Source organism: Zingiber officinale, chromosome 10A (genome assembly GCF_018446385.1).
Source record: "Zingiber officinale cultivar Zhangliang chromosome 10A, Zo_v1.1, whole genome shotgun sequence".
NCBI lineage: Eukaryota > Viridiplantae > Streptophyta > Magnoliopsida > Zingiberales > Zingiberaceae > Zingiber > Zingiber officinale.
In genome coordinates, this window is record NC_056004.1 from 15,294,831 (window position 1) to 15,439,009 (window position 144,179).

Here is a 144,179-nt window from a genome sequence, read left to right on the forward strand (position 1 = left end):
TGATTGAGAGGAATATTGAAGTATACACTAACATCAGAAAAAACAAAGGAATGAAGAGGGAATCGAAAACCTTGTAGGACTTGGTCCCGGAATATAAATATACATCCTAACGGAGGAAGATGTGGACTATCCATGGGAGTAGGGCGAACTATATAAGAAGGAAAGCCATAAGTCGCCTTTAAATCCAATTCCTTTTTCTCGGTGAGGTCAGACGCGCATGAAAGAAACCACGCAGGAGGAGAAATATCCATGGCGGAACAGCAGAAGGAAGATGAATCGGAGAAAGCAAGAAGACAGTCAGGAAGCAGAAGAGAACTTCTTAAACCCTTGTTTTTCCTCTCGACCCTATGCCAAAACCCCCAAATAAAGATAGCAGGAGGAATAGAAAAAGGGGAAGTACTCGGAATTCCAACCGTCACAAATAGGTAATGACATTAAAGGATAAAATCAAAGTTGAAAAGGAAGAGGAATTCCAAGGAAAGAGATGTTAAGTTAAGTAATCTTCCTCAAAAAAAAAAAGTGAGCGAGTTTCCCTAGGTATAATTTTAGTTCTTAAGAGAGTCCGATGAATACAAGAAAAATCGGTCAGGTACTATAAGTTCAGATTATTTAATAAAACAACAAACCCAAATGAGCATAATAGACCGGGCGAAAGTTGGGTATGAGGCATTGGTCGATAGACAGGACTTGGTTGGAGAATACCGGACAAAATTCATAAAGATGAGTATGAATCGGCCGGTCACAGTAGACCGGCCGAGATAAAATACTATTCTAATATGTCGATCAGAGGTTTGTAATGGTAAGCCAGGTAACATCCACCGTATGAAATTTGGTCAAAATATAATACATAAGGTGGTATGCATAAATACAAGTATAAATTAGTCGAGTATAACAAATCTACCAATATTAAGAATATGACGACAGGACTGCACTAAATATAATGGGACACAATTAGCTGTAAAATATCGGACTATAGTTGTCAGCGTTTGTATACACCAGTCGGTCATGATAAAGCAGTCAAAATAAAGAACATTATAATAAGTTGAGCGAAGTTTTATGATGGCCAACCAGGTGACATTCAATATATTTAAACAAGATAAACAATCTTCATGAAGAAGAACATGTTTAACAATGAAAAAGGGAGGATCAACTTTACATAAGTTCACTAGATTGTCATCACAAAGTCCCAGTCCCACTTACAGGGATTCAAATTTAAGTAAGAAAAGAAAGTCATCCTAAGGTCAGCTGAGGAAATAGATCAGGAGGCCTATTATCAATAAGTTTGCGACGATTTAGGAAGTTGGGAGGGGGATCACGAGATAAGAAGTTTTCCTCTTACAATTGTTGAACCGCCCCTTTAGCTCCTGCAATAAAGGCTGCTAAGATTGACTTCACGATCGGCCTATTGAATTTAGTGGATTCAATCATGATAGTGGCCCTTTCTTTGTAGCGAGTATCTTCGTTTGTGTTGTAGACCACCAAAGCCGTCTGGGAAGTCTTCATTTCGTTTTCTTTGATAGAGACCTCGGTTTTAGCTGAATTTAGGGAGGTGTTCAAAGAAGTTATTTCATCATCCTTCAGCTACAAGGCTTTAAGTTATTCAGCCATTTCCGATTCATAATCAACCTTTAATTTGCCAATCTTGGAAGTTAATTCTTGGTTAAGATCCATAGCTGATTTGAACTGTGTCTGAAGACTTTCAATTTGGACTTCAAGTTGTTTCTTGGAAGCAGCAGAAAATGTAGCATAAGATAACTCAGTAACTTGTTGTTTCAGCTTGTCGTTCTCGGATCTCAGCTTCTTGTTCTCATTGTATAAATTATGCATCAGCCGAGACAAGCCCATATTTTCTATCCATCACTAGAAATATAATAAATGGTTATGACATGATCATTAATGAATAGAGAGTAGACGTTAATAAACATACCTGATTCTCCCTATGGGAAAAACGATCAATTATTTCAGGAGTGGTGAGTTCTTCAAAAATAGGACGAACCTTATCCCAAGCGTTAGCAAAGGAGTCTCCTAGCAATATGGGGAGGACGGGGATAGCAGAAAAACCCGCAGAGAAGGAGGAAGTAGGAATAGATGGAGGAGCAAAGACTAAATAAGAAGAGGGTGAGGAAGGTAAGGATCCGAATTCAGGAATAGACAGTGGAATGGTGAAAGAAGCATAACCAGGGGCACTGGTGCTGGAAGAAGGTGAGGCAGTGAGGGTTAGAGAAGGATAGAGCTCGGCCAAAGTAGGTTCGTCAGAAGGAAGGTCGGTAGGAGTAAAACCATCTGAAACCAGCTCATCGGCAGGAAGGATGAGTCTCCTTTTGGGTTACTAGTGAGTGTAACGCCCGCCCCTCCTGCTAGTGAGGCGGGGTTACTTCACTTATCTATTTCTATTCAACATGCGGAAGCGTATATGCATAATAAAATTTCTTTCGAAAATGAATATACTTAAGAATGTCTTGAAGTCATACGAACAATATCATAACACACTAGTCCATGTTAACATTATCAAATAACTTAAGCAGGTCTTCAATTGCCTTAGCCGATCCACCACCACACACACCTCCTTGCCTCTCCTGCAACTCCCTTAGGTCATCCATTCTTTGCCCTTATCTGTGGTACAAGGAAAGTAAGTTATAAGCACACAGGCTTAGTAAGATCCTTTCCTACTCACAAAATCCATATAACAATGCATAAACACATAAGCATACAACCATACAAATATGATCATCCGACATCATAAGGGCATAGCATGTTATATCATAAGTCGTAAGGAACATCATATCAGTTTATAAATAACATCACGCTACATCATATCATAAACCAAATATCATAACAGCATAGCATGTCATATCATAAATCATATCATATCAGCTCATACATAACATCATGCTAAATCATATCATAAAACCAACATCATAAAAGCATAGCAAGTCATATCATAAATCATATCGTATCAGCTCATACATAACATCATGCTAAATCATATCATAAAACCAACATCATAAAAGCATAGCAAGTCATATCATAAATCATATCGTATCAGCTGATACATAACATCATGCTAAATCATATCATAAAAAAAACATCATAAAAGCATAGCATGTCATATCATAAATCATATCGTATCATGCAAGATGCCTTTTAAAATGTAGCATATAGTACTTGAATATAATATCATCATGAGGGCCCGGCTTGTACCGCATACATACATAAATGCGCGCGCCCTATGTAGGTCCAAGGTAGCAAGTCTTGAACCCTACAAGGCATACATACTAGGCCCGTTTATAAGTCCATCGACCTAGGGGCACTTAGGAGCACATCCCTAACGTGGCCCGTTTCTTAGTCCATCGACCCCGGGGCGCTTATGGAGCCCACCCGTTGTACAAGCCATATAAAGTAAAGTATCATATCATGGTTCATATCATAAGCATATATAATGAACATGTCATTTATCATATCATAAAACATGCATCTTTGGGCACACAACACATGCATGGATCATAAGCATACATAATGAACATGTCATTTATCATATCATAAAACATGCATCTTTGGGCACACAGCACATGCATGGATCATAAGCATAAATAATGAACATGTCATTTATCATATCATAAAACATGCATCTTTGGGCACACAGCACATGCATGGATCTTAAGCATACATAATCATCATATCATTTATCATGTCATAAGCATACATAGCATTCGTAAATAACATTCCCTAGTTCATAACACATCATGTGAGGCATGTCTAAACTTACAACTCATCATGGCCGAACCTCTTATAAGTAGAGGAGGTCAAGCTATGGGCAACATGCAAGTGTAAACACCTAGCTAAATTCATATCATGTCATCAAGAGGCACATGAGTATGCTAGATTAACTTTTTAGCTTCTCTAAGCCCTAGTTTTGTTCTTGGCCGAAACATATATGAAGGAAGAACTAACTTTAAAATAATCATATGAGCATGAACACTTAACTACATTCATATCACATTATCAAGGGATACATGAGCATACTAGGTTAACTTTTAGCTTCTTAAAAACCCTAATTCTTGGTCTTGGCCGAAACACACATGAAGATTAGTTTGGTTTCCAATCAACACATAAACATAATCATCTAGCTAAATTCATATCATATTATTAGGAAATACATGAGCATGCTAGATTAACTTTTGGCTTCTTAAAAACCCTAATTCTTGGTCTTGGCCGAAACATACATATGGGGAAATTAGGTTTTCCAATCAATATGTAAGCATAATCTTCTAGCTAAATTCATATCATATTATTAGGAAACACATGAGCATGCTAGGTTAACTTCTTAGCTTCACTAAGCCTTAGTTCTTGTTCTTGGCCGAAACATGCATGAAGAGGAAAATAAGTTTTCAATCAACATATAAGCATAACCCCTTAGCTAAGTTCATATCATATTATTATGAGACACATGAGCATGCTAGGTTAACTTTCTAGCTTCACTAAGCCTTAGTTCTTGTTCCTGGCCGAAACATGCATGAAGAGAAAAATAAGTTTTCAATCAACATATAAGCATAATCCCTTAGCTAAGTCCATATCATATTATTATGAGACACATGAGCATGCTAGGTTACTTTCTAGCTTCCCTAAACCTTATTTCTTGTTCTTGGCCGAACCATACATGAAGAGGAAAATAAGTTTTCAATCAACATATAAGCATAATCTCTTAGCTAAATTCATATCATATTATTATGAGACACATGAGCATGCTAGGTTAACTTTCTAGCTTCCCTAAACCTTAGTTCTTGTTCATGGACGAAACATACATGAAGGAAAAGCTAACTTTTAAACAACATTCAAGCATAAGACAACCAACCCAATTCTTTAACATAGCATACAAAGCATAAGGGTGTAGTAATCATGGTTAGTTTTAGGTCTTGAACTTTCCTAGGTCCTTTATTTTATACTTGGCCGAAAATTCTAACTTGTGATCCTAGGTTTTAAGCATTCCACTCCTATGTAAAAATGAAAGAAACTTGTACCACAGGTGTGGGGATACTTACATCCTTTCGTTTGTGATTTCTCTTAAGGTAAGACACTCTAGGTGAAGAGGAAGAAGAGAGCACTTCCTTTTGATTTCTCTTGCTTGTAAGAGGTAGACCTTGAAGGCTCCTTCTTGTAAACTAGTCTTCTTGGAGAGAACCCTTAACTTAGCTTTTGAAAATGAGGAGAAGAGGAGATTTTGGTTTCGGTGGGGAATGAGGAAGGAGAAGGAATGAGGAAGAGGAAGAAGGATGAATTAATCTCTTATTTATTTCCATGTAATGAACATACCTTCATGCATCCCCCTTAACCCATTTATTTTCTCTTCTCTTTAATCCCACGAAAATAGAGAGAAGGAGGGAAGTAAGCAACTTGCCTTTTGCTTGCTTCTTTTCTTAACCAAGAGGAAGAGAAAGTACGCTACTTTGTTTTCTCTTGCTCCTTTGCTTAACCATTCTCTTACCTTTAACTAATATTTCTATTCTTCTCTATCTACATATCATTCATGTTCCTAGTGGTTATCATGCACAAATTTAATTCTATCATTTGTGGGAGGTTCAAGGTTCAATCCTTGACCTCACCTCTTTTTGTTTTAGTTCTTATTTTTCCCTTTTTTCTTTCTTTCTTTTATTCTTATACTTACAAAAAACATTACTCCTAGGCATAGCTTAATATTTACTTGGGTGTTACAGTGAGTTTGCGCCCAGGGCGTTTACCGGTAGCAACTTCAGATATTGATTTACCAGAACTCCTAGGAGACGTGAGTTCAATAATAGGAAGAGGGGCGGCTGATGAGGTAGCAACAGCCACTGGTGAAGCCACAACGGGAAAAGGAACAACAGGGATTTCTGCGGGAAGACCTTCGGGAGCCTCAGGAACCACTGAAGAGCTGGGTACCTCAGTTAAGGGAGAAGGTTCTTCGATTGGAGGCGACGGAGTAATAACAGCCAGAAGCTCTTTTTCTTTTGCGCGAATGGCGTTTTCCTCCAGACGCAGTTCTTCATCGATCAAAGCAGAATAAAAGCTCTCCACTACATAGAAAAGCAAAATAGTTTAGTTAGTTAAAATCAACAAGAAAGAAGCAGGATTTTACCTAAAAAGCCGTGTGTAGTAAGCTTGACGGGGCTTAGGCCGAATAAATATAGAAGATCGACTCTCAGCCACTTGGGGATGGAAAGCCGACGACATAACAACTTTTCACAATAAATAGGAAAGGAAGAATGAAGATGAAACTCCCTGACGTCGGGCAAGGGAGGTAAGGAGGATTTCCAAGCATGAGACCAAGTGATGGGTCCTGGAAATCTTATGAAGAAAAAAATGAGATTTCCAAGCCTTAAGAGACGAGGGCATATCCTTGAAAAGGACCATTTTAGTCCGGGATTGGAACAGAAAAACACCAGGTTCTGAGCACTTAGGGTAAGAAAACATGAAGAAATTCTGAGGAGTAGGAGGTATGTCTAGCAGACGAAATAGTATGTAAGCACCACATAGATAACGAAAGGCGTTAGGTGCAAACTGCTGCAAAGGAATATCAAAATACTGGCTTATTTCGATTAGGAAAGGAGGAATGGAAAACCGTAAACCTCCTATCAACTGATCCTTGAAAAAAGTCACGCAATTATCGGGGGGATGATGAAGACGATCATCTGGTTTCGGGATTAAGATGCTATACTCCCTGGGGATTTCATATTGGCGGCGGATGGTAAGCCTAGCACTTTTATCAAAGGAGGAAGGCATTTGGACATACCAAGGAGCAATCGCTTCCTCAGCCATAGACAGAAGTAAAGGATAGCAAAATAACAAGCTGTTGGATCGAGACGCGCTAGAGGGGGTGAATAGCGCTCGTGGCTATAATCGTTCGATTATCGGAATCGTAAAACGTAAGAGTTAATGCAGCGGAATAAAATAACACAGAGAGACAAGGGATTTTTACTTCGTTCAGAGCCTGTGACGACTCCTACTCGAAGGCCCGCGATCCTTGATCGCTTTCCGTGGGCAACAACTATAAGCTCGACAAGAGTACAAGTATTACAGTTAAGTATTAAAAAGAATACAGTTATACCGACGACAATATCGTAATCTGAAGATTCAGAGCTCCGGGTCGTCGATGTCTCGCAACAGCACTTCGGACTCGTCTCGTGAGCAGCTTTTAGCAGTAAGATCACTTGAAAGTTGTGTTCCGAAGCTGCTGGTCGAGACCCCTTATAAAGGGAGTTCAAGGCGACTTATACTGTTCACCAAGGCGCCTTGAACGAGCCGAGTCACCCGCGTGGATCAGCACGGACCTGGTCGAACTCTATCTGGTTCAAGGCACCTTCAGCCTATCCAAGGCGCCTTCAACCTCCGGTCCAAGGCGCCTTGAACTCCATTCAAGGCGCCTCCAGTCTGCTGCGCTGGCCTTTTCCTGGCTCGCACCCGAGGCACCTCCAAGCTCCATGGAGGAGCCTCAGCACTGTTCATCCGAGGTCTTTTTTCGCACTTTGGTCCCTGTAAGATATGTTAATCCCAAAAATACCCTGCAGCACAAAGTTAGCACAAAACAATGATATAACTATTGAAATATTTAATAGTCTCTGGACTGTCCGAGTCTGACTTCAGGTTTCCTACCGGAAACCCTAGGTCGACCCGACGCCTACTGTTCCCTCTACGGGGAACGCGTCCTCACCTACTCCACTCAGGAGATTTACCTGTTGCCAGTACGATCCTCCAGATCGACTGGACTTTTGCTCAGCACTCGATGCTTCCGGACTTTCTGCTGAACATCCGCTTCACCGGCCAGTTCAGACTTTCACCTGGTTCGCGACACCAAGACTTTCCACCTAGGGTTACCACCCCCTAGGACTTTTGCCTGAAGCCATCGACCTGCCAAGACTTTCCGCATAGGGTTACCACCCCCTATGACCTAGGGTTACCACCCCCTAGGGTTTTACCTTGCCTAACCGCAGTTAGGACTTTCCTGAAACACTCAGCAAAAGCTGTCAGATAATAAAGCACCTTAACTTTGAATCCTTTGCCATTATCAAAACTTAGGTTCGATCGTCGGATGCTTCCCGCACCAACAATCTCCCCCTTTTTGATTATGGCAACACGTAATTCAAAGTTAAGAAAAACAACATATGTAATAACTGCATAAAGTTAACCAAGCTTAAGTAAATAAACTTCAAATGCAATAACAGTTAAGCTGGAAACTTTTAACTTTGTAATATTAGACTACCCCTTAATAAAAGCCCTCCTTTTATTAAATACTTTGAATTTTTCTTTAACTTTAATTTACCTACTCTCCCCCTTTGCCATATATCAAAACCAGTTTGAAAGTAGATTTGTATTTTTCTTGAAGGAAAATTTTCAAAGAGTGATAAAGATAAATTTTCTTCTTAGCAAAACGACTTAGCTTTTTAAATTTTGGAATTTGCCAAATTTGAAAATACTTAGTTATATATTCAGCTTCGAAATGATTTGTATTGAGAAAATATTTTGCCAAATAGCTAAGTTTAGAGTACAATCTAACTAAGTCTAGTTAAAATAGTCTTAAAATTAACTAAGTTTGAAAAATGAGTATTTGAATTTTCAATAAAAGGATTTGCTTAGAAGTTATAAAATATGAGGTCACTTGAATGAAAATATGAGGTCACTTGAAAAAAATAACTTTAGAACGTTATAAAAGGTTGACTAGATTTGAAAATATTTGAATACTCAATTACATGGACAAGTTTTTTGAAAAACTGTAATTAAGTTTTGAATACTCATTTTGAAGAAAATTTGATATTAAAGAAAAATATTTAGTTTTAGAACAGAGGGAGTAGCAGTAGTTTGTTTTCTAGTCCAAGCATGAGTCAAATTAAATTATTGAGTTTAATTTGATTAAGTATCAGAGCCTTAAAATAATCAGGTAAAGTAATTTGATTAGAACCTTAAAGTACAATCATGCTTAAACAAAAATTGAAACACACTTTTCCCAATTGTCTAACCTTTAGCTACTTACTGATTGCCTAGAGGGCAGTAGCTTTCACATGGTTAGTCAAATTAAGTCCATTTGGTCCAGTTAGAGTCGGCTAGAGCTGGAAGACTTGACTTGATTACTATTTATGATGTGTTTAACGCCCAGACTCATATTGATGCACAAATATAAGCATTCCTGAGTCCAGGCTGTACCCTATGCATCTCACGCCATTCTAAGTTTGTCAAACACAAGCAAGGTATACCTAGGTGATTGTGAGATGCTCTGGCTTTAATCTAGGGGTACATGATATCTAGGGGAAAACCTAGGTGTAATCCGAATTTTTGAAAATTCTAAGAAATTGGAATTTTGAAATAAGTATTTTCCTAGAAATTTTAAAAGCAAATGATAACCAATTTAAAAAAACATTGTCTATTCTACCCAACACATTCCTATTTGTCTTCTAAGTGAGCTGAACTCAAGTTCAGGTAAGGGTTTTGTGAAGATGTCAGTTAAATTTGATTTTGACTCAACATAGTTGAGTATAATATCACCCTTAGCTACATGATCCCTTACAAAATGGTGCTTCACTTCTATATGTTTAGTCCTTGAGTGATGAATTGGGTTTTTTGTTAAATTTATGGAACTTATATTATCAATTGAGATTTTTGTGTTATGATAGTTCAGTTGATAGTCTTTAAGAGTGTGCATCATCCAAAGCAATTGAGATGTGCATTCACCTAAGGCTATATATTCAGCTTCAGTGGTAGATAAAGCAACACAATGTTGCTTTCTACTTGACCAACTTACTAGGCATTGTCCTAGAAATTGACAACTACCACTTGTGCTTTTTCTATCTAACTTGCATCCGGCGTAATCCGAGTCAGAATAGCCAAGAAGGTCAAAGGTGCAAGTTCTAAGGTACCAGAGTCCTATATTTAGAGTACCTTTTATGTACCTAAATATTCTTTTAACATAGGTTAAATGTGACTCTTTTGCACAAGATTGGTATCTTGCGCACATACCAACCGCAAATAATATGTCGGGTCGGCTTGTAGTTAGGTAAAGCAAGCTTCCTATGGCACTCCTATAGTACTTTGGATCTACTGGTTTTCCTTCAGGGTCAGAGTCTATGTTAATGTTGGTTGCCATTGGAGTATTTATTATTTTTGAATTTTCCATGCAGAATTTTTTAATTAATTCCTTTGCATATTTAGTTTGATAAGTGTATATTCCATCTTTAGTTTGTTTTATTTGTAAGCCTAAGAAAAAATTAAGTTCACCAACCATACTCATTTCGAATTCATTTTCCATTAATCTAATAAATTCTTTTAAAAATTAAGTTCACAACCATCAGGATCGCAACCTGGCTCTGATACCAATTGTTGGATCGAGACACGCAAGAGGGGGTGAATAGCGCTCGTGGCTATAATCGTTCGATTATCGGAATCGTAAAACGTAAGAGTTAATGCAGCGGAATAAAATAACACAGAGAGACAGGGGATTTTTACTTCGTTCGGAGCCTGTGACGACTCCTACTCGAAGGCCCGCGATCCTTGATCGCTTTCCGTGGGCAACAACTATAAGCTCGACAAGAGTACAAGTATTACAGTTAAGTATTAAAAAGAATACAGTTATACCGACGACAATATCGTAATCTGAAGATTCAGAGCTCCGGGTCGTCGATGTATCGCAACAGCACTTCGGACTCGTCTCGTGAGCAGCTTTTAGCAGTAAGATCACTTGAAAGTTGTGTTCCGAAGCTGCTGGTCGAGACCCCTTATAAAGGGGGTTCAAGGCGCCTTATACTGTTCACCAAGGCGCCTTGAACGAGCCGAGTCACCCGCGTGGATCAGCACGGACCTGGTCGAACTCTATCTGGTTCAAGGCGCCTCCTATCCAGGCGCCTTCAACCTCCGGTCAAGGCGCCTTGAACTCCATTCAAGGCGCCTCCAGTCTGCTGCGTTGGCTTTTGCACCCGAGGCGCCCCAAGCTCCATGGAGGCGCCTCGACACTGTTCATCCGAGGTCTTTTTTCGCACTTTGGTCCCTGCAAGATATGTTAATCCCAAAAATACCCTGCAGCACAAAGTTAGCACAAAACAATGATATAACTATTGAAATATTTAACAGTCTCTGGACTGTCCGAGTCTGACTTCAGGTTTCCTACCGGAAACCCAAGGTCGACCCGACGCCTACTGTTCCCTCTACGGGGAACGCGTCCTCACCTACTCCACTCAGGAGATTTACCTGTTGCCAGTACGATCCTCCAGATCGACTGGACTTTTGCTCAGCACTCGATGCTTCCGGACTTTCTGCTGAACATCCGCTTCACCGGCCAGTTCAGACTTTCACCTGGTTCGCGACACCAGGACTTTCCACCTAGGGTTACCACCCCCTAGGACTTTTGCCTGAAGCCATCGACCTGCCAAGACTTTCCGCATAGGGCTACCACCCCCTATGACCTAGGGTTACCACCTCCTAGGGTTTTACCTTGCCTAACCGCAGTTAGGACTTTCCTGAAACACTCAGCAAAAGCTGTCAGATAACAAAGCACCTTAACTTTGAATCCTTTGCCATTATCAAAACTTAGGTTCGATCGTCGGATGCTTCCCGCACCAACACAAGCTTACTTACTGGAAGCAAGAAAAGAGATCGCCGGAAAACGATGAGCACGAGGTGTGATCAAAGACTGCAGTAAGGAAAGAACGCTAAGGCAAGAAAGGAAAGGGGACAAAGGGTTTAGGGTTTGAAAAACACATAGCTGTCGTTAGATCAAAACATTTTTATCTCAATAGACGTTGAGGATTACAGGAAAAAGGAAAAATACTTACATGACATGGAAGAGAGAGAAAGTATGCGTCACAGAATCATAAAGAAACATTTATGTTGGACGCGACAGATCAGATCACGCCGGGGTTGGTAACATCTCGTTATACGCTTCAAACATTCTCTTACCAGGGGAAAAGCCAATCACAAGCCAGGAAAGTTTGAAAGAAAATGTAGTATACTAGTCATAATAAAGTGAGAGGGGCTGAGTTCGACTAAATCCTGGTTAAGGACAAGAAAAATTAAGGAGAGCTATCTAGGCATATAACAGGTTTTAAATTAATGTCATTATAAAGTGTAAACTAACATTGATCGAGATAATTTACTTATATTGGCTTACATAATTATGATAGATAAGTATAATATCGATTAAGGTAACTTTGTTTATGATATACAAACAAATATCAATTAGTATAGCGATTAGTCTGTTAGTTAGAGCCCTAGAGCCAATCATTTGATGATTGTTGTATGGACTCATTGTATCATATTCTTGTATACAAATAAAGGCATTTGTTTTGGTTATTATACTTACTTGTATTGGTGCTAAATAACTAAGTATAATAGCGTCCTTGAGTAGAAGGCTCTTACCTATATCAATCGGTTACTTGAATCGATAGTGAGATGATATAGGGAACACTACTCTTAATCATTCCTAGACGAGTATTAACATTCAGGGACAATATTAATGCGACGAGACTAGCATGTAGGTCAACTCGATGACTTTATCTCACAAGTCATGGATATGGAGATATCAAGTTGACACATGGGTATGCATTAGAGAATGTATACTGAATGACCCACCATGAGAAAGTATCATGTGGCTATTAGTATGACTACTAGTCCTTGGACCTGAAGTCACCATGGTTCCCTACATAAGGAGTTACGTACTTTGGCTTCATCAAACGTCACCCGTAACTGATTGGACTATAAAGGCGATTACTGGGTATGTAACAAATTATGCGAAGGGATGTGAGTGATGTAGATGGGATCTATCCCTCCTATATGACGGGAGTGACATCGATATTCTTGATAGAGTGAGACCACTAAGTGCATAGCCATGCCCAAATGAGTCAATATGAGATGTTGAGCTCATTTGATTGAGTTAGTCTACTTGGAGTTCAAGATATAGATTGATTAGAGGATGACATGGTCTATGCCTCACATTGATCAACCTAGATGTCAAGGATAGAAGGACACTTGTCATATTTTGTGAGGAGTCACAATTAGTAGTCACAAGGTGATGTTGGATCTCAACATTCTTGTAACTTGGGTAGTAATGATGTGTTGCTAGATACCACTCATTACTTATGCTTCTAAATGAGTTTAGAAGCATTGCCAACGTTACAATAACCTATAGGGTCACACACAAAGGACAATTAGATGGAGATTAGGTTCATATGATGAACCAAGAGGATTAGATTCATGTGATGAATCAAATTGGATTAAGAGTAATCCTAATTGAACTAATTGAGTTGGACTCAATTTGATTCATGTGTTCAATGAGTCTAATTTATATTATGACTCATTGAATCAATTTAATTAAAAGAATTAGATCCATTATATTAAATTGGCTTGAATCAAATGGTTGGATTTGATCAACCATGTGAGTTATAATGTCAAGTTTGACTTGACTTGAGAGGAAGAGGAAAAAGTCAAGTTTGACTTGACTATATGCCACCTCATTTGTGAGTTGGCATTAAGTGGCCAATAATGGTGTTACACATCATTAAGTTTAGCACATGTGTGTGCCACCTCATGGAGGTTACAAATTTCCTCTTTAATGGCCACATTAAATGAGAAAGGAGGTTACACTCCTTAATATCACCGGCCACATATTGTGGAGTGAATGAATTCATTTTTTCATTCAAGCCAATTCATTCCATCCTCTTCCTCCTCTCATTATCCTCTCCCTCTCCTCCTCCTTGGCCGAACCACCTAAGGTGCTAGCACACCTTTGTTTGGTCTTCTCGACCAAGTTTGTTCGTGTGGATACGCATAGAGGATCGTACACTTGACGAACTCGAGATCCGGCGAACCTTTGGACGAGCGGGATTGCGAAGGGCATCACATCAAGGGTAAAATCTCTCAACCATGTAGTTCTAGTGTAGATCAAGATGTAAGAAACTCGTACACAAAAAATTTTGTTTTATTTTACTTCGCACGGATCCGGTGGCATGGGAATCGGGGTTTCCGAAACGTGAAAAAGCGATTTTTGCAGCCCGAAAATCCCAACAGTGGTATCAGAGCCACGTGCGAAGTCTTGTACGAGTTTAATTTGTATTTTATGAAAAATAGCAGATCTGTAAGTTTCTGTGAATTTTCTAATTTTATAGTTTTTATGGGTAATTTTTTCGTAGAAGCGAAGCACAAGTGTTTAGACACTTGTAGGCTTCGACTACCGAGAAGATTTTTCCGAAACGACAAGGTTTCACCCCCAAAACGTTTTGGGACTGCGGGCTAAGGCACTGTAGGATCGCTAAGGAACACTCGCGATGGTTATATCGTAGGTAGGGGTACTGCCCCTAACCCCGCAAGGGGATTCGTTCCGCGATTGCGCCCGAAAATCGTTAATCGGTACCGCCGGGAATTTTTACTCATAAAAATTGTAAAAAATAGTATTAAAATTACAGAAAATTATGGAAATTACATAATTTAGAATTATGTATAATTTGTGATGGTCATGGCCCAAAAAGACCCAATTTGATTGGAATATTTGTGTTGAAATTCAAAATACGGCCTGCGTGCCGTCATGTGATTGTGCGTGTTGTATATGTGATTCGCGACCTGCGCGTCGTGCCTTCCTTCATTTATATTCTTGTTGTAAATAGTTTAGACTCGAATGTAACTTGAGTTTCACCCTTTTGTAATGTACAAAATGAGCCGGTGGATGGTCCACTCGAGACGGAGCTACGAGGAGGGCGCGAGCAACACAAGGTGGTCAAAGGGAGGAGCTTGAATAAGCTGTTGACCCTAGGTTGACCATCCTATCTTCTCATTGGCTTGAGAAGATCGTAGTAGGGCCATGACTAATCACAAATAGTATAATTAATTGCTTGTGTGTGTATTTGATGCATGCTAGTAAAGTTGTTAATTAGCACCTCAACGATTCGATTCGATCAATCGCGTACATGATGCGCCCTAACGATTAGATTAGATCTAAATCGAGTATATGATACACATCGTTGATTAGATTAGATCTCAATCACGTCAAATCTAATGCCTACCATGCCATGATACCTATCACTACCTCGATCGCATGTTGTTGTTGAATCTACCAAAGCAGAGCAACACATACTATCTTGGTAGGGTACGGAGGGACCATTTTGGTCCCGCCTATCAACGCATGGGTGAGTACAACTCAATTAGATTGAGTAACTAGTTAACTCAATTGGATCGAGTTTAACTATAGGCATTTACCAATTGTTGGTAGTGTTGGAGTGTATACTGAGAGCCTAAGCTTTGTAAACATTCATTGTGAATAAAGAATCACATTTGGTCTAATTATATACATTTGTTTGTAGTTGTTCATTTAATTTATATTGTAGATAACATAGTATGTGGTGTCACATACAGAAGATGATGTTATCGGTACCTTATAAATTATAAACAGTAGCTCACGACCAGAATGGAAAGGAACAAACCATTAGAAAGTCGTAGTGTAATTAGGTATTAGTTTATCTTGACTATATAATTACACTAGTACACTCAGAGTGTATTGAGTAGGACCATTTGAGGTCGTTCCTTTTATACTGACTTTATAAAGGAACAAAGACCTTAGTTATTATGGAAGTGTGTGCTCTTAATCCTAATATAATAACAAGCACATATGTTTGATATTTATTTCTTTAATTTATCAATGGGTGAGATTTAGTTCGATGAATCAATAAACCCGATAAATTGGGAAATGGTATCACTCATAGTGTGTGTTGTTGATTATAGAAGGAAACTGTGTCCTAGTGATACTAGGTTGATAATGTCCTCAAGAGGAGCTCATAAAGATTGTCATGTTAAACCCTGCAGGTGGACTTAGTCCGACATGATAATAAGGTTGAGTGGTACTACTCTTGGACTTAGATATTAATTAAATGAGTTGTCAGTAACTCACTTAATTAGTGGACATTCGATATCTTAAACACAGGGAGACTAACACACTCATAATAAGAAGGAGCCCAAAAATATAATTTGGGATTGGTGCGGTAGTTCAATGATAGTTCTCTAGTGGAATGAATTATCATTGATAAAATTAAGTTGTGTGTTCGGGGCGAACACGGGATGCTTAATTTTATCGGGAGACCAAAACCAATTCCTCCTCTCGGTCCCTATCGTAGCCTCTTATTTATAGAGTACTATACCCACCTATACCCACCTTCTACACCCACCCAAAGGGGGCCGGCCAAGCTAGCTTGGGAATCAAGCTAGGGCCGGCCTAGGTATGATTTTGGGTGGCCGGCCCTAGCTTGAACCCAAGCTAGTAGGGCCGGCCAAATAAATTAAAAAAGAAATTTAATTTTAATTTTTATTATTATGTGGAAGATATATTTTAAAGAGAATTAAAATTAAAATATCTCTCTTATAAAAATCTACAAAAGATTAAAGAAAGAGATTAGATCTCTTTCCTTATTTGTAGATTGGAGAGATGTTTTATTTTCTCTTTAAAATTATTCACATGTTAATAAAATTAAAATTATAGATATTTCCTTTTATTAACCATGAAGAGATTTTAAAGAGAAATTTTATTTTTTAAAATTTCCGGAAACAAATTAGGAAGTTTTAATTGTTGATTGAAACTTGTCTATTTGCCATCCAATGATGTGGCCGGCCACACAAATTAATTGGGAAATTTTATTTTATTTCTCTCAATTAAATCAAGTCAAGGAAATTAAGGAAAATTTATTAAATTTGCTAATTTACCTAGGCCAAGGAATATAAAAGAAGGGGTGAGGGTGCCTTCACAAGGAACAACCTCTATTGTTTTCTCTCCCTTTTTCCTTGGTGTTGTGGCCGGCCATTACCCTCTCCCTCTCTTCCTCTTGTGGTGGCCGAACCTCTCCCTCTCCCTTGGAGTTCTTGTGGTGGCCGGATACTACTCGGAGAAGAAGAAGAAGAAGGAGAGAAAGCTAGCATCTCTTGGAGCTTGGTTAGTATTTTGGTTTTTCTCCTTGGTAAAGCTTTTCTTTTGTGGCCGAACCTTGCTTGGAGGAGAAGAAGGTGGTTGGTGGTTTCTCATCTTGGAAGATCGTTGCCCACACAACGTCCGAGGTTAGAAGAGGAATACGGTAGAAGATCAAGAGGTTTTTTCTACAAGGTATAACTAGTAATTTCTATTTCCGCATCATGCTAGTTATTTATGGAAATAATACCAAATACAAGAGGCTTACGTTCTAGTATTTCGAATATGGTTTTTCGAAGTTGTGTTCTTTTGTTTCTTTCTTTTCCTTGTGATTTGATTGTTCTCTTTGGTTAACCTAAAGTTATTTTAGGAAATTAAATATTAGCTTTCTATTAAAGGTTTTGTCTAGTCGGTGGTGGTTGCTCCCATATCCAAGAAGGCCATGTGCCTCGCCACGTCAGTACTGGGAACCTTTTATGGAAATTAATATTTAATGGAATTAATAACTTAAGGAGACTTGGGTCGAACGTGTTAAGTTCCGCAGGAGATCCAAGTCAAAACCTAAAAGAACAAATAGATTAAGTTTTGGATCAAACGTGTTAAGTTCCGCAGACGATCCAAAATTTAATTTAAAAGAACACATGGTAGCTAGGAAAAGGTTCGACCTTTGTACAAAATTTTTGTACAAAGGAACCTCTAGGCTTTCCGAGTAGCAACCAACAATTGGTATCAGAGCTAGGGTTTTGCCTCTGTGTATTTGGTATTTAGTTTAATTATGCACATGTCATACATAATTTAGGCAGGATAATAGTAGGATGTGCTAACTTTGTGGATGCAGGATCCAACTATTATGGCTTTTAGTTAATTATGTGTGTGATTGGACCCTTGGACATGTCAAGGGCAATTTATATGTGTGTGCATGATTGTATTAAAATACAGAAGGCTGTATTTAGTTTTATTAGGATTTTATTTTGATCTAGATACATGTACATTCCTTTTATGGAATATAGGATCAAAATGTAAAATTCTATTTATGTCATGGATCGAATCTTGCAAAGCGTGGAACCTTCTAAGGACCGGAGGCGCAGTGGAACTCGGAGCAAGATGGATGCGCCGGTGGCGGTGGCCAAATATGGCAGCAGCTTTGGATGACAACACACGGAGGACAATTAAAGATAAAAGCCATAATAGTTGAAAATTAGATTTTCTATTTATTGCTTTTATATTGTGCTGTGTGTGCATGTTAGTTTACAAGTTTAGTAGGCTAGCATAGTTAAAATTCCTCATTTATAAATAACTAAGTGGGAGAGGGATTTTTAAGTAAATCCCATGGTCTCCATTACTGGTTTGTAAGTGATGCAAACAAGCTTGCGCGTTGGCTCTAAGTGCCTTCCTCCATAACGGATGAGCTTGTTTGCGGATCACTAGAACAGACTTCCATTTTTGGATGACTATAGGAAGTTAATTAAGAGCGTGTGATCTTCCCCAACGGAAGGGGCATAATCTTATTAATGGACTTAGTGTCAAGTAATGGTGTACACTTAGACACATCTAATAGTATCCTCCCCAACGGAGTCACTGCTATTATTTGTGTGACCAAATAATACCAACTATTAATTTTATTTGTCAAAAAGTTAGGTTGACAAGATAATAAAATTAATGGGTTAAAACCCTCCTTTTACAAATGTTGAATTTGTATACGTCCACACTAACGTGGCATACAAAATTCACGGTGTTTTAAGGTGTTGGTTAATTTAAAATAGTATTGTTTGAGGAATCAATATTATTCTAAATTTAGAGTTCTGACCAAAAGTTATTTGTGATTCTTAGGATGACTTTCAACCCACTGTCCATCATACTTCAACAAAATAGACTTACTGGACCAAATTACATAGATTGGAAAAGAAACCTGGATATTGTTCTTACTGCTGAAAGCTATAAATTTGTACTGACTGAGCATTGCCCTGATGCACCTACTGGTGAATCTACCCAAGAGGAGATTGAATATCATAGGAAATGGGTAAAAGCAGATGAGATGACGCGGTGTTACATTTTGGCTTCAATGTCAAATGTATTGCAACATCAGCATCAAGATTTACCAACAGCCTATGATATCATGAACAATCTCAAGGAACTCTTTGGTCATCAGGATAGGGCTTCTAGACAAGAAGCTATGAGAAAGATAATGACAGCCACCATGCAAGAGGGTACTCCTGTAAGGGATCATATCCTAAACATGATGGCTTATCTGAACGAAATACAGATCCTTGGAGGAGAAATTGATGGGGAAACCCAGATCGATATGATCCTCCAAACGCTACCTAGAAGTTTTGAGCAGTTCCGCCTGAACTATAATAAAAGGATTTATTCATTAGGGGAACTACTGACAGAACTTCAAGCAGCAGAAGGGTTATTTCGTCACAATGCTCAAATTCACTATGTTGAAAATGGTTCTACTTCTAAACCGAAAGGTAAGAAGAAGAAGAAACAAAATGGTTCAGCAAAGAAAGTGAATAAATCTCAGAGTACGGGATTTAAAGCTGGAATGAAGAAGCCAAGGGTGCTTCATCTGCAAGCAGGCAGGACATTGGAAGGCGGATTGTCCTCGTAAGAACCAAAACAAAGGTATATCTCATACTCTAGTTGTTGAAACATGTTTAGCGGTGTTATCTACCAGCACCTGATGTGATCATGTCTGCAATTCCTTGCAGGGGTTCCAGGAAACCCGACGACTATCTGAAGGAGATTACCATCTACATGGGCAATGCTACTAAGGTGGCAGCTGTTGCAGTGGGAGACGTCTACTTATCTTTTAGTAGAAATAGAAATTTGGTTTTAAGAAATTGTCTTTATGTACCCAGTTTTAGAAAGAATTTAATTTCAGTTTCTAAACTGTTTTTAGATGGATATTCAGTTTCTTTCAGTAACGATATAGTTATTAAAAGAAATAAAGTGATTATCTGTTCTGGTGCATTAGTTGGCAATTTGTATATTTTAAATCCAATTTCTTCCACAAAGCAAAACATGGAAATTTATAATTCATCTTCTAATTCTAATAAGAGAAAAGAACCTTCAGAAATGAATCAAGCATATCTTTGGCATCTAAGGCTTGGTCATATTAACTTAAGTAGGATTCAGAGGCTTATAGCCGATGGACTTTTAAGTTCATTAGAGTTGGAAAATTTTCCAACTTGTGAATCTTGCTTAGAAGGTAAAATGACCAAGAGGCCGTTCAAGGCCAAGGGGTATAGAGCCAAAGAAGTGTTAGAGTTGGTTCACTCGATTTATGTGGTCCTATGTCTGTCCGGGCAAGAGGAGGTTTTGAATATTTTGTCTCTTTCATAGACGATTATTCAAGATATGGATACATTTACCTAATGCACAAGTCCGAGTGCTTTGATAAGTTCAAAGAATACAAGGTGATGTGGAGAAGCGACTAGGTAAAAGTATCAAGACACTACTGGTCGGATCGTGGTGGCGAATACCTCTTAGGAGAGTTTAGGAATTACTTATCGAAGGGGGATTCAATCCCAATTATCTGCACTGGAACACCCCAGAATGGTGTAGCGAGCGAAGGAATAGGACTCTTATGGAGATGGTTAGATCAATGATGAGTTATTGAGATTACCAAATTCGTTTGGGGATATGCTCGAAAGCAGTGTATCGTTCCGAACTTAGTACCTTCTAAATCGGTTTCTTCTACTCCCATAGAATTGTGGAATGGGCGAAAACCCAGTCTAAGACATATTCGGATATGGGGTAGTCCAGCACATGTGCTGAAACCAGATCTTGATAAGTTAGAATCTCGTCTGAAGTTCGCGTGTTTGTAGGATATCCCAAAGGAGCGAAAGGTGGTTTATTTTATAGTCCTAAGACCGGAAGGTCATTGTTAGCACCAATGCCCGGTTTTAGAAGAGGACTATATAATGGATCACAAGCCCGAGTAAAATTGTTTTAGAAGAACTTAGAGAGGACATGTCTACTTCAGTAACAGGACAAGATGAAGTACCACAAGAGACGCAACACGTGTCACACATGATACACAACCACGAATGCCTCGTCGTAGTGGGAGGGTTGTAATGCACTGAAAGATTCATGTTTTGGGAGAGTCTTGGACTTGATCCGGGTAAACATGAACCCGATCCCCGATCATATAATGAAGCACTCCAAGATATAGATCGGCATCTTGGCAAAAGGCAATGAATTCGAAATAGAGTCCATGTACTCTAATAAGGTCAGGAGCTTGTAGAACCACCGATGGTGTAAAAGCCGTTGGATGCAAGTGGATCTACAAAAGTAAAAGAGGACAGACGGGAAGGTAGAAACCTTCAAAGCTAGGCTTGTTGCGAAAGGGTACACTCGGAAAGAGGGAATCGATTATGAGGAAACCTTTTCACCGGTAGCCATGCTTAAGTCTATCAGGATACTCTTATCCATTCTTTGCTCATATGGATTATGAGATTTGGCAAATGGATGTCAAGACAGCTTTCCTTAATGGAAGTCTTGAAGAAAACATCCATATGAAGCAACTACAAGGGTTCATTGAAAAAGGCAAAGAGCATTTAGTGTGCAAGCTTAATCGGTCCATTTATGGACTGAAGCAAGCTTCAAGATCTTGGAACATCCGGTTTAACGAAGTAATCCAGTTATATGAATTTATTCTGTGTCCGGATGAGTCTTGTGTATACAAAAAGTGTAACGGAAACGTGGTGGTATTTCTTGTACTATACGTAGATGATATTTTGTTAATTGGCAACAATGTCAAGGTATTATCGGACGTAAGGGTATGGTTATCCAAACAATTTGGTATGAAGGACTTAGGAGAATGTGCACACATTCTTGGGATCAAAGTTATAAGGTATCGCAAGAAAAGAATGTTGTGTCTATCCCAAGCTTTATATATAGATACAATCCTGGCTCGTTTTAGCATGCAAAACTCCAAGAAAGGTTTCTTACCTTTCTGGTACGGAGTAGCCTTATCTAAAGAGATGTCTCCGAATACATCAAAGGAGATGGAGGATATGAAGGCAGTTCCTTATGCGTCGGCTATAGGAAGCCTTATGTATGCAATGCTGTGTACGATACCTGATATCTGTTTTTCCGTGGGCATGGTCAGCAGATATCAGAGTAACCCTGGACAAGGACATTGGACTGCTGTAAAACATATATTGAAGTACCTGAGAATGACTAGAGATTATATGCTAGTTTACCAAACAGACGATTTGCTCCCTGTGGGTTACATGGATTCGGACTTCCAATCAGATAGGGACAACAGTAAGTCTACGTCAGGCTATGTGTTTACTCTAGGAGGTGGAGCCATTGCATGGAGGAGTGTTAAGCAGAAATGCGTTTCGGACTCCACCATAGAAGCTAAGTATATGGCAGCCTTTGAGGCAGCTAAAGAAGCGGTATGGCTCAGAACTTTCTAATGGACTTAGATGTGATTCCTGGTTTGCCCAAGATCATCACAATTTATTGTGATAATAGCGATGCAGTTGCAAACTCGAAGGAACCACGAGCTCATAAGGCGAGTAAACATATAGAGCGCAAGTACCACCGATACGAGATATCGTAAGCGAGGAGAAGTTGTCATCGCCAAGATTGCATCAGCGGATAACCTGGCAGATCCTTTCACTAAGGCCCTTCCGCGAAAGCTTTCGATCGGCATGTGGAGGGAATGGGAATCAGATGTATGGTAGAAGATATGGCAGCTTAGTCATTAGTATAAGTGGGAGATTGTTGGAGTGTATACTGAGAGCCTAAGCTTTGTAAACATTCATTGTGAATAAAGAATCACATTTGGTCTAATTATATACATTTGTTTGTAGTTGTTCATTTAATTTATATTGTAGATAACATAGTATGTGGTGTCACATAACGAAGATGATGTTATCAGTACCTTATAAATTATAAACAGTAGCTCACGACCAGAATGGAAAGGAACAAACCATTAGAAAGTCGTAGTGTAATTAGGTATTAGTTTATCTTGACTATATAATTACACTAGTACACTCAGAGTGTATTGAGTAGGACCATTTGAGGTCGTTCCTTTTATACTGACTTTATAAAGGAACAAAGACCTTAGTTATTATGGAAGTGTGTGCTCTTAATCCTAATATAATAACAAGCACATATGTTTGATATTTATTTCTTTAATTTATCAATGGGTGAGATTTAGTTCGATGAATCAATAAACCCGATAAATTGGGAAATGGTATCACTCATAGTGTGTGTTGTTGATTATAGAAGGAAACTGTGTCCTAGTGATACTAGGTTGATAATGTCCTCAAGAGGAGCTCATAAAGATTGTCATGTTAAACCCTGCCGGTGGACTTAGTCCGACATGATAATAAGGTTGAGCGGTACTACTCTTGGACTTAGATATTAATTAAATGAGTTGTCGAGTAACTCACTTAATTAGTGGACATTCGATATCTTAAACACGGAGACTAACACACTCATAATAAGAAGGAGCCCAAAATATAATTTGGGATTGGTGCGGTAGTTCAATGATAGTTCTCTAGTGGAATGAATTATCATTGATAAAATTAAGTTGTGTGTTGGGCAACACGGGATGCTTAATTTTATCGGAGACCAAAACCAATTCCTCCTCTCGGTCCCTATCGTAGCCTCTTATTTATAGAGTACTATACCCACCTATACCCACCTTCTACACCCACCCAAGGGGGCCGGCCAAGCTAGCTTGGGAATCAAGCTAGGGCCGGCCTAGGTATGATTTTGGGTGGCCGGCCCTAGCTTGAACCCAAGCTAGTAGGGCCGGCCAAATAAAATTAAAAAGAAATTTAATTTTAAATTTTATTATTATGTGGAAGATATATTTTAAAGAGAATTAAAATTAAAATATCTCTCTTATAAAAATCTACAAAGATTAAAGAAAGAGATTAGATCTCTTTCCTTATTTGTAGATTGGAGAGATGTTTATTTTCTCTTTAAAATTATTCACATGTTAATAAAATTAAAATTATAGATATTCCTTTTATTAACCATGAAGAGATTTTAAAGAGAAATTTTATTTTTAAAATTTCCGGAAACAAATTAGGAAGTTTTAATTGTTGATTGAAACTTGTCCTATTTGCCATCCAATGATGTGGTCGGCCATCACAAATTAATTGGGAAATTTTATTTTATTTCTCTCAATTAAATCATGTCAAGGAAATTAAGGAAAATTTATTTCCTAATTTGCCTAGGCCAAGGAATATAAAAGAAGGGTGAGGGTGCCACAAGACACAACCTCTATTGTTTTCTCTCCTCTTTCCTTGGTGTTGTGGCGGCCATTACCCCTCCCTCTCTTCCTCTTGTGGTGGCCGAACCTCTCCCTCTCCCTTGGAGTTCTTGTGGTGGCGGATACTACTCGGAGAAGAAGAAGAAGAAGGAGAAAGCTAGCATCTCTTGGAGCTTGGTTAGTATTTTGTTTTCCTCCTTGGTGAAGTTTCCCTTTGTGGCGAACCTTGCTTGGAGGAGAAGAAGGTGGTTGGTGGTTTCTCATCTTGGAAGATCGTTGCCCACACAACGTCCGAGGTTAGAAGAGGAATCGGTAGAAGATCAAGAGGTTTTCTACAAGGTATAACTAGTAATTTCTATTTCCGCATCATGCTAGTTATTTATGGAAATAATACCAAATACAAGAGGCTTACGTTCTAGTATTTCGAATATGGTTTTTCGAAGTTGTGTTCTTTTGTTTCTTTCTTTTCCTTGTGATTTGATTGTTCTCTTTGGTTAACCTAAAGTTATTTTAGGAAATTAAATATTAGCTTTCTATTAAAGGTTTTGTCTAGTCGGTGGTGGTTGCTCCCATATCCAAGAAGGCCATGTGCCTCGCCACGTCAGTACTGGGAACCTTTTATGGAAATTGATATTTAATGGAATTAATAACTTAAGGAGACTTGGGTCGAACGTGTTAAGTTCCGCAGGAGATCCAAGTCAAAACCTAAAAGAACAAATAGATTAAGTTTTGGATCAAACGTGTTAAGTTCCGCAGGAGATCCAAAATTTAATTTAAAAGAACACATGGTAGCTAGGAAAAGGTTCAGACCTTTGTACAAAATTTTTGTACAGTGGAACCTATAGGCTTTCCGAGTAGCAACCAACAGGTAGATAGGACAAAATCACGTTTATATTAACTCTTGAGCGTATTAGCCAAAGCTAACTCGAGTTTTAATATAAATGCGGATCATTGATCCTATAAACAAGAGTTGCATAGAGATGTAATTGGTAAATTAGTTACCTACCGATCATACTAAGTCTTGGGCGATTTAGCCAAAGCTAACTCAAGGCATAGTATGATGTGGATCTTGTCCCACATGAATTATAGAATTCAGTGGGAGCAACATTTAGTTAAAGACCTAATTAAATGATAAAAAGGAATATGATATTTACTTTCTGCTTTAATTTCTGTTGTAGATTGTCATGACGTCAAATATGAACTCTTTCTCCCTGCGTTCTCTCCTTAAGAAGGACAAGCTCAACGAATCTAATTTCCTGGACTGGTACGGGAATCTGAGAATTGTTCTCACACAGGAGCGTAAACTGTATGTTCTGGAGCAGCCCATTCCGGAGGCACCTCCTGCCACTGCCACGTGAGCTGACCGAGATGCTTACAAGAAGCATCAAGATGATGCATTAGATGTGTCATGTCTCATGCTCGCAACCATGAACTCTGAGCTTCAGAAGCAACACGAGTTGATGGGTGCTTATGATATGGTTGAACATCTTCGTCAACTGTATGAAGGACAAGAAGGGAACTGGAAGAGGAACTGCACAGGATACCTGGAAGATCTAAAGAAGAAGAGAAATAAGATTTCTACTTCAGGTATAAATGTTATAGAAGTCAACCTCTCTATTTCTTCATCGTGGGTATTAGATACCGGATGTGCTTCTCACATTTGTACTAATGTACAAGCGCTTAGAAATAGCAGAGCATTGACGAAGGGCGAGATAGACCTACGAGTAGGCAATGGAGCACGGGTTGCTGCTGTTACTGTAAGGACTTACTACCTATCTCTACCCTCTGGGCTTGTACTAGAGTTGGATGATTGTTGTTATGTGCCTGCTTTAACTAAGAACATAATTTCAGTTTCGTGTTTGGACAAGAAAGGTTTTCCATTTATTATAAAGAACAAATGTTGTTCAGTTTATTTAAATGAAATGTTCTATTGTAGTGCACCTCTGATGAACGGACTCTATATTCTAGACCTTGAGAGCCCTATCTATAACATAAGTACCAAGAGGTTCAAGTCAAATGACATGAACCCAACCTATCTCTGGCACTGTCGCTTAGGTCATAAAAATGACAAACGCTTATCCCAGCTCCATAAAGATGGTTTGCTGGACTCATTTGATTTTGAATCATATGAGACATGCGAGTCATGCCTTCTAGGCAAGATGACCAAGACTCCATTTAGTGGACACAGTGAGAGAGCGACTGACTTGTTAGGTCCTATACATAGTGATGTATGTGGCCCTTTCAATGTCACTGCTAGAGGTGGTTATAGGTACTTCATTACATTTACTGATGACTTCAGTAGATATGGCTATGTGTACTTGATGACATATAAGTCTGAATCCTTTGAAAAATTTAAAGAATTCAAGAATGAAGTACAAAACTAGCTTGGCAAGAGTATTAAGATACTTCGATCAGATCGAGGTGGGGAATAACTTATCCATGAGTTTCGTGACTATCTAGCTGAGTGTGGGATTTTATCCCTACTCACTCCTCCTGGAACACCACAGTGGAATGGTGTATCCGAAAGGAGGAATCATACCCTATTAGATATGGTATGATCTATGATGAGTCACACAGATCTTCTGACATTCCTTTGGGGCTATGCTCTAGATACGGCAGCTTTTATACTCAACCGAGTTCCATCCAAGGTCGTGATAAAGACACCATATAGGATATGGACTGGAAGAGATGCCCAGGTGTCTTTTATGAGGATTTGGGGTTGTGAGGCTTACGTTAGATGTCAAGTCTCAGACAAACTAGGACCCAAATCCGACAAGTGTTATTTTATTGGATATCCCAAGGAAACGAAGGGATATTACTTCTATATTCCCAATCAACACAAGATAGTTGTGGCTAAGACTGGGGTATTTCTAGAAAGGGATTTTGTTTCTAGAAAGACTAGTGGGAGTACGTTCGATCTTGAAGAAGTTCAAGATATGGATCATGGCACAGAAGCCTCCATGGAAGTTGAACTGAAACCACAAAGTGTTGTGGATGATGTTATTCTACAAAGAGTTGAGGAACAACAACCAGTTCAAGTAGACATACCTCTTCGCAGGTCTAATAGGGTACGTCGTCAGCCTGAGAGATACTCATTTCTCTTGTCTGACCATGATGACGTTGTGCTCATAGAGGATGAGCCCACCTCCTATCAGGAAGCTGTGATGAGCCCAGATTCTGAGAAATGGCTAGAAGCCATGAGATCCGAGATGGAATCCATGTACACCAACTAAGTATGGACTTTGGTTGATCCACCTGAGGGTGTAAAACCCATAGGGTGTAAATGGGTCTTTAAGAGAAAGACTGACATGGATGGACTTATCTATAAGGGTCGCTTGGTAGCTAAAGGTTTCAAGCAGATTCATGGTATTGACTATGATGAAACCTTTTCTCCAGTAGCGATGTTTAAGTTCATTCGGATCATGCTTGCTATTGCAGCATACCATAACTATGAGATATGGCAGATGGATGTCAAAACCGTGTTTCTGAATGAAACCTACTCGAGGATGTGTACATGACACAACCTGAGGGTTTTGTAGATCCACAGCATACTGGCAGAGTATGCAAGCTGCATAGGTCTATTTATGGACTAAAGCAAGCTTCTCAGAGCTGGAATCTTCTATTCGATGATGCAATCAAATAGTTTGGTTTCATCAAGAATGAAGATGAACCTTGTGTCTACAAGAAGGTTGTTGAGAGCATAGTTGTCTTCCTTATTTTGTATGTGGATGACATACTACTTATTGGGAAAGACATCCATTTGCTACAGTCTGTCAAGACTTGGCTACGGACATGTTTCTCAATGAAGGACTTAGGTGAGGCATCCCGCATTCTAGGGATACAGATCTATAGAGATAGATCTAAGAGATTGCTTGGCCTAAGTCAGAGTACATACATTGACAAGGTACTCCTTCGGTTTGCCATGCAGAACTCAAAGAAGGGATTTCTGCCGATGTCACATGGCGTGAGTCATTCGAAGACTCAAGGTCCCTCTTCTAGAGAGGAGAGAGACCACATGGATCAGATCTCTTATGCCTTATCCATAGGATCTATCATTTACACCATGCTATGTACTCGTCCTGATGTCTCGTATGCTTTGAGCATGACGATCAGATACCAGTCAGATCCAGGTGAAAGTCACTGGATAGTAGTCAAGAATATTCTTAAGTACTTAAGAAGGACTAAAGAATATTTCTTGATATTTGGAGGTGATGACGAGCTAGCTGTAAAGGGTTACAGTGATGCTAGCTTCCAAACTGATCAGGATGATTATTGACCGCAGTCAGGGTTCGTGTTTTGCATTAATGGCGGTGCTGTGAGCTGGAAGAGTTCAAAGCAGGACACAGTAGCTGATTCTACGACAGAGGCCGAGTATATTGCTGCATCAGAAGCAGCAAAGGAGGCAATTTGGATCCGCAAGTTCATCACTGAACTTGGGGTGGTTCCTAGCATTGCTGACCCTATTGAGCTCTATTGTGACAACAATGGAGCAATTGTACAGGCTAAGGAACCTCGCTCACACCAGCGGACCAAACACATACTACGGCGCTTCCATCTCATTCGAGAGATTATCGAGAGGGGAGATGAGAAGATTTGCAGAGTACCCACTTAGGCTAACATCGCAAATCCCTTGACCAAGGCTTTGGCACAGAGAAAGCATGATGGTCACACTAGGTCATTAGGCCTTAGAGCCTATACTTATTGACACTAGTGCTAGTTGGAAATTGTTAGTTAGAGCCCTAGAGCCAATCATTTGATGATTGTTGTATGGACTCATTGTAACATATTCTTATATACAAATAAAGGCATTTGTTTTGGTTATTATACTTACTTGTATTGGTACCAAATAACTAAGTATAATAGCGTCCTTGAGTAGAAGGTTCTTACCTATATCAATCGGTTAATTGAATCGATAGTGAGATGATATAGGGAACACTACTCTTAATCATTCCTAGTCGAGTATTAACATTCAGGGACAATGTTAATGCGATGAGACTAGAATGTAGGTCAACTCGATGACTTGATCTCACAAGTCATGGATATGGAGATATCAAGTTAACACATGGGTATGCATTAGAGAATGTATACTGAATGACCCGCCATGAGAAAGTATCATGGATCGTTATATGAGTGTCATATACTTTCTCATGTTGCTATTAGTATGACTACTAGTCCTTGGACCTGAAGTCACCATGGTTCCCTACATAGGAAGTTACGTACTTTGGCTTCGTCAAACGTCACCCGTAACTGGTTGGACTATAAAGGCGATTTCTGGGTATGTAACAAATTATGCGGAGTGATGTGAGTGATGTAGATGGGATTTATCCCTGCTATATAACGGGAGTGACATCGATATTCTTGATAGAGTGAGACAACTAAGTGCATGACCATGCACAAATGAGTCAATATGAGATGTTGAGCTCATTTGATTGAGTGAGTCTACTTGGAGTTCAAGATTTAGATTGATTAGAGGATGACATGGTCTATGCCTCACATTGATCAATCTAGATGTCAAGGATAGAAGAACACTTGTCATATTTTGTGAGGAGTCACAATTAGTAGTCACAAGGTGATGTTGGATCTCAACATTCTTGTAACTTGGGTAGTAATGATGTGTTGCTAGATACCACTCATTACTTATGCTTCTAAATGGGTTTAGAAGCATTGTCAAGAACCTATAGGGTCACACACAAAGGACAATTAGATGGAGATTAGGTTCATATGATGAACCAAGAGGTTTAGATTCATGTGATGAATCAAATTGGATTAAGAGTAATCCTAATTGAACTAATTGAGTTGGACTCAATTTGATTCATGTGTTCAATGAGTCTAATTTAGATTATGACTTATTGAATCAATTTAATTAAATGAGTTAGATCCATTATATTAAATTGGCTTGAATCAAATAGTTGGATTTGATCAAACATGGGAGTTATAATATCAAGTTTGACTTGACTTGAGAGGTAGAGGAAAAAGTCAAGTTTGACTTGACTATATGGCACCTCATTTATGAGTTGGCATTAAGTGGCCAATAATGGTGTTACACATCATTAAGTTTAGCACATGTGTATGCCACCTCATGGAGGTTACAAATCTCCTCTTTTATGGCGACATTAAATGAGAAAGGAGGTTACACTCCTTAATGTGGCCGGCCACTTATTGTCGAGTGAATGAATTCTTTTTTTTCATTCAAGCCAATTCATTCCATCCTCTTCCTCCTCTCATTCTCCTCTCCCTCTCCTCCTCCTTGGCCGAACCACCTAAGGTGCTAGCACACCTTTGTTTGGTCTTCTCCACCTAGTTTGTTCGTGTGGATACGCATAGAGGATCATACACTTGACGATCTCGAGATCCGGCGAACCTTTGGACGAGCGGGATTGCGAAGGGTATCGCATCAAGGGTAAAATCTCTCAACCATGTAGTTCTAGTGTAGATCTAGATGTAAGAAACTCGGTCACGTAAAATTTTGTTTTATTTTACTTCTCACGGATCCGGTGGCATGGGAATCGGGGTTTCCGCAACGTGAAAAAGCGGTTTTTGCGGTCCGAAAATCCCAACATAGTCATAGTAGATAGGTATAGCATGGACCGAGACAACTTAGTCTGTAAATAAAACAGGGGAATATTTGTCAGAATAACAATGTTTATGATATGCGGATGAATATTGAGCACTGCATCACGTGTGTTTTTATGAGTTAGAAAGATTTAATAGAGTTGCCCGATTCAATACAAAAGAATGTTTGAATTTACATCTAGAATCTGATCAAATACATAACATTACATCTCCCCCCCCCCCCCCCAAAATATTAAACCTCGAAAGGTCGACACGAATCATAGATATAAGCTTTCGAGATGCTCAACAAATCTCAATCCCTCCAGGAGTCAAACTTACCATGGAGCAGAAGTGGGAATATTTTACTGGGCACGAAAGAAGCTTGCACAGGTGGTAGAAGTGGCAATATTTTGCCCGGGACGAAGGAAACTATGAAGCAGGGAAACTCAAGGGCAAGGGGAAGGGGACAGATCCACTCCAGCCATGGTGCAAAGGTGACTGAAAGAGCCTCTCCCCTGCTCGAGCCCTAGAGTTATGCAACTACAACAACCAACCCTAGCCCCAGGGTAACATGGGCAACGCGTTCGTAGTGACACCCATGGGCTATTTTGTTGGTTCTCTGTTAGAAAGGAGAATTCCTCTGAAGCTCATCGAGTCTTCAGAGCAGCTTCACATTTGGTTGGAGACGATAAATCTCGAGAAACGTCGCTTTTTGGGAGAGTTTCTCGAACCCTAGAGTTAACCGAAGTAGAAACTTGAATAAACTCATACATAGATTTCGCCTTGTCCAACAAGAATCGCCCCCAAAAAGGGGGATCTAAGACCATACTCTTAGCAGGGAAAGTTAGCAAGTAAGGAAAAGAACTGAGGTGGGTGATGAACGAAGAGAGGGTTGTAGCCCTATTTAAAGAATCGACAGACCCAAGGAATCACTATACTAAGGTTCACGGGATTACTGTCCACAAGATAGCTGTACACAAAATTTGTAAGGTCACTTCAGTACCTGTGGCAGAGTCACGGGCAGGGAAAAAATAAAAATCAAACTTGTGTCTAGTCAGTCGTCTACACCTCCTTCGACTAGACTTGAAGGTAAGGCTAGTGATATGGGTCAAGTTTTATGAACCCCCGATAAAGGAGGGAAAGGGGATAACCAAGTAAGGAGGTAGGTCAATATCGGTCGGGGTATACCTCCAGGGGGATAGGCCAATATCGATCGGGTTATGCCTCAAAGGAGATAGGCCAATATCGGCCGGGATATACCTTCAGGGAGACAGACCAATATCGGCCGGGATATACCTTCAGGGAGACAAGCCAATATCGGCCGAGATATACCTTCAGAGAGATAGACCGATATCGGCCGGGATATATCCAATATCGGCCGGGATATACCTTCGGGGAGGAAGGTCAATATCGTCCAGAAGATACTTCCAAGTGAGCAGACCAGTATCGGCCGGGATATACCTTCAAATAGGAAGGTCAATATCGGCCGGAATATACTTCCAAGTGGGAAGGTCAATATCGGCTGGGATATACCTCAATGGAGGAAGACCAATATCGGCCGGCCTGAATAATACCTTGAAAAGATATACCAATATTGATCAAGATTCAATACTTGACAAAATATAGCCCAGTGTTAGCTTGGATAACAAACTCAAAAGGGCACGGACAGGCATTACCCAAGGAGCGTCATGAGAGGTAATGATTATTGATCAAACCTAGTTAAGTTCATCCTTGACCGATACAAGGGACAATGTTATATTAAGTTATCTATGATATAGCAAAAACAGGAGAGGCAAGTATGAACGATAGAAACACTTTGAAAGGAATTGTGAAACAGGATAGAAGTAAATATTTCAAATAAAGTAGTCCATAAAGATATTTGCAATATGTGATTGTATAACAGGTGTTATATATTTTAGCGGAAAATGTGTTTTCAGACTATTTTACAAGTACTAGACGACAAAGAAGGTACATCTGGGGTATAAAAATGATTCCTTAAAAGTCATTTACCACAAGTACGCAGCTTACGTCATCTTTTAACAAACTCTAACAAACCGAGGTCCACTTCATGACTATGGAGGTTATATGAAGTGGTATAAAAAGGGAAATCCTCTCCGTTGGCTAGGTAAGTTCACATCATTGGCACATTCATAACCCTAATTTTCAACCACTGTTCATCTTCTTCTTCCTTCGGACACACCAAGAGAGATCACTAACTTAAGCGTCGGAGGGCCTAGCCAGGGATTCCCACCCCAGTCTTAGGTCACTAACGATAGTGTTGGCTGGTCTCTTATGCGCAGGAAGTCTTGGAAGCTCCGAATCTGGGTTTCTCTTCGTTTGGATTTCTCTCTCGAATCTTCGTGCAAGGAGGGCATTCGGTGACTCTATTTTTCCTGGTCCACTTTAAGTTTCTCGGATCGTTGTTCTACAGGTATTATTCTTCACCAGCGGTAGGTTTTTCTTTCGGCTCTCCATCTTGTCAAGCTTCTAAGATAGATCGTATGCATAAATGATTATATCTTAATGGGGTTGAGAAAAGATGAATTCTTATGTTGATTATCTGAGGGGCGCACGTGACAGGCAAGCCCGTGTAAGGACAACATAGGTTTCATTTCTAATTGATCATATTTAGATATAGATTTCAGTCCTAGGCCGGTTGTTTATTGCAAGATAGAACCGGCAACCTTTTTCAAATGATGGATAATTAAGAAATAAGATTTGGTAGATCATTTACATTGAAGACCCTTACAAAGAAACTCCTAGAACATCCCTTTTATCAAAGCCTATATTCTTGTTTGTTATTCTTTGATCTCTATGTTTTCCTTTGCATAGTTGCATTTAGCTTTTGATAATCAATTGATTAGTTATTTAGCTAATTCGCGTTGATAAATCTTTAGTGGTTATTTCAGTCTCTGTGGATACGATATCTTTTATTATTACTTACGACATTTCCGTACACTTGTGAAACATCAACAAGTTTTTGGCGCCATTGCCGGGGACTGCGCTTTAACATTAGAGATTATCAATTGAGTTAGACTAAACATGACTTTTTCTTTTCTTTTCAATAGCATAGTTGACTCTAATCTTTAGAATTCTGTTTTCATAAGTATTTATTTTCTTGTAAAACATTCTTGTCAAATCTTTTTGTTGCAATTCTAATTCTACATTCTTAATTTCTAACATTCTAGTCTAACTTTTCTCTGTTTTTCTTTTGATTTAGTAACTTTCTTCCTTTATCTTTTGAGCACATATATCTTGCATTCTTGTTCTTGTGTATGCGAAGATCTAACTTTGCAGAAAAACTTCTTCCTCTAGACCTAGAAATTAATAGAACCTTTCATAGAAGAAAAATTCTGCAAAGATAACAAATAGAATAAGAACATTCTAGCATGGCTAATAGACCACTAAAAGATTATGCAGCACCTTATGCTAGGGGCTTTCGATCTAGCATTTCAAGACCTTGAGTTGAAGCGAATAATTTTGTGATCAAATCGGCTATTATATCTATGGTGTAGCAAAATCAGTTTGGTGGAGGACCGCATGAAGACCCCAATCAACACTTTGAGGTCTTCTATGAGATATGTGGCACAATGAAGATCAATGGTCTTCCTTCTGAAGCAGTACGCTTATTATTATTTGGGTTTTCTTTAAGAGATAGAGCTTAGCAATGGTTAAACTCTTTATCTCCATATAGCAGCACCACTTGGGAACAATGTGAGCAACTATTTCTTGATAAATTCTATCCAACAAGTAAAATAGCTCATATGAGGAATCTCATTGCATGCTTTAAGCAAGTTGACTCAGAATCCTTATTTTAAATTTGGGATAGATATAACAATATGCTCAGACAATGCCCACTACATGGTTTGGAGAAGTGGTTAGTACTACACACATTCTATAATGACATCAATTATCATGCCAAAGTGTCCCTTGATTCAGCTGCTGGAGGGGCACTCACGAATAAAAGTCTAGATGAAGCCGAAGAAATAATTGAAAGTGTAGCACAAAATCACCATCAATGGGCAAATGAAAGAAGTGGTGGCTATTCATATTCAAACCCAACTAAAGCATCAGGGAAATTTGATGTTGATGCAGTCACTCTAATGTCTGCAAAGTTGGATGCTCTTATAAAGAAGTTGGAAAGTATGGGGACTAGCACCAATAGAATCAATGCCATTGTAACTACTTGTAAAGTATGTGGAAATTTTGATCATTCTAGTGACTCATGTCCTTTGGGAGCTATTTCTGCACAAATCAATCAATGAGAGCAATGTGATGCCATCATGGGTTTCAACCAGAGGCTGAACAACCCAGACTCAAATACATACAACCCTGGGTGGAAGAATCATCCACATTTTTCCTATATAAATAATCAAGAGCAGATATCATCCATGGGAGGCAAACAAAGTTTCCAATCCGGGCAACAAAATTTTCAGCAATAACAACAATCTTCTCAAGGCTATCAGTTTTCTAAAATTGAAAAGATGCTTGAGGAAATTATCTCTAATCAAAACGAAATGAAGCAAGATCTTTTGAAGTTGACTCAGAGAATGGATAATTCTGAAAAACATCAAATGATCCAAGATAGCCAAATTGCCTAGCTAGCCTCATCATCTTCAAGAGCACCAGGACAACTCCCTGGAAAACCTGATGTAAATCCAATAGAGAATTACAATCACATCGAACTTAGGAGCGGATGGACCTTGGGGGATCCTCAAGTGACTGCTCCAAAAGGGATGAAAGCGGAAGAAGAGCTCTCTCCTCTGACACTTGAACCAAATTAGATTCAAGAAAATGAGGATAGTACCGTTAAGGTTGAAAGACTCTTTCACTTAATTCAAAGAGTCAAGTAGTCCCTTTTCCTCAAAGATTGGTGATGCTAAAGAAGGATGAAGAATTTGACAAATTCTTGGAGAAGGTTAAAGAAATATGTGTTGAAGTGCCTCTTATTGATGCTATCTTACAAATGCCAAAGTTTGCCAAATTCTTGAAGGACATCATGTCTAGCAAAAGAAGAAGAGGAGACATAGAGACCATAGCGCTTACAGAGGAATGTAGTGCTCTTTTTTAGATGAACATCTCCCTAAAATTGAAGGATCTAGGAAGCTTTTATATTCCTTGCAATATAGGAGCTGAATTCATTGAGAAAGCTTTTTGTGATTTGGGGGCAAGTGTTAGCCTCATTCCTTATTCCATTTGTAATATATTAGGTCTCAAAAACTTTAAACTTACTACTATGGCACTGCAACTTGCTGATCACTCCTGTAGGTACCCTATGGGTATTGTTGAAGATGTGCCAGTAGAAGTAGGTGGGAGCATAATTCCCATAGATTTTCTTGTGTTAGACATGGAGGAGGATCCGAAAATTCCTATCATATTAGGAAGGTCATTCCTTGCTACAACTGGGGCTATTATAGATGTTAAAAAACATAAACTTCTTTGGTAATTGGTAAGGAATGGTTGGAGTATGATCTATCTAATGCCTCTAGCCATGTCTCTTCTCTTTTAAATGCTTGTAGCAGGGCAAGCATTTACAAACTTGAGGAATGGAATTTCCATCCTCATGGGAGGCCACTAAATGAAGAGAACAATGTGGTGGAAGATGTTGGGAGAAGACCTCCCAACAAAAATGAAAAATATGTCTGCCCTCCCAGGGCGAGAAAAAGAGAAGAATGATTTGATTGGTCGAGCTAAAGACCTTAAACAAGCGCTTCTTGGGAGGCAACCCAAGGGTTCTTTTAGTTAGTTTATTTTATGTTTCTATTTTTCATTAGTAGTGTTTTTACTTTGTTTTTGCTTTGTTTTCAGGTTAAAATTTCACTTCCATGAGCTAGCCATGACTTCTTCATGGGCATGGAAGTGTTGGAGAAGCAAGGAGCAAAACAAAGCATGGTCGTGTACTATACACGGCCAGGCAAAGGCTACAGAGTAGGGGGATGCTCTGGTCGTGTCTACATGACACGGCCGTGTAGAGTCCCCAGAGGAGGAAACATGCATGGTCATGTCCAAGACACGACTGTGTGAAGAATCAAGAGGAAAAAAGGATTCGGCTATGTCTCACACACGATCGTGTGAAAGAACCAGCTCAGAAACATGCACTGGTCGTGTCATTCAACACGGCCGTGTGCTGACTCCAGAGAGGGAACATGGTGAGGTCGTGTCATAGACACGGCCATGCAGAGACAGCCGAGGAGAAGATGGTTTTGGCTGTGCCAATTGGCACGACCATGTGAGCCAACTCGAGAGGGAGAGGGGAGAGGTCGTGTAGATCTACACGGCCCGTGTGGAGTAGAGCTATTCAAGCTGTGTCCCCTTTACACGACCTAATCCAAGCCGTGTCCACCATACACCCCCTCACCTAAACACCTTCTTCTCTCCCAAGCTCCTCTCCTCTTCAACTTTTCTTCCAAACCTCTTTAGTTCTAGATCTAAAATCCTTTCTTTCTCGCAGATTACACCAAGATCTAGACTCCTCTTTTCTCCTACACTCGAGATCTCCAATTCCTAGACAAAGATCTTGTTTCTTCAAGATTTATTCTTTCTAGATCCAACTTCTCCAACCATAAACAGTACCCTTCTCCACTCAAACTTTAGAATATGTCCAACATGGGAAGCGGTGGATCTAGTGGAGGGAAGGAGCCAACACAGGACAAAGGAAAACAACCAATGAAGGGCAAAGGAAAGAGGACCTTACGTGACGAAGGTAATGACAACGAATTCCATATCATTTTCACAAATGAAGATCATAAGACTAGATTTGCAATTCTTGTTAATAGAAAGATTGTGTGTACCAGATATATGGACCCAACCATTTTAGACATATTAGGGATTAGAGAAGATGTAGATTAGATGATTGGGTTTTTAGATTGGAGCGACATTATGTACACACATCTACCTACATATCTGTTGGTTGCTACTGGGAATATCGTACTGGTTCCCCTGTACAAAATTTTGTACAAGTCCTGAACCATTCCTAATAACCTATTGTGTTCTTTAGAAATTAAATTTGGAATCGCAAGCAAAACTTAACATTAATGATTCCAAATTTAACTTATCTGTTCTTAGATGTTTAGACTTGGATCGCAAATGATGCTTAACATTATTAATCCAAGTCCACCCAAGTTACAAAGTCGATTAAATATTTATTTCTAAAATTGGCTTCCAGGACTGCATGGCAAGACACTAGGCCTTCCTGAGTATGGGATCATCCACCACTGCCTAGACAAAGCTTTTTAAAGATATATAATATTTAATTTCCTTATAGTAACTCTAGGTTTAACCAAAAAGAACAATCGAATCACAAAATTAAAAAATAAAAAACACACAAAATCGAAAACATAAATTTGATTACTTAGATTCATTAGCCTCTTGTATTTGGTATTTCAAGATCTAAATAAAAGATGAACTAGTTATGATGCGGAAACTAATAACTAGTTATACCTTTTATAACTTATAGACCTCACGATCTTCTGTCGTATTCCTCTTCTTATCTCGGGCATCCTGTGGCCGATGATCTACCGAGATGAGAATCCACCCAAGCTTCCTCCTTCTTCAAGCAAGTTTTGGCCACCACAAGAATTCCAAGAATAGATGAGGTTCGGCCACCACCACTAAGCTCCCAGGGATGCTAGAAACAAAGCCTCCTTTCTCTCCTTCTCCAAGCAAAATCCGGCCACCACAAGAGCTCCAAGAGATGATGAGGTTCGACCACAAGAAGAAGAAAGTGTAGGACCGTTGCGACCGGCTAGAAGGGGGGTTGAATATCCCTGTAAACACAAAAATAAAACCAACCCTTCTTGAACTCTTTAAGCTAACACTTGCATAAATAAAGCAAAGCAATAATTAATATCATAAAGAATGAGGCACAAGATATTTACTTGGTTACAACTGATGTGTTTGTTAATCCAAGGAAGTTGAAAGCACTATAATACTCCTTCAGGCGGAGAAGCCTCTTGCAATGTTGAAAGTGCAGAAACAGAAGCTCAACTACAACTCTAAAGCACACAAGCGTTGGAATTAATTACTTGGAGTTTGTTGATGAAGCTTCTGGACCAAGGCTATATTTATAGCCTTGGACGGGGGGCCCTAAAGGGGTTCCAAGTGCCCTGGGGGATAAAACTTTATCCCGAACGTTCGTATCAAGTTTTGACTCGATCTAGTCAAATTCCAAGTCCGGGCACCCGGAAGCATTCCGGGCACCCCGGACTGCTCCGGGCGCCCCGGAGCCCAAAGTCAACAGAAGTTGACTTTTTCATCGGGGACCTCTTCTCCGATTAAGTCCCACCTCGGTCCGGGTCTTCTACTCTGAATTCGCTCGCTTGTATGATCTCTATCATCCAGAATAGTGTTAGTTAGAGCCCTAGAGCCAATCATTTGATGATTGTTGTATGGACTCGTTGTATCCTATTCTTGTATATAAATAAAGACATTTATTTTTGGTTATTATACTTACTTGTATTGATGACAAATAACTAAGTATAATAGCGTCCTTGAGTAGAAGGTTCTTACCTATATCAATCGATTGGTTGAATCGATAGTGAGATGATATAGGGAACACTACTCTTAATCATTCCTAGTCGAGTATTAACATTCAGGGACAATGTTAATGCGACGAGACTAGCATGTAGGTCAACTCGATGACTTGATCTCACAAGTCATGGATACAGAGATATCAAGTTGACACATGAGTATTCATTGGAGAATGTATACTGAATGACCCGCCATGAGAAAGTATCATGGATCATTATATGAGTGTCATATACTTTCTCATTTGGCTATTAGTATGAATACTAGTCCTTGGACCTGAAGTCACCATGGTTCCCTATATAAAGAGTTACGTACTTTGGCTTCGTCAAACGTCACCCGTAACTGGGTGGACTATTAAGGCGATTACAGGTATGTAACAAATTATGCGGAGGGATGTGAGTGATGTAGATGGTATCTATCCCTCCTATATGATGGGAGTGACATCGATATTTTTGATAGAGTGAGACCACTAAGCGCATGGCCATGCCCAAATGAGTCAATATGAGATATTGAGCTCATTTGATTGAGTGAGTCTACTTGGGATTCAAGATTTAGATTGATTAGAGGATGACACGGTCTATGCCTCATATTGATCAATCTAGATGTCTAGGATAGAAGGACAATGTCATATATTGTGAGGAGTCACAATTAGTAGTCACAAGGTGATGTTGGATCTCAACATTCTTATAACTTGGGTAGTAATGATGTGTTGCTAGATACCGCTCATTACTACCCAAGTAATCAGCTAAATGGGTTTAGGAGCATTGCCAATGTTATAAGAACCTATAGAGTCACACACATAGGAAAATTAGATGGAGATTAGGTTAATTTGATGAACTTAAAGGATTAGGTTCATGTGTTGAACCAAATTGGATTAAGAGTGATCCAAATTAGCTAATTGAGTTGGACTCAATTTAGTTCATGTGTTAAGTGAGTCTAATTTGGACTTAGACTCATTTAATTAATTTAATTCAATCAATAGAGATTCATTAAATTAAAATTGACTTGAACCAATAGTTAGATTTGATCAACCATGGGAGAGAAGTGGTCAAGTTTGACTTGACTTGAGAGGAAGATGAAAGGTCAAGTTTGACTTGACCATTTGCCACCTCATTGGTGAGTTGGCATTAAGTGGGCCAATAATGATGTGCCACATCATCAAGACTAGCACATGTGTGTGCCACCTCATGAGGGAGACCAAGAGTTGTGACTCTTGGTATCCCATGGAGGTTTAAAAGCCTTCCTTTCAATGTGGTCGGCCACTTTTGTTGAGTTACAAGCTTGAATTGATTTTTCATTCAAGTCATCTTCTTCCTCAAGCTCTCCTCTTCTCTCCCTCTCCTCCCTTGGCCGAACCCTAAAAAGGTGCTAGTACACCTTTTGTTTGGTCTCTCCATCTCTTGCTTGTGTGGATACACATAGAGGAGTGTCTACTTTGACACTCTCGAGATCCGGCAAACTTTGGACGAGCGGGATTAAGCGAAGGGCTTCGCATTAAGGGTAAAACTCTTCTCCTTTGTAGATCTAGTTTAGATCTACGAGTAGAAAACATGTATATGAAATTTTAAACTTCGCATGGATTCGGTGGCATGGGGATTTCGGGGTTTCCACAACGCAAAAAGCGGTTTTTGCGGCCTGAAAAACCCAACAGTGGTATCAGAGCCACGTGCGAAGCGAGTATGAGTTTTAATTTGTATTTTTATGAAAATTACAGATCTGTAACTGTAACGCCCGCCCTCCCTGCTAACCCTAAGGGACGGAGCTACGATACTCTATGTACATATTATAGCGGAAGACTTAAAATAATTTTCTTAGTTTAATAAAACTTTTGTTTTGTTTTCAAATCCGAACTACACTAATATGGTTTCCATAACATGATAACAAGATAAATAGAAACATAACATCAAGTTACCCATATAGTACTACAATTTACGAAACCTAAGCGTAATTCTTAAAAGTTTTTAAAGCAGTTTCTTATTTGGTTGCCTAGCCACCGCCACACACATCTCCTTGCCTCTCCTGCTGCTCCTTTAGCTCATCCAGCTTTTTCCTTTATCTGTGGTACAAGGAAAGTAAGCTATGAGCACTCATGGCTCAGTAAGTTCCTTTCCTACTCACTAAAACCGAAAATCATCACATGATCAAAGAATATCTTAACATAACATGATCTCAACTAGTCATGGCATAACATATCATACTCTTTAAGCATATCATGCAACATAACAAAATCATAACTAGTCATGGCATATCATCTCTTAAAGCATAGCATGATACATAACTTAATCATATCTAATCATGACATATCGTAGCATCATCATAAGGTAGCATGGCATATCAAGCTCTTAAAGCATAGCATGAAACATAACATAATCATATCTAATCATGGCATATCATAAATCATAGCATCATCACAATATGATCATAAGGTATATGCAATACGATTTTGAAAGCATGTATCCGAAAAACATGTGTATGTCTCATGATCTTTAAAACCATTTCTTCTTACATATATACTTGAACATATTACCAACTTAAACGGGATCCCGGCTATGTACCACTTACATATTGCGCGCAACCTATGTAGGTCCAAGGTAGCAAGTCTTGAGCCCTACAAGGCAAACATACTAGGCCCGAGTCTTACTCCATCGACCTAGGGGCACTTAGGAGCCCATCCCTAACGAGGCCCGAGTCTTATTCCATCGACCCCGGGGCGCTTATGGAGCCCACCCTTGGTACAAGCCATATAAAGTAAAGTACATGTCATACTTATACATATCACACATCATAAGGGCATGCATCACTTAGGCACACATCATATCATAAAAGTATGCATCACTTAGGCATACATCATATCATAGAAGTATGCATCACTTAGGCATACATCATGTCATAAAAGTATGCATCACTTAGGCATACATCATATCATAAAGGTATGCATCACTTAGGCATACATCATGTCATAAAAGCATGCATATTTTCACCACATAGCATATCATAAAAGCATGCATATTTCTATCCACATAGCATATCATAAAAGCATGCATATTTCTAGCACATATCATATCATGGAAAGTATGAATCACAAGCATACATGTTTAAGCATAAGGGTGTATCATGTGATTATACTATCATAAGAAACATGGTAACATAGTTAACTTGGGTTCTAAGCTTCCTAATCCCTTGGGTTCTTACCATGGACGAACCCTCTTAGATCTCAATTTAGGTAAAACTAACCTCCAAGCATGTGGAACCTAAATTATCATCACATCAATTTCATAGGAAGCATTATAAGCATGATTAACTTGGTTTCTAAGTTCTCCAAGTCCCTAAACTTCATGTGGCCAAACCTTATCAGGTGTGAAACAAGGTCCCAAATGTCATGAAAGCATGGAAACCTTAAACCATATTTATAGCATTTTTCTTCCAAGTAACATAGTAATCATATTTGAGCTAATTCCTAAGTTCTTCAAGCCCTTAACATATGTCATGGCCAAAATTTCACAAGTATTCATTAGGGCTAAAAACAAGCATACAAGCATGTGAACTTGAACTAACATCTTGTATAAATTCATAATAAGGTATCATACAAAGGGTATGGCCGAAACTTACCCTAGCCTCATTTTAGGTCATTAAGCAACATATAGCATGAGAACTTTGGCTTTCTACTTATCATATTTCATGTAGAGTGACATGAGCATATTTAATTTTTGTTCTAGGGTTTCTAGGGAATCTATCCCTTCATGGCCGAGACCTACAATGGTCCATTTAGGTCATGGAAAAATTATACAAGCATGTGACACAATCAACACATTATCATATTTCCATAAGAAGCATTTTTAACACAATTGGTTTCAATTCTAAGGCCTCTAGATCATTTAAACCCTACTTGGCCGAGACCCATCAGTGGTTAACTTTGCTTCAAATAGCCTAAAAGCATAGGAAGTCATACAAGTTTCATAGCATGTATAAAGACAAGCATAATAAACATACATGTGCATTGTGTCTTAGGCTTCCTAGGTTTCTTTCCTTTTTCTTTTATTTTTCCTCGTGGCCGAAACTTACCATTCTCTAAACTAGGTTTTAAGTGGCCTAAAGCATGGAAAACCTAAGTAAGTTTCATGGCAAAAATTACTAAGAACATCATATACGAATTTTGTTCATAAACAAGCTAGGACCCTTGTGACCTTACAAGTCATATATCATGTAACTAAATTCTCTATACCCTAATTAATCATAAGAGCATTTAACCACTTTCATATCTTAATATCACAGAGGTCTTGAGCATGTTAAAATTTTGTTTAAGCTTTCCTAAGCTATCCATCTTAACATGGCCGAAAATCTTAATGAAGAGTTCATGAATTTCTAGCAATATTCAACATGCAATTCTTTAAGAGAACTCTATATTCTATCATATAAACATGGTTACTTAAATTTAAAGGTCTTCCTAACCCTAAGCTCTTTTCTTGGCCGAAACATATGAGGGGATTTCCTTTGGTTCCAAGTAACTTTCAAGCAAGAAAACCAATAAAAGATCCTTAGTAATTCATGGAGGGAATCTTGTACTAGTTTGGTTAAACAATGATTTCCCTAACCTCTTTAAAATATTTTTGGCCGAAATTCTAGGGTTAGGTACTCCTCTGACCAAGCATCATATAGGTATAAAAACATGAAGGAAAACCTTCCTACATAGCATAGAAAAATGTTATGAAATGAGGACTTGTTTAAACCTTCCTAGATTTGAAAACTCTTCTTTGGCCGAATTTTTCTTAAATTCTATTCTAGGTTTATAATCCTCATAAAATCCAAAAATCACATAAGAAGCCTTGTACCACAGGTGAGGGGAAGCTTACATCCTTTTCGCTTGTGGATCTAAGGTGTGGTGATGGAAGAAGTAGCCTCTTCTTCTAGTTCCCTTCCCTTGATTCCCTTGCTAAGTCCTCCTTGTATCTTAGGCTTTCTTAGGAGAAAACCTTGGCTTGGGGCCGAAGATGGAGGAGAGGGGACTGAGGTTCTCGGTGAGGGAGAGGGAAGAATGAGAGAAATGAGAGAAAAATTATAATTCTTCTCTTTAGTTGCTCCCTTTTATGTTAAGGAGGAAGAAGTAGCAAAATTAGTTTTTGCTTTCCTTCTCCCTTAGCCCTTTTTCTCTATTTTATTTTTATTTTTATTTATTTATTTATCCTCATCATTCATGGTGAAATAAGGGGGAATGAATCCCCTTAATTAGCCTCTTTTATTTTTAGCAAGAGAAGAGAGAAAGAGGGAGAGAAGGAAGGAAGGCAAGTTGCCTTTCTCTTGCTCTTTTCTTGTTTTCTTTTGGCTAACTTTTACTCTCACCCTTATCATGAGTTTCCCTCCTTTGCTATCAATATCTTCTCTCTATCCCAATTGGTTTCTACTAATTAATTGTAACGACCCAACTCCTGGGTACTAGGCTGTGAGCCGGATCGCTACATTAACTACTGAAACTACTGTGCCGTACTATGCGGAAAACTGGGTGAAATAAAAATTTCACTATCTGACTCTGTTAATCTGACAACTGATAGACCCATACTGTTATAAGGAAGGATTCAGGACCCTTTCTGATTGGTGTACATGTGCTAAGGAGGATACTTGACCTCCCATCTGAGCTAGGAACTCAAAACTAACTTCCCAGCTAGCTGCTGATCGATCCACGGATCGATCAGACTTACTACGATTCTGTGCCCTGCTGGATCAGTCTACGGACCGATCCAGGTATGTCTGGATCGGTCGGCTGACCGATCCAGGTACCTAATTCGATGCTGGATCGGTCGGCTGACCGATCCAGGCACCTGGAAATTTCCTCCGAGGCTACTGTATCGAGCTGGATCAGTCGGCTGACCGATCCAGGAGGATACAGTAGCATACTGTATCCCGCTGGATCGGTCGGCTGACCGATCCAGTGGAACAGCTCAGACCCTGATTGGTTTGGAGACCGTTCAGTGTCTGATTTCACTCGAGAGTTCTGATTTCAGCACTTTGGCGTGCCAAAATATCACAAAATAGTTCTAAAACAACAGAAATACATTCTAGCATGTAAGTACTAATGTTCTAAACATGATAAGCTAAACACGACATAGTTACTAAGCTAGAACAATTAGTAACAAGACTAAGTATGAAACTAGACATGATAAGTGCTAAAACTGAAATAAAAGCGTATAGATCCCAAGGATCTTTATTCCAGACCCTTTGCACACACACATCATCGTAGCATCAGCCTCCGCTAATCCACTTTTCTTTTACCGGTATCTGCAGTATAAGAAAAGTAGTATCTGTAAGCCAATAAGCTTAGTAAGAAACCATCTACCTCACAAAATCATGCATACGATGCAAGTATGATTTTAAATCATGCTGTTTGAAAAATATACTGAATATGCAAGCATGGCATGGCATGGTATCACACAAAGCATGGCATAACATATAAACTGAACATGCTTTAAACTGATCATGGCATACTTATAAACTGAGCATGAAACTGAACTAATCAAGCATATATCTAAATCTGTACATGAACTCAAATCATGTAAAATGAACCTGAACTGAACTGAAAGCTAAATTAGTGTTCTCATCACTGGTTTCAAATTTGAAAACTATACATATAATAGATGAAAATACTAAACATGCTGCTGGGCCCTGGCAACTGTACTTACTGTGCGCGCATCCCTAACTAGACCCGGGTTTGCAAGTCCCGAATTTAGTAGGGTCTACTAGGTTATCTAAACCTAGCGACTAGGTTATCTGAACCTTACTAGGTTATCTGAACCAGTACAGTGCCACTGAAAATAAAATACTGATACCAATAACTAACTAATATAACATACTGTTTTATTTTACTTTGCTGTTCTAGGTTATCTGAACCTAGAGCTAGGTTATCTGAACCTAGAGGCTACTGTGGGAGCCCACCCAATGGATATCTGATCCATATAGCTATAGTAACTGATAATAAACTGAATAAAATGTTTCTAGTACATTTTACATACTGTTAGGACGCCTACTGGTGCATCCTTCTGAACTAGGCACTCTACCGAATGCTTGGTGTGCACTAAAAGCACACCCTAAAACATAAAACTGTAAAACTACTGAACTAACGCTAAAACTAACAAGCGAGAGCAATTATACTGCAGGTGAGGGGTTTCTTACCTCAATCGCAAGGTTTTTCTTACGATTCTATACGCTAGGTTTTCCGGAAAATTGATCCTCTCGACGATCCGTTCACGTCTTCGCGTTCCTCTCGCGGAGATGGACCGTCTCGTGTCGGAGATGTCGCCGGAAGGTCCTCCTATGGCCCTAGAGAAAGAACCCTAGGTTGGTTCTTGGTTGGCGCCGAGAGAAGGAGAGGAGAAGGGATGTTCGGCGTTGAGGGTTTGGAGAGGGAAAGTGGCGTGAGGTTTTCGTGAGGAGGAATTGCCGAACCAACTTGAAAATAAACCACACCCCAACTTTAGTTCTTATTTATATTAAGTGGGTAACTAGGCCCAACTCTAATATAAATATAATTGATTCCTCTTTCTTTCAGCACGGCCCTGCTGGGTTCAACTGGTTACTAACATTATCCCTTACACCATAGGTCTCGGGTTCGATTCCCGCTTAGGCCATTTTCGTTTCTAATTATTTTTGCTACTTCCGCTACTCGAAAAATTCCGGAAAAATATCTAAAAATTCCAGAAAAATCGTAGCATATTTCTAATATAGTTTTAAGAATTTTCGGGCGTTACAATCCCCCATACCTTATAAAAAGTTCATCCCAGAACTTAAAACAATTCTGGGTACTTCTATCTCATGCTGGCCTCTGTCTCCCATATCGCCTCTGCTGCTGTGTGATTTTGCCAACTGACTTTGACTAATGGTACTTCCTTGTTCCGTAATTTCTTTACTGCTCGGTCTATTATCTGAATAGGCTGACTGTCATAGCTGAGATCATCACGGACCTGTACCATCTGGGGCTCAATCACCTGGGTGGCGTCTGGAATATGCTTCTTCAGCATGGAGACATGAAATACGTTGTGGACGGCTGACATCTCCTGAGGTAGCTCTAGCTCATATGCTACCTTGCCCACTCTCTTCGTGATAAGGTATGTTCCCACATATCTGGGAGCTAGCTTGCCCTTCTTCCCAAAACGCATGACTCCCTTCATGGGAGCTACTCTGAGAAAAACTGTATCCCCAACTGAAAACTCTAGGGGTCTCAGGCTGTATCAAGATAGCTCTTCCGACGGCTCTGCCTCTATCCTCCGCCGGCTGTGGTATCTCGCTACTAGATCTGCTCAAGCTCTAGTTCCTTCTGCTCACCACTCTCATACTAGCAGATTGGTGATCTGCACCTCCGCCCATAGAGTGCCTCATAAGGTACCATGCCGATAGTGGCCCGATAGCTGTTGTATGTAAATTAGACTCGGATATTTGCACCAACTTCCTTGAAATCTAGGGCACAAGCTCTGAGCATATCCTCGAGTACTGATTTACTCTGTCTGTCCATCCGTCTGAGGATGGAAGGTTGTGCTGAATTTTAACTGGGTGTACACACATCCGAAGTGTGATGTAAATCTCTGTCTCTGTCCGATATAATGGTTCGTGGGACTCCATGCACTGACAATCTCCTTGAGATACAACCGAGCTAATCGCTCCATGGAATAGGATATTCGATAGCTAAGAAGTGGGCTGATTTAGTCAACTGTCGACTATTACCCGGATGGAATCAAAACCATTCGTGGTTCCGTAATCCCACTATGAAGTCCATAGATATATCCACCCACTTCCATTCTCGAATCAATCGCGAAACTCCTCCTCGTCGATGTTCGCCTTAACCCTTTGACAGTTAGAAGATGTCGACGATTCGGCGATATCTCGCTTCATCCTGTGCCACCAAAATCGTTTCTTTAGATCCTGATACATTTGGTGGAACCAGATGCATCGCATAGGGAGTCCCGTGAGCCTCGTCTAGAATCTATTTTCGTAGTTCCTCCCGATCCGAACACTAAGTCTCACCACAAGACACTACCCCAGGCGGACACTCAACTCTCCACTTTCGATTAACCCTTGCTTGATTTTCCGGATTTCAGGATGCTGTCTGGATATTATCAAGCAAGGTAGATACTAAAGACATAGTGGAAAGCTGCCCGACTATAAGCTCGAGACTAAAAGCTGTAATCTCCTTCCTTAGGGGTGGTGACATAGCTGCTAAAGAAAATAAGGAAGCACTGGACTTCCTGCTGAGTGCGTCTGCTACCCTATTAGCTTTCCCTAGATGGTAGAGGATATCTATGTCATAATCCTTGACCAGCTCTAACCATCTGCGCTGTCGCATATTCAGATCCTTCTGAGTAAAGAAATACTTCAGACTTTGATGATCTGTATACACTCTGCACTGAGCTCCGTACAAATAATGTCTCCAAATCTTGGGAGCGAACACCACTGCTGCAAGCTCAAGGTCATGAGTAGGATAGTTCCTCTCATAATCCTTGAGTTGTCTGGAGGCATAGGCGATCACCTTGCCCTGCTGCATCAGTACTGCTCCTAATCCCAATTTAGAGGCGTCACTGTAGATGTCGAAGCTGTCTGTGTTTTCTGGTATAGCTAAAATAGGAGCACTGGTCAATCTCTGTTTTAGTTCGCTGAAGCTGTTCTCGTAGTCCCCTGTCCACTAAAATTTCTTGTTCTTCCTGGTGAGAGCTATCAGTGGGGAGGCTATCCTGGAGAAGTCCTCTACGAATTTCCTGTAGTAGCCTGCTAATCCCAGAAAGCTTCTGATTTCACTGGCGTTCCTGGGTCTCCTCCAGTTACTTACTGCTTCTATCTTGCTGGGATCAACCATAACACCATCCTTGGAGATGATGTGACCTAGAAAGGCTACCTGGTCTAGCCAAAATTCACATTTCGTGAATTTGGCGTACAACTGATTCTGCTGAAGGATCTGCAAAACTGTCTTCAAATGCTCTGCATGGTCCTCCTGAGTGCCTGAATAGATAAGAATGTCATCGATGAACACGATGACAAACTTGTCTAAGTATTCTCTGAATACTCTGTTCATGAGGTCCATGAAAGTAGCTGGAGCATTTGTCACGCCGAAAGGCATGACTACGAACTCATAATGTCCGTATCTGGTCCTGAAAGATGTTTTAGGTATATCACCTTCCTTGACTTTAACCTGGTGATATCCTGATCTGAGGTCAATTTTAGAGAACACTGTGGCTCCCTGTAGCTGGTCAAACAGGTCATCTATCCTGGGGAGAGGGTACCTGTTTTTAATTGTGACCTGGTTCAAGGCACGGTAGTCTATGCATAGGCGCATGCTTCCATCCTTCTTCTTCACGAACAACACAGGTGCTCCCCATGGTGAATGACTAGGGCGTATGAAACCTTTGTTAAGAAGCTCCTGTAATTGCTCCTGAAGTTCCTTCAGTTCTGCTGGAGCCATGCGGTAGGGCGCTTTGGAAATTGGATTTGTGCCGGGAATGAGCTCTATCTCAAATTCAATCTCCCTGTCTGGTGCTAAGCCTGGTAGCTCTTCAGGGAAGACTGCTGGGTAGTCACAAACGACTCGAACCTCTGATAGCTGTTGGTTCTTGTCCTGGCTGGTGTTGACTACATTTGCTAAAAATCCCATGCATCCTGTATCCATTAACTGCTGTGCTTTCAGTGCTGAGAGAAACTTCCTGGCTTTTCTCTTTGGTTTTCCCATGTACTCCTGCTTCAGGTTGGAATATGACCTTCTGTTTACGGCACTCTATAGAAGCGCCGTATCTGATCAGAAAATCCATTCCAAAGATGACATCGTAGTCAGTCATTTCTAGCACTATCAGATCACCAAAAAGTTCTCTGTCTGCTATAATGACTGGCACTGCTCTGAGCCAGTGCGTAGATGCCATAATGTCTCCTGAGGGTAGCGTTGTCAGAAACTGACTGTTGAGTAACTCTGGAGGTGTTGCTAATTTCTCGGCAAATGCCCTGGATACATAAGAGTGGGTTGCCCCAGTATCGAATAAGACAGTTGCATTATGCTGTAAAATATTGATCTGACCTGTGACGACTGTCGAGGCATTTGCCACGTCCTCTCTGGTTAGTGAGAAAATCCTGGCATTTGTGGTAGCTGTGGGGGCTTCTATTCTGCCCTGACTGATCTGTGGACCATCTAAGGCAGCATACATCTGGTGTAGCTGCGCTGCCTGAGCTCCATACTGTATCGGCTGAGGCTGATGAAGACTGTTCTTGTTCGGGCACTGCTTAGCCATGTGTCCTTCCTGTCCACAGTCAAAACAACCTCGCATACCCTTGCGGCAAACTCCTGGATGATGTTTCCCACAAGTAGCACACTTGGGATGTCTGGAATGTTTTCCAGCTGGTCCTCCTTTTGGGCCTTGCGTTTCCCCTTCCAGTTGGAGCTATGCCCTTGTTGTTTCTGCTGAGTACCTGAGCCAGCTTGTCCCTTGGGTTCTGTGGACACCTGCTTCTGCTGGGTGATGCTGTGCTGATAGTGCTCGGTGATCAGAGCACTACTCACTAGTTCCTCTGTGGTTTGTGGCCTATGAACGCCACCAGCCACATTCATTGCGATCTCTGGTCTGAGCATCTTCAGCATCAACCGTACTCGTTCCTTCTCTGAGCTGACTAGTTCTGGACATAGATGGGCCAACCTGTTGAATTTCTTCACGGCCTCCTGAACTGATAGGTTGCCCTGACGAAATTCTGTAAACTCGTCATAGTGTCGGTTCGTGACTTGCATGTGAAAGAATTCCTCGAAGAATTCTTTCTCGAAGTTGGCCCATGTCATCTGGTTTACTGGGCACTTCGATTTGATCCGCTCCCACCACATGCGTGCGTCTCCTGTTAAACAGAAGGAGGCACACTTCACCTTTTCATGCTCTGGCCAGTCTAGAAGCTCCATCGTGCTTTCCAGTGTTTTAAACCATGCCTGAGCATCCCATGGTTCGCTGGCGCCTGAGAAGTTCTCGGGCTTAATTCTCTGCCACTGGATAAGGTAAGCTTCTCTCTTAGCCCCTGCTACTGGGGCTACTGGGACTGGTACTGCAGGCTGAGCTGGTACAACCTCTGTGATTACTGGAGACGTGAGGTTCAGTACTGGAGTGACTGGGGGAGTAGTTTACTGGTTAGCCTTTAAGGAGGCTATCTCCTGCTGCTGTTCAGCTAACTGCTGCTGTAGCTGAGCCACTAGTGATGTAAGGTCTGGGGGAGGCACTGAACTGCCTGCCTCATGCTGGGGCTCAGTCGCTGATGCTTTCTTAACTGAACGTCCTCGTACCATTTTCTCAATAGCAGAGAACATATGTATAACTAGGCTATCATGTTATAGTTAACTACTACTAACATGTTAAATACTATCACTGTAAACATGAATTAATTAACTACCAACATGAGAGCAAACATGAAAGCACATATAACTGATATGAAAGCTGAAAACAAAACTGAGTGAGAGATGTTCTTACTTGGAAGCTGTAGGCACAATGCTGATGTGTGTGTAGGAAGTAAGGAACACTGCTCTGATACCACTCTGTAACGACCCAACTCCTGGGTACTAGGCTGTGAGCCGGATCGCTACATTAACTACTGAAACTACTGTGCCGTACTATGCGGAAAACTGGGTGAAATAAAAATTTCACTATCTGACTCTGTTAATCTGACAACTAATAGACCCATACTGTTATAAGGAAGGATTCAGGACCCTTTCTGATTGGTGTACATGTGCTAAGGAGGATACTTGACCTCCCATCTGAGCTAGGAACTCAAAACTAACTTCCCAGCTAGCTGCTGATCGATCCACGGATCGATCAGACTTACTACTATTCTGTGCCCTGCTAGATCGGTCTACGGACCGATCCAGGTATGTCTGGATCGGTCGGCTGACCGATCCAGGTACCTGGAAATCGCGATTCTGTACACTTCTGGATCGGTCGGCAGACCGATCCAGGTATGTCTAGATCGGCCGGCTGACCGATCCAGGCACCTAAAAATTTCCTCCGAGGCTACTGTATCGAGCTGGATCGGTCGGCTGACCGATCCAGGAAGATACAGTAGCATACTGTATCCCGCTGGATCGGTCGACTGACCGATCCAATGGAACAGCTCAGACCCTGATCGGTTTGGAGACCGATCAGTGTCTGATTTCACTCGAGAGTTCTGATTTCAGCACTTTGGCGTGCCAAAACATCACACAATAGTTCTAAAACAACAGAAATACATTCTAGCATGTAAGTACTAATGTTCTAAACATGATAAGCTAAACACGACATAGTTACTAAGCTAGAACAATTAGTAACAAGACTAAGTATGAAACTAGACATGATAAGTGCTAAAACTGAAATAAAAGCGTATAGATCCCAAGGATCTTTATTCCAGACCCCTTGCACACACACATCATCGTAGCATCACCCTCCAGCCTCCGCTAATCCACTTTTCTTTTACCGGTATCTGCAGTATAAGAAAAGTAGTATCTGTAAGCCAATAAGCTTAGTAAGAAACCATCTACCTCACAACATCATGCATACGATGCAAGTATGATTTTAAATCATGTTGTTTGAAAAATATACTGAATATGCAAGCATGGCATGGCATGGTATCACACAAAGCATGGCATAACATATAAACTGAACATGCTTTAAACTGATCATGGCATACTTATAAACTGAGCATGAAACTGAACAAATCAAGCATATATCTAAATCTGTACATGAACTCAAATCATGTAAACTGAACCTGAACTGAACTAAAAGCTAAATTAGTGTTCTCATCACTGGTTTCAAATTTGAAAACTATACATATAATAGATGAAAATACTAAACATGCTGCTGGGCCCTGGCAACTGTACTTACTGTGCGCGCATCCCTAACTAGACCCGGGTTTGCAAGTCCCGAATTTAGTAGGGTCTACTAGGTTATCTAAACCTAGCGACTGACTGGGTTATCTGAACCTTACTAGGTTATCTGAACCTAGGGACGACTGTGGGAGTCCAGCCCATGGATATCTGATCCAAGTACAGTGCCAACTGAATAAAAGTAAAATACTGAATACTGTTTTATTTTACTTTGCTGTTCTAGGTTATCTGAACCTAGAGCTAGGTTATCTGAACCTAGAGGCTACTGTGGGAGCCCACCCAATGGATATCTGATCCATATAGCTGTAGTAACTGATAATAAACTGAATAAAATGTTTCTAGTACATTTTACATACTGTTAGGACGCCTACTGGTGCATCCTTCTGAACTAGGCATTCTACCGAATGCTTGGTGTGCACTAAAAGCACACCCTAAAACTGAAAACTGTAAAACTACTGAACTAACGCTAAAACTAACAAGCGAGAGCAATTATACTGCAGGTGAGGGGTTTCTTACCTCAATCGCAAGGTTTTTCTTACGATTCTATCCGCTAGGTTTTCCGGAAAACTGATCCTCTCGATGATCCGTTCACGTCTTCGCATTCATCTCGCGGAGATGGACCGTCTCGTGTCGGAGATGTCGCCGGAAGGTCCTCCTATGGCCCTAGAGAAAGAACCCTAGGTTGGTTCTTGGTTGGCGCCGAGAGAAGGAGAGGAGAAGGGGTGTTCGGCGTTGAGGGTTTGGAGAGGGAAAGTGGCGTGAGGTTTTCGTGAGGAGGAATTGCCGAACCAACTTGAAAATAAACCACACCCCAACTTAAGTTCTTATTTATATTAAGTGGGTAACTAGGCCCAACTCTAATATAAATATAATTGATTCCTCTTTCTTTCAGCACGGCCCTGCTGGGTTCAACTGGTTACTAACATTATCCCTTACACCATAGGTCTCGGGTTCGATTCCCGCTTAGGCCATTTTCGTTTCTAATTATTTTTGCTACTTCCGCTACTCGGAAAATTCCGGAAAAATATCTAAAAATTCCAGAAAAATCGTAGCATATTTCTAATATAGTTTTGAGAATTTTCAGGTGTTACATTAATTCTCTAAATTATAATATAAGAGGTTCAAGGTTCAATCCTTGACCTCCTCTTCTTTTTATTTCATTTTATTTCTTTTTGCTTCAACCCACTTCCTTTTATTTTTCTAAGGCAAAATCCTACATTCATATGCTTATCTTAAAAGCTTAGTGGGTGTTACAGTAAATTTCTGTGAATTTATGATTTTTGATGTTTTTATGGGTATTTTTCTCGTAGAAGCGAAGCACAAGTGTTTAGACACTTGTAGGCTTCGACTACCAAGAAAATATTTCCGAAATGGCAAGGTTTCGCCCCAAATCGTTTTGGGACAGCAGACTAAGGCACTGTAGCATCGCTTAGGAACACTCGCGATGGTTATATCGCGGGTAGGGGTGCTGCCCCTGACCCTGCAAGGGGATTCGTTCCGTGATTGCGCCCGAAAATCGCTAAACGGGACCGCCGGGAATTTTTACTCATAAAAATTGTAAAAATTGTAATAAAAATTACAGAAATTTATAGAAATTACATAATTTAGAATTATGTTTTATTTTTGTGATGGTCATGGCCCAAAACATCCAATTAGATTGGAAATTTTTGTTGTAATTCATATTATGGCATGCGTGCCATTTTCTGTGATGTGCATGTTGTATATAATACGCGACCTGCGCGTCGTGCCTTTCCTATTTTTATATTCTTGTTGTAAATAGTTTAGACTCGAATGTAACTCGAGTTTCACCTTTGTAATGTACAAATTAGAGCGGTGGAAGATCCACTCGAGACGGAGTTACGAGGAGGGCGCGAGCAACACAAGGTGGTCAAAGGAAGGAGCTTGAGAAGCTGTTGACCTTAGGTTGACCATCCGATCTTCTCATTGGCTTGAAAGATCGTAGTAGGGTCATGACTAATCACAAAATATTTAATTAATTGCTTGTGTGTGTGTATATGTGATGCATGCTAGAATAGTGATTAATTAGCGCCTTAACGATTAGATTAGATCTAAATCGCGTACATGATGCGCCCTAACGATTAGATTAGATCTAAATCACGTATATGATACACCTTGTCGATTATATTAGATCTCAATCGCGTCAACTCGTAATGTCTACCATGCCGTGATACCTATCACTACCTCGATCACATATTGTTGTTGAATCTGCCAAAGCTGAGTAACACATATTATCTTGGTAGGATACGGAGGGACAATCTTGGTCCCGCCTATCAACGCATGGGTGAGTACAACTTAATTAGATTGAGCAACTAGTTAACTCAATTGGATCGAGTTTAACTATAGGCATTTTCCAATGGTTGGTAGATAGGTCAAGATCACGTTTATATTAACTCTTGGGCGTATTAGCCAAAGCTAACTCGAGTTTTAATATAAATACGGATCTTGATCCTATAAACAAGAGTTGCATAGAGATGTAATTGGTAATTAGTTACCTACCGATCATACTAAGTCTTGGGCGATTTAGCCAAAGCTAACTCAAGGCGTAGTATGATGTGGATCTTGTCCCACTTGAATTATAGAATTCAGTGGGAGCAACATTTAATTAAAGGCCTAATTAGATGATTAATAGAATATGATATTTATTTTCTGCATTTTTCTATTGTAGATAACCATGACATCAAATACGAACTCTTTCTCCTTGTGTTCCGTCCTTGAGAAGGACAAGCTCAACGGAGCTAATTTCCTGGACTGGTACAGAAACCTGAGAATCGTTCTCACACATGAATGAAAACTGTACGTTCAGGAGCAGCCCATTCCAGAGGCACCTCCTACCACTGCCACGTGAGCTGACCAAGATGCTTACAAGAAGCATCAAGATGATGCATTAGATGTGTCTTGTCTCATGCTCGCAACCATGAACTCTGAGCTTCAGAAGTAACACGAGTTGATGGGTGCATATGATATGGTTGAACTGTTGGATCGAGACCGCGCTAGAGGGGGGGTGAATAGCGCTCGTGGCAAAAATCGTTCGATTTTCGGAATCGTAAAACGTAAGAGTTAATGCAGCAAAAATTAAGTAAAGAGACACAGACACGAAGGAGTTACTTCGTTCGGAGCCTAAGGCGACTCCTACTCGAAGGCCCGCGATCCTTGATCGCTTTCGGTGGGCAACAACTATAAATCCGTTAAATAGTTACAGATTGCAAGTACAATAACTAATAAAATATACCAACAACAATGTAGAATCGAAAAGACTGAGCTCCGGGTCGTCGGGGTGTACTTGCAGCACTTCAGGATGGTCGTATTCGCAGCACGTTGCAGAAGATGGCTTTAGAAAGTTGTGTATCAGCTACTGCCTCGAATTCCCTTTATAAACAGTGTTCAAGGCGCCTTAAACCCCTCCAAGGCCCTCCAGGCTGGCCGCATCACCTGCGTGGATCAGAACCGACCTGGTCGAATTCTATCCTGTTCAAGGCGCCTCCAACCTCTCCAAGGCACCTTCATCAACTTGTTCAAGGCGCCTTAAGCCTATCCAAGGCGCCTTGAAGCTTGCTTCGCAGCCAGCTTAGGTTTTGCACCCGAGGCGCCTCCAAGATCCATGGAGGCGCCTCGGACACTGTTCATCCGAGTTCTTCTTTGTGTTTTTGGTACCTACAAGTATGTTAATCCAAAAATACCTGCAACACAAAGTTAACACAAAATAATAGTATGAATATGACAGTCTCCGAACTGTCTGGGTCTGACTTCGGGTTTCCTGCCGAAAAACCCTAGGTCGATCCGACGCCTACTGTTCCCTCTACGGGGAACGCGTCCTCACCTACTCCACTCAGGAGATTTACCTATCGCCAGTCTATCCTCCAAATCGACTGGACTTTTGCTCAGCACTCGACGCTTCCGGACTTTCTGCTGGACATCCGCTTCCCGGCTAGTCCAGACTTTCACCTGGTTCGCAACACCAGGACTTTTCACCTAGGGTTACCACCCCCTAGGACTTTTGCCTGAAGCCATCGACCTGCCAAGACTTTTCGCATAGGGTTACCACCCCCTATGACCTAGGGTTACCACCCCCTAGGGTTTTACCTGCCTAACCGCAGTTAGGACTTTCCTGAAATACTCATTTAACATGTTAGATAACAAACCACCTTAACTTTGAATCCTTTGCCATTATCAAAACTCAGGTTCGATCGTCGGATGCTTCCCGCACCAACAATCTCCCCCTTTTTGATTATGGCAACCCAAATTCAAAGTTAAGTAAAACATATGCATCAATATATCAAAAAGTGTTAAGTGAGCAAGCTTAAGTACATAAATTCAAATGAAAAGCATAGCTTAAGCTAACACTTAATCTTTGTGAAGCTCCCCCTTAACACAGGGCTTCATTTTACTTTTGAGTTAGTTTTTGATTTTTCCTTTGATTTATTTTGAATTTCCTACTAAGGGCTTCATTTTACTTTTGAGTTAGTTTTTGATTTTTCCTTTGATTTATTTTGAATTTCCTACTCTCCCCCTTTGCCATTTATCAAAAATAAGCTAGTTTAAAACAAGTCTAAACTTTTCAGAGAAGCAAGTGAATTTGATTCTGAACCTTTTTAAAGAGGTTAAAAAAAATGAAATTTTTAAAGACTAGTAAGATTTTAGAAAAATTTGAAAGAGCTTTTATAACATTTAGCTTTGGTATAATTAATTTTCATTGTTTAACTTTTTTGCTAAGTGAAAAAATTCTTTTGTTTTAAAAGGACGATGTAGTTCTCTATAAGATTATACAAAAAGGTTTTAAGTCACTGAAACACAACTTAAAAAGTTATAAGTACTTAGCTAAGTTGGAAAGTATTTGCTTAAATATTTGAATTTTCAATTATAGAGATAACTTGATTAAGCATTTTTTGCAAATACTTTAGTTGAATTTTGAAGAAGTCCTAAAAGGTGATACTTGAAAAGATGCAAGAGTTTGAAAGTATAGCTAACCATAAAGTAACGAAAAACATTTTTATATTTAAAAATATTTAGGTTATGAGGTTTTATTAGCAAAAAGAGTAGCTTCAGATTGTTCTTAAGTCCAAGTATGAGTCAACTTAAATTATCTAATTTAACTTGATTAGGTATCAGAGCCCTAAAGTAATGTTATCAGATATCAGACCCTTAAAGTACAAGCATGCTTAAACTGCAACTTGAATATCCTTTTGCCAACTGTCTAGCCTTTAGCTACTTGCTGATTGTCTATAGGACAATAGCTTTTACTAGGTTAGTCAAGTTAAGTTATTTAGGTCCAGATAGACTTGACTAGAGCTGGAGACCTTTAACTTGATTAATGTTTATTGCATATTTAACGCCCAGACTCATATTGATGCACAGATATAAGCATTCTTGAGTCCAGGCAATACCCTATGCATCTCACGCCGTTCTATGTGTGTCAAACACAAGCAAGGTATACCTAGGTGATTGTGAGATGCTCTGACTTCAATCTAGGGGTACATGATATCTAGGGGAAAACCTAAGCTAAATCCAAGTTTTAAAAATCTAACAAAATTGGAGTTTTGAAAACTGTTTTTCCTAGATTAAAAAAAAATGATGACATATTTTTAAATAGAACAGTGAGTTTGAAAAACACTATTTATTCTACCCAACACATTCCTATTTGTCTTCTAAGTGAGCTGAACTCAAGTTCAGGTAAGGGTTTTGTGAAAATGTCAGCTAGGTTTGATTTTGACTCAACATAGTTGAGTATAATATCACCCTTAGCTACATGATCCCTTACAAAATGGTGCTTCACTTCTATATGTTTAGTCCTTGAGTGATGAATTGAGTTTTTTGTTAGATTTATAGAACTTATATTATCAATTGAGATTTTTGTATTATGATAGTCTAGTTGATAGTCTTTAAGTGTATGCATCATCCATAGCAATTGAGATGTGCATTCACCTAAGGCTATATATTCAGGTAGATAAAGCAACACAATGTTGCTTTCTACTTGACCAACTTACTAGGCATTGTCCTAGAAATTGACAACTACCACTTGTGCTTTTTCTATCTAACTTGCATCCAGCGTAATCTGAGTCAGAATAGCCATGCAGGTCAGAGGTGCAAGTTCTAGGGTACCAGAGTCCTACATTTAGAGTACCATTAATGTACCTAAGTATTCTTTTTACATAGGTTAAGTGTGACTCTTTTGCACACGATTGGTATCTTGCGCACATACCTACTGCAAATAATATGTCGGGTCGGCTTGCAGTTAGGTAAAGTAAGCTTCCTATAGCACTTCTATAGTACTTTGGATCTACTGGTTTTCCTTCAGGGTCAGAATCAATGTTAATGTTGGTTGCCATTGGAGTATTTATTGTTTTTGAATTTTCCATGCAGAATTTTTTAATTAATTCTTTAGCATATTTAGTTTGATAAATGTAAATTCCATCTTTAGTTTGTTTTATTTGTAAGCCTAAGAAAAAATTAAGTTCACCAACCATACTCATTTCAAATTCATTTTCCATTAATCTAACAAATTCTTTTAAAAATTCAGAGTTAGTTGATCCAAAAATTATATCATCAACATAGACTTGGGCTATGAAGATGTCTTTTTCTACAGTTTTTACAAATAGAGTTGGATCTATTTGACCTTGGTTGAAGCCTTTGGATATTAAGTGATTTGATAACCGTTCATACCATGCCCTAGGGGCTTGTTTAAGTCCATACAAGGCCTTTTTTAACTTAAATACATGATTATGATATACTAAGTCCTCAAATCCTGGGGGTTGGCTTACATAAACTTCCCCCTTAATAAATCCATTTAAGAATGCTGACTTGACATCCATTTGGTATAATTTAAATCCTTTGTTTGCCGCATAGGCTGACAACATTCTAATGGATTCGAGTCTAGCTACTGGGGCATAGGTTTCATCATAGTCCAAACCTTCAACTTGGCTAAATCCTTTAGCTACTAGCCTAGCCTTATTTCTAATTATTTTGCCTTGATCATCTAGTTTGTTTCTAAATACCCATTTGGTATCTATTATTGATTTATTTGAGGGTTTAGGTACAAGTTCCCAGACTTGGTTTCTCTCAAATTGGGCTAATTCTTCCTGCATAGCTATGATCCAGTCCGGGTCAGGTAGTGCTTCTTCTATTGTTTTAGGTTCGATTTTAGAGATTAGGGCAATCTGGCTATGGATTTTATAGGAAGATCTAGTTCTGACTCCTAGGTTTGGATCACCCAAAATTTGATCAGGTGGGTGAGTGGTACCGGCCCTAGTTGGTCTTGTGATTGGGTCAGGGGCTGGTTCCTCTGGTTTATTAAGACTTGGTTGAATTTCATCATCTTCTGTATTTCTTGGATCAATATCAACATTCTCATTTATATTTGGTGAATTATTTTCTTCATCGAATATTATATTAGTTGTTTCTTCAACCTTTAGGGTTTTTTGATTGTAGACTCTATAGGCTCTACTGTTTGAGGAGTATCCTAAAAATATTCCTTGGTTAGATTTGGGTGTGAATTTTCCTAAATAATCTTTAGTATTTCAAATGTGAACTTTACATCCAAATATTTTTAAATAATTTAAGTTAGGAATTTTATGATAATATAGTTCATAAGGGGTTTTCTTGTGAAATTTGTTGATCAATATTCTGTTTTGAATATGATTTGCAGTATTTATTGCTTCAGCCCAAAATTGATGATTTAAATTATATTCATTTAGCATGGTTCTAGCGGCTTCTTGTAGTGTTCTATTTTTGCGTTCCACTAGACCATTTTGTTGGGGGGTTCTAGGACATGAAAATTCATGTTGATATCCATTTATTTTAAAAAATTGGGTAAACCTATGATTTTCAAATTCTCCCCCATGATCACTTCTTATTCGTTTAATTTTAGTGTCTTTTTCATTTTCTACTAATTTGCAAAAATTACTGAATATTTCATAGGTTTCATCTTTTGTTTTTAGAAATTTTACCCATGTGAACCTAGAGTAGTCATCAATTATCACTAAACAATACTGGTTTTTGCTTAGTGACTTGGCTCCATGTGAATCAAATAGGTCAAGGTGAAGGAGCTCAAGTAAAGTGTTAGTTCTTTCTAGATTGGTTGACTTGTGGGTTGACTTGGTTTGTTTTCCTTGTTGACAAGCATTACAGATTGAGTTTTCAATAATTTTTAATTTGGGCAAACCTCTAACTAGACCATTATGACTCATTTTTGAAATGAGTCTAGTGTGAGTGTGACCCAATCTTCTGTGCCACAAGTCAGTTTCCTCTTCTCGTGTTAAGAAACACTGTACTGAGGATATGGGTAGATTAATTGAGTACATATTATTTATCCGAAGTCCCTTAAGTGTGATTTCAGGATTTTTAATATTTTTGACTAGGCATCTAGCTTTGTCAAAAGTGACTAAGTATCCGCTATCACACAATTGGCTTATACTTAGTAAATTGAAATTGAAATTTTCAACTAACAGAACTTTTCTAATAATAAAATCGGAGCTGAGTTCGATATTACATCTTCCGATTACCTTAAGTTGACCATCGTTGCCGAATGCAACTGATCCTAAATTTTTTAGTTTGAGCTTTGAAAACTTCAATCTATCTCCAGTCATATGTCTGGAGCATCCACTATCCAACATCCATTGATCCAACTCCTACACATAAAGTGAATGAATTGGTTTTTTGTTAATGGATAAAAAGATAGTTTGACTGAAGCAAACTCCTTAGCATTTTTATCTTACCAAATCTAAGTTAACAATAATTAGCCATATTGCTGTAATTGAGAAGTGTTTTAAAGTTAATTAATTTTGAAAAGATTTTTAAATAATTTTGAAATTGATTTTGAAATTAATTTTGAATAATTTTGAAATTTATTTTTAAATGATTTTGAAATTAATTTTGAAATGTATTTTAAATAATTTTGAAATTGATTTTGAAATTAATTTTGAAAAGTTTTTTTTTTTTAAATAATTTTATTACTTAGTCATCTCACCCGATCTAAGTTTTCAATCAGGGAATCCTATAATTGATGTGAGATGATTTATTGTTGAATTTAGGAGTTTGGTTTAACTTTGTGTTAGATTCAGGTTTAGCTTTGGGTACAACAAGTAAGCATTCTTTGGATAAACTTCTGGGCTGTGGTGAGTCACAAGGAGCTCATTAAAGTAACCATGCCTTCGAAGTTTCCAAATAGTCCTACCCATTGAGCTTAATACTAAACCTTGGTCTAACTAGTTAGGATTCATTTAAGGGTAGCTTCGGTCAGTTCCACTTAGCCAAATGCACCAGGTCAAAGCCATATCTTCCTAGACATGCGATGCCCAAGCTTCCCTAACGTACTATCATCCAAAAATTTCACCAGTACTAAATTTCAAGGTAAATCCAACCCTTTTTAATCTATCCTTAATTACCCTACCGGGTAGTCTACTCTTGTTTTACCCATCTCGAGTAAATTAGGTTCAGTTACCCTGCCGGGTAGTTCTGTCGGAGGTGCCAGCTAGTTTGGATCCTCCATCTATTTTTCAATTTAATTTTTAATTTAGTTTCGAATTTTGAATTTTGAATTTGATTAATTTTGAGTTTTAACTTTAGATTTTGTAATTTAATTTTGAATTTTTAATTTAATTTCATATTTTAATTTTAGATTTTGTAATTTTATTTTGATTTTTTAATTTATAGGTTAATTTTTTAATTTCATTTTTTAATTTAAATTTTTAAGATCGTTTTTCTTTTTGCTCCCCCTGGATCATGGCCTCGATATGGTCTATCGAGGTAGTGTATTTGATCCTTGGGAACCCAGTATTAGCCAAGTCCAACTTGATTGATCAACTTGGACTTGGGGACCCATGCTTGGACTGAGTTACTACTTTGTTTGTTTATTAAGGATAAATAAGATTTATATTTTCTTTTATATCCAAGCCCAGTTCTGTTGTAGATGGCTCTCTGTGTCCCAAGAATTAGATCCAAATTCTTGGAACCTAGCGAGAACCGTTCTAAAGTGGTTTTAAAATCTTTTACCTGATTTTTCAAACTAGAATTTTCTTTCTCAAGTTCTTGAACTTGAGTTGGATTTCCAGTTTGAACTTGATCAGGTAAGGAATTAATGGTTGTTATTCTTTAAGGACATCTATTTCCTTTAGAAGTGATTTAATTCTAAGATTCGACTTGGCTAATTTGCGCAATAAGTAACTAACTAAATTGTTTAACCGGGAGATACTTACAGCGGGGTTTGGCCCTTCGGAAACGGATACGGATCCGTGGCTTTGCTCAGACTCTGCCTCTGACTCGCTCTCGCTTCCGGATTCGACGATCTGGTCCCGGGCCATTAGTGCGAGTAGACTCGTCTGTTCGAGCTCTTCGTCGTCGTCCTCCGATGAAGATTCGTCCCATGTTGCCTTAAGGGCCTTTTTTCTTCTTTGCTTTTTGACCTCCTTCAGGTTAGGGCAGTTGGATTTGATGTGCCCCTTTTGGTTACATCCGTAGCATGTAACTTCAAACTTCATCTTTGAGTTCTGTGGACCTTCCTTCGATTTCACTGCCTTCTTTAGATCTCTTTTGTTGAAGCCCTTCGTCTTGTAGAGCTTCTTTACGAGGTTTACAAGCTCGGTTGTAATTTCAATGTCTTCATCGTCTGAGTCTGGTTCAACTTCCGACTCCGGTTCCTTTCTTCGTTGTGATCTCAGTTCCCGTGTTTGACTTGTACCTGCAACCAATGCAATACCTTTCTCGGTTGGCTGTGCATTAGTCTTCTCATGTAGTTCAAATTCAGAAAATAATTCATCTAATTTTAAGGAAGATAAGTCCTTGGAGACCTTGTAAGCATCTACCATTGATGCCCACAATGTACTCCTTGGAAATGAATTTAACGCTTACCTTATGACGTCCCGATTTTCGACTCTCTGTCTGATTGCATGAAGAGAGTTGAGAATATCATGGATGCGTGCGTGAAGCTGGTTCGCCGTCTCACCTTCCTGCATTTTTAAATTATACAATTTATTGAATAACAAATCCCTTTTACTTACTTTTGTGTCGGCGGTGCCCTCGTGGAGTTCGATTAATTTTTCCCAAAGCTCCTTTGCTGATGAGAACGGGCCAACTCTGTTGAGCTCTTCCTTGGTAAGACCGCACTGAATGGTGCAGGTAGCTTTGGCGTCGGCTTCTACCTTTTTGATAAATGTTGGCTCCCAGTCCTCACAGGATGTAGGCTTGCCATCTTTATCCGTTGGTAGTTGGAGTCCTGTCTTCACTATCATCCAAGTGTCGAATTGGATCTTTAGATATATTTCCATTCGCCCCTTCCAATACCGGAAGTCTTCTCCGGAAAATAGTGGGGGACGAACAGTGCTATATCCTTCTTGTTGGGCCATTTAAATCTAAAAATACAACAAAAAGATGAAGACCTATTCCAAGACTGAGTCTTGGATTAGTAGTGCTGGAAGAAGGAGAATAAAGAACGAGCTCGAGTGATATTGACCAACTCTGAGCAAGAACCGATTCGAAAAAAGAGTTAAAATGTAGCTAAAAAGCTAGATTCTAACTTAATTAAAAAAATACCACGAAAAAATAAGTTTTGAAAGGTGGCTGCACCAATTCAAAACAACCCCGCTCTGATACCAATTGTTGGATCGAGACCGCGCTAGAGGGGGGGTGAATAGCGCTCGTGGCTAAAATCGTTCGATTTTCGGAATCGTAAAACGTAAGAGTTAATGCAGCGGAAATTAAGTAAAGAGACACAGACACGAAGGAGTTACTTCGTTCGGAGCCTAAGGCGACTCCTACTCGAAGGCCCGCGATCCTTGATCGCTTTCGGTGGGCAACAACTATAAATCCGTTAAATAGTTACAGATTGCAAGTACAATAACTAATAAAATATACCAACAACAATGTAGAATCGAAAAGACTGAGCTCCGGGTCGTCGGGGTGTACTTGCAGCACTTCAGGATGGTCGTATTCGCAGCACGTTGCAGAAGATGGCTTTAGAAAGTTGTGTATCAGCTGCTGCCTCGAATTCCCTTTATAAACAGTGTTCAAGGCGCCTTAAACCCCTCCAAGGCGCCTCCAGGCTGGCCGCATCACCTGCGTGGATCAGAACCGACCTGGTCGAATTATATCCTGTTCAAGGCGCCTCCAACCTCTCCAAGGCGCCTTCATCAACTTGTTAAAGGTGCCATAAGCCTATCCAAGGCGCCTTGAAGCTTGCTTCGCAGCCAGCTTAGGTTTTGCACCCGAGGCGCCTCCAAGCTCCATGGAGGCGCCTCAGACACTATTCATCCGAGTCCTTCTTTGTGTTTTTGGTACCTGCAAGTATGTTAATCCAAAAATACCTGCAACACAAAGTTAACACAAAATAATAGTATGAATATGACAGTCTCCGAACTGTCCGGGTCTGACTTCGGGTTTCCTGCCGAAAAACCCTAGGTCGATCCGACGCCTACTGTTCCCTCTACGGTGAACGCGTCCTCACCTACTCCACTCAGGAGATTTACCTGTCGCCAGTCGATCCTCCAAATCGACTGGACTTTTGCTCAGCACTCGACGCTTCCGGACTTTCTGCTGGACATCCGCTTCCTGGCTAGTCCAGACTTTCACCTGGTTCGCGACACCAGGACTTTCCACCTAGGGTTACCACCCCTTAGGACTTTTGCCTGAAGCCATCGACCTGCCAAGACTTTCCGCATAGGGTTACCACCCCCTATGACCTAGGGTTACCACCCCCTAGTGTTTTACCTGCCTAACAGCAGTTAGGACTTTCCTGAAATACTCATTTAACATGTTAGATAACAAACCACCTTAACTTTGAATCCTTTGCCATTATCAAAACTCAGGTTCGATCGTCGGATGCTTCCCGCACCAACATGAACATCTTCGTCAACTGTATCAAGGACAAGAAGGGCACTAGAAGAGGAACTGCACTAGATACCTGGAAGATCTTAAAAAGAAGAGAGATAAGATTTCTACTTCAGGTATACATGTTATAGAAGTCAACCTCTCTATTTCTTCATCGTGGGTATAAGATACCGGATGTGCTTCTCACATTTGTACTAATGTACAAGCGCTGAGAAATAGCAGAGCATTGACGAAGGACGAGATAGACCTACGAGTAGGCAATGGAGCACGGGTTGCTGTTGTTACTGTAGGAACTTACCATCTATCTCTACCCTCTGGGCTTGTACTAGAATTAGATGAATGTTGTTATGTGTCTGCCTTGACTAAGAACATAATTTCAGTTTCTTATTTGGACAAGAAAGATTTTCATTTATAATAAAGAACAAATGTTGTTCAGTTTATTTAAATGATATGTTCTATTGTAGTGCACCTCTGATAAACGGACTCTATATTCTAGACCTTGAGAACCCTATCTATAACATTAGTACCAAGATGTTCAAGTCAAATGACATGAACCAAACCTATCTCTGGCACTATCGCTTAGGTCATATAAATGACAAACGCTTATCCCAGCTCCATAAAGATGGTTTGCTGGACTCATTTGATTTTGAATCATATGAGACATGCGAGTCATGCCTTCTAGGTAAGATAACCAAGACTCCCTTTAGTGGACACAGTAAGAGAGCGACTGACTTGTTATGTCTTATACATAGTGATGTATGTGGCCCTTTCAATGTCACTGCTAGAGGTGGTTATAGGTACTTCATTGCATTTACTGATGACTTCAGTAAATATGGTTATGTGTACCTGATGACACATAAGTCAGAATCCTTTGAAAAGTTCAAAGAATTCAAGAATAAAGTACAAAACCAGCTTGGCAAAAGTATTAAAATACTTCGATCAGATCGAGGTGGTGAATACCTTAGCCATGAGTTTCGTGACTATCTAGCTGAGTGTGGGATTCTATCTCAACTCACTCCTCCTGGAACACCACAGTGGAATGGTGTATCCGAAAGGAGGAATCGTACCTTATTAGATATGGTACGATCTATGATGAGTCACACAGATCTTCCTATCTATCTTTGGGGCTATGCTCTAGACACAGCAGCCTTCATTCTCAATCGAGTTCCATCTAAGGCTGTAATAAAGACACCATATAGGATATGGACTGGGAGAGATGCCCAAGTGTCTTTTATGAGGATTTGGGGTTGTGAGGCTTACGTTCGACATCAAGTCTCGTACAAACTGGGACCCTAATCCGACAAGTGCTATTTCATTGGATATCTCAAGGAAACGAAGGGATATTACTTCTACATTCCCAGTCAACACAAGGTAGTTGTGTCTAAGACAAAGGGACTTTGTTTCTAGAAAGACTAGTGCGAGTACGTTCGATCTTGAAGAAGTTCAAGATATGGACCATAGCACTGAAGCCTCGATGGAAGTTGAACTAGAACCACAAAGTGTTGTGGATGATGTTTTTCCATAAGGAGTTGAGGAACCACAACAAGTTCAAGTAGGCTTACCTCTTCGCAGATCTGATAGGGTACGTCGTCAGTCTGAGAGATACTCATTTCTCTTGTCTGACCATGATGATGTTGTGCTGATTGAGGATGAGCCTACCTCCTATCAGGAAGCTGTGATGAGTCCATATTCCGAGAAATGGCTAGAGGCCATGAGATCCGAGATGGAATCCATGTACACCAACCAAGTATGGACTTTGGTTGATCCACCTAAAGGGGTCAAACCCATTGGGTGCAAGTGGGTCTTTAAGAGAAAGACTGACATGGATGGACTTATTTATAAGGGTCGATTGGTAGCTAAAGGTTTCAAGCAGATTCATGGTATTGACTATGATGAAACCTTTTCTCCAGTAGCGATGTTTACATCCATTCGGATCAAGCTTGCTATTACAACGTACCACAATTATGAGATATGGCAGATGGATGTCAAAACTGCATTTCTGAATGGAAACCTGCTTGAGGATGTGTACATGACACAAGCTGAGGGTTTTGTAGATCCACAGCATACTGGCAGAGTATGCAAGCTGCATAGGTCCATTTATGGACTAAAGCAAGCTTCTCGGAGCTAGAATCTTCGATTCGATGATGCAATCAAACAGTTTGGTTTCATCAAAAATGAATATGAACCTTGTGTCTACAAGAAGGTTGTAGGGAACACAGTTGTCTTCCTCATATTGTATGTGGATGACATATTACTCATTGGGAAGGACATCCCTTTGCTACAGTCTGTCAAGACTTGGCTAGGGACTTGTTTCTCAATGAAGGACTTAGGTGAAGCATCCCGCATTCTAGGCATACAGATCTATAGAGATAGATCTAAGAGATTACTTGACCTAAGTCAGAGTACATACATTGATAAGGTACTCCTTCAGTTTACCATGCAGAACTCCAAGAAAGGATTTCTGCCGATGTCACATGGCGTGAGTCATTCGAAGACTCAAGGTCCCTCTTCTAGAGAGGAGAGAGACCGCATGAATCAGATCCCTTATGCCTCAGCCATAGGATCTATCATGTACGCCATGCTATGTACTCGACCTGATGTCTCGTATGCTTTGAGCATGACGAGAAGATACCAGTCAGATCTAGGTGAAAGTCACTGGATAGCGATCAAGAATATTCTTAAGTACTTAAAAAGGACTAAAGAATATTTCTTGATATATGGAGGCGATGATGAGCTGGCTGTAAAGGGTTACAGTGATGTCATCTTCCAGATCGACCAGGATGATTACCGATCGCAGTCAGAGTTAGTGTTTTGCATAAATGGTGGTGCTGTGAGCTGGAAGAGTTTGAAGCAGGACACAGTAGCTGATTCTACGACAGAGGCCGAGTATATTGCTGCATCAGAAGCAGCAAAGGATGCAGTTTGGATCCGCAAGTTCATCACTGAACTTGGGGTGGTTCCTAGCATAGCTGACCACATTGAGCTCTATTGTGACAACAATGGAGCTATAGCACAGGCGAAGGAACCTCGCTCACACCAGCGGATCAAACACATACTACGGCGCTTCCATCTCATTCGAGAGATTATCGAGAGAGGAGATGTGAAGATTTGCAGAGTACCTACAGAGGCTAACATCGCATATCCCTTGACGAAGGCTTTGGCACAGAGGAAGCATGATGGTCACACTAGGTCATTGGGGCTTAGAGCCTACACTGATTGGCACTAGTACTAGTGGGAGATTATTAGTTAGAGCCCTAGAGCCAATCATTTGATGATTGTATTATGGACTTATTGTATCATATTCTTAAATAAATAAAGGCATTTAGTTTTTGGTTATTATACTTACTTGTATTGGTGCCAAATAAACTAAGTATAATAGCATCCTTGAGTAGAAGGTTCTTATCTATATCAATCGGTTAGTTGAACCGATAGTGAGATGATATAGGGAACACTACTCTTAATCATTCCTAGTCGTGTATTAACATTCAGGGACAATGTTAATGCAATAAGACTAGCATGTAGGTAAACTCGATGACTTGATCTCACAAGTCATGGATATAGAGATATCAAGTTGACACATGGGTATGCATTGGAGAATGTATACTGAATGAACCGCCATGAGAAAGTATCATAGATCGTTATATGAGTGTCATATATTTTCTCATGTGGCTATTAGTATGACTACTAGTCCTTAGACCTGATGTAAGGCTCCCTAAGCCCCAGTTAGGGAGGTTATTAAATAAAGTAACAGAATGAGGCTTCATGGGCATAAACGGGAGGTTTAAATTACTGAATTTCCATAAAAAAAAGGGGATAGTGACAAGGTTAGAAGATGAATTGGTACAACAGGGTTAGAAGGATCAAAATGATAAGATTAAGAGGAATTAATTAGGGGTTAAATAACTCAACTTACCTACGTTAACATCAACTAGGGGAAACAAATATAGATTAAATGGTTATACCTACCTAAATTGACACTCATTAGGGAATCAAATAAGGGTACATTAGCCACCCTCACCTAAGTTAATAACCTAAGCTATTGCCAACTTAATAACCCTAGGTATAAATAGTCCTAATCGTCGCATCACCCGGCACCCCACAGCTCAACCCTCCGTCTCCTCACGCGCCGTCAACCTCTCGGCGGAGCTACTTCTTCAGCTGTGGAAGCTGAGGGAGAGGCTGGATTTTGAAGTCGATCGCCACCGTGAGGAGTGTAACGCCCGCCCTTCCAGGTAACACTAAGGCCACCCCAGAGGGACAGACGTCACTAAAACATGGACATCAATTATACTAATGCATATGGATTCATGGCAGCGGAAGACATATATAATTAATTGTTTTTTTTTAACATAACATATACCATATGCATCTAATTCTCTTAACATGGCATGTGAAGTCAAACGTACCAACATAACATGAGTAGGATATCATACTAGCTGAACATTATCATAAGCATAGGTCCAACATTGTTCACATGCATAACTTAGATAATTCAAAAACTTAAATAGATCTATTCACCAGCACTTCCACACACATCCTCATTGCCTTTCTTGCTCTGCTCCCCTTAAACAATCCATTCCTTGCCTTTATCTGCAGTACAAGGAAAATGTGTAGCTATAAGCCAAAGGCTTAGTGAGATCCTTGCCTACCCATAAATCCGAAAAACACATAACATAACATAACATGTAGAAACCATAGCATAGCATAACATAGCATGGAGAATCATAACATAGAACATATCTTATCATGTAAAAACCATAACATCTCATAACATAACATGAGGGAAAACAGAACATAATATATCATATCACATAAGGAGCATAACATATAAGAGTATAGCATGTGAGTGTATATCATGATTCATATCACATTCTGTAAGCACATATCATGAAGCCTATCATATCATGTAAACATGTATCATAACTCATACTTGTTCATAAAGGTGTATAAACATAATTTCATAAATATGTGCATGTAGATGCAATATGTATATTTTTAAAACATGTATCATGGAATGCACATATGCATCATGCTTCTTTCAAAACATATAGTATACATACTAGAATATCATATCATCATCATGAGAAGGGCCCCGGCTTGTACCACATGTAAACATAAATGCGCGCAATCCCTAGGACAGGGTAGCTAGCCCCGAACCTACTAGGGATCTAGGTCCGTTCATAGTCCGTCAACCTAGGGGCGTACTGAGGAGCCCATCCCTTAACGAGGTCCGTTCATAGTCCGTCGACCCCGGAGCGCTTATGGAGCCCACCCTTGGTACAAGCCATACAAAGTAAAATATCATGCATATCATATCTCATCATATCATACATGTCATAATTATTGTCATATCATGAAGAGAGCTCTTGATCCCCAACTTAAGGGAAGCATCTCTTTACCATAGCATGAAGAGTGCTCTTGATCCCAACTTAAGGGAAACAACTCTTTTTCATAACATGAAGAGTGCTCTTGGTCCCAACTTAAGGGAAGCAACTCTTTTTCATAACATGAAGAATGCTCTTGGTCCCAACTTAAGGGAAGCAACTCTTTAGGCTTTTCTTCTTACATAAGCCATTCACACATGCATTATATAACATGTTCTTATCATAACATAAAGAATAACATGTTATTTTCTTATCATCAAACTTGGCATATCATCTCATGAACTTAGCATAACATATCATGAACATGGCATATCATATCATGAGACTAGCATATCATATCATGACCATAGCCTATCATGTCATAAGTCTATCATATCATATCATAAACATGGCACATCTTATCATAAGACATAGAAATGCAACATATCGTAAAGCATATTTTCATCACATCATAAAGCATGAAAGCTTAATCTACTTATATATCAAAGGCTACATATCATGAAAATACATAAGCATGTTTGGTTAGGTTTAAACTCTTTCCTAACCCAATTAATCCATCTTGGCCGAACCATATCAGTAGGTTTCAACCTCATTTCATTCCATATGAAGCATAGAACTTATCCACATAACATGTAAACTTGATCTAAGCACATACAAGGCATTATACTTCATGAATAAGAATGTTTGAGTTCAAAACTCTAACCTTAACCCATTTATTTCAATTTGGCCGAAACATATCAGTAGGGTTCTTATATCATTTGGTTCCATATGAAGCATAGAACTTATCCACATAACATGTAAACTTGATCTAAGCACATACAAGGCATTATACTTCATGAATGAGTATGTTTGAGTTCAAAACTCTAACCCTAACCCATTTATTTCAATTTGGCCGAAACATATCAGTAGGGTTTCATATCATTTTATTCCATAAGAAGCATAAGACTTAAACATGTAACCTGCACATTTAGTCTAAGTACCAATAGAGCATTGTACAAGTACCTACAAGGCACTATACTTCATGAATAAGCCTATTTGAGTTCAAAACTCTAACCCTAACCAATTTATTTTCATTTGGCCGAAACATATCAGTAGGGTTTCATGTCTTTTTATTCCATAAGAAGCATAAGACTTAAACATGTAACATGCACATTTAATCTAAGTACCTATAGAGCATTGTACAAGTACCTACAAGGCACTATACTTCATGAATAAGCCTATTTGAGTTCAAAACTCTAACCCTAACCCATTTATTTTCATTTGGCCGAAACATATCAGTAGGGTTTCATATCATTTTATTCCATAAGGAGCATAAAACTTAAACATATAACAAGCCCATTTAATCTAAGTGCATACAAGGTATTGTACTTCATGATCTAAGCATATTTGAGTTCAAAACTTTAGCCCTAACCCATTTATTTCAATTTGGCCAAACATATCAGTAGGGTTTCATACCATTTTATTCCATAAGAAGCATAAAAACCTTGGTTATAAACATGTAAAAATTCATACATCACCAAGAGGTACAACTAGTATGATTTCTATCTAAAATTCTTGACCTAAGGCCTTATAATCAATTTTGGCCGAACCATATAGATAGGTATCTCTTTTTTTTTTCACAACATGAAGAATGAAGACTTAACTAACAACATGTGAAATTCATATATCATAGAGTAGAAAAATTAAGCATGTGATCAAAGAAAACTTGTTCTAGGTCCTCTCTTCCATCCTTGGCCGAAACATGCAATAAGGCTCTAAATTTCTCTTTTTCTTTTTCTACAACATGAAGCATCTCTTATCACTTGTTAACCCTAAGTGACTACCTATTCTTTATCTTGACCACATTCTTGCAAGAAAATTTTTAGAGTTTCGAAAAACATTTTAAACCGAAGCTACTTGTACTGCAGTGAGGGGATACTCACATCCTTGCGCTTGTTTTCCTTAGAGATTTAACCTTTGTTGTGGATCCTTCCTAGAGAGGGGAAGCTTCTGTAACACCCCTAGAAAGCCTAGATAAGAAAGTAAGGATAATGAGAGTACGAATGTAGTGAAAAGAAGGTGTAGATATTCTAAGTTAAATATTAAGATGGGAAGGATTTAGATGATTAAAACTTTATGAAAGAAAGTTGAGAATATAAATCATCTATGCATGATTTATAATGTATGGAATTAATGTAGACAAAAGGAAGAAATATGAGATAATATATACATGTATGAAATATCTATGCATAATGCATAATATGGTAATATATGAATTATTATGTACAAAAGAAAATAAAATGTTAGAAGAGAGATTGAACCTTGGATCTCTTGTAAGGAACATGTATAGGATATCAAAAGGGATAGGAGAATTATTGATAAGGAGAGAAAGGACGAAGTAGTTAAGAATAAGAAAGGATTCTTTTTACTTAAAAGGAAAAGGAAGTAAAAAGAAGTAAAAATATACATAACCAAGTTTTGATCCTTGGTTCTCTTGTGGATGCATGCATGTGTTAACCAAGTGTGATAGGAGTGAATATTGTAAGAGGAGAGATGGGAATTATAATTAAAGGAAAGAAAGGAGAGAAATTAAGAGAAAGAAAGAGAGAAACTCAAGAAGCATTTCTCTAGCATATTCTTTCTCATTAAGAGGAGAAGTAAATGAGGAGGATGAATCAAGTCAAGTTTTCCTCCCCTCACTTTAGTATAAATAGGCATGGAGGGGGCTTCATCCTCAACTCACTCTCCTCCTCTCCTCCATTTGTGCCGAGCACTCTCCCTCCCTCTTTCCTCTTGTTGCCGAGAGCAACAACTCTCCCCCTTCTTTCTTTCTTTTGTTGCCGAGCAACACAAGAGGAAGAAGCCTCCTCTTCTTCCTCCTCCTCTCCACCAAAAGGCCTAGCCACTTCTTCCTCCATTGGTGCCGAGCAAAGCAAGCAAGGAAGAAAGGTCCACAAGCAAGTTCTCAACTCTAGGAAACTTAAGCAAAGAAGGTAAGCTTCCCCTCACCTGCGGTACAAGGCTTTCATGTGATTTTCGGATTCTTTTTCTATGCCTTGAAACAATGTTTTCCCCTATGTTTTTATACATATATGATACATGATCAGAGGTGTATGTAACCCTAGAATTTCAATCAAAAATATTGTAAATAGGTTAGGAAAATTATTGTCTAACCAAACTAGTGCAAGGTTCCCTCTATGAAATGCTAAGGACCTTCCTATGGTTTTCTTGCTTGGAAGTTGATTGGAACCAAAAGAACCCCACTCTCATGTTTCGGCCAAGAAAGAATTTAGGGTTAGGAGGACCTTCAATTTAAAATAACTATGCTTATATGACATGATATAAAGTTCTTAAGAGTTGTATGCTTGTATGTTGAAAGAAACTCATGAACCTTACTCTTAATATTTCGGCCATGGTAAGGTGATGGTTTAGAGAAGCTTAAACAAAATTCTAATATGCTCAATGACCTCTGTGATATTATGTTATGAAAGATGATTAATGCTCTCATGTTTAATTGGAATGTAGAAAATTAGTTACATGATTTATGACATGTAAGATCACAAGAGTACTAGCTTGTTTATGATCCAACTTTGTGTATGATGTTCTTAGTAAATCTTGCTATGAAATTTACTTAGGTTTCCCATGCTTTAGGCCACTTAAAGGAAGTTTATATTCTATGAATTTCGGCCAAGTAAGGTTTAAAGGACCTAGAGGCCTTGGAAATGAAACCTAAGGGGTTAAAAGCACTTCTTATGAAAACTTGATAATGTGTGAATGTGATACATGTTTGTATGACCTAAATGAATCATTATGTGTTCGGCCATGAAGGGATAGATGCCATAGAAATCCTAGAACAAAAATTAAATATGTCTATGCCATGCTGTATGAAAATGATATGATAATAAGTTAGAATGCATGATTGCTTTAGTTACGAAATGATATGCATAATGAAGTTATATTATGAAATATGCCATGATGTGTTATAGCATAGAAAATGCTATACATAATGAAAAGAAATGAAGTTATGTTATGATATGTGATAGCATAGAAAATGCTATACATAATGAAAAGAAATGAAGTTATGTTATGATATGTGATAGCATAGAGAATGCTATACATAATGAAAAGAAATGAAAAGAATAAATGCATGAAAGATTGTTAAGGACATGATATGATAGTTATGCATGATAAGTTATTTTATGGTTTGTACCAAGGGTGGGCTCCGTAAACGCCCGGGTCGATGGAGTAAGACTCGCCTCGTCAATAATGGGCCTTTGAGTGCCCTAGGTCGATGGAGTAAGACTCGGGCCTAGTATGTATGCATGGTAGGGCTCAAGACTTGCTACCTTGGACCTACGCATTATGTATGTGGTACAAACCGGGATCCCAAATGATGATGATATTAATTTCAAGTACTACTAAGTATAAGTTTTCAAATTCACGATGCATTGCCTACATTCATATGTGCTTGAATTATATGATGATATGATATAATGTCATGTGATATTATGATATGAATATGATGCCCTTGTATGTCTTATGCTTGTGATTTATTTGTTTTATGATATGATATTCATGCTTCTATGAAATGATATGTGAATAACAAATATGCATGATATGTTTAAATAGAATGATATGTTATTTTATGATTAGTTGAGACGATGATATGTTGATCCATTCTTGATATACGATGATTCTCGGTTTTAGTGAGTAGGAAAGGAACTTACTGAGCCATGAGTGCTCATAGCTTACTTTCCTTGTACCGCAGATAAAGAAAGAAAAACTGGATGAGCTAGAGGAGCAACGGGAGGAGCAGATAGTGATGTGTGTGGTGGTGGCTCGGCAAAGAACGATTTGGACAAATTAATATGATTAGTTATAGAATCAATATATGCACATTTAATCTGTGATATCATGCTTATTTAAATAAAATTAATGGTTTAAAATTTTTTTTCTTCCGCTGCTATAGTATAACCAAAGCATGTACGTAAGTAGTATAAGATCGTAGCGCCGCCCTTGGGTAAGAAGGGTGGGCGTTACAGGTGGTATCAGAGCCAGGTTTTGCCAGCTCACTACACACACATCAAGCTCCTTCCTGTCGCTCCAAGTAAGTACAGTTGCTTAATTTATTTATATGCAAAAAAATTAGTATGATACTCTAGGATGCATGAATGGTAGCCTAGATACAAGAACCTTAGGCTATAACATAAGAGGAATAATGAATCTTTAAAATCTTGTAGAAATGGACTATATTCCGTTCGAATACGATCCCGAGGATGTGGAATCTGAGCAGAAATTGTCATTCTAAGTTCGGGGACGAACTTTCAATAAGTAGGGGAGATTGTAACACCCCTAGAAAGCCTAGATAAGAAAGTAAGGATAATGAGAGTACGAATGTAGTGAAAAGAAGGTGTAGATATTCTAAGTTAAATATTAAGATGGGAAGGATTTAGATGATTAAAACTTTATGAAAGAAAGTTGAGAATATAAATCATCTATGCATGATTTATAATGTATGGAATTAATGTAGACAAAAGGAAGAAATATGAGATAATATATACATGTATGAAATATCTATGCATAATGCATAATATGGTAATATATGAATTATTATGTACAAAAGAAAATAAAATGTTAGAAGAGAGATTGAACCTTGGATCTCTTGTAAGGAACATGTATAGGATATCAAAAGGGATAGGAGAATTATTGATAAGGAGAGAAAGGACGAAGTAGTTAAGAATAAGAAAGGATTCTTTTTACTTAAAAGGAAAAGGAAGTAAAAAGAAGTAAAAATATACATAACCAAGTTTTGATCCTTGGTTCTCTTGTGGATGCATGCATGTGTTAACCAAGTGTGATAGGAGTGAATATTGTAAGAGGAGAGATGGGAATTATAATTAAAGGAAAGAAAGGAGAGAAATTAAGAGAAAGAAAAGAGAGAAACTCAAGAAGCATTTCTCTAGCATATTCTTTCTCATTAAGAGGAGAAGTAAATGAGGAGGATGAATCAAGTCAAGTTTTCCTCCCCTCACTTTAGTATAAATAGGCATGGAGGGGGGGGGGCTTCATCCTCAACTCACTCTCCTCCTCTCCTCCATTTGTGCCGAGCACTCTCCCTCCCTCTTTCCTCTTGTTGCCGAGAGCAACAACTCTCCCCCTTCTTTCTTTCTTTTGTTGCCGAGCAACACAAGAGGAAGAAGCCTCCTCTTCTTCCTCCTCCTCTCCACCAAAAGACCTAGCCACTTCTTCCTCCATTGGTGCCGAGCAAAGCAAGCAAGGAAGAAAGGTCCACAAGCAAGTTCTCAACTCTAGGAAACTTAAGCAAAGAAGGTAAGCTTCCCCTCACCTGCGGTACAAGGCTTTCATGTGATTTTCGGATTCTTTTTCTATGCCTTGAAACAAAGTTTTCCCCTATGTTTTTATACATATATGATTCATGATCAGAGGTGTATGTAACCCTAGAATTTCAATCAAAAATATTGTAAATAGGTTAGGAAAATTATTGTCTAACCAAACTAGTGCAAGGTTCCCTCTATGAAATGCTAAGGACCTTCCTATGGTTTTCTTGCTTGGAAGTTGATTGGAACCAAAAGAACCCCACTCTCATGTTTCGGCCAAGAAAGAATTTAGGGTTAGGAGGACCTTGAATTTAAAATAACTATGCTTATATGACATGATATAAAGTTCTTAAGAGTTGTATGCTTGTATGTTGAAAGAAACTCATGAACCTTACTCTTAATATTTCGGCCATGGTAAGGTGATGGTTTAGAGAAGCTTAAACAAAATTCTAATATGCTCAATGACCTCTGTGATATTATGTTATGAAAGATGATTAATGCTCTCATGTTTAATTGGAATGTAGAAAATTAGTTACATGATTTATGACATGTAAGATCACAAGAGTCCTAGCTTGTTTATGATCCAACTTTGTGTATGATGTTCTTAGTAAATCTTGCTATGAAATTTACTTAGGTTTCCCATGCTTTAGGCCACTTAAAGGAAGTTTATATTCTATGAATTTCGGCCAAGTAAGGTTTAAAGGACCTAGAGGCCTTGGAAATGAAACCTAAGGGGTTAAAGTACTTCTTATGAAAACTTGATAATGTGTGAATGTGATACATGTTTGTATGACCTAAATGAATCATTATGTGTTCGGCCATGAAGGGATAGATGCCCTAGAAACCCTAGAACAAAAATTAAATATGTCTATGCCATGCTGTATGAAAATGATATGATAATAAGTTAGAATGCATGATTGCTTTAGTTACGAAATGATATGCATAATGAAGTTATATTATGAAATATGCCATGATGTGTTATAGCATAGAAAATGCTATACATAATGAAAAGAAATGAAGTTATGTTATGATATGTGATAGCATAGAAAATGCTATACATAATGAAAAGAAATGAAGTTATGTTATGATATGTGATAGCATAGAGAATGCTATACATAATGAAAAGAAATGAAAAGAATAAATGCATGAAAGATTGTTAAGGACATGATATGATAGTGATGCATGATAAGTTATTTTTATGGTTTGTACCAAGGGTGGGCTCCGTAAACGCCCCGGGGTCGATGGAGTAAGACTCTGGCCTCGTCAGTAATGGGCCTTTGAGTGCCCTAGGTCGATGGAGTAAGACTCGGGCCTAGTATGTATGCATGGTAGGGCTCAAGACTTGCTACCTTGGACCTACGCATTATGTATGTGGTACAAACCGGGATCCCAAATGATGATGATATTAATTTCAAGTACTACTAAGTATAAGTTTTCAAATTCACGATGCATTGCCTACATTCATATGTGCTTGAATTATATGATGATATGATATAATGTCATGTGATATTATGATATGAATATGATGCCCTTGTATGTCTTATGCTTGTGATTTATTTGTTTTATGATATGATATTCATGCTTCTATGAAATGATATGTGAATAAGAAATATGCATGATATGTTTAAATAGAATGATATGTTATGTTATGATTAGTTGAGACGATGATATGTTGATCCATTCTTGATATACGATGATTCTCGGTTTTAGTGAGTAGGAAAGGAACTTACTGAGCCATGAGTGCTCATAGCTTACTTTCCTTGTACCGCAGATAAAGAAAGAAAAACTGAATGAGCTAGAGGAGCAACGGGAGGAGCAGATAGTGATGTGTGTGGTGGTGGCTCGGCAAAGAACGATTCGGACAAATTAATATGATTAGTTATAGAATCAATATATGCACATTTAATCTGTGATATCATGCTTATTTAAATAAAATGAATGGTTTAAAATTTTTTTCTTCCGCTGCTATAGTATAACCAAAGCATGTACGTAAGTAGTATAAGATCGTAGCGCCGCCCTTGGGTAAGAAGGGTGGGCGTTACAGCTTCCTTGCTCCTTGGTCTCGGCAAGAAGAGGAAATGGTGAAGAAGAGGTCACGGTGGAGGAGGAGGGAGTAGGAAGGTGAATGAGGAAAAATGCCAACTCATTTTAATTTCCTCCTTTTATTCATCATGAGAGGAGGAAGGAAAAATATATTTTTCTTCCTCCTTTCCTTTACTCTCTTCATAATTAAGAGAAAAGTCTAGATACATCCCTTCTTGGTGAGTAAGAAAAGAATATTCTAGAGCATCTCTTCATTAGAGAGGAAGAAGACAACTCTCACTTCTCCTTCTAAGAGAAGAGCCTTTTCTTCTTACATTTAATTATGGAATCCCTCTCTTTTCTAACAATAATTTCTCTTGGTCTAGTGGTTATCTTATTCAGGCATCTAATGAGAGATCTAGAGTTCAAGTCCTAGACCTTATATATTTTTATTTCTATTTTATTTGTTTAAGTGTTCGGCTAGGAGAAAAATTTAACTAAAACATATATATTTTTTCTTTATTCATGATAAAATATTCTAGAATTTTGCTAAGGACCCTATGGGTGTTACAGTCTCCCATACCTCATAAAAGTTCATCCTCGAACTAAAAAAAAAGTTCCGGTAACTCAGAACTTCCTACTGAGCGCATCTGCTACCTTGTTTGCTTTTCCCGGATGATAGAAGATCTCGCAGTCATAATCCTTGACTAGCTCGAGCCATCTCCATTGTCGCATGTTTAGGTCTTTCTGTGTAAAGAAATATTTCAGACTCTGGTGATCTGGATAAATTTTACACTGGGCCCCATATAGATAATGCCTCCATATCTTGAGAGCAAAGACTACAGCGGCTAGCTCTAAGTCATGTGTGGGATAATTCTTTTCATGCTCCTTGAGTTGTCGAGAGGCATACGCAATGACTTTTCCATTCTGCATAAGTACAGCTCCGAGTCCCAATCTGGAACCATCGATGTACATATCGAATCCCCCGTTACTTTCTGGAAGAGTGAGAATTGGAGCACTAGTCAATTTTCTCTTCAACTCCGTGAAGCTTCTCTCACAATCCTCCATCCATTCGTACCTCTTGTTCTTCTTTGTGAGGGCCGTCATGGGGGCTGCAATTCTGGAAAAACCCTCTACGAATTTCCGATAATAGCCGGCTAATCCGAGGAAACTTCGAATTTCACTGGCATTCTTTGGTCTGTTCCAGTTACTCACGGCTTCTATCTTGCTTGGGTCTACCATAATTCCATCCTTAGAGATCACGTGACCCAAAAACTTCACCAGGTCAAGCCAAAATTCGCACTTTGAGAATTTGGCATACAATTGTCTCTCCCGGAGAATTTGTAATGTTATGCTCAGGTGCTCAGCGTGCTCTTCCTTGGTCTTCGAGTAGATAAGAATATCATCGATGAAGAGTATAACAAATTTATCGAGATATTCCGAGAACACTCGATTCATCAATTCTATGAATAGGGCAAGAGCATTTGTAACTCCGAAGGGCATTACTACGAATTCATAATATCCATATCTCGTTCGGAAGGCCGTCTTTGGTATATCATCTTGTTTCACTTTCACTTGATGATAGCCCGATCTCAAATCAATCTTGGAGAAGACGGTGGCACCTTTCAATTGGTCAAATAAGTCATCAATCCGAGGTAAAGGGTACCTGTTCTTGATTGTTACCTTATTCAGCGCTCGGTAATCTATGCACATTCGCATAGATCCATCCCTTTTCTTCACAAATAGTACGGGAGCTCCCCATGGAGAGTGGCTAGGGCGAATAAGTCCCTTGTCAAGTAACTCCCGTAACTATTCCTGTAGCTCTTTCAATTCAGTTGGTGCCATACAGTAGGGTGCCTTAGAGATCGGTTTTATACCAGGAATCAATTCGATCTCAAATTCAATTTCTCTGTCAGGTGCTAACCCTGGCAGTTCATGTTGGAGCAATCCCAATGGTCCGCGGGACCATGTGTTTTGGTGTTTGGGCAAAGGGTTTAAGTTAGGTTCACCCTTGTATTTGATATGTGTATTTGAGTTGTGCAGGTTTGCAGGATACACATATGACTCAGGTTGATGGCTTCGGGTCCGGTGAAGGATGGAGCATCCGAGGGACCGTGGACAAGGCAGCGAGGACAAGGGCCGAGGGAAGCGACTTCGAGGCATACGCGAAGGATGGCATTGGGTACGAGCCGCGGGCTTGAATGCATCCGAGGGACGAGAGCCAAAGGAAGTAGGCTTGAAGGCAAAAGGTCAAAGCTGCAAAGGAAGAATCAAGTGAGTCAAAAGGGTGAGGGTACGAGTGCACGAGAGATTGTACTCGGAGTAAAATCCTAGTTTTTAGGGTTTTACTGTAGCAGTACTGTAGCGCTACTGTAGCGCTACTGTAGCAGCACTGTAGCAGTCGACTGCATGTTTTATCAGTCGACTGGTGCAGTCGACTGGCAGCGAACAGAATGTGTGGAATCGAGCCGTTGGGATGTAACGGTCGAATTTCCACAGAGGGCAGTCGACTGCATGTTTTAGCAGTCGACTGGTAGGCGGGGTTTTCCAACCCGTGGCCTATAAAACCAAAGCTTGGGAGCTTGGTTTGAGTTGACGAAATAGAGGTGGTTAATCTCTATTAGTAGTCTACTTGTGCCCTAGCATCAAAAGAGCTCTTGTGAGGGTTGTGGTGAGGTTTCTCCACCCACAAGGAGGTTTGAGCTAGCCGGAAGTTTTCCGGGGATTAATCCACCGAAGGATCGGGATCGTCCACCTTACGGACACGCCGTGGAGTAGGAGCTTTATCTCCGAACCACGTAAATGATCGTGTAGCTTGGTTTGAATTCTTTCCTTTAGTATTTAGCTTTCTACTTGTTTTGTTTGCATTTCCGCTTGCGCACTAACGTTGTAGAAAGAAGCGAGTATTTGGGGGCGCCGTCTATCCAACCCCCCTTCAAGCCGGCCGTCCGATCCCCAACAAGTGGTATCAGAGCAAGGGCGCACTTCATCGGACTAACCACCGAGGAGAGCAAGAAGATGGCGGGTTGATTGTCCCTCCAAAGTTTGAAGGAGGAAGCCTTGTGGACATCACCTATTGGATGATGAAGATGGAGATCTTCTTCAACACGGATTGGGACACCATGATGGTGGTAAAGGAGCCATTTAAAGTCCCAAAGGACAAGTAAGGTGAGAAGCTCCGAACATGACATTAGACGGAGGAGCAAACCTCACGATCGGAGGCAAACTCAAAGGTAATAGCAATTTTAACTAATTTATTGCCTCCTAATGTGATAAGTGGTGTAGGTAAATATGAGAACGCCCATGAATTGTGGAGCAAAGTAAAGAAATTACCATGGGAGGAATTTTTGCCTACACAAGAAGAAGAAGAAAAATCCAAAGAAAGTGATGAAGCGGTCCAAGAGGAGAAGAAGGACCAATCGGATGTGGAGACCAATTCAACATTAAAAGAAGAAGAACCCAAGGAGATGGGTTTAATTGCTCAAGTTGAGGAGGAGGAAAATGAAGATGAGGCATTATCTACATCCTCAAGAATTGAAGAAAATTCCAAGGCAAGTGAAGAAGAAGAAGAGGTCTTGGAAGTGGTCAATCTAGCAAGCACCTCCACCGAAGTGAAGTCAAAGGACCACATAATTTGCTTCGGGTGTAATAAGAAGGGACACTACAAGAGTAGATGTCCTTTGGGTAAGAAAGAGGTAACTCCTAAACTCAATTCAATTCATTTTGAATCTAATTTGAGTTGTAGGAAGAAGAACGAGAAGAAGCACATTAGATGCTTCACTTGTGGTGAAATAGGGCACTACCACACCAAATGCCCAAGGAAGAGAGAGCTCAAAAGGTTGGGGCATTTAAGGATGTGGGAAAAGAAGTGGAGGAAGAATGGAGGCTCATGTCAAGGGGGAGCTCCAAAGGTAAAGGGTAAGGTAAACCCTAATTTAAATTTGAAGTCAAATTTAAATTCTTCCATGCATGTTAGGAAGAATAATGTTAATCATTATATACACATGCAAAATTTTGGATTTAAATATCATGATAGGAATAGGGTTAATGTAGATCAAAACCCTAGGAAATCTATGCATGAAAAATCTAGAAACAATAGACCTAGGGAGACCCAAGGCATTAATCCCAAGAAGGGGAGACACATGCCTAGGAAGGGTAGGTCTAGGAATGTCCAATTTGGACAAATTAACTCTAGGGTTAGAAACCTAGAGAAGGAGAATCAAGCTTTAAGGGGAAAGCTTGATAAGTTGGAACAATTCCTTAAGAGATTCAATGTTGGATCTAAGGAATTAAGGATGATGTTGGGTAGCCAAAGACCCAATAATGATAGATCGGGCTTGGGATACCGATCTAGTCCCTCCAAGGCCAATGAGAGATCAGGGGTGGCAAATGATCATAGAGGTCTCCAAGGCTAAGGGAAAGTCTTATGCTAGGGTTGCATATGACTATAGCAAGGAGAAGTCAATTAATGGCAAGGGAAAGTCATTTAATGGTAAGAAGAAATTAACCAAGGACAAGGTGTCCAAGGTTAAGAAAGTTACGTTTGTAGGCCAAGTGTCACCGGGGGTGGATCGATGTGGCCTAGCCATTGTGGAAGAGTCACCTAGGGAGGTGGCTAAGGATAAGAGCTCTAGGGGGAGCTCAAAGAGTCAATTTGGGACCCATGGCCAATGGATCTCAGGTGGGTTCTACTTGGGGGTCTAGAGGAGCCATGAAGTGTGCCAAGTGGTTTAGAGACGGACTTGAGTCTCAAACCTAGGGAATTGGCACACATGGTTTATGTTTCATGCAAGAAATATGACAATTGGGGTCATATTGCATGATAATTGGTTTTGGAAGTATAGATGCCATATAAACCAATGCTAGGGATGCATTGTGGGTTGGTATGGGCAAATACATCAAGAGGAAGCCAAAACTAGGACTTTAGGTCAAGGTTCAATTGAACTTTTTAGCTAGTTTTGTGTTTTGTGTCAATCTTGGGATTGGTGATAAATATATTTATATATATATTTTTCCCAAGTAGATATTGATATAATAGACCTCTCCACAAAATTTGGGGATTTTTGGAGGTCTGTGGAATTTCTGGTGCATTTCTGAAGTTGGCCAGAAAAGACTGATTTTTTCATGAATAGTGTACCAGTCGACTGGTACAGTTACCAGTCGACTGGTAACACTGTTCACGAGCACAGAATGTCTCTGTAAGCTCGTTTTCATGGGGGCAGTCGACTGGTACTTCTTGCAATCGACTGATACCAGTCTGAAAGTGTTTTCAGCACTAGATTTTGACCGGGTCAGCTCATATAGATGTATGGGATCCATGGGTGATACATACATGAGTTTAGGGTCATTTGGATGACAAGTTTTCAATAATTGGGATATTGTTGGAGAACTTTTTGGATGTTAGGCAAAGGGGGAGAAGTAAGGTTTAGTTAGGAAAACCTGAAAGTACCTTTGTGTAGGGGGAGCCTTGGGATAGGTTCTTAAAAAGCCCGTTGTAAAAATCCTAGCTCAATGGAGAGCTTAGGTAAAGGGGGAGCCTTGGGATAGGTCCTTCAAAAGCCTTATGTGGAAAATCCTAGCTCAATGGGAGCTTAGGTGTAGGGGGAGCCTTGGGATAGGTTCTTAAAAAGCCCTATGCATTGTTTCGGCGTTGTAAGTCCAAGTGTGTAGCCTTGGCATCGTAAGTCCATTCGGCAGTGTAAGTCCAAGTGTGTAGCCTTGGCAACATAAGTCCATTCGGCGGTGTAAGTCCAAGTGTGTAACCTTGGCAACGTAAGTCCATTTGTTTTAGCATGTTTATTTGCTATATGTTTTCCCTAACTTAAACGTATTGCCAAACACCAAAAAGGGGGAGATTGTTGGAGCAATCCCAATGGTCATGGACCATGTGTTTTGGTGTTTGGGCAAAGGTTTAAGTTAGGTTCACCCTATTTGATATGTATTTGAGTTGTGCGGTTTGCAGGATACACATATGACTCGAGTTGATGGCTTCGGGTCCGGTGAAGGATGGAGCATCCAGGGACCGTGGACAGCGAGGACAGGGCCGAGGGAAGCGACTTGAGGCATACGCGAAGGATGGCATTGGGTGCGAGCCGCGGGCTTGAATGCATCCGAGGGACGAGAGCCAAAGGAAGTAGGCTTGAAGGCAAAGGTCAAAGCCGCAAAGGAAGAATCAAGTGAGTCATAAGGGTGAGGGACCAGTGCACGAGAGATTGTACTCGAGTAAAATCCTAGTTTTAGGGTTTCTTGTAGCGATCTGTAAGCGCCATCAGACCGTAGCGCTCTTGTAGCAAGATCTTATGTGATCATTGCATGTTTTAGCGATCGGTTGGTTCGATCGCCTTGATCGTGGCAATGAGAATGTGTGGAATCGAGCCGCTGGGATGTAACGGTCGAATTTCCACAGAGGGCATCGATTGCATTAGTCGATTGGTAGGCGGGTTTTCCAACCCGTGGCCTATAAAACCAAAGCTTGGGAGCTTGGTTTGAGTTGACGAAATAGAGGTGGTTAATCTCTATTAGTAGTCTACTTGTGCCCTAGCATCAAAAGAGCTCTTGTGAGGGTTGTGGTGAGGTTTCTCCACCCACAAGGAGGTTTGAGCTAGCCGGAAGTTTTCCGGGGAGTAATCCACCGAAGGATCGGGATTGTCCACCTTACGGACACGCCGTGGAGTAGGAGCTTTATCTCCGAACCACGTAAATGATCGTGTAGCTTGGTTTGAATTCTTTCCTTTAGTATTTAGCTTTCTACTTGTTTTGTTTGCATTTCCGCTTGCGCACTAACGTTGTAGAAAGAAGCGAGTATTTGGGGGCGCCGTCTATCCAACCCCCCTTCAAGCCGGTCGTCCGATCCCCAACAGTTCATCGGGGAAGACATCTGGAAAGTTGCATACAACTCTGACATTCTCTAGCTTCTGATCTTCTGTTCTACTTGCATCGACCACATGTGCTAGAAACCCCGTGCATCCATTGCCCAACAGCTTCCGTGCTTCCAGAGCTGATAGGAATTTCTCAGTCTCTCCCCTTGGCATTCCGCTAAATTCAAATATCAATTCTGCCTCGGGCCGGAAGACCACCTTTCTTTTACGGCACTCAATCGAAGCTCCGTATTTGCTCAAAAAATCCATGCCCAATATTATATCATAATCCTGCATATCCAGCACTATCAGATCACAGTATAGTTCCCTGTATGCGATTCGGATAGGTGCGGCTCGCAGCATATGAGTGGATGGCATTACTTCTCCTGAAGGCAGGGTCGTTAAAAATTTGCCATCTAAGGCTTGCGGTGGCATATCTATCTTACTTGTGAAGGGTGTAGAGATAAACGAGTGTGTTGCCCCAGTGTCAAATAATACAGTAGCATACTGACTGAAAATGAGTATCTGACCTGTGACAACAGTCGAAGAGTTCGCCACATCTTCTCTAGTGAGGGAGTGGATCCTGGCATTCATCATAGCTGGCGGGGCTTACCGTCTCCCTTGGCCAATCTGAGGGCCTTCTAGTGCAGCTTGCATTAGATGTAGCTGTGAGGGGGCACCTCTGTTCTGGATATTCTGCTGCTGAGGTGTCTGCATCTGAGTAGGACAATTTCTGGCCAAGTGTCCTTCCAATCCGCAACTGTAGCACTTATTCGTGCCCACACGGCATTTTCTCGGATGCTTCTTTCCGCAGGTGGTGCACTGAGGAAACATAGGTTGCTTGATCGCTGAACCACCCTGAGAAATGTTCCATTGTTTTCTTTTACCGTTGGAGTTTCCCTTCCAGTTGGTTCTGATATGTTGACGTTTCTGAGCTTGACTCTTACCCTCATTCATCGCCTTCTGATAGTGCTCAGTGATCAGAGCACTGCTAATTAATTCCTCGGTGGTCTGTGGTCTATTAACGCCGCCGGCCACATTTAGGGCTATTTTGGGTCTGAGCATCTTCAGCATAAGTCTAACCCTTTCTCTTTCTGTACTGACCAGCTCTTGACATAGGCGTGCTAATTGGTTAAATTTCTTCACGGCCTCATTCACTGATAGTTCACCTTGCCGGAACTCGGTGAACTCGTCGTAGTGTTTATTGGTCACCCGCATATGGAAGAACTCTTCAAGGAATTCAGTCTCGAAGTCTGTCCATCTCATCTGATTCACCTGTCTCCTTGCTTTGACTCGGTCCCACCACATTCTGGCATCGCCTGTAAGGCAAAACGATGCACACTTAATCTTCTCGTGTTCGGGCCAATCTAAAAGCTCCACGATGCTTTCCACAGTCTTAAGCCACGCCTGAGCATCCCATGGCTCACAATTTCCGGAGAAGGCTTCTGGCTTCAGCCTCTGCCACTGAATCAGGTATGCCTCTTGCCGGACCACTGGAATAGGAACTACCGGTGGTACCGGTGCCGGAGGTACTGGTACAGCCGCAGGTATAATAGGTATCGCATTCGGGTTCCCTGGTGGGGTCACAGGATCCCCCTGCTGATTCATCAATGTAGTGATCGTTTATTGATGTTCCGTGACCTGACGCTGGAGCTCGGTAATCACATGCATCAGATCGGGTGGAGGTACCGTCTCATCTGCTCGGGTATTTCATGTTCTAACCATGCTTTATCTTCATAAATCACAATAAACTAATATAAGTTATCGTTATTCATGACCAGGTTACCCTAAGGTTGTTATTGTTCCTAATCTACCATCATATATATCTAAGCTAAAAATGTGATAACTAAATAAATAAGATAATAAGCATGCATATTATCAAACATCATAAAGAAATAGATCAAGCATAAATATCACATCAAAATAAAATTTAAGCATAAAATTTTTACTTGGAGCGGCAGGATAAAGGCTTGATGTGTGTGTAGTGGAAGGTAGACCTGCTCTGATACCAAACTGTAACGCCCGCCCATCCAGGTAACACTAAGGCCACCCCAGAGGGACAGACGTCACTAAAGCATGGACATCAATTACACTAATGCATATGGATTCATGGCAGCGGAAGACATATATAATTAATTGTTTTTTTTTTATCATAACATATACCATATGCATCTAGTTCTCTTAACATGACATGTGAAGTCAAACGTACCAACATAACATGAGTAGGATATCATACTAGCTGAACATTATCATAAGCATAGGTACAACATTGTTCACATGCATAACTTAGATAATTCAAAAACATAAATAGATCTATCCACCAGCACTTCCACACACATCCTCATTGCCTTTTCTGCTCTGCTCCCCTTAAACAATTCATTCCTTGCCTTTATCTGCAGTACAAGGAAAACGTGTAGCTATAAGCCAAAGGCTTAGTGAGATCCTTGCCTTCCCATAAATCTGAAAAACACATTACATAACATAACTTGTAGAAACCATAGCATAGCATAACATAGCATGGAGAATCATAACATAGAACATATCTTATCATGTAAAAACCATAACATCCCATAACATAACATGAGGGAAAACAGAACATAATATATCATATCACATAAGGAGCATAACATATCAGAGTATAGCATGTGAGTGTATATCATGATTCATATCACATTCTGTAAACACATATCATGAAGCCTATCATATCATATAAACATGTATCATAACTCATACCTGTTCATAAAGGTGTATAAACATAATTTCATAAATATGTGCATGTAGATGCAATATGTATATTTTTAAAACATGTATCATGGAATGCACATATGCATCATGCTTCTTTCAAAACATATAGTATACATACTTGAATATCATATCATCATCATGAGAAGGGCCCCGGCTTGTACCACATGTAAACATAAATGCGCGCAATCCCTAGGACAGTGTAGATAGCCCCGAACCTACTAGGGATCTAGGTCCGTTCATAGTCCGTCGACCTAGGGGCGTACTGAGGAGTCCATCCCTTAACGAGGTCCGTTCATAGTCCGTCGACCCCGGGGAGCTCATGGAGCCCACCCTTGGTACAAGCCATACAAAGTAAAATATCATGCATATCATATCTCATCATACCATACATGTCATAATTCTTGTCATATCATGAAGAGAGCTCTTGATCCCCAACTTAAGGGAAGCATCTCTTTACCATAGCATGAAGAGTGCTCTTGATCCCAACTTAAGGGAAGCAACTCTTTTTCATAACATGAAGAGTGCTCTTGGTCCCAACTTAAGGGAAGCAACTCTTTAGGCTTTTCTTCTTACATAAGCCATTCACACATGCATTATATAACATGTTCTTATCATAACATAAAGTATAACATGTTATTTTCTTATCATCAAACTTGGCATATCATTTCATGAACTTAGCATAACATATCATGAACATGGCATATCATATCATGAGTCTAGCATATCATATCATGACCATAGCCTATCATGTCATAAGTCTATCATATCATATCATAAACATGGCACATCTAATCATAAGACATAGAAATGCAACATATCGTAAAGCATATTTTCATCACATCATAAAGCATGAAAGCTTAATCTACTTATATATCAAAGGCTACATATCATGAAAATACATAAGCATGTTTGGTTAGGTTTAAACTCTTTTCTAACCCAATTAATCCATCTTGGACGAACCATATCAGTAGGTTTCAACCTCATTTCATTCCATATGAAGCATAGAACTTATCCACTTAACATGTAAACTTGATCTAAGCACATACAAGGCATTATACTTCATGAATAAGCATGTTTGAGTTCAAAACTCTAACCTTAACCCATTTATTTCAATTTGGCTGAAACATATCAGTAGGGTTCTTATATCATTTGGTTCCATATGAAGCATAAAACTTATCCACATAACATGTAAACTTGATCTAAGCACATACAAGGCATTATACTTCATGAATGAGCATGTTTGAGTTCAAAACTCTAACCCAAACCCATTTATTTCAATTTGGCCGAAACATATCAGTAGGGTTTCATATCATTTTATTCCATAAGAAGCATAAGACTTAAACATGTAACATGCACATTTAGTCTAAGTACCTATAGAGCATTGTACAAGTACCTACAAGGCACTATACTTCATGAATAAGCCTATTTGAGTTCAAAACTCTAACCCTAACTCATTTATTTTCATTTGGCCAAAACATATCAGTAGGGTTTCATGTCTTTTTATTCCATAAGAAGCATAAGACTTAAACATGTAACATGCACATTTAATCTAAGTACCTATAGAGCATTGTACAAGTACTTACAAGGCACTATACTTCATGAATAAGCCTATTTGAGTTCAAAACTCTAACCCTAACCCATTTATTTTCATTTGGCTGAAACATATCAGTAGGGTTTCATGTCTTTTTATTCCATAAGAAGCATAAGACTTAAACATGTAACATGCACATTTAATCTAAGTACCTATAGAGCATTGTACAAGTACCTACAAGGCACTATACTTCATGAATAAGCCTATTTGAGTTCAAAACTCTAATCCTAACCCATTTATTTTCATTAGGCCGAAACATATCAGTAGGGTTTCATATCATTTTATTCCATAAGGAACATAAAACTTAAACATATAACAAGCCCATTTAATCTAATTGCATACAAGGTATTGTACTTCATGATCTAAGCATATTTGAGTTCAAAACTTTAACCCTAACCCATTTATTTCAATTTGGCCAAACATATCAGTAGGGTTTCATACCATTTTATTCCATAAGAAGCATAAAAACCTTGGTTATAAACATGTAAAAATTCATACATCACCAAGAGGTACAACTAGTATGGTTTCTATCTAAAATTCTTGACCTAAGGCCTTATAATCAATTTTGGCCGAACCATATAGATAGGTATTTCTTTTTTTTTTTCACAACATGAAGAATGAAGACTTAACTAACAACATGTGAAATTCATATATCATAGAGTAGAAAAATTAAGCATGTGATCAAAGAAAACTTGTTCTAGGTCCTCTCTTCCATCCTTGGCCGAAACATGCAATAAGGCTCTAAATTTCTCTTTTTCTTTTTCTACAACATGAAGCATCTCTTATCACTTGTTAACCCTAAGTGACTACCTATTCTTTATCTTGACCACATTCTTGCAAGAAAATTTTTAGAGTTTGGAAAAACATTTTAAACCGAAGCTACTTGTACTGCAGTGAGGGGATACTCACATCCTTGCGCTTGTTTTCCTTAGAGATTTCACCTTTATTGTGGATCCTTCCTAGAGAGGGGAAGCTTCCTTGCTCCTTGGTCTCGGCAAGAAGAGGAAATGGTGAAGAAGAGGTCACGGTGGAGGAGGAGGGAGTAGGAAGGTGAATGAGGAAAAATGCCAACTCATTTTAATTTCCTCCTTTTATTCATCATGAGAGGAGGAAGGAAAAATATATTTTTCTTCCTCCTTTCCTTTACTTTCTTCATAATTAAGAGAAAAGTCTAGATACATCCCTTCTTGGTGAGTAAGAAAAGAATATTCTAGAGCATCTCTTCATTAGAGAGGAAGAAGACAACTCTCACTTCTCCTTCTAAGAGAAGAGCCTTTTCTTCTTACATTTAATTATGGTTTCCCTCTCTTTTCTAACAATAATTTCTCTTGGTCTAGTGGTTATCTTATTCAGGCATCTAATGAGAGATCTAGAGTTCAAGTCCTAGACCTTATATATTTTTATTTCTATTTTATTTGTTTAAGTGTTCGGCTAGGAGCAAAATTTAACTAAAACATATATATTTTTTCTTTATTCATGATAAAATATTCTAGAATTTTTCTAAGGACCCTATGGGTGTTACAGTCTCCCATACCTCATAAATGTTCATCCTCGAACTAAAAAAAAAGTTCCGGTAACTCAGAACTTCCTACTGAGCGCATCTGCTACCTTTTTTGTTTTTCCCGGATGATAGAAGATCTCGCAGTCATAATCCTTGACTAGCTCGAGCCATCTCCGTTGTCGCATGTTTAGGTCTTTCTGTGTAAAGAAATATTTCAGACTCTGGTGATCTGTATAAATTTTACACTGGGCCCCATATAGATAATGCCTCCATATCTTGAGAGCAAAGACTACAGCGGCTAGCTCTAAGTCATGTGTGGGATAATTCTTTTCATGCTCCTTGAGTTGTCGAGAGGCATACGCAATGACTTTTCCATTCTGCATAAGTACAGCTCTGAGTCCCAATCTGGAACCATCGCTGTACATATCGAATCCCCCGTTACTTTCTGGAAGAGTGAGAATTGGAGCACTAGTCAATTTTCTCTTCAACTCCGTGAAGCTTCTCTCACAATCCTCCGTCCATTCGTACCTCTTGTTCTTCTTGGTGAGGGCCGTCATGGGAGTTGCAATTCTGGAAAAACCCTCTACGAATTTCCGATAATAGCCGGCTAGTCTGAGGAAACTTCGGATTTCACTGGCATTCTTTGGTCTGTTCCAGTTACTCACGGCTTCTATCTTGCTTGGGTCTACCATAATTCCGTCCTTAGAGATCACGTGACCCAAAAACGACACCTGGTCAAGCCAAAATTCGCACTTTGAGAATTTGGCATACAATTGTCTCTCCCGGAGAATTTGTAATGTTATGCTCAGGTGCTCAGCGTGCTCTTCCTGCGTCTTCGAGTAGATAAGAATATCATCGATGAAGACTATCACAAATTTATCGAGATATTCCGAGAACACTCGATTCATCAATTCCATGAATAGGGCAGGAGCATTTCTAACTCCGAAGGGCATTACTACGAATTCATAATGTCCGTATCTCATTCGGAAGGTCGTCTTTGGTATATCATCTTGTTTCACTTTCACTTGATGATAGCCCGATCTCAAATCAATGTTAGAGAAGACGGTGACACCTTTCAATTGGTCAAATAAGTCATCAATCCGAGGTAAAGGGTACCTGTTCTTGATTGTTACCTTATTCAGCGCTCGGTAATCTATGCACATTCGCATAGATCCATCCCTTTTCTTCACAAATAGTACGGGAGCTCCCCATGGAGAGTGGCTAGGGCGAATAAGTCCCTTGTCAAGTAACTCCCGTAACTGTTCCTGTAGCTCTTTCAATTCAGCTGGCGCCATACGGTAGGGTGCCTTAGAGATCGGTTTAGTACCAGGAATCAATTCGATCTCAAATTCAATTTCTTTGTTAGGTGCTAACCCTGGCAGTTCATCGGGGAAGACATCTGGAAAGTTGCATACAACTCTGACATTCTCTAGCTTCTGATCTTCTGCTCTACTTGCATCGACCACATGTGCAAGAAACCCCGTGCATCCATTGCCCAACAGCTTCCGTGCTTCCAGAGCTGATAGGAATTTCTCAGTCTCTCCCCTTGGCATTCCGCTAAATTCAAATATCAATTCTACCTCGGGCCGGAAAACTACCTTTCTTTTACGGCACTCAATCGAAGCTCCGTATTTGCTCAAAAAATCCATGCCCAATATTATATCATAATCCTACATATCCAGCACTATCAGATCACAGTATAGTTCCCTGTCTGCGATTCGGATAGGTGCGGCTCGCAGCATATGAGTGGATGGCATTACTTCTCCTGAAGACAGGGTCGTTAAAAATTTGCCATCTAAGGCTTGCGGTGGCATATCTATCTTACTTGTGAAGGGTGTAGAGATAAACGAGTGTGTTGCCCCAGTGTCAAATAATATAGTAGCATACTGACTGAAAATGAGTATCTGACCTGTGACAACAGTCGAAGCGTTCGCCACATCTTCTCTAGTGAGGGAGTGGATCCTGGCATTCGTCATAGCTAGCGGGGCTTCCCGACTCCCTTGGCCAATCTGAGGGCCTTCTAGTGCAGCTTGCATTAGATGTAGCTGTGAGGGGGCACCTCTGTTCTGGATATTCTGCTGCTGAGGTGTATGCATCTGAGTAGGACAATTTCTGGCCAAGTGTCCTTCCAATCCGCAGCTGTAGCATTTATTCGTGCCCACACGGCATTTTCCCGGATGCTTCTTTCGGCAGGTGGTGCACTGAGGAAACATAGGTTGCTTGTTCGCTGAACCTCCCTGAGAACAGTTCCATTGTTTTCTTTTACCGTTGGAGTTTCCCTTCCAGTTGGTTCTGATATGTTGACGTTTCTGAGCTTGACTCTTACCCTCATTCATCGCCTTCTGATAGTGTTCAGTGATCAGAGCACTGCTAATTAATTCCTCGGTGGTCTGTGGTCTATTAACGCCGCCGACCACATTTAGGGCTATTTCGGGTCTGAGCATCTTCAACATAAGTCTGACCCTTTCTCTTTCTGTACTGACCAGCTCTGGACATAGGCGTGCTAATCGGTTAAATTTCTTCACGGCCTCATTCACTGATAGGTCACCTTGCCGGAACTCGGTGAACTCGTCGTAGTGTTTATTGGTCACCCGCATATGGAAGAACTCTTCAAGGAATTCAGTCTCGAAGTCTGTCCATCTCATCTGATTCACCTGTCTCCTTGCTTTGACTCGGTCCCACCACATTCTGGCATCGCCTGTAAGGCAAAACGATGCACACTTAACCTTCTCGTGTTCGGGCCAATCTAAAAGCTCCACGATGCTTTCCACAGTCTTAAGCCACGCCTGAGCATCCCATGGCTCACAGTTTCCGGAGAAGGCTTCTGGCTTCAACCGTATGCCTCTTGTCGGACCACTAGAATAGGAACTACCGGTGGTACCGGTGCCGGAGGTACCGGTACAGCCGCAGGTATAATAGGTATCGCATTCGGGTTCCCTGGTGGGGTCACAGGATTCCCTTGCTGATTCATCAATGCAGTGATCGTTTGTTCCTGTTCCGTGACCTGACGCTGGAGCTCGGTAATCACATGCATCAGATCGTGTGGAGGTACCGTCTCATCTGCTCGAGTATTTCATGTTCTAACCATGCTTTATCTTCATAAATCACAATAAACTAATATAAGTTATCGTTATTCATGACCAGGCTACCCTAAGGTTGTTATTGTTCCTAATCTACCATCATATATATCTAAGCTAAAAATGTGATCACTAAATAAATAAGATAATAAGCATGCATATTATCAAACATCATAAAGAAATAGATCAAGCATAAATATCACATCAAAATAAAACTTAAGCATAAAATTTTTACTTGGAGCGGCAGGATAAAGGCTTGATGTGTGTGTAGTGGAAGGTAGACCTGCTCTGATACCAAACTGTAATGCCCGCCCTTCCAGGTAACACTAAGGCCACCCCAGAGGGACGGACGTCACTAAAACATGGACATCAATTATACTAATGCATATGGATTCATGGCAGTGGAAGACATATATAATTAATTGTTTTTTTTTTATCATAACATATACCATATGCATCTAGTTCTCTTAACATGGCATGTGAAGTCAAACGTACCAACATAACATGAGTAGGATATCATACTAGCTGAACATTATCATAAGCATAGGTCCAACATTGTTCACATGCATAACTTAGATAATTCAAAAACTTAAATAGATCTATCCACCAGCACTTCCACACACATCCTCATTGCCTTTCCTGCTCTGCTCCCCTTAAACAATCCATTCCTTGCCTTTATCTGCAGTACAAGGAAAACGTGTAGCTATAAGCCAAAGGCTTAGTGAGATCCTTGCCTACCAATAAATCCGAAAAACACATAACATAACATAACATGTAGAAACCATAGCATAGCATAACATAGCATGGAGATTCATAACATAGAACATACCTTATCATGTAAAAACCATAACATCTCATAACATAACATGAGGGAAAACAGAACAAAATATATCATATCACATTAGGAGCATAACATAACAGAGTATAGCATGTGAGTGTATATCATAATTCATATCACATTCTGTAAGCACATATCATGAAGCCTATCATATCATGTAAACATGTATCATAACTCATACCTGTTCATAAAGGTGTATAAACATAATTTCATAAATATGTGCATGTAGATGCAATATGTATATTTTTAAAACATGTATCATGGAATGCACATATGCATCATGCTTCTTTCAGAACATATAGTATACATAATTGAATATCATATCATCATTATGAGAAGGGCCCCGGCTTGTACCACATGTAAACATAAATGCACGCAATCCCTAGGACAGGGTAGCTAGCCCCGAACCTACTAGGGATCTAGGTCCGTTCATAGTCCGTCGACCTAGGGGCGTACTGAGGAGCCCATCCCTTAACGAGGTCCGTTCATAGTCCGTCGACCCCAGGGCGCTTATGGAGCCCACCCTTGGTACAAGCCATACAAAGTAAAATATCATGCATATCATATCTCATCATATCATACATGTCATAATTCTTGTCATATCATGAAGAGAGCTCTTGATCCCCAACTTAAGGGAAGCATCTCTTTACCATAACATGAAGAGTGCTTTTGATCCCAACTTAAGATAAGCAACTCTTTTTCATAACATGAAGAGTGCTCTTGGTCCCAACTTAAGGGAAGCAACTCTTTTTCATAACATGAAGAATGCTCTTGGTCCCAACTTAAGGGAAGCAACTCTTTAGGCTTTTCTTCTTACATAAGCCATTCACACATGCATTATATAACATGTTCTTATCATAACATAAAGTATAACATGTTATTTTCTTATCATCAAACTTGGCATATCATCTCATGAACTTAGCATAACATATCATGAACATGGCATATCATATCATGAGTCTAGCATATCATATCATGACCATAGCCTATCATGTCATAAGTCTATCATATCATATCATAAACATGGCACATCTTATCATAAGACATAGAAATGCAACATATCGTAAAGCATATTTTCATCACATCATAAAGCATGAAAGCTTAATCTACTTATATATCAAAGGCTACATATCATGAAAATACATAAGCATGTTTGGTTAGGTTTAAACTCTTTCCTAACCCAATTAATCCATCTTGGCCGAACCATATCAGTAGGTTTCAACCTCATTTCATTCCATATGAAGCATAGAACTTATCCACATAACATGTAAACTTGATCTAAGCACATACAAGGCATTATACTTCATGAATAAGCATGTTTGAGTTCAAAACGCTAACCTTAACCCATTTATTTCAATTTGGCCGAAACATATCAGTAGGGTTCTTATATCATTTGGTTCCATATGAAGCATAGAACTTATCCACATAACATGTAAACTTGATCTAAGCACATACAAGGCATTATACTTCATGAATGAGCATGTTTGAGTTCAAAACTCTAACCCTAACCCATTTATTTCAATTTGCTCGAAACATATCTGTAGGGTTTCATATCATTTTATTCCATAAGAAGCATAAGACTTAAACATGTAACATGCACATTTAGTCTAAGTACCTATAGAGCATTGTACAAGTACCTACAAGGCACTATACTTCATGAATAAGCCTATTTGAGTTCAAAACTCTAGCCCTAACCCATTTATTTTCATTTGGCTGAAACATATCAGTAGGGTTTCATGTTTTTTTATTCCATAAGAAGCATAAGACTTAAACATGTAACATGCACATTTAATCTAAGTACCTATAGAGCATTGTACAAGTACCTACAAGGCACTATACTTCATGAATAAGCCTATTTGAGTTCAAAACTCTAACCCTAACCCATTTATTTTCATTTGGCCAAAACATATCAGTAGGGTTTCATGTCTTTTTATTCCATAAGAAGCATAAGACTTAAACATGTAACATGCACATTTAATCTAAGTACCTATAGAGCATTGTACAAGTACCTACAAGGCACTATACTTCATGAATAAGCCTATTTGAGTTTAAAACTCTAACCCTAACCCATTTATTTTCATTTGGACGAAACATATCAGTAGGGTTTCATATCATTTTATTCCATAAGGAGCATAAAACTTAAACAAATAACAAGCCCATTGAATCTAAGTGCATACAAGGTATTGTACTTCATGATCTAAGCATATTTGAGTTCAAAACTTTAACCCTAACCCATTTATTTCAATTTGGCCAAACATATCAGTAGGGTTTCATACCATTTTATTCAATAAGAAGCATAAAAACCTTGGTTATAAACATGTAAAAATTCATACATCACCAAGAGGTACAACTAGTATGGTTTCTATCTAAAATTCTTGACCTAAGGCCTTATAATCAATTTTGGCCGAACCATATAGATAGGTATCTCTTTTTTTTTTTCACAACATGAAGAATGAAGACTTAACTAACAACATGTGAAATTCAAATATCATAGAGTAGAAAAATTAAGCATGTGATCAAAGAACACTTGTTCTAGGTCCTCTCTTCCATCCTTGGCCGAAACATGCAATAAGGCTCTAAATTTCTCTCTTTCTTTTTCTACAACATGAAGCATCTCTTATCACTTGTTAACCCTAAGTGACTACCTATTCTTTATCTTGACCATATTCTTGCAAGAAAATTTTTAGAGTTTCGAAAAACATTTTAAACCGAAGCTACTTGTACTGTAGTGAGGGGATACTCACATCCTTGCGCTTGTTTTCCTTAGAGATTTAACCTTTGTGGTGGATCCTTCCTAGAGAGGGGAAGCTTCCTTGCTCCTTGGTCTCGGCAAGAAGGGGAAATGGTGAAGAAGAGGTCACGGTGGAGGAGGAGGGAGTAGGAAGGGGAATGAGGAAAAATGCCAACTCATTTTAATTTCCTCCTTTTATTCATCGTGAGAGGAGGAAGGAAAAATATATTTTTCTTCCTCCTTTCCTTTACTTTCTTCATAATTAAGAGAAAAGTCTAGATACATCCCTTCTTGGTGAGTAAGAAAAGAATATTCTAGAGCATCTCTTCATTAGAGAGGAAGAAGACAACTCTCACTTCTCCTTCTAAGAGAAGAGCCTTTTCTTCTTACATTTAATTATGGTTTCCCTCTCTTTTCTAACAATAATTTCTCTTGTTCAAGTGGTTATCTTATTCAGGCATCTAATGAGAGATCTAGAGTTTAAGTCCTAGACCTTATATATTTTTATTTCTATTTTATTTATTTAAGTGTTCGGCTAGGAGAAAAATTTAACTAAAACATATATAATTTTTCTTTATTCATGATAAAATATTCTAGAATTTTGCTAAGGACCCTATGGGTGTTACAGTCTCCCATACCTCATAAAAGTTCATCCTCGAACTAAAAAAAAAGTTCCGGTAACTCAGAACTTCCTACTGAGCGCATCTGCTACCTTGTTTGCTTTTCCCGGATGATAGAAGATCTCGCAGTCATAATCCTTGACTAGCTCGAGCCATCTCCGTTGTCGCATGTTTAGGTCTTTCTGTGTAAAGAAATATTTCAGACTCTGGTGATCTGTATAAATTTTACACTGGGCCCCATATAGATAATGCCTCCATATCTTGAGAGCAAAGACTACAGCGGCTAGCTCTAAGTCATGTGTGGGATAATTCTTTTCATGCTCCTTGAGTTGTCGAGAGGCATACACAATGAATTTTCCATTCTGCATAAGTACAGCTCCGAGTCCCAATCTGGAACTATCGCTGTACATATCGAATCCCCCGTTACTTTCTGGAAGAGTGAGAATTGGAGCACTAGTCAATTTTCTCTTCAACTCCGTGAAGCTTCTCTCACAATCCTCCGTCCATTCGTACCTCTTGTTCTTCTTGGTGAGGGTCGTCATGGGGGCTGCAATTCTGGAAAAACCCTCTACGAATTTTCGATAATAGCCGGCTAGTCCGAGGAAACTTCGGATTTCACTGGCATACTTTGGTCTGTTCCAGTTACTCACGGCTTCTATCTTGCTTGGGTCTACCATAATTCCGTCCTTAGAGATCATGTGACCCAAAAATGACACCTGGTCAAGCTAAAATTCGCACTTTGAGAATTTGGCATACAATTGTCTCTCCCGGAGAATTTGTAATGTTATGCTCAGGTGCTCAGCGTGCTCTTCCTGGGTCTTCTAGTAGATAAGAATATCATCGATGAAGACTATCACAAATTTATCGAGATATTCCGAGAACACTCGATTCATCAATTCCATGAATAGGGCAGGAGCATTTGTAACTCCGAAGGGCATTACTACGAATTCATAATGTCCGTATCTCGTTCGGAAGGTCGTCTTTGGTATATCATCTTGTTTCACTTTCACTTGATGATAGCCCGATCTCAAATCAATCTAGGAGAAGATGGTGGCACCTTTCAATTGGTCAAATAAGTCATCAATCCGAGGTAAAGGGTACCTGTTCTTGATTGTTACCTTATTCAGCGCTCGGTAATCTATGCACATTCGCATAGATCCATCCCTTTTCTTCACAAATAGTACGGGAGCTCCCCATGGAGAGTGGCTAGGGCGAATAAGTCCCTTGTCAAGTAACTCCCGTAACTGTTCCTGTAGCTCTTTCAATTCAGCTGGCGCCATACGGTAGGGTGCCTTAGAGATCGGTTTAGTACCAGGAATCAATTCGATCTAAAATTCAATTTCTGTGTCAGGTGCTAACCCTGGCAGTTCATCGGGGAAGACATCTGGAAAGTTGCATACAACTCTGACATTCTCTAGCTTCTGATCTTCTGCTCTACTTGCATCGACCACATGTGCTAGAAACCCCGTGCATCCATTGCCCAACAGCTTCCGTGCTTCCAGAGCTGATAGGAATTTCTCAGTCTCTCCCCTTGGCATTCCGCTTCAAATATCAATTCTACCTCGGGCCGGAAGACCACCTTTCTTTTACGGCACTCAATCGAAGCTCCGTATTTGCTCAAAAAATCCATGCCCAATATTATATCATAATCCTACGTATCCAGCACTATCAGATCACAGTATAGTTCCCTGTCTGCGATTCGGATAGGTGCGGCTCGCAGCATATGAGTGGATGGCATTACTTCTCTTGAAGGCAGGGTCGTTAAAAATTTGCCATCTAAGGCTTGCGGTGGCATATATATCTTACTTGTGAAGGGTGTAGAGATAAACGAGTGTGTTGCCCCAGTGTCAAATAATACAGTAGCATACTGACTGAAAATGAGTATCTGACCTGTGACAATAGTCGAAGCGTTCGCCACATCTTCTCTAGTGAGGGAGTGGATCCTGGCATTCGTCATAGCTGGCGGGGCTTCCCGTCTCCCTTGGCCAATCTAAGGGCCTTCTAGTGCAGCTTGCATTAGATGTAGCTGTGAGGGGGCACCTCTGTTCTGGATATTCTGCTGCTGAGGTGTCTGCATCTGAGTAGGACAATTTCTGGCCAAGTGTCCTTCCAATCCGCAGCTGTAGCACTTATTCGTGCCCACACGCAATTTTCCCGGATGCTTCTTTCAACAGGTGGTGCACTGAGGAAACATAGGTTGCTTGTTCCCTGAACCACCCTGAGAACTGTTCCATTGTTTTCTTTTACCGTTGGAGTTTCCCTTCCAGTTGGTTCTGATATGTTGACGTTTCTGAGCTTGACTCTTACCCTCATTCATCGCCTTCTGATAGTGTTCAATGATCAGAGCACTGCTAATTAATTCCTCGGTGGTCTGTGGTCTATTAACGCCGCCGGCCACATTTAGGGCTATTTCGGGTCTGAGCATCTTCAGCATAAGTCTAACCCTTTCTCTTTCTGTACTGACCAGCTCTGGACATAGGCGTGCTAATCGGTTAAATTTCTTCACGGCCTCATTCACTGATAGGTCACCTTGCCGGAACTCGGTGAACTCGTCGTAGTGTTTATTGGTCACCCGCATATGGAAGAACTCTTCAAGGAATTCAGTCTCGAAGTCTGTCCATCTCATCTGATTCACCTATCTCCTTGCTTTGACTCGGTCCCACCACATTCTGGCATCGCCTGTAAGGCAAAACGATGCACACTTAACCTTCTCGTGTTCGGGTCAATCTAAAAGCTCCACGATGCTTTCCACAGTCTTAAGCCACGCCTTAGCATCCCATGGCTCACAGTTTCCGGAGAAGGCTTCTGGCTTCAGCCTCTGCCACTGAATCAGGTATGCCTCTTGTCGGACCACTGGAATAGGAACTACCGGTGGTACCGGTGCCGGAGGTATAATAGGTATCGCATTCGGGTTCCCTGGTGGGGTCACAGGATTCCCTTGCTCATTCATCAATGCAGTGATCGTTTGTTGCTGTTCCGTGACCTGACGCTGGAGCTCGGTAATCACATGCATCAGATCGGGTGGAGGTACCGTCTCATCTGCTCGGGTATTTCATGTTCTAACCATGCTTTATCTTCATAAATCACAATAAACTAATATAAGTTATCGTTATTCATGACCAGGCTACCCTAAGGTTGTTATTGTTCCTAATCTACCATCATATATATCTAAGCTAAAAATGTGATAACTAAATAAATAAGATAATAAGCATGCATATTATCAAACATCATAAAGAAATAGATCAAGCATAAATATCACATCAAAATAAAATTTAAGCATAAAATTCTTACTTGGAGCGGCAGGATAAAGGCTTGATGTGTGTGTAGTGGAAGGTAGACCTGCTCTGATACCAAACTGTAACGCCCGCCCTTCCAAGTAACACTAAGGCCACCCCAGAGGGACGGACGTCACTAAAACATGGACATCAATTATACTAATGCATATGGATTCTTGGCAGCGGAAGACATATATAATTAATTGTTTTTTTTTTTATCATAAGATATACCATATGCATCTAGTTCTCTTAACATGGCATGTGAAGTCAAACGTACCAACATAACATGAGTAGGATATCATACTAGATGAACATTATCATAAGCATAGGTCCAACATTGTTCACATGCATAACTTAGATAATTCAAAAACTTAAATAGATCTATCCACCAGCACTTCCACACACATCCTCATTGCCTTTCCTGCTCTGCTCCCCTTAAACAATCCATTCCTTGCCTTTATCTGCAGTACAAGGAAAACGTGTAGCTATAAGCCAAAGGCTTAGTGAGATCCTTGCCTACCCATAAATCCAAAAAACACATAACATAACATAACATGTAGAAACCATAGCATAGCATAACATAGCATGGAGAATCATAACATAGAACATATCTTATCATGTAAAAACCATAACATCTCATAACATAACATGAGGGAAAACAGAACATAATATATCATATCACATAAGGAGCATAACATATCAGAGTATAGCATGTGAGTGTATATCATGATTCATATCACATTCTGTAAGCACATATCATGAAGCCTATCATATCATGTAAACATGTATCATAACTCATACCTGTTCATAAAGGTGTATAAACATAATTTCATAAATATGTGCATGTAGATGCAATATGTATATTTTTAAAACATGTATCATGGAATGCACATATGCATCATGCTTCTTTCAAAACATATAGTATACATACTTGAATATCATATCATCATCATGAGAAGGGCCCCGGCTTGTACCATATGTAAACATAAATGCGCGCAATCCCTAAGACAGGGTAGCTAGCCCCGAACCTACTAGGGATCTAGGTCCGTTCATAGTCCGTCGACCTAGGGGCGTACTGAGGAGCCCATCCCTTAACGAGGTCCGTTCATAGTCCGTCGACCCCGGGGCGCTCATGGAGCTCACCCTTGGTACAAGCCATACAAAGTAAAATATCATGTATATCATATCTCATCATATCATACATGTCATAATTCTTGTCATATCATGAAGAGAGCTCTTGATCCCCAACTTAAGGGAAGCATCTCTTTACTATAGCATGAAGAGTGCTCTTGATCCCAACTTAAGGGAAGCAACTCTTTTTCATAACATGAAGAGTGCTCTTGGTCCCAACTTAAGGGAAGCAACTCTTTTTCATAACATGAAGAATGCTCTTGGTCCCAACTTAAGGGAAGCAACTCTTTAGGCTTTTCTTCTTACATAAGCCATTCACACATGCATTATATAACATGTTCTTATCATAACATAAAGTATAACATGTTATTTTCTTATCATCAAACTTGGCATATCATCTCATGAACTTAGCATAACATATCATGAACATGGCATATCATATCATGAGTCTAGCATATCATATCATGACCATAGCCTATCATGTCATAAGTCTATCATATCATATCATAAACATGGCACATCTTATCATAAGACATAGAAATGCAACATATCGTAAAGCATATTTTCATCACATCATAAAGCATGAAAGCTTAATCTACTTATATATCAAAGGCTACATATCATGAAAATACATAAGCATGTTTGGTTAGGTTTAAACTCTTTCCTAACCCAATTAATCCATCTTGGCCGAACCATATCAGTAGGTTTCAACCTCATTTCATTCCATATGAAGCATAGAACTTATCCACATAACATGTAAACTTGATCTAAGCACATACAAGGCATTATACTTCATGAATAAGCATGTTTGAGTTCAAAACTCTAACCTTAACCCATTTATTTCAATTTGGCCGAAACATATCAGTAGGGCTCTTATATCATTTGGTTCCATATGAAGCATAGAACTTATCCACATAACATGTAAACTTGATCTAAGCACATACAAGGCATTATACTTCATGAATGAGCATGTTTGAGTTCAAAACTCTAACCCTAACCCATTTATTTCAATTTGGCCGAAACATATCTGTAGGGTTTCATATCATTTTATTCCATAAGAAGCATAAGACTTAAACATGTAACATGCACATTTAGTCTAAGTACCTATAGAGCATTGTACAAGTACCTACAAGGCACTATACTTCATGAATAAGCCTATTTGAGTTCAAAACTCTAACCCTAACCCATTTATTTTCATTTGGTCGAAACATATCATTAGGGTTTCATGTCTTTTTATTCCATAAGAAGCATAAGACTTAAACATGTAACATGCACATTTAATCTAAGTACCTATAGAGCATTGTACAAGTACCTACAAGGCACTATACTTCATGAATAAGCCTATTTGAGTTCAAAACTCTAACCCTAACCCATTTATTTTCATTTGGCCGAAACATATCAGTAGGGTTTCATGTCTTTTTATTCCATAAGAAGCATAAGACTTAAACTTGTAACATGCACGTTTAATCTAAGTACCTATAGAGCATTGTACAAGTACCTACAAGGCACTATACTTCATGAATAAGCCTATTTGAGTTCAAAACTCTAACCCTAACCCATTTATTTTCATTTGGCCGAAACATATCAGTAGGTTTTCATATCATTTTATTCCATAAGGAGCATAAAACTTAAACAAATAACAAGCCCATTTAATCTAAGTGCATACAAGGTATTGTACTTCATGATCTAAGCATATTTGAGTTCAAAACTTTAACCCTAACCCATTTATTTCAATTTGGCCAAACATATCAGTAGGGTTTCATACCATTTTATTCCATAATAAGCATAAAAACCTTGGTTATAAACATGTAAAAATTCATACATTACCATGAGGTACAACTAGTATGGCTTCTATCTAAAATTCTTGACCTAAGGCCTTATAATCAATTTTGGCCGAACCATATAGATAGGTATCTCTTTTTTTTTTTCACAACATGAAGAATGAAGACTTAACTTACAACATGTGAAATTCATATATCATAGAGTAGAAAAATTAAGCATGTGATCAAAGAAAACTTGTTCTAGGTCCTCTCTTCCATCCTTGGCTGAAACATGCAATAAGGCTCTAAATTTCTCTTTTTCTTTTTCTACAACATGAAGCATCTCTTATCACTTGTTAACCCTAAGTGACTACCTATTCTTTATCTTGACCACATTCTTGTAAGAAAATTTTTAGAGTTTCGAAAAACATTTTAAACCGAAGCTACTTGTACTGCAGTGAGGGGATACTCACATCCTTGCGCTTGTTTTCCTTAGAGATTTAACCTTTGTTGTGGATCCTTCCTAGAGAGGGGAAGCTTCCTTGTTCCTTGGTCTCGGCAAGAAGAGGAAATGGTGAAGAAGAGGTCACGGTGGAGGAGGAGGGAGTAGGAAGGTGAATGAGGAAAAATGCCAACTCATTTTAATTTCCTCCTTTTATTCATCATGAGAGGAGGAAGGAAAAATATATTTTTCTTCCTCCTTTCCTTTACTCTCTTCATAATTAAGAGAAAAGTCTAGATACATCCCTTCTTGGTGAGTAAGAAAAGAATATTCTAGAGCATCTCTTCATTAGAGAGGAAGAAGACAACTCTCACTTCTCCTTCTAAGAGAAGAGCCTTTTCTTCTTACATTTAATTATGGTTTCCCTCTCTTTTCTAACAATAATTTCTCTTGGTCTAGTGGTTATCTTATTCAGGCATCTAATGAGAGATCTAGAGTTTAAGTCCTAGACCTTATATATTTTTATTTCTATTTTATTTGTTTAAGTGTTCGGCTAGGAGCAAAATTTAACTAAAACATATATATTTTTTATTTATTCATGATAAAATATTCTAGAATTTTGCTAAGGACCCTATGGGTGTTACAAGGAGCAGATCGCACGGGGGAAAATGAGGACGCGCAGTGGAAGTCGCGGGGGTCTCGGGGAGGACAGGGAAGCGCAAGAGCAGGCAAGTGTATCTAACTGTGATATCTTGAGATCTATGAAGTATAGAGGGGTGGAAGTCCTAAAGAAGGTGAGGTTTAGTAAGAAATGCGATTGGTTTCTTCCTGTAGATGCTCTGATCGATTTTTTTTTTGAGAAGATGTCCTGACTTGATTGTCTTAGAGATGTTTCCGATTGTTGTTTTTTTTCTCTTATGGATGCATCCGATCGGCTTTTCTTTGTAGATATTCCGGATTGGCTTCTCCTCTGTAGGGATGTGTTTTGTTGGAGGATTCGGTTGAGGATTTTGCTTGGTTTGTGTATGCTTCCGAAATTTTTGACAGTGATTTCAGTTTTCACGGAGTTCGAGTTCCACAGTTTTTGTTCCTGGAGGTTTTGGCTGGTGTCCGATGTGTTGGGGTTCGAGATTGAGTTCGTGTTCTTTCTGTGATGAACATGGTTTTGTGAGTTGCACGTTACCTGCTTGTATAAATGCTAGATAGAGTTTTCTGTTGCAATCTGAGTTCTCTATGAGGTTCTGGTTCAGTTGAGGAATTTCATGAGGATTTAGAGTTGATTTGATGACTCTGTGGGAATTTTGCTTTGAGATCTTTGTGTAGTTCCATTCGATTCACTTGTATCGCTGTATGATAGCAATTACTGGATTTGATTTGAAAATTTTGCAAAGAGTCATTTTTTTTCTGTACTGTTGGTTCATTTATAATGTTGTAGAAAATCTTAGATGACTCATCTGTGGAGGTGTTTTTTTTCGTGTTGATTATGTGATTTATTAGCCTCGTAACAAGTTTTTCCTTGGAGCTTATAGTTGTGTGATCTTTTGTGTGGATACGGTTGGTAGGGAGTTTTATAGAATGAAATGTTTATTTTTTTGTAATTTTTATTTGGTGGTAGAATTTGATTGGTTACTAGTAAATTGATAATAGCCATGGGTATTGATTTCTCTCCTTTAGGCACTTAGTCTTGTATTGCAAGCTTAGTTGCTAGTTATCAGGTTTTTATTTCTTTGCAACTTAATTTCTGTACATGTTCATAACCCTTTACATGATATGTTTAACTTGAAAGCGGAAGAATATGGTAAATGGATATGTCAACAGAATTTGATGAATTGAGTTAATGCTATGATTATGTTATGGGTATAATAAGTCTTATATAGTTGGTTGGTTGAATATGAACATATGTGGTAGCAGTACGGGATGGGTGACCCAGGATGAGCTCCGGGGAGGGCCCATCCAAACTTGACTGATACTGGAATTTATGTTAGCTTCGGCTATATGACTGGATGCATGTTCTCTACGAGGTACCTCTAGGTTCATGGGACTGTTGACTGGCTCTAATTGTGGTTACCAGATATGTGACATATTCATCTCATTTAGCTGTGTAGGAACTTTATTTACCACATCTTCCTTCACTGATATGCAATATTCTAGATATGTTTCTATTGTTTAGTCTCCTATCTTTACTACTTTATGGATGTCATACTTTATCACATGAGATAATACTTGTTGGGTTGTAGACTCATGATGCCTACATTTCAGGTGAGGATGTGTCTCCGGGCACGATGGAGGGTCTATAGGCGGAGTAGGCGAGGAGGCGAGATGGACGCATGACGATGTCCGGATATTAGGAGTGTTGAGTTTATGTTCTTCACGGGAAGGGTTTTGCCTTGGTGATGTCAAGAGTATCGGGTTTTCTTTGTTATACTTTGTGGGGAATGATGACTTTTGCGTTTGATGAAATAATATTCTTTTGGGATTAGTATCACGTTATAAGTGTATGCTAGTTTGTGCTTTGTGGATGGTGTAAAAAAAAGATGAGGGTTGGTTACAGGACGTTTTAGTTGGTATCAGAGCAACACTCCTAAGGGACATCATGCACTAGCCATCTCGTCAGGAACTCGACTACTTCAGCCAACAGTTTGTAAGATCTACAATATTTTAATTTTGTATTTAATGCGAGAACTTAGTCATATTATGATGGATATACTGATATGCAATTATGGGATATGAATGAGATTAAATCGGAAATTGTACAGGATATGGCTGGTAGAAGGAACAACAACAACGGAGAGATGGGCGGTCAGAACAACCAGTTTCTAGAAGGACTTACCGCACTTCTACATGAGCAGAACCGCATTCATGGGGAACAGATTCAACAAATATTGCAGGCTAGGGAGCAGGGGAGCACCCCCAGACGTTCTACACCTAGTACGCAACCAGTCTACAAGCAGTTTCGGGAGCTTGGACCGACGGAGTTTAAAGGCACCACAGACCCAATCGCTGCCGAGGGATGGATTCGGTCTCTGGAAATGATATTTGACTTCATGCAGCTCACAGTTGTGGACAAGATCAGGTGTGCGATATTCATGCTCCGGGATGATGCTCGAGTATGGTGGGAGGGTGCGCGGCTGACTGTAGATCTGACTATTTTGACTTGGGCTGATTTTAAGGAGGTATTCTATGGGAAGTATTTCATAGTTGACAACAGGACACGACTGGCACGGGAATTCTTGGAGCTTCGTCAGGGAGATATGACGGTGGCGGAGTATGTCAGGAGGTTCGAGAGAGGACGTTATTTCGTACCTATGATTACCAGCCAACCAGTCGAAGAATTGAAGCACTTCACCGAAGGGTTGAGGCCGGCTATTCGCCATGATGTCAGGCTGAGTCGGGTCACCACATTCAGAGGGGCAGTTGACCAAGCACTGATGTCCGAAAGAGACAGAAATGACATGGTCAAGGAAGCTCAGAGAAAGAGATTGAGTTATCAGGGACGGGATCAGCAGGAGCCGGGAAAAAAGAGGTCAGTTCCTGGTCAGAATCCAGGAAAGCAGTCATTTAAGCAGGCGCAGCCGCGGCAGCAAATTCAGAAGACACAAGCAGCTGAAGGCACTGGTGTCAGGGCTAAAAACAAGGTTCGCTGTTCTAAGTGCGAGAAGATTCACGCTGGGCAGTGTTTGACGGGTACAGATGTTTGCTATATGTGTAAGAAGTCAGGACACTTCACAAGAGAATGTCCACTGCTCACGGAGCCAACCAAAGGGAGAGTATTTGCGATGACTCAAGAGCAGGTGGACCTGGACACAGCTATTATCACAGGTATGATTTATATCGCCAATATTCCAGCCCGTGTATTAATAGATTCCGGAGCTACACACTCCTTTATATCTGAGGCTTACCTCACAAAACTGGGCGTTATACCTGAACGAATGGTTGCGGGATATAGTGTTTCATTACCGTCAGGGGAGGAATTGCATAGCAACAGGATGGTAAAGAACTGTCAGATGATGATGCAAGATCATATGGTGGGCGCGAGGTTCATCGTGTTGGAAATGACAGAGTTTGATGTGATCCTTGGCATGGATTGGCTGGTTCAGCACGAGGCAGTCATCGATTGTAAACAGCGGACGGTTAAGTTGAAGGTACCAAATGAAAAACTCCTCATTTTTCAAGAAGCTTCACAGATAGCTGTTCCCCACATGATCTCCATGTGCAAAGCTCGACGAATGTTAAGTAAGGGATGTGAGGGGCTTTTAGTTCACATCTCGGTTAAGTCGGGGACACAACGACCAAGTCTGGAGGAAGTGGAAATAGCCCGAGACTTCTCAGAGGTGTTTCCAGAGGATGTTACGGGTCTACCCCCGGCTCGGGAGGTGGAATTCGGAATAGAACTAGTACCGGGGACTACGCCGGTGTCAAAAGCACCCTATCGGTTGGCGCCTACCGAAATGAAAGAGTTGAAGGGGCAGTTGCAGGAATTGCTGGACAAGGGTTTTATACGACCAAGCGTGTCACCATGGGGAGCCCCGGTGTTATTCGTACGCAAGAAAGATGGGACCATGCTGTAGGACCGTTAGATTCGATAGAGGGGGGGTGAATATCGATTCGAAAAAGACGAGTATAAACGCAGCGGAAAAATAAAATAGACACAGGTGTTTTTTACTTCGTTCGGATCCTGTGACGACTCCTACTCGAAGGCCCGTACTCCATGAGTACTTTCGTTGGGCAATCACTATCAATTCGAATGATGATTACAAATAAGTACAAGAATTGACAGAAATAAAATACCGACAAGAGAAGAAGAGTTAGACTTTAAGAAAGCGCTTTGTCGGAATAGCCTCGTGGCGTCGCAGGAGCGTAGAGCAGCAGAGCAAGCAGTAAATTCTCAGTGAAAACTTGATTGATTCTGAAGCTCCTGCCTGGGGCTTCTTTTATATGCTGTCCCGGGTGCCTGGATCCCTTCCGGGCGCCTGGAACGTGACGTAGCCGCACAAACCATGATGCTCCACGTGGCGACGACTCGGTTGGATGAAATTTGCCTTCCGGGCGCCCGGACCACCTTGTTTCAGAAAGCTCCTTTTTCCTGCAAAACAAGGTTAGTCCGAGGCAAATATGTATCTTGTAAAACAGATTGTTAGCACAGTTAAAGTTCAATAGATGGATAAGAAAGAGTATGACTTAGATTTCGTCTTTCCGAGACCGGAATCTAGTCACGATCTCGACTTAGACATCCGAAATGGATCTAAGCTGGATCGACGCCTAATGTCCCCTTCCCGGGAACGCGTCCTCACAGTCACTCCCCTCCAGTGACTTACCTCACTTACCTGCCAGACGTCCGGTCAGCCCGTCGACCCGTCTGGACTTCTCGCCAAGCGTCCGGTCAGCCCGTCGACCCGCTTGGACTTCTCGCCAAGCGTCCGGTCAGCCCGTCGACCCGCTTGGACTTCTCGCCAGCTATCCGGTCAGCCCGTTGACCTAGCTGGACTTCTCGCCAGCTATCCGGTCAGCCCGTCGACCTAGCTGGACTTCTCCTGCACACTTGATCAAAGTGTCAGACAACAACAAAACTAACTTAACCTATTTATCATTCATCAAAACCTGGGTTAAATCGTTAGTGCTAACCGCACCAACAATCTCCCCCTTTTTGTTGGAATGACAACCTGGTTAAGTTAGTGAAGACATATGCACGAAACAACATGCATTTATGTGGTTTTTAAAGTTAGTTTGTATTTTCAAATTGGTTTAGCTAACTTAACCACCTAACCCTCCCCCTTTGGCATTCATCAAAAATAAGCAAGGGTAAACAATCATAGTGTAGAGTTACTGTAATAAGTAATCATATCTTGAAACATATCTAAGTTTGGTTCAAAATTGAAAGAGAAAACTACAATTTTGAACACCAAGTTTAAAAACATAGTCAAGTTGACTTGGGGGAGACAAGTTGAACTTTGTAAAAATTTCCAAATCAGGTTTTTCAAATTTACTTTTCATGTTTAAGTAATATTTACTTTTCAAAAAAGGTAAATTTTTAACTTCGATTTTTCAGAACAAAGCAAAAATTAAACAAGTAAGAATAATTTTTCAAGAAGTAAAATTTTTGCCAAAATAAATTTTTAAGGCTAATTTGATAAAAGCTAAGTTTGGAAAGTTGAATTTTCAAGCATATGTTACAAAACTGCAATATTCGACTTTTAAAATCAGGTTTAAAAATTAGGTGGATTTAAACTTAGTTAAATTTACCTTTTTTAAAAAACTGGTGTTTTAAAAATATTTTTTTCAAGCACACCTTAATTTCTCCCCCTAAACTTGACACTTATCTTTAACCAGCTGTCTAACCAATTAGATACTAACTAGCTATCAGGAGATAGTAGCTTTCACTTGGTTAGTCAGATTAAGTTGATTATAGCCAGTCAGTGTTTGCCTTGACTGATGAACTTTAATCTGATTAATATCTGAGTTGTTTTTAACGTCCAGACTTATGTTGATGCACTGAAATGAGCATCTTAAGTCTAGACAGTTGGCCTATGCATCTCACCCCTTTCTATGTTTGTCAAACACAAGCAAGGTAAACCTAAGGTGTTGGTGAGATGCTCAAAAACTAGTCCTATGGGTGCATGCTTTCTAAGGATTCAAAACTAGTCTAAGGCCAAAACTGTTTTTGAAAATTTAAAAATGGAAAGTTTTGAAAACACAAGTTTAACCTATAATTTCATAAAACCATTTTTGAAAGATCCTAGTCTATTAAGCACATTCCTAATTTTCGCCGTAAGTTGCTAAATTCACTTTCAGGGAGTGGTTTTGTAAAAATGTCAGCTAAATTTGATTTGGACTCAATGTACTTGAGTTCAATATCCCCTTTAGTAACATGATCCCTGATGAAGTGGTGCCTAATTTCAATATGTTTGGTTCTTGAATGATGCCCAGGATTCTTGGTTAAGTTAATTGAACTTATATTGTCAATTAATACTTTTACATTTGTGATATTTAAGCTGAAATCTTTTAGAGTATGCATCATCCATAATAATTGTGCAACACATTCGCCTATGGCTATGTATTCGGACTCAGTTGTAGATAGAGCAACACAATGTTGCTTTCTACTAAACCAGCTCACAAGTGATGATCCTAATAACTGGCATCCACCACTTGTTCTTTTGCGGTCTAATTTGCATCCAGCATAATCTGAGTCAGAATACCCTATTAGTTCAAAATTATTTGTCCTAGGATACCAGATTCCTACATTTGTTGTACCTTTAAGATATCTAAAAATTCTTTTAACTTGTGTCAAATGGGATTCCTTAGCACAAGTTTGGTATCTAGCACACATACTAACTGCAAATAAAATATCAGGTCGGCTTGCAGTTAAGTACAGTAGGCTACCTATTGCACTTCTATAGTGTTTTAAATCAATGGGTTTTCCATTTGGGTCACTGTCTAATATTGTGTTTACTGCCATCGGTGTTTTTATTTCTTTCATATTTTCCATTCCGAATTTTTTAAGTAATTCTTTGGTGTATTTATGTTGATAAATATAATTTCCTTCATTTGTTTGTTTGATTTGTAATCCTAAGAAATAGGTTAATTTTCCCACTAAGCTCATTTCAAATTCTTTCTCCATTAGGTTAATAAATTCTTCTAAGAATTCTGAATTTGTTGAGCCAAATATTATATCATCTACGTATATTTGTGCAATAAATATGTCTGTATTTAATGATTTAACAAACAAGGTTAGGTCAATTTGACCTTGTTTGAATCCTTTAGATGTTAAGTAAGATGTTAGCCTTTCATACCATGCCCTGGGTGCTTGTTTAAGTCCATATAGTGCTTTCTTTAATTTAAAGACATAGTCAGGGTGTTCTAGACTTTCAAACCCAGGAGGCTGACCTACATAAACTTCTTCTTTAATTAGTCCATTAAGAAAGGCAGACTTAACATCCATTTGGTATAGTTTGAATCCCTTATGGGCTGCATAACTTAGTAACATTCTAATAGATTCTAATCTGGCTACTGGAGCATATGTTTCATCATAGTCAAGTCCTTCAACTTGACTAAATCCTTTGGCAACCAGCCTAGCCTTATTTCTAGTAATTTCCCCAGTTTCACTTAATTTGTTTCTGAATACCCATTTTGTTTCTATTATTTTCTTATTTTTAGGTGGTGGGACTAGGTCCCAGACCTCATTACGCTCAAATTGGGCTAGTTCTTCTTGCATAGCTATAATCCAATCTGGGTCTAGTAGGGATTCTTCCACAGTTTTGGGTTCAATTTTTGAAATTAATGAAATTTGACTTAAGTTTCTAAAAGAACTCTTAAGTCTGGGTCACCAATTATTTGATCAGTTGGATGACTTGGGTTAACCCTTATTGTTCTAGGTGGTTGACTCTCTTGGTGTTGTTTCTCTTCTTCATGACTTAGAGTTTGGTTGGTTTCTGGAACAAACTCAGGTGGTTGTGTAGGTTCTATGTCTTGTTTAGTTTCTTTAAATTTTGCATTAGTAGTTTCTTCAATTTTTAAGGTGACCTTATTATAAATTCTGTAGCCTCTACTGTTTAGGGAATATCCCACAAAAATTCCATTTTCAATTTTAGAGGTGAATTTTCCTAAGTGTTCTCTTGTATTTAAGATAAAAACTGGGCACCCAAATACCTTAAAATATTTTATGTTTGGTTGTTTATTATAAAATATTTTGAAAAAAGTTTTGTTATGATTTTTATTTATTGTTGTTCTGTTCTGTACATAGCAGGCTGTACTAACGGCTTCTGCCCAAAAGTATTTAGGTAGGTCGTACTCATTTAACATTGTTCTAGAAGCTTCAAGTAAGGTTCTATTTTTTCTTTCTACAATTCCATTTTGTTGGGGGGTTTTAGGGCATGAGAACTCATGATGGTAACCGTTTTCTAGACAAAAATTGTTAAAGTTGTGATTTTTAAATTCTCCCCCATTGTCACTCCTAATTCTTTTAATTTTAATATCTTTTTCGTTTTCAATCTGTTTGCAAAAATTTGTAAAACTTTCAAAAGTTTCATCTTTATGTTTTAAGAATTTTACCCAAGTAAACCTAGAATAATCGTCTATAATTACTAAACAATATAAGTTTCCATTTATGGATTTGACTCCATGGGAGTTAAAAAGGTCTAAATGTAGAAGTTCTAAGATTGAGTTAGTTTGTGGTTGATTTGTTTGTTTGTGGGTTGATTTAGTTTGTTTGCCTTGTTGACAAGCATTACATATGGTTGAATCTAAGTTAGGTAACTTTGGTAAGCCTTTTACAAGTCCATTTAGTTTACTTATATTTCTAAAGTTGGTGTGAGACATCCTCCTATGCCATAACCAAGTTTCTTCTTTTTGTGTTAAATAACACTTAATGGAAGAAATGGTTAAGTTGATGACATAGATGTTGTCTTTTCTAAAACCTTTTAGGCTTATGGTAGGATTATCTAGATGTTTGATTGAACATTCTGTAGATAGAAATTTGACCTTATACCTAGTATCACACAATTGACTTATACTTAAAAGATTATATTTAAAGTTTTCAACAAGTAAGACATTTGTAATTGTAAAGTCTAATTTTAACTCAATATTACCTATACCAATTACCTTGAGTTTGCCGTTGTTTCCAAAGGCAACTGTTCCTAGGCTTTTGTAAGTGAGTTGAGCGAACTTGGTGTGATCTCCAGTCATATGTTTGGAGCAACCACTGTCCAAAATCCACTTGGTTTCCTACAGTAAGTAGGATTTAAAGTTAGTCCCGTTTTTTTTTTTTTTTTTTTTTTAAGTTTAAAATTAAAATTTTGAAAATAATTTTTTTTAAGTTTAAAATTAAAATTTTGAAAATAATTTTTTAAGTTTAAAATTAACATTTGAAAATCATTTTTAAGTTTAAATTTTGAAAATAATTTTTAAGTTTAAAATTAAAATTTTGAAAATAATTTTTTAAGTTTAAAATTAAAATTTTGAAAATCATTTTTAAGTTTAAAGTTTTGAAAATAATTTTTAAGTTTAAAATTAAAATTTTGAAAATCATTTTTAAGTTTAAAATTAAAATTTTGAAAATAATTTTTTAAGTTTAAAATTAAAATTTTGAAAATAACCCTTATTCATCTCACCCGATCTATATTATCAATCAGGGAATCCTATGATTTTGTGAGATGAAATTAGATTTGATCACAGAGTTTTGGTTTAACTTGTGTTAGATTCAGATTTAGCTTTGGTTTCCACAAATAGACATTCTTCGGATAAACTTCTAAGCTTGGTGAGTCACATGGACATCATTAGAAGTAACCAACCTTTCGAGGTTTTCCGAATAGTCCTATCCACGGAACTTAGTACTAAATCTTGGTCTAACTGGTTAGGATCCATTTAAGGGTAGCTTCGGTCAGTTCCACTTGGCCAAATGCACCAGATCGAAGCCATATCTTTCTAGACATGCGATGCCCAAGCTTCCCTAACGTACTATCATCCAAAAATTTCTCCAGTACCATGATTCAAGTTAAACTTGGTCTCTAATCCTAATTACCCTGCCGGGTTAGTTTGTTTTGGAGGTGCCAGCTATTCTGGAGCCTCCCCCTGAATTATTGGCCATTAATTTAAGTTTTGGTTTTAGGTTTGTGTCGATTCTTTTTATAGTTATGGTTAACTTGGTGATAATTTTGTTGATTTTTAAGGTGTTTAGATTTTGACTTTGTTTTAGGTTTGTATTTTGTATTTTGGTTTGGTTTATTCGATTTTATATAATGTATTTTTTCTTTGGGTATATAATATTGATTAATTCCTACTTGCGTGGTCAGACATGCTTTCGGGACCCAAGCCTGATTAGTTGATTTGTATTGAGTTATTAATGACTTAAAAGTTTTATTTGAGTTTGACTTGTATCCGAGTCCGGTTTTATTATAGCATGCTTTTTGATTATTTAGGATTAAGTCTAAATTTTTTGATCTTGTTGTAAATTTTTCTAGCATTTCTTTTAAATTTTTAACATCATTTTTTAATGATAGATTTTCCTCCTCAAGTGTTAGATCTTGAGTTGAATTTGAATTTTTGATTTGTTCCTTGAGGTTTTGATTTTCCTCAAGAAGTGATTTGTTTTCATTTTCTAATTTAGTTAGTTTACTATTTAAACAGGAAATAATTCTAAAAAAAAATTTGTTTAAATTAAAGTATACCTCATTCGGGCCTTCGGAACCGAGTACGGACTCGTGGCTTGTTTCGGGTTCAGACCCGTCTTCATCTTCCGATTCGTTTTCTGTTTCAGCTTCGCGGGCCATCAGTGCAAGGTGGCTCTGATGTTTCTGCTCTTCTTCCTCCGATTCGTCTGAGGAGTCGTCCCACGTTGCTTTGAGTGCTTTCTTTTTGGTTGGCTTTGATTTGTCGAACTTCAGTTTTGGGCATTCATTCTTGTAATGTCCCTTTTTGTTGCAGCCGTAGCAAGTCACGTTCTTTTGTTCTGAGGGAGAGCTGATCTTTTGAAGGTCCTTTTTGCTGAAGCTCCTCTTTCTCCTGGTGAACATTTTTCATACTAAGTTCACCAGGTGTTCTTCATCTTCGGAGTCTTGGTCGGAGTCTTCTTCAAATTCAGGCTTGCTTTTCTTTTCTTTGGAGGAACCTGCAAATAAAGCTATACCTTTCTCGGCTCCAGCATTAGTTTGTTCGTGTAATTCTAATTCACAGAAGAGCTCATCCAATTTTAATTTTGAAAGATTCTTGGAAATTTTGTAGGCATCCACTATTGATGCCCACAAGATATTACGTGGAAAGGCGTTTAATGCGTACCTTATCAAGTCTCTGTTCTCCATCTGGTGGCCTATCGCATGAAGCCCGTTGAGGATGTCCTTGATCCGCGCGTGTAGTTGATTCGCTGTTTCTCCTTCCTGCATTTTTATATTAAAAATTTTATTTAAAAGCAGGTCTCGTTTTGTTACCTTAGCATCGCTTGTTCCCTCGTGCTGCTCAATCAGTTTGTCCCACAGTTCTTTAGCGTTTTTGTGTGGACCGACTCTGTTCAGCTCTTCTCTTGTTAGTCCGCACTGTAGAGTGTTGATCGCTTTGTTTTCTGTTGAAGCCTTCTTCTTCAAGTCAGCTGTCCATTCTTCAGGATCCAATATATTCCCGGAGGTGTCTGCCGGAATTTTGTAAGGTTTCGTGATGCTCATCCACTGATCAAAGTCAGTTTTGAGGTAGACCTCCATGCGCTTCTTCCAGTAAGGGAAGTCGTCCCCGTTGAAGAGTGGAGGTCGCACTGTGCTGAATCCTTCTTGTTGAGACATTCTGTGCACAGGTAAATTAAAAAAATCCCAAGACTAGGTCTTGGATTAGTAGTGCGGGAAGAGAAAAAATAGGAAAAATAAATCTGGAGTCGTGTTGCACTAGTATAACTTGATTAGAGAAATATTAAATTAACGCAACACCGGTTTTAAAATTAATTAAAAAAAAATTCACCCCCTGTCTGATTGGTGGTTGCACCAAATCAGAGCGGTACCTGCTCCGATACCACTTGTAGGACCGTTAGATTCGATAGAGGGGGGGGGGGGGTGAATATCGATTCGAAAAAGACGAGTATAAATGCAGCGGAAAAATAAAATAGACACAGGTGTTTTTTACTTCGTTCGGAGCCTGTGACGACTCCTACTCGAAGGCCCGTACTCCGTGAGTACTTTCGTTGGGCAATCACTATCAATTCGAATGATGATTACAAATAAATACAAGAATTGACAGAAATAAAATGCCGACAAGAGAAGAAGAGTTAGACTTTAAGAAAGCGCTTTGTCGGAATAGCCTCGTGGCGTCGCAGGAGCGTAGAGCAGCAGAGCAAGCAGTAAATTCTTAGTGAAAACTTGATTGATTCTGAAGCTCCTGCCTGGGGCTTCTTTTATATGCTGTCCCGGGCGCCTGGAACGTGACGTAGCTGCACAAACCATGATGCTCCACGTGGCGACGACTCGGCTAGATGAAATTTGCCTTACGGGCGCCCGGATCCCTTTCGGGCGCCCGGACCTCCGGGCGCCCGGACCACCTTGTTTCAGAAAGCTCCTTTTTCCTGCAAAACAAGGTTAGTCCGAGGCAAATATGTATCCTGTAAAACAGATTGTTAGCACAGTTAAAGTTCAATAGATGGATAAGAAAGAGTATGACTTAGATTCCGTCTTTCCGAGACCGGAATCTAGTCACGATCTCGACTTAGACATCCGAAATGGATCTAAGCCGGATCGACGCCTAATGTCCCCTTCTCGGGAACGCGTCCTCACAGTCACTCCCCTCCAGTGACTTACCTCACTTACCTGCCAGACGTCTGGTCAGCCCGTCGACCCGTCTGGACTTCTCGCCAAGCGTCCGGTCAGCCCGTCGACCCGCTTGGACTTCTCGCCAAGCGTCCGGTCAGCCCGTCGACCCGCTTGGACTTCTCGCCAGCTATCCGGTCAGCCCGTCGACCTTGCTGGACTTCTCGCCAGCTATCCGGTCAGCCCGTCGACCTAGCTGGACTTCTCCTGCACACTTGATCAAAGTGTCAGACAACAACAAAACTAACTTAACCTATTTGTCATTCATCAAAACCTGGGTTAAATCGTTAGTGCTAACCGCACCAACACATGCGACTGTGCATCGATTACGGGGAGCTGAATCGAGTGACAATCAAGAACAAGTACCCATTGCCCAGGATCAATGACATGTTCGACCAGTTACAGGGAGCAACAGTGTTTTCAAAAATTGATTTGGGATCAGGGTATCATCAGATGAAGGTAAAGGAGGAAGATGTGCACAAAACAGCATTCAGAACCCGATACGGGCATTACGAGTTCCTGGTTATGCCATTCGGACTCACAAATGTCCCAGCAGCATTTATGGACTTGATGAATCGGGTATTTCACTCCTACTTGGACCAGTTTGTTATTGTCTTTATTGACGATATATTAATTTACTCTCGAAATTGCCAAGAACATCGTCTGCATTTAACCACGGTGCTACAGACGTTGAAAGAACATCGTTTGTATGCCAAATTTAGCAAGTGTGACTTTTGGCTGAATCAGATTCCATTTCTAGGGCACATTGTCTCAGGGAACGGGATAGAAGTGGATCCGGCCAAAGTTGAGGCAATCTGGAATTGGGATATGCCAAAGAATGCTTCTGAGATACGGAGTTTCTTGGGGTTGGCAGGTTACTATCGAAGGTTCATCCAGAATTTTTCCCAGATTGCCTTGTCGCTGACCTCGCTGACTAAGAAGGGGGTAAGATATGAATGGACAGATCGGTGCAAGAAAAGCTTTGAGGAGTTGAAAGGAAGATTGACGACGTCACCAGTGCTTACGATCCCGGATGGTTCTGGACAGTTTGTGGTGTACACTGACGCCTCCAAAACTGGACTGGGAGCTGTGCTAATGCAGAACGGGAAGGTCTTTGCGTATGCCTCACGACAGTTGAAGGTACACGAGCAAAACTATCCCACCCATGATTTGGAGCTAGCGGCGGTTATATTTGCTCTAAAGATCTGGAGGCACTACCTTTACGGGGAACAATGTGAGATCTACACAGACCACAAGAGTTTGAAATATTTCTTCACACAGAAGGAATTAAATATGAGACAAAGACGGTGGCTGGAGTTAGTGAAGGATTACGACTGTAACATCAACTATCATCCGGGTAAGGCAAACGTGGTAGCTGATGCTTTGAGCCGTAAATTCGCTATGTTGTCGCAACTCACCAGCCAACAACAGTTGATATCAGAATTCCAACGACTGAATTTGGAGGTGGTAGCGCCAAGGGAGCAGCTTAAATTGTCAGCATTGATCGTAAAGCCAAATTTACTAGATCAGATCCGGGAAGGACAGATGGTGGATCAACAGTTAACAGAGTGGAAGTGGAAAGATGAAGAAAAAGGGCAGGCTATTTACTCTACTGTGGGTGGAGTCGTACGATACAAGGACCGCATCTGGGTACCTAAGACAGGTACACTTCGAGAGGATCTCATGAATGAAGCGCATAACACCCCATATTCCACACATCCTGGGAGCACAAAAATGTACAGGGATCTGAAGTTATTGTATTGGTGGCCAGGTATGAAAAAGGACATAGTCAAGGTAGTGCACGAATGCCTCACATGTCAACAAGTAAAGACTGAGCATCAGAGACCAGCAGGACTGCTGGTGCCACTTCCGATCCCTGTCTGGAAGTGGGAAGAAGTTGCCATGGATTTCGTGGTGGGTCTACCAACCACTCCTAAGGGATCAAACACTGTATGGGTTATTGTGGACCAATTGACCAAGTCGACACATTTCCTACCGGTAAAAACCACCTTCACAATGACGCAATATGTAGAGCTATACATAAGAGAAGTAGTGAGGCTACATGGGATCCCAGTTCAAATTGTGTCAGACAGAGATCCAAAATTTACCTCGGGATTCTGGGAAAGTCTACATAGGGGAATGGGTACCAGGCTGACATTTAGTACCGCCTTCCATCCCCAGACGGATGGTCAGTCTGAACGGGTGATTCAGATTTTGGAGGACCTGCTACGAGCATGTATGATGGATTTCAAGGGAAATTGGGAGTCAAAGCTTCCTCTGATAGAATTCACTTATAATAACAATTATCAGGCAACCATAGGTATGGCCCCATATGAGGCGTTGTATGGAAGAAAGTGCAGAACGCCGTTATATTGGGATGAGGTCGGCGAGAGGACAGTTCTGGGCCCAGACATAGTGACCCAGACAGTGGAGCTAGTGGAGAAGATTCAGAATAGAATGCAAGCAGCGCAAAGTCGTCAAAAGAATTATGTTGATCAGCGACGAAGAGATTTGGAATTTTCAGTTGGATATCATGTATTTCTTAAAGTGTCACCAATGAAAGGGGTACTGAGGTTCAGAAAGAAAGGAAAGCTCAGTCCAAGGTATATTGGGCCATTTGAGATTCTGGACAGGATTGGAACACGAGCTTATAGGGTTGCCCTACCACCAAATCTGTCCGGGGTACACAATGTGTTCCATGTATCTATGCTCAGACGATACATATCTAACCCCTCTCATGTGATCGGACATGAGTCCATGCAGTGGACATCAGATCTGACCTACGAGGAATGCCCGAAACAGATTCTTGAGCGTCAAGTACGGAAATTGAGGAACAAGGAGATCAAGATGGTGAAGATTTTATGGGGAAACCGGCAGATGGAGGAGGCCACTTGGGAAACGGAACGAGATATGCGCGACCGCTATCCGGATTTATTTGGTAAGTCAATTTCGGGGACGAAATTCTTATAAGGAGGGGAGAATTGTAAGGCTCCCTAAGCCCCAGTTAGGGAGGTAATTAAATAAAGTAACAGAATGAGGCTTCATGGGCATAAACGGGAGGTTTAAATTACTGAATTTCCATAAAAAAAAAGGGGATAGTGACAAGGTTAGAAGATGAATTGGTACAACAGGGTTAGAAGGATCAAAATGATAAGATTAAGAGGAATTAATTAGGGGTTAAATAACTCAACTTACCTACGTTAACATCAACTAGGGGATACAAATATAGATTAAATGGTTATACCTACCTAAATTGACACTCATTAGGGAAACAAATAAGGGTACATTAGCCACCCTCACCTAAGTTAATAACCTAAGCTATTGCCAACTTAATAACCCTAGGTATAAATAGTCCTAATCGTCGCATCACCCGGCACCCCACAGCTCAACCCTCCGTCTCCTCACGCGCCGTCAACCTCTCGGCGGAGCTACTTCTTCAGCTGTGGAAGCTGAGGGCGACGCTGGATTTGGAAGCCGATCGCCACCGTGAGGAGCAGATCGGACGGGGGAAAATGAGGATGCGCAGTGGAAGTCGCGGGGGTCTCGGGGAGGACAGGGAAGCGCAAGAGCAGGCAAGTGTATCTAACTGTGATATCTTGAGATCTATGAAGTATAGAGGGGTGGAAGTCCTAAAGAAGGTGAGGTTTAGTAAGAAATGCAATTGGTTTCTTCCTGTAGATGCTCTGATCGATTTTTTTTTTGAGAAGATGTCCTGACTTGATTGTCTTAGAGATGTTTCCGATTGTTGTTTTTTTTCTCTTATGGATGCATCCGATCGGCTTTTCTTTGTAGATGTTCCAGATTGGCTTCTCCTCTGTAGGGATGTGTTTTGTTGGAGGATTCGGTTGAGGATTTTGCTTGGTTTGTGTATGCTTCCGAAATTTTTGACAGTGATTTCAATTTTGACGGAGTTTGAGTTCCACAGTTTGTGTTCCTGGAGGTTTTGGCTGGTGTCCGATGTGTTGGGGATCGAGATTGAGTTTGTGTTCTTTCTATGATGAACATGGTTTTGTGAGTTGCACGTTACCTGCTTGTATAAATGTTAGATAGAGTTTTCTGTTGCAATCTGAGTTCTCTATGAGGTTCTGGTTCAGTTGAGGAATTTCTTGAGGATTTAGAGTTGATTTGATGACTCTGTGGGAATTTTGCTTTGAGATCTTTGTGTAGTTCCATTCGATTCACTTGTATCGCTGTATGATAGATTTGATTTGAAAATTTTGCAAAGATTCTTTTTTTTTCTGTACTGTTGGTTCATTTATAATGTTGTAGAAAATCTTAGATGACTCATCTGTGGAGGTGTTTTTTTTCGTGTTGATTATGTGATTTATTAGCCTCGTAACAAGTTTTTCCTTGGAGCTTATAGCTGTGTGATCTTTTGTGTGGATACGGTTGGTAGGGAGTTTTATAGAATGAAATGTTTATTTTTTTTGTAATTTTTATTTGGTGGTAGAATTTGATTGGTTACTAGTAAATTGATAATAGCCATGGGTGTTGATTTCTCTTCCTTTAGGCACTTAGTCTTGTATTGCAAGCTTAGTTGCTAGTTATCAGGTTTTTATTTCTTTGCAACTTAATTTCTGTACATGTTCATAACCCTTTACATGATATGTTTAACTTGAAAGCGGAAGAATATGGTAAATGGATATGTCAACAGAATTTGATGAATTGAGTTAATGCTATGATTATGTTATGGGTATAATAAGTCTTATATAGCTGGTTGGTTGAATATGAACATATGTGGTAGCAGTACGGGATGGGTGACCCGGGATGAGCTCCGGGGAGGGCCCATCCAACTTGACTGATACTGGAATTTATGTTAGCTTCGGCTATATGACTGGATGCATGTTCTCTACGAGGTACCTCTAGGTTCATGGGACTTTTGACTGGCTCTAATTGTGGTTACCGGATATGTGACATATTCATCTAATTTAGCTGTGTAGGAACTTTATTTACCACATCTTCCTTCACTGATATGCAATATTCTAGATATGTTTCTATTGTTTAGTCTCCTATCTTTACTACTTTATGGATGTCATGCTTTATCACATGAGATAATACTTGTTGGGTTGTAGACTCATGATGCCTACATTTCAGGTGAGGATGTGTCTCCGGGCACGATGGAGGGTCTACAGGCGGAGTAGGCGAGGAGGCGAGATGGACGCATGACGATGTCCGGATATTAGGAGTGTTGAGTTTATGTTCTTCACGGGAAGGGTTTTGCCTTGGTGATGTCAAGAGTATCGGGTTTTCTTTGTTATACTTTGTGGGGAATGATGACTTTTGCGTTTGATGAAATAATATTCTTTTGGGATTAGTATCACGTTATAAGTGTATGCTAGTTTGTGCTTTGTGGATGGTGTAAAAAAAAAATGAGGGTTGGTTACAGGACGTTTCACCTGAAGTCACCATGGTTCCCTACATAAGGAGTTATGTACTTTGGTTTCGTCAAACGTCACCCGTAACTGGATGGACTATAAAGGCGATTGCTGGGTATGTAACGAATTATGCGGAGGGATGTGAGTGTAACGCCCGCCCCTCCTGCTAGTAGGGTGCGGGGTTACTTTACTTAACCATTACTATTACGGAAACATACATACATATTAAAATTTCTTTCGAAAGTAAAACATTTAGAAATATCCTGAAGTCATGCGGACAATAACATAACACACTTAGTTCATGTCATCATAACAAAATAACATAAGCAGGTCTTTCATTTATCTTAGCCGTGCCACTACCACACACATATCCTTGCCTCTCCTGCAGCTCCCTTAGGTCATCCATTCTTTGCCTTTATCTGTGGTACAAGGAAAGTAAGCTATAAGCACACAAGTTTAGTAAGATCCTTTCCTACTCACAAAATCCATATATCAAGCATAAATACATAAGCATATAATCATGGAAATAAGATCATCTAACATCATATGGTGAATACATAGCATCATAACATATTATCTCATAAAGAACATCTATCACATCATAAATCATCATGTCATATAAATCATAAGAGCATAGCATGTCATATCATAAATCATAAAGAACATCATGCTATATCATATCATAAATCATCATGTCATATAAATCATAAGAGTATAGCATGTCATATCCTAAATCATAAAGAACATCATGCTATAACATATCATAAATCATCATGTCATATAAATCATAAGAGTATAGCATGTCATATCATAAATCATAAAGAACATCATGCTATATCATATCATAAATCATTATGTCATATAATGCGAGATGTCTTTTAAAACATGTGTCATGTCATATGCAAGATGTCTTAAAATATATCATATAGTACTTGAACATAATATCATCATAAGGGCCCGGCTTGTATCACATACATACATAAATGCGCGCAATCCCTATGACAGGGTAGCTAGCCCCGAACCTACTAGGGATCTAGGTCCGTACTACGACCGTCGACCTAGGGGTGTACTAAGGAGCCCATCCCTTTACTAGACCCGTTCATAGTCCATCGGTCTAGGGGCGCTTATGGAGCCCACCCTTGGTACAAGCCATACAAAGTAAAATAGCATATCATGGTTCATGTCATAACGTAGCATATCTTATCTTATCATATCATGAAGAGTGCTCTTAATCCCAAAAGGGAAGCAACTCTTAGGCCTTCACTTATCATGTCATAAAGAGTACTCTTAATCCCAACAAGAAGGGAAGCAACTTTTAGGCCTTTGCTTATCGTATCATAAAGCATGCATATTTGGGCACACAACACATCATAAGAGACATTATTATGCATGGATCATAATCATACATAAATGAGCATGTTATTTGTCATATCATAAAGCATGCATATTTGGGCACACAACACATCATAAGAGACATAATCATGCATGGTTCATAGGTATACGTAAATGAACACAACACCTATCATAGAAAAGGCTTGATCATGCATGGAATCATTAAATAACATCTCTTAATTCATAACGTAGCATGTGAGGCACATCTAGGCTTCTAAACCCATAATGGCCGAAAGTTCAAGGGTATGAACTTAAACTCTAAACAACATACAAGCATAAGAATCTCATGTTAATTTCATATCATATCACAAGGGAGGTCATAAGCATGTTAATCACATTTCTAAGCTTCCCTAAGTTTTGATCCTTATCATGGCCAAAGGTTCATGAAGAAGGAAAAATCAATTCCAAATATCATACAAGCATGAACATCAAGCTAAATTCATATCATATCATAAGGAGATACATGAGCATGCTAGGTTAAATTTTTAACTTCCTTGAACCCTAAAATCTGTTCATGGCCGAACCATTCATGAAGAGGAAACCAAGCACTAAGCAACATGCAAGCATAAATATCTAGCTCAATTCATATCATATCATAAGGAGATACATGAGCATGCTAGGTCAAATTTTTAGCTTCCTTGAACCCTAAAATTTGTTCTTGGCCGAAACATTCATGAAGGGGGAACCAAGCTCTAAGCAACATGCAAGCATAAATATCTAGCTCAATTCATATCATATCATGAGGAGATACATGAGCATGCTAGGTTAAATTTTTTAGCTTCCTTGAACCCTAAAATTTGTTCTTGGCCGAAACATTCATGAAGGGGAAACCAAGCTCTAAGCAACATGCAAGTATAAATATCTAGCTCAATTCATATCATATCATATCATAAGGAGATACATGAGCATGCTAGGTTAAATTTTTAGCTTCCTTGAACCCTAAAATTTGTTCTTGGCCGAAACATTCATGAAGGGGAAACCAAGCTCTAAGCAACATGCAAGCATAAATATCTAGCTAACTCCATATCATATCATAAAGGAAATCATGAGCATGCTAGATTTAGTTTAAAGCTTCCTTAGACACTAAAATTCTCCATGGCCGAACCATAAAGAAGCATATGTCTAGGTTTCAAGCAACATCAAAACATGATAACCCTAAGTTAGCTTTATATCATATTCTAAGGAGAGTCATGAACATGTTAGACTAAGTTTTAAGTTCTCCTAGGTCTTTCATTCACATCATGACCGAAACCCTATAGTATAATACCACTAGGTTCCTACACATACAAGCATGCAACACTTAGAATCTTTCATACCATTTCATAGAGAAGGTCATGAGCATGACAACCTAAATTTTTAACTTCTCTAATTCTTTTTATTCATGACTTGGCCGAACAATTTAGGAGCATGAAATTAAGTTTGAAGCAACATACAAGCATAAGAAAACCAAACCAATCTCTTATCATAGCATACATATCATAAGGACGTAGTGAACATGGTTAGTTTAGGTCTTAAGCTTTCCTAGGTCCTTCATCTACACTTGGCCGAAGGTTCACAATTGTAAATCTAGGTTTTAAGTAAACATACAACATGAGAGCATTAACTAGCTTCTTATGCTAGGGTACTTATCATAAGAACATACTGAACATGCTTATTTAGGTCTTGAACTTCCCTAATCCTTGTTTTTCTACACTTGGCCGAAAGTTCCACCTTGTGACCCTAGGTTTTAAGCATTCTAATCTTATGGAAAACATAAACAACTTGTACCACAGGTGAGGGGATACTTACATCCTTTCGCTTGTTGTTCCTAAAGAAAGTGGTACCCTTGTGAGGAGGAAGAAGGAGCTTCTCTTCCTAGTTCTTCCTTTTGTTTTCTCTTTCTTGTAAGGAGTAAACCTTGAGACTCCTTCTTAGAAATTAGTTTTCTTGGAGAGAAAACCTTAGCTTGGTTTTTAGAAATGAGGGAGAGAGGGCTCTATGTCTCGGTGGGGAAGGAAGAAGGAGAAAGAAAGAGGAGGAAGAAGAAGAAGGAAGGATTAACAACTTTCTTTTCTTCTCTCAATCCTATTTATTTCCCATGTAAATGAATATGTCTTCATTCATCCCCTTAACCCCTCTATCTCTACCCTCTCTTAATTCCCACAAAATTAGAGGAAAAGAAAGGAAGGAAAGCAACTTGGCTTTTGCTTGCTTCTTTCCTTAACCAAGAGGAAGAGGAGGTAAGCTACTTGGTTTTCTCTTGTTCCTTTACTTAACTATCTTCTTACTCTTAACTACAATTTCCATTCTTTTATATTCATCTATTATTCATTATCCTAGTGGTTACCATACACCAATTTAACTCTATTATTTGTGGGAGGTTCAAGGTTCAAACCTTAACCTCACTTCCTTTTTATTTTATTTTGGTTTCTATTTCCATTTCTCCTTTTTCTTTTATTCTAAAGGAAAAATACTCATAGGTATAGCTTATCATTTCGTGGGTGTTACAGTGAGTGATGTAGATGGGATCTATCCCTCCTATATGACGGGAGAGACATCGATATTCTTGATAGAGTGAGACCACGAAGTGCATGGTCATGCCCAAATGAGTCAATATGAGATATTGAGCTCATTTGATTTAGTGAGTCTACTTGGAGTTCAAGATTTAGATTGGTCAGAGGATGACACGGTCTATGCCTTACATTGATCAATCTAGATGTCTAGGATAGAAGGACACTTGTCATATATTGTGAGGAGTCACAATTAGTAGTCACAAGGTGATGTTGGATCTCAACATTCTTGTAACTTGGGTAGTAATGATGTGTTTCTAGATACCGCTCATTACTTATGCTCCTAAATGGGTTTAGGGGCATTGCCAACGTTACAAGAACCTATAGGGTCACACACTAAGGACAATTAGATGGAGATTAGATTCATATGATGAACCAAGAGGATTAGATTCATTTGATGAATCAAATTGGATTAAGAGTAATCCTAATTGGGCTAATTGAGTTGGACTCAAGTTGATTCATGTGTTCAATGAGTCTAATTTAGATTATGACTCATTGAATCAATTTAATTAAATGAATTAGATTCATTATATTAAGTTGGCTTGAATCAAATGGTTAGATTAGATCAACCATGAGAGAGATTTGGTCAAATTTGACTTGACTTGAGAAGGAAATGGAAAGGTCATGTTTGACTTGACCATTTACCACCTCATTGTGAGTTGGCATTAAGTGGCCAATAATGGTGTTACACATCATCATGTTTAGCACATGTGTGTGCCACCTCATGAAGGTTACAAATCTCCTCTCTTTAATGGCTACATTAAAGAGAATGGAGGTTACAACTTGAATGGTGGTCGGCCACTTTTGTGATGAATGGAATTTTGATTTCATTCAAGGTATTCATTCCATCATCTTCTTCCTCAAGCTCTCAACCTTTCTCCCTCTCCTCTCTTTGCCGAACCTTACCAAGGTGCTAGCACACCTTTGTGTTAGGTTTCTCCACCTATTTGTTCGTGTGGATACTTCAAGAGGGTTGTACACTTGACAACCTCGAGATCCGGCATCACTTGGAAGAGCGGGATACGCGAAGGGCTTCGCACCAAGGGTAAAGATCTTCTCCTAATGTAGATCTAGATGTAAGAAACTCGTACTCGTAAACTTTTGTTTTATTCTACTTCGCACGGATCCGGTGGCATGGGGGTTTTAGGGTTTCCGCGACGCGAAAAAGTGGTTTTCGCGGCCCGAAAAACCCAACATATAGAAAGTATGCAACACTAACCATCTTTCCAAACCGTGGTGAGGGCATTGTCTGAGCATACTATTGTATCTATCCCAAGCTTAAAATAAAGATTCTGAGCCAGCTTGTTTGAAACTTGCAATCAAATTCCTCATATGAACAGTTTTACTTGGGGGATAGAATTTATCAAGGAATTGTTGCTCACATTGTTCCCAGGTGGAGATACTATTGGGAGCTAAAGAATTCAACCATTGCTTGACGCTATCTCTCAAAGAAAACCCAAATAATAATAACCGCACTGCTTCTGAAGGAACACCATTCATTTTCATTGTCCCACATATTTCATAAAAGACCTCTAAGTGTTGATTAGGGTCTTCATGTGGTCCTCCACCAAATTGATTTTGCTGCACCATGGAAATAATTGCAGGTTTGATCTCAAAATTATTTGCCTCCACTGAGGGTCTTGAAATACTAGATCAAAAACCCCTAGCATAAGGTGCTGCATAATCCTTTGGTGGTCTATTAGCCATGTTCAAATGCTCTTGTTCTTCAATTTGTCTCTGCAGAATTCTTCTTCTATGAAATGTTCTATCAATTTCAGGGTCAAGAGGAAAAAATTCTTCTGCAAAGTTAGATCTTCGCATACACAAGAACAAGATTGCAATAGAAACTAAATCAAACAAAGAAATTAAAAACACAGAAAGGTAAGATGGGAATGTTAGAAAACAAAAAAAAATGCAGAATTAAAATTGCTACAAAAGAATTTCCAAGAAGTTAGAAAGTAAACAAGAAAATGAAAATAGAAAACTAGAGATTAGTTACAAATATGCAAATGAGAAGAAATAGAAATGTTATGTTTAGTCTAACTCAATTGATAATCTCCAATGTTATAGCGCAGTCCCCGGCAACGGCGCCAAAAACTTGTCACGTTCCGCAAGTGTATGGAAATGTCGCAAGTAATATAAAAGATTATCGTATTCACAGGGACTGGAATAAGCACTAGAAATATCTCAAAGCGAATTAGCTAAACAACTAATCAATTGGTTTCAAATGCTAAGGATGAAAAAACAAATCTAAAATGAAAAATTAACAAACAAGATTTTGGGGTTTGAGTTATGATAAAGGGAGGTTCTAGGAGTTTTGGTTTCTTTGTAAGATTACTTGAATGTATATGGTTTACCAATTCTTATTTCTCAATTGTCTAATATTTGTAGAAGGTTGCCGGTTCTCTCTTGCAATAGATAGCCGCCTTAGGACTGAAAAATGTACCTAAATGTGATCAATTAGATATGAACCTACGTTGTCCTTACACAGGATTGGACCTATTACTATGTTTCCCTCGGATATCAACATAGAAGTTTATAGCTTCTTAACCCATAAAGATACAAGGATTGAATCATAAAATCTATCCTACCCTCTTGAATATTCTCATTTCCCCTTCAAGGTTATCCCTCAAACGTCCTTACACGGGCTTGCACCTGTCACGTGGATCCCTTGGAAAATCGAGTGAGAGTTAATCTCTACAAAGTCCATAAGATATCCAAACAATCAATTAAGAATGAGAATTAAGCCCTAATCACAATTAATCATTCAAGAATCAATCGATACAAACTAGGCAACATCATAGAAACAAAGAAATGGCAAATTCACAAGAGTTTACATCAATTTATCTCACAAATAATCCCTCCATCCTAGAACAAAAAGATCTACTCCATAAAACGAAGAAAGAAAACCAAAGATAAGAAGATTACAAGCATTTCTTCAATCCCAATCCAAGAAGAGGAGAGAAAGAAAACTTATCTACAATATAGCTCCATCTTCGGATCCAATCCTCGCTCCCGGAGTCGAATTCGCCAAGATCTCCCTTTAGATAGCCCAAAAATCCTCCCAAGAATGGGAGGAATCCACCAAATCTTGCTTTCTCCCAAAGGGGAGAAGATCCCCTTTCAAATCTTCAAAGAGGCTTTAAATAGAGGGGGCTTTCGGGCGCCACACGTCCCCGAGGCATGGCTGTGTTTGGTTCACACGGCCAGAGCCTTTCCCCTCTCTACCATCCATACACGGCCGTGTGGTGTACACGTCCGTGGGCAACTCCCATGATGACCTCCAAGCACGGTCGTGTAGATCCACACAGCCTGGACTGCCCCAGCTTCTGGAAACCTGGCACGGCCGTGTGGTGCACACGGCCAGAACACTTTTAAGCGCTGGGAACCCAGCACGGCCGTGTGATGCACACGGAGAGGGCCTTCTTGGTCTCTGGAAACCTTACACGGCCATGTAGATCCACACGACCATGTAAGGATTGAACTCTGATTTGCTTCAAAACTTGGCACGACCGTGTGAGGTTCACACGGCCAGGCCAAGTTCCTTGTCTGTTTCTCCTGGTTGACCACACGGCCAGAGCACTCCACCCAGGCAGGGCCGTGTGTGGCACACAGCCAAGTGCTTTCTCCAATGCTTAGCTCATAAGTTTGTCCAAGAATGTAGAATCTTCACCAAATTCGACTCCTGTGTACAAAAAATGCACAAAAAGCAGATCTCCGAACAAAAAGAGTAAATATGCTAAAAGAAAAGCTGGAAGTATAAAAATGCAAAGATCAAACAAGCTCAAAGTATGTAAATGTGCATCAAAACATGCATAAAAGTATATAAGATCTATGCACATCAATACACATAGAGGAGTGTCTACTTTGACACTCTTGAGATCCAGCGAACTTTGGACGAGCGGGATTAAGCGAAGGGCTTCGCATCAAGGGTAAAGCTCTTCTCCTTTTTAAATCTAGTTTAAATCTAGTTTAGAAAACTCATACTCGAAGTTTTACGAAATTTTAATCTTCGCATGGATCCATGGCATGGGAATTTTGGGGTTTCCGCAACGCAAAAATCAGTTTTTGCGGCCCGAAAAACCCAACAAATAGGGCTCACCTGAACCCAACTTTCGGTCTTCTCGAGCAGCCTTCCGCTCCAGCTTCTTGTCCCTCGGAATCGCCATGTGTTTCCTTCTCGTCCACCAGCGTACTCTTCCGTAGTCTTCGTCCCTCGGTCGCACCCCGTGCCGACCTTCTCGCTAGCTGGGTCTCTTGCTCCCTGAGCAATCTTCCGCTCTGGATTTCGTACCTCGGAACCACCACACGCTTCCTTCTCGTCCACCAGGGTACTCTTCCGTAGCGCCTCGTCCCTCGGACGCACCACGTGTCATCCTTCTCATTAGCTGCATCTTTCGCTCGAGTACCTGTGATCCTAAGCTCCTGCACAATTAGACACCAGGTTAAAACAACACAGGATCTAACTTAACTTGTTGATCACACCAAAACAACCTTAGGGTTTCAACAATCTCCCCTTTTTGATGAGATCAACTCAAGTTAAGTTAGGGTCAACATAGACATGAAAATTAAATAGTTTATATTGCAATAACGTGCAACAAGATAGAAACATTAAATTTCAAAGAATAATTTTAATTTCAATTTCTACCTCCCCCTAGACTTATACTTTTTCTTCTCCCCCTTTGATCACATAAAAAATTGGGGTTTCAAGACAAATCTAAGGGTTGACACTTAGAAAATTTTGAAACTGATTTCAATTTAACATAATTTCTAAGTAAAAGACTTGTTGTAAAATTTCTAAATATTGCATCAATAGAACTTAAGTAACACTATTTTAAGTTTTGCAAAAAATTTCACAGAAACAGTCTTAAAAAAAATTCTAAATGAAACTTTAAGAAAGTTTTTGAAAATTTTTCTTAGTAATTTAAACAGAAATGACTTAACCAGTAAAAAAAAAATTAATGATTTTTCTAAGACATTTAAGCAGAGTTTTCTAATTTCAGAAAAGCTTTTTAACTTAGGAACAATGATTTCTGAGAAATTTTTCTAAGTATACAAGATATATATATATATATATATATATATATATATATATATATATATATATATATATATATATATTTTAATTCTAATGCTTTTATCAGAAAGTTTTAAATTTTCATTTTAATTTATCATAACTTCTTAAATCATACTTTTTCATATTTAAAGCAACCAATATTAAATGTGCAAAAAATTGTATCATGTTAAATTCACAAAAGTATTTTCATAAGATAAGTTCTAACATGATAAAGTTTTTCGACAACATTTCTAATTTGCAAAATTTGTTCGACAAAATATTTTGTAATTTGCAAAAATATTTTGACAACATAAATTTTAATTTACAAAAATATGTTGATAATGGATTTCCTAATCTGAAAAACTCTTTCGATAATATCTCTAATTTGCAAAATTCATTCGAGAAAATATTTCATAATTTGCAAAATTTATTCGATAGAGGATTTTCTAATCCGAAAAACTCTTTCGATAATATCTCTAATTTGCAAAATTTCGTTCGAAAAAATATTTTGTAATTTGTAAAAATCTTTCGAGAAAGTAATTTGTAATTCTAAACAATATTCGAATAAAGTTTTCGACAATATTTCTAATTTGCATAATTCTTTCGAAAAAATGTTTTGTAATTCACAAAATTCTTTCGTCAAAATTTCTAACTTGGAAAGTTCTTTTGTCAAAATATTTTGCAATTTTCAAAATTCTTTCAAAATGATTGGTAAACCGAAACACTCTTTCGATAAATCAATTTTTAAATCGTAAAAATCTTCAAACAACTTTTCTATTGAATTAACCAGTTGTTCAGAGGGTAGAGGTCATACCTTACTTACCTCGTCGGTCGTTGGTTCTCCCCCTGTTGAATCACTTGTTAAACGTTGCATCAGTTGCAACGTCGGGAAGATGAAGGGGTGCCCATTCACCTTCATCTTCCTCCATTGAAAGTTGCCATCAAGGCATCGGTTGGTAACCGATGTGTTGCTTGATATATATGGTGGTGTACAAGGCAATCAGGAGGGCGATCGAGGTGAACAGAGGAGCAGCGAAGGTGATCTGAGAGAGCAAAGGGAGAGCATCCAGAGGCTGGGATTTGGCTCGTGAACCTTGAAGCGCTTTCCGGTTGCTCCGTGATCGTGCTTCCAACAACGGCAATCTCTTCATCGACCGGCGTCTTCGGTTGTGGTTCTTCGGGAGATCACTGTGAGTGGTTACCGCATTATTTTAATTGCTTTGTTTTAGTTTTCATGCTCTCAAAACTACCAACAATGGTATCAGAGCATGCATAGTTTTGAAAGCATGGAAATCGACGCGAAAAAGCTCGCGTTTTTTCTTCTTCTATCGCGAAGAAGAAGATGAACAATAAATTGAATCGATTGAATTTCTATTCCAATCGATTCAGAATCGCGACAAACCAAAAAAAAAAACACGAACAGTGTTGAATAGATTCATTAATCGATTGAAAATTTTAATCAATTCTTCAATCGATTGAAGAGAAGAAAAAGCTAGATGAACAGTGTCATTTTTGACGAAGCATAGAGATGAATCGATTCATGAATCGATTCAAATGCACCGTTTATATATTTAATCGATTCAATTCTAAATTTGAATCGATCAAAGATCGAAGGAAAAACCGCATGAACAGTAATTTTTTAATTAACACAGTGCATGCAAAATTTGTTTTTTTTCTCCTTCACGTATATAAACAGTGAACAGTGGTGTTTAAAGTTTAATTAAATTTATTTATTAATTAATTAAATACATACTGAAATGTATTATTAATTAATAAATAAATATTTAATTAATTTATGGTTAAATTTACTGAAAATGGAACCAGACCAACTTAGTCGATCAAACCCAAGTCTGGTTTAAATTATTAGTTGATTTAAGCAGACCAATTTGATTTAATGATACCTAAAGCTGGTTCAAATTATTTATTGGTTTAACCAGCTCGGTTTATTATTAAATTAATTAGGGTGATCTTGATTACAGAAGTTGGGTTGATCAAATATGACCAGATTAGTTTTGGTGTATCAGATTTGATCATAAAAAATTAGATTTGTTCTAATGGGTCAGACTTAATCCAATGGGCATTGGATAAATCAAACGGACCTAAGTTTGATCAATAAGTCTGAGGTTGACTCAAATGGGCTTAAACGATAATAGAACATAAGTCCAATTAGATTAATTCTAATAAGGACAATAGACTAAGTTTAACATCCGGACTCCTGATTGACCGGTGTAATGGGTCAGTCGACTTAAACTCCTGAAAATCGAGAACATTTATTTTTCTTGATTTATAATGATGTATGCCTATATAAATTGAATTAAATTGGTTTTGTACTGGTTAGTCGGTTTTGTACTGACTTATGTAAATTCAATTTTTCAGATGGCACGGACGATTACCACATTGACTCGTCGCGAAGTGCGGCGAAACCAGCTCCGAGAGGAGATTCAGGAGATAGAGTATAAGTCGGCTTATGGAGTCGAAGGATATGTTAGACGGCAGGATAGACTATTTTGGAAACTTGAGTAAGAAGAGTTTCCAGTCCTAGATAGTTATAGGATCTGGGCATTGATGCATTCATTACCAGAGTATCCTAGGATAATAACAGACTATGTATGGGGGTGTCATGAAGGACGTGTCACATATTCAATACTGTGTAAGGAACTACTTCACCATATAGGTGAAGAAGAGCCTGAAGAGTCTGAAGATGACCAGGCGATGCTCGAGGAAGATCCAGAAATGAATCAGATAGAGAATCCTGAAGCTGCCCCATCTGAGATTATCCTAAATAAGTCCAGGTTAATAGGGACAGTGTTGGTTGCTACACTAGTGTTTGTCCTAGTGGAAGCAGTGTTGACCTATCTAGTTTATTAGTGTTCTGTTTACTATCGTTATGTACGAACAGTGTCAGCTCGTCTGGTTTTTGAGTCATGTAATAATTTCTGTCATTTTGTACGAACAGAATTAAATAATGAAAAGTTATGTTATATGTTAACTAACTTAGAAATGATTAGTTCCTTTTATGATATGATTAGTTCATATAAATATGATTCATTCATATTAAATGATTCGTTCATTAGATAGGATGTGTGCAATAAAATTGATCAATGTTGATTAGATTAGAACATACAAATGATGAGTGGAAACAATGTTATCACTTGATTTTATAAACTAATTCTAATTTACACTGAGTCAATGATTAATTGCACATATATGAATTACACTGAAATGATAAATAATTTGTTTATTTATGTAGATCATGGCAACTAAAAACATCATAGCTGAACTCAATAAGGGTGAGAAATTATATGGGGATAACTACAAAATCTGGCACCTCAAGATACAATACGTTCTTGAGGAATAAGAAGTTCTAGAGGCTGTAAATCAAATCATGGAAGAACCAGCTGATGGTTCTACAGCACATCACAGATGTGACCTTGATGCATATAAGGCATGGAAAAGGAAGGACTCCATTGCTAAGGGTATATTGATTAGTTCAATGGTGGATGACCTGGTATTTAAATATGAGCCATTACCATCGGTTCATGCCGTCTGGGTATCCCTTAGAGAGAAGTACAGTGGAGTCAGTCTGAGTAAGCTCCGTCAGCTAACTATTAAGTTTGATAGCTGTAAAAAGTGCTAGAATGTTACCATGGCCCAACATCTCAGGGAGATGGGTAACATGATTCAGGAGCTTAAGACTGCTGGTTATACGTTGACCGATGAACAACAGGTTCAGGCAGTTATCCGTTCCCTTACTGATTCTTGGGAAACGATGAAACAGAATCTGACCCATAGTGAGAGTATCAAGACTTTCACTGATGTCTCACGCCATGTGGAACTTGAGGCGGAGAGGATTAAATCCGCAAGGATTTCGGGTCAAGCTTTTGTAGCTGAAGGTTCTGGTTCCAAGAATAAGAACAAGTGGTTTAAGAAAGGAAAGGGGAAAGGAAAGGAGGCTAATGCTGTTGCTGCGAAAAACCAAATCAAGAAGAAAGGAAAGAAATATGGACAAAAACCTAAGAGCAGGTTGACTTGCTTCAACTGTGGCAAGAAGGGTCATTTTGCTTGGGATTGTACTGAGCCTAAAAAGGTAGATCGATTTTTGTCTTCTTTCCACAAGCAATATGTTGCAAGTATAGTGTTGTTAGCTGATTCGCATCCTTTGTGGATTGTAGATTCAGGAGCAACGAACCACGTAGCTCGTGATCGAGCTACATATGTGGAGTACCGTCGGGTACCAGCTGGCAACAAATGGATATATGTAGGAAACAATGCAAGAATTAAAGTCAAAGGAATTGGCACTTGCAAGCTCAACCTACGTGGTGGAGGCACATTGTTTCTACATGATGTCCTGTACACTCTTGAGATTCGACGGAATTTGGTTTCCGTCATTTGTCTTCTTGATTTAGGTTACAATGTAAATTTTTATAGCCGTTGTGTGGAACTTCGAATTAACTCTGTGTTAATTGAGTATGGTTTTGTAACAAGTGATTTTATGGTTCTTGATGTGGAACCAAATAATAATGATGGTTGTTTTTCAAACATTGCTCTTACTAGTAATGCTGATGTTATTGATGAGATTTGGCATGCTAGATTGGGACATATAGGACAAGAATGAATGAATAGATTAGCTAAAGAGGGTCTATTAGGCACTCATGCTAAGATTAACTTGTCTATATGTGAGCATTGTCTTGCGGGAAAGACGACTAGAAAACCATTTGGTAAGGCTATTAGGGCTGAATCACCATTGCAATTAATTCATTCGGATATTTGTGGTCCAATGAATGTGAAGGCTAGAAATGGGAGTTCTTATTTCATTACATTTATCGATAACTTCACACGTTTTGGTCATGTGTATTTGATTTCTCATAAATCTGAAGCATTGGATTGCTTTATTCGTTACATGAATGAAGCTGAGAATCAATTTGAACGTAAGGTTAAAACCTTGCGCACTGACCGTGGAGGAGAATATTTGTCTGATCAATTCAAGTCAATGTGTAATGAGAAAGGGATTATTAGACAGCTAACTATCCCTAGAACTCCACAGGAAAATGGGGTTGCTGAAAGAAAAAATATGACTCTTCTTGAAATGATTAGATCTATGATGGCGTAAGCTAACTTGCCAATCTCCTATTGGGGAGATACATTATTATTTGCGCCTATATACTTAACAAAGTGCCTTCAAAGACAGTTTCATCTACCCCACATGAACGTTGGACAGGCAGAAAGTCGGATTTGAGTAATCTGAGACCCTGGGGGTCAGTTGCCTACGTTCATGATAAGAATCACGAATATGGAAAATTAGGACCTAGAGGTAAGAAGTGTATCTTTATAAGGTACTCTGAGACTTCTAAGGGTTATGTTTTTATTGGTGAGCGATAAGATGGAACCATCTCTGAAATAGAGTCAAGAGATGCTACTTTTCTTGAAACTGAGTTCCCAACACGAGGTGAAGTTGATAAAACAATTCCTCTATAAAAGATAGAGGAGGAGGATTATGTTCCTTTATCAACAAATCAAGAGATGCCTGAATCTAGTCAACTGAGTGGGAGTAATTTGCCACTGAATGAGTCAGTTTCTCAACAGTCTAACCTTCGAAGAAGTAGTCGTCAGATTATTCCTCGGAGAAGGTTTGATATTGAGAATGAGGCATTGATGGTTCTCCTAGTTGACGATGAGGAACCTCGAACAGTTGAGGAAGCTTTGAGCAGCTCAGTTAGAAAAGAATGGAAAGTTGCAATGGATGAAGAAATGGAGTCAACGATAAAGAATCAAGTTTGGGATTTAGTCGATCTTCCTCCAGGCCGAAGGGCTATTAGGAATAAGTGGATTCTCAAAGTTAAGACGAAAGTAGATGGATCGATTAATCGATACAAAGCTTGATTAGTTGCAAAAGGATATACCCAAATGGAGGGTATTGACTTTGAAGAGACATTCTCCCCAGTTGTGAAGTTTATGTCAATACATGTCATCCTAGTTATAGTAGCACAATATGACATGGAATTACATCAGATGGATGTAAAAACGGCTTTCCTTAATGGTAATCTTGACGAAGAAATCTATATGGTACAATCAGAAGGTTATGTTGCTGAAGGCCAAAAGAAAAACGTATGTAGACTTTGGAAGTCTATATATGGGCTAAAGCAAGCGTCAAGACAATGGAACATAAAATTTAATGAAGTAATATTATCTTATGGTTTTGAAATGATCAATGAGGATCATTGTGTTTACCTAAGAAAGGAAAAAAAGAAAGCTTGTCATTTTATCATTATATGTTGATGATATGCTAATAGCTGGAAGTGACATAAAGTGTGTGATAGAAGTCAAAAGTTGGCTTTCATCACAATTTGGCATAATAGATATGGGAGAAGCAGAGTACATCTTAGGAGTGAAGATCGCTAGAGACCGATCAAAGAGGCTTTTGGGTTTGTCTCAAGAAGCTTATATCACTAAGACGCTGCAACACTTCAATATGTCAGATTGTAACATTGAACAGACGCCTATTGCGAAAGGTACTGTCTTGAGCAAAGGTATTTATCCCAAGACTCCTGAGAAAATACCCGAAATGAAGAAGAAACCATATGCCAGTGCTATTGGTAGTTTGATGTACACTATGTTGTGTACTCGTCCCGATATAAGCTATACTGTTGGCTTAGTTAGTCGTTTTCAGTCAAACCCAAGATCGAGACACTGGAAAGCGGTGAAGAGGATATTCAGATATCTTAAAGGAACAGCTGATTATTGTGTCATGAGCCTAAGTGGCTACTCAGATGCAGATTGGGCAGGGGACCTTGATGACAGAAAATTCACATCTGGCTATGTCTTCTTGCTGAATGATGGCGCCATCTCATGGAACAGCAAGAAGCAGGCTTGTGTAGCCTTATCGACAATGGAAGCTGAGTATGTGGCTTGTGCAGCAGCTGTGCAAAAGTCTGTCTGGCTAAGAAGGTTCCTGAAGCATCTGAAGATTGCTGAGGATAGTGGGAGTCCTGTTACTATGTACTGTGACAGTCAAGCTACGATAGCTTTTTCCAAGGATCCCAAATATCACAGCAAAGGCAAGCATATAGAAATTAAGTATAATTTTGTAAGGGATATTGTTGATAGGAAAAAGGTTATTCTTGAGTACATCCCTACACGAAATATGCTTGCTGATCCTTTTACTAAGTCATTGACTAAAGAGTCATTTCATGGGTATATGAAGTCTTTGGGACTTCGAAGAATGTAACAATTGTAAAGACATTTTGATAAATGAAAAATGTCACGATCTATTCAGTGTATATGTCTTGGTTACATTCGAATAAAAGTCTCGATAAGCATGTTGGCAGATTGAGATTGGTCCACTCACATGGACAATCATCTCAATTTGTTAAGTACGAATAGAGGTAAGACCGTTGCTTGTGGGACAGCTTATGTAGCTGTGAATAGAGACATACCCATAAGTTAAGGTCGCCTTGATATTTGTGTCAAGATAAGATCATTTATGTAATGATTGGAGTAAATGCACCTACTATTTACTGAATCTGCTGGAAGCCAGATTAGAATTCATATGTTGAATTTAGGATTATGATGGATCGAAAGCGCTAGAGGGGGGGTGAATAGCGCTCGTGGCTATTTCGTTTTTCGAATCCGTAAATCATACGAGAAACTAATAGAGTAATAAGCAGCGGAATAAAAGCAGTCAAACACAGAGACACAGGGAATTACTTCGTTCGGAGCCTAAGGCGACTCCTACTCGAAGGCCCGCGATCCTTGATCACTTTCGGTGGGCAAGAACTATAATATCGTGAATAAGTACAAGAAAATAAGTACAACTGGAATTGAAATAATACCGACAACAAAATAATAACTGAAGCTTCGGGTCGTCGGCGACTGTAACATCACTTTAGAGTCGTTTCTTGAGCAGCACACAGCAGAAGGAAAGCTTGTCGATATTCTACTTTGGCTGCACCCTCGACCCTCTTTTTATATGAGGTTCCGGGCGCCTGGGACCTTTCCGGGCGCCTGGAGTGTGACGTGGCCAGCCAACCAGGATGCTCCACGTGGCGAAGTCACGCAGGGGATAATATTTGGTCCCGGGAGCCCGAACCTCCGGGCGCCCGGACCACCTTTTTCCAGCAGGTTCCTCACCTGCAACACAAGGTTAGTCCGAGCAAAATACCCTGCAAGACAGTGTTAGAATCTGATAAAATATAGTGAAGAATAACTGACAGTCTTCGGACTGTCCGAGTCTGACTTCGGATTCCCAACCGGAAACCCTAAGTCGACCCGACGCCTACTGTTCCCTCTACGGGGAACGCGTCCTCACCTACTCCCCTCAGGAGAGATTACCTGATGTCAGTCCGGTCCTCCAGACAGACTGGACTTTCCTGTTAGTTAGAGCCCTAGAGCCAATCATTTGATGATTGTATGGACTCATTGTATCATATTCTTGTATATTAATAAAGGCATTTGTTTGGTTATTATACTTATTTGTATTAGTGCCAAATAGACTAAGTATAATAGCGTCCTTGAGTATGAAGGTTCATACCTATATCAATCGATTAGTTGAATCGATAGTGAGATGATATAGGGAACACTACTATAAATCATTCCTAATCGAGTATTAACATTCAGGGACAATGTTAATGCAATAAGACTAGCATGTAGGTCAGCTCGATGACTTGATCTCACAAGTCATGGATATAGAGATATCAAGCTGACACAAGGGTATATATTGGAGAATGCATACTGAATGACCCGCCATGAGAAAGTATCATGGATCGTTATATGAGTGTCATATACTTTGTCATGTGGCTATTAATATGATTATTAGTCCTTAGACCTGAAGTCACCATGGATCCCTACATAAGGAGTTATGTACTTTGGTTTTGTCAAACGTCACCCGTAACAAGGTGGATTATAAAGGCGATTACTGGGTATGTAACAAATTATGCAGAGGGATGTGAGTGATGTAGATGGGATCTATCCCTCCCATATGACGGGAGCGACATCAATATTCTTGATAGAGTTAAACCACGAAGTGCATGGCCATGCCCAAATGAGTCAACATTAGATGTTGAGCTCATTTGATCGAGTGAGTCTACTTGGAGTTCAAGATTTAGATTGATTATAGGATGACACGGTCTATGCCTCATATTGATCAATCTAGATGTCTAGGATAGAAGGACAATGACATATTTTGTGAGGAGTCACAATTGGTAGTCACAAGGTGATGTCGGATCTCGACATTCTTGTAACTTGGGTAGTAATGATGTGTTGCTAGATACCGCTCATTACTTATGCTCCTAAATAGGTTTAGGGCATTGCCAACGTTACAAGAACCTATAGGGTCACACACTAAGGATAATTAGATGGAGTTTTGGTTCATATGATGAACTAAGAGGATTAGATTCATTTGATGAATCATATTGGATTAAGAGTAATCCAAATTGGGCTAATTGAGTTGGACTCAAGTTGATTCATGTATTCAATGAGTCTAATTTAGATTATGACTCATTAAATCAACTTAATTTAATGAATTAGATTCATTATATTAAATTGGCTTGAATCATATGGTTGGATTAGATCAACCTTGAGAGAGATTTAATCAAGTTTGACTTGATTTGAGAGGAAGAGAAAAAGTCATGTTTGACTTGACTTTTTGCCACATCACTAGTGAGTTGGCAAGATGTGGACCAATAGGATTGCTCCACATCATCAATGTGTGCCACCTCATGGAGGTTACAAGCCTCCATAGCATTTAATGTGGCCGGCCCACATTAAATGAGGAGGTTACACTTGTTACCATGTCATTTAGTGAGGTGGCAAGATGTGGACCAATAGTGTTGATCCACATCATCCTAGAGTGCCACCTCATGGGGGTTACAACTCTTAATGGTCTCCACATTAATTGGAATTAATGTGGGGGTTACACCTCCTTGAAGGTGGCCGGCCACTTGAATGTAGAGAACAATTTTCATTTTGATAAATTGATTCTATCATTCACTCTTCTTCTTCCTCCTAGAGTGCTTCTTGCTCTCTCCCTCTCCTCCTTCCTTGGCCGAACCACATAGGTGCTAGCACACCTTGGTTTTTGGTCACCTCCATCTAGTGTGTCCGTGTGGATACTTCTAGAGGACCGTACGCTTGACGGTCTTGAGGTCCGGCACCATTTGGACAAGCGGGATTCGCGTGGGGCGCGGATCAAGGGTAATGATCTTAACTTTAGTGTAGATCTAAAGTTTTTACAAACTCGTACAAGAAAAAAGTTTTTCGAAAAAAATTTGTTTACGAATCTTTGCACGAGATCCATGGCTTTGGGTGACTCAGGGTTTCCGCGACGCGAAAAAGCGGTTTTCGCGGCCTGAAGAA

General features: G+C 39.4%; 1 protein-coding gene across 1 annotated transcript; it reads left to right on the forward strand.

Moving 5' to 3' along the window:
- Nucleotides 1–108,945: 108,945 nt before the first annotated feature.
- Nucleotides 108,946–110,754, forward strand: LOC122026473. The gene has a single exon (XM_042585216.1). The coding sequence runs from the start codon at nucleotides 108,946–108,948 to the stop codon at nucleotides 110,752–110,754; it is 1,809 nt and encodes a 602-aa protein (XP_042441150.1).
- Nucleotides 110,755–144,179: the final 33,425 nt, after the last annotated feature.

Excerpts from the sequence above, each read along its gene's own strand:
- LOC122026473 (XM_042585216.1), top strand. The coding sequence starts at position 108,946 with ATGGCTGGTAGAAGGAACAACAACAACGGAGAGATGGGCGGTCAGAAC.